The following is a 113165-nucleotide window of genomic DNA, read 5'->3' on the forward strand; positions in this document are numbered from 1 at the left end:
ATTTTTCCCTCCATGATGTTTTGTTTCCCTAGACACAATGTTGCTTCTAACCTTATATTATTATTCTATGTTAGTAGTTTGCTGCACCTCTTTCCACGGGCCACTTGCCAAGGTGAAGGAAGTGAAGGAACAATTTTGGAAAGTAGCACCTGGATGCCTAATTATTATGTTTTAATCATCAGCTCGTGTTTAATTCAGGACAAGTTTCACATCAGCCTCTGAGTCTGCTGATAGTCACATTGTGTAACACGGACCCCCCTGAGGTAAACAGGCTGAAAATGCTCAGTAAACAGTGCCCCCTTGTGGATATGTGATGATGCAGATCATCCGTCAATCAAAGGTGACAGAGAAAATATATGTCTCTCTCTGCCTGTGAGACTTCAGTTAAATCTTGCCGCTGGCTTTTATTTCCGCAAACCAAGAAAAGACATCACGTCAGTATCCAGATTGTACAGAAACACATCAGTAGGTGGGGTCTGTGATGTTTTTTAGCAGATGATGAGTCAGACTAGAAGTTAACATCAACATGACTAATAGTTGGCACACCTAAATTTGCACACGGTGAACTCATTCTGAGAAACAAACATGTTTGGTGTTCATTTCTCCCCTAGAAGGACTTTAGGGCCCGCAGTTCTGTGATTTAAGATGTCTCATTTTGGATGTCATCCTTCTAAAAGGGGCAGAGGATTTGAGTTTGCCCATGGCTTCTGAATAAATGATCTCTTTCATCAGTCAGCAGTTCTTATCCTGAGCTCTCGCCTCCTGGCTGTTTGAGCTGACAAGGCGCTCACGTTGCTGTAGCAGCCGCTCGTAAGCTCCCCCACCCCGACTGACTCGAGTCTTGATTCCCAGTGAACCCCCACACAGGCCCAGTCTTCTCTGCTGACTCTCGACACAGTCTGAATGAAGATGTGAAGGGATGAATGAAAAAATAAAAAATGTCTCACTCATAGTGTGTATACTTGAGTAGACACACGTGCCTGCACATACACATGAGGGCAGTCGGATCAGTTTCTGCTCTGTGAGGATGAAAACGTCGAGCTTCAAAGGAGAAGTCAGAAGCCAGGATGAGAGCTTAGGATTTTTCTTTTACAAAGTCATTATGATGACTTCTATAGATTTATTTTGTGTTTTGATGACATGACATAAAGCTCTCTAAATGTGTGTGTTCTCAGCGAGCCTCCCTTTCATTTAACACGTCGCGGTTGGGGCGAGTTTCCTGTGAGGATTCAGATCCACTTCAAAGACCCTCGCAACAAACGCATTGACATCATCCACCAGCTAAAGGTCAGACCAGATCATAGACCGCATCACCGCTCTGCTTGTTTTCCTCTTCTAATTGAGATGCAGTATTTTTCCACATGCAGGTTTAACTGAGCCTGTTTTAGACATCTTGATATATCTATGATGTCCTTGGATATGATTTCTGTCCTGTCCTGGCAATTGTAAATTCAATACTCGTAGTAATTTATTGTCTCTTGAAGTTACCTTACTGTTGCAGCAAACATTAAACATTGCAGGATTTAAAAGCGAACTTAATATGAACACATATGAATTTTTTGCAAACTGTTTTTAAAAGCAAAACAAAATGATAATATGGTTGTAATGTTAAAGCAAAAGAAGATTTCCAGTGTCAGAACTTGGACATAGTAGCGACATTGCTATAGACACACTTTGTATTACAGCCACATCAGAAAGCCTCAGAGAGCATTGACAGTAATTAGATTTATTTTCTGAATTCAAATGGATCTCGTGAGCTTGTGGTTATGATGAGGGAAGCCGGTGCAAAGTATGCCTGGCGTTCAGGGGGTTAAGTCATGAGAACACCCACTGCAAGACAACTAGGCAACAAGAGCGCCAGTAGACTCCTCATTGTTCTTGTGTCATCCTTCGCTGTTTTACAAGAGATGTTGACCTACTTTGTATTTCAATGCCATGGGGGGAAAGAAAACCCTCTTACAATTAAAATGGCAAGATATTAACAACTTCCATGACCTCCACCATTCCTGAAAAACATCAGCAAACACGTCACAACATGTGAACTTGGAGCTTCTCAGTAAGTTTCCACTCTTGAGGTTGTGAATGCCGTAAGAGGTCCCCTTATGAACCAAATATACACAATCCTATTTGAAGGCAGAAATGATCATGAGTATAATTTAGTGGAGTTAACAATTATTTTAACTTATCCCACTCACTAGCACCACTCTATGACCCAGACTCCACAGAAGTCTTGCCATTTTGACCTCTCTTTTCTTTCCCAACAGCTGGACAGAACATACACTGGTCTGCAGACACTCGGGGCAGAAACTGTAAGTTGTTAATGTTCACTCTGTTCCCTGTGGTGACGTGTTCTTCTCAGAGCTTCACTCTGATGGTGAGCTATATTTGTTCCAGGTGGTTGATGTGGAGCTCCATAGGAACTCTCTTGGGGAGGACTACATCCCTCAGCCCTCTTCCTCCAAGGTGACTCACAGAGAAGCCAGCCCCATGTCGGCCGTCTCCTTGACCCAAAGTTACGGACGCTCCAGTTCACCCGTCCTACACGATCCCAGTGTAGACAAAGGTACACAAAAACAAAACATTTGTCCTTTATAGAAAAGATTTTAAAAAAAAGTTTAAACCATGTAGCATTTTCTTGCTCCAAACCAGTTTGGACCAAGTTTGTGTAACGACGTGGTCTGAGTGAAAACTCTCGCTCTGCCTACATTTTATATTTACACATGTAACCTCCAACTGAAACATTCACCCCCTTTACCTTCTAGCATTCATCAAAGCAGAGATGGGGAGATCTGCAGGTGGCCACAGCTCCAGCCTCACCGCTGGTGAACGCACCCCAACCCGGCCCAAAGCCAGTGATAGGATCACTCTGGGTTCCCATGGCAACTCAGCCTTCCAGCCCATCACAGCCAGCTGTAAGATTGTCCCACAGGGTCAGCCGCCGAGCCCCGCTGAGTCTCCCGGGAAATCGTTCCAACCGATCACCATGAGCTGTAAAATAGTTTCAGGTAAATGTCTCCACCTGGTGGCCACTTTGAAATTTTTGGGAATATGTTGTACCAGTTGGGAGGGAGCAAGACTTCTCATGAGTTGTTTCAGGCGCACATTCACTCCTGAATAGAAAAATTGTAGGAATGGTTTCTGCAGAAAATTAAACAATGTGTCTTCCTCGTCTGACTTCTCTAAATCTGCATCATAGGTAATTTGTATTTCTACAGATTGAGGTAATGTCTACTTGAGAAGCAGTGGACAGAGTGATATCACTGGTAGGCTGGTGGTACAAAGGGCAAGAAGAGGGGAAAGAATAGACCTCATCTAAATGTTTTCTGCATCAAATTGACAAAGAAGCTGCATGAAGATTGGAAAACCCTTAACAAAGCAAGCATAAATGCTGATGATGTGTGTGACTTGATGTAGTTGTACACATTGTTAAGCTTATTCTCTTACCTGAGCTTATACAAAATGTGATTTAACATGTTGTGTCACTGAGTTATTCACTCAACCCTCATAATCAAACCAGGAAATAATTATTTGGGTTAAATCAAAAAAAGAAAAGAGAATCCATATATTTGAAGCCATTTTAATGTTTTAAATATTAATAACATTCTTAAAGATTATTATTCGTCTAACAGCCTGTGCGCTTTCTCCCCTGCAGGGTCGCCCATCTCCACCCCGAGCCACTCCCCGCTGCCCCGCACGCCCACCACCTCAACCCCTGTCCACAGCAAGCAAAGCTCCTCGTCGGTGCTCAACAACCCTTATATCATTGTCGACAAGCCGGGCCAGGTGATCGGTATGGCTTCCTCATCCGCCGCCTCCGCAGGTACACATCTCCTACTCGGTGTCAAAATGCCGCTTGAATTCGGAAGTGGACCTGCAACAATATCGAGAAGCAGTGTCTGAGCCGCCCACATAGAATATAAAAATGGCTGTGAGGAATGTACTCCATAGCAGAACAGATGATGAACAATACCTTCTAGACACTTCCTCTATTTTGGACCTTTTTTCCTGACTTGTCCTCTTTAACCCCTTTTAACTTTCTTATCTAGCTTTGTACTCACTCCGTTTCTCACACTTTTGTCCCTGATTTGCACTCATAAAGTATGACGTGCGGTGAGCCAGCAGGATGAGAGGTTGCCATGGTGACTGAGCTGCTGTGTTTCATTGCCAGATTAGGACGATGAGGCCCCATGCTCACATCAAGTTTTGTGTGTGTGTGTTGTTCCCCGTAAACAAGGTGTGCAATTATCTGGAAAGATGAAGTGTGTGCACTTCAAGTGTGCGTCACCCATCACAGACAGAGTCATCTTACATCACCAAGGCTGTTGCATTTGCTTCTTCACATCAGCAGCGTCAGTTCATATTCCACTTAAGAGCTCTTTCCCCTAGATTGCTCACCCGCTCTCAGCCACTCCCACACTTCCTCCACAAGAAGTGGCAGCAGGGCTGGAGTGCTATTAAGTGATGTTTTATCAAGCTGGATGAGGCTGGTGTGGGTGTTTTTGGCTGATTCACCAATCCTGGGATAAAACAGATTTTAATGCAGTAGGTGAGGAACAAAACTTTAGCAGTTCTCGGCCGTGTGAGTAAATGCAGCACCCAGAGCTCGGCTTTGACACCCACACTGAGCAATCCTGGCACGAAGCTGTCACCTCACACCACAAAGACCTTGAAGTCTGTGGAAAAGGATGGCAGCAGCTGCAGTGAGCCATCACCAGTACAGTCATCATCCTCCATGTCTTATTTGTGTGTGTTTTTGTGTGTAAATCACTCCACAGGAAGCCCCTCCGCCAAACAGTCTGCTGCTCAAGGCACTCGCTCTCCAGCCCCCAAAGTTCACACTGGCACCTTCCTCTCATCAGGGGTGAAGGTGAGTCAGGAGAGGTTAAATAGTGTCACCCTTTAATGTGAATTCTTATGAGATAAAACATTGTTTTACTGATCTGTTCCTTCCAATGTGAATCTGTCTCTGTAGTATCTGTATCTTTAACAAAGCAGGATGGTATTAATAGTAGGCCAGGCTGCTATCTTCAGCAGATGTGAGTGCCTTGGCAAGCTATTTAAATGGGACATCATTCTGAAGATTGGAGGGGGGTGTGAGGGGAGCGTTGCAGAGAGAATTGCATGGTTTCTGTTTCAGTCAGTGTCAGTACCCCACTGTAAAAAAATCCTCCCACTCCCACATGCTCATCATCTCATCATTATCCACAAAGAATGAAGTACACATTCTCTTTAAAATTTCTGTTCTATCACCATGGTGCTCTGATTGGCTCACGGTCTACACTCTGTTGTAGGCTGCCGGCAACTGCTGTAGTACTAAAGGCCAGGGCAGATGGGGAATATTAAAACATCCCCATGATGAATAAATGATGATGCTGATTTTCAAAAATCTGTTTCAAGCCACAAATCTCCTCTCACTCTGTCTGTAGCCTGTTGAAATCAAAAGGTTACTTAACTTAATGGTCGCAATGGATCATAAATAACCACTCAATTTATGCCAATGATAACAGCTGCAGTATTACCAACCTGTTGTGGCTTGTGGCCACCCTGCTCTAATCCTTCTCACCATGTGCACTCACTTCTTGTGCAGGTTATTATCAAGCAGGAGCCAGGGGAAGTTTCAACACAGCAGCAGCAGATGGTTTCCACAGTAACCAGCCAGCAGCAACCTGCCACTACGGCAGCACACCAGTTTGTCGCAGTGAAAGGAGGTCACATGATCTCCATGTCGGCCCAGAAACAGGCAGGAGGGGCCTCAGGGGCCACAACCAGCAAGGTCAGTCTCTCATGCATGTGCTCACACGGCCCCACACAAAAGTACCTCAATCATTGACATTTAAATTGTGGTGAAATAAAAACATGTTAAAACTCCATATGACACTTCTCTCATTTCTAGATGTTAGGCATTCCTGTTAGCTCAACGCTTCAGTCTGCAGTCAAACAGGTTGCTATCAGCAGTGGACAGATTCTGGTTGCCAAGGGCAACCCTTCTGTCTCCAAGGTGATGGGAGGGAAGCAGGTTTTGGCTCAGGGAGTCGCCAAAGCCATCGTCAGTGGAGCCAGTGGCATGTCTGGTCAGCAGGCTGCTGCCAAGGCGGCTGGCGGTGGTTCAGGTGGCAAAAGTGGAGGTCAGAGTTCAAACACACATCTTCCACACCAAATTAAATGCAACACATTTTATTTTGTCATCGTGTCACTCTTAAAATCTGTCATAAACTTAGCATGTTATTTGAAAATGTATTCCAGATTAGCAGAAGAAAATGTATTTGCATTGTACTTTTAAGAACAATTAGCAGGACAGTTTCAGAGGTGTGTAAATAGGTATATATTTTTCTTTCTGTGTATGTCCTTAGTGATGGCTACTCTTCAGCTGCCAGCCAACAACCTGGCCAATCTGGCCAATTTGCCTCCAGGCACGAAGCTCTACCTGACCACCAACAGTAAGAACCCCTCAGGGAAGGGCAAGCTGCTTCTCATCCCACAGGGAGCGATCCTCCGAGCCTCCAGTGCAAGTGAGCAATGCCACATCCTATATTCATCTTTTTAAATACAGACATTGGCAAAAGAACCAACCAACTAATATTCAATTAAGATTTTTTGAGCCAGTTCCAGTCACATACTTGATAGACTTCCATCAAGCTCTTGGAGTGTCTTTGACTGTCTGCAGAATTTTTGTAGCAGCTGGTCACAGAACATGAGCCAGCAGAGGACTGCTTGGGGTTATGTTGGGCTTCCTGAACACTTTAAAGGCCTCATGTACTCGCAGACATACTGAAGAGTGATGGGTAAAGACTGGCTAGCATTGAATCTACAAACTACCCCGTAACACTAAAGGGTACTCAAGTAGAACACCTGTTATGAATGCATAAATATCGAGTATTATATCACAATTTAGTGCAACCTCCACTTTTTAGTGTTTCCAAGAAAAAACAAACATTTTTCTTCAACTCGGGTCTATGTGATAATTTAATGTCCTGGTATATTATTTCTCAGGAGACATGTAATAGCATAGATTGTGAGGTTTTATAGCAGTACTTTTGTTTTCTTTGTACCCTACATGTACAGTTGAGATTGATGGGTCCGAGAACGGTTTGGGACCAACTGAAACTAATACACGAGTGTGTAGGTGACTCAGTATCTGTGGTTAGTGTCCCAGCCAAATAATTTTTGCCCCAACATTTTCCCTCTGAGTCTCAAGCTGGAGATGGCTGTATTAAAAATGTTGTAGCTTTGGGCTCATCATAAAGTTTGGGGAGAAAGTAAGAAACCCAGTTCTGCAGAGACTTACAGATTGTGGCTGCTGCGCTACCTTCTGGACAGTGAGTCAGTACTTGTCATCTATTTCTTTACACGGTTTATTTAATGTGCACTGCAAGCTGGAATCCCTCACACAGGAATGCTTCCTGTCAAATAAAGAGATTTAGCAACATCCAGTAGTTGATGAAAAACTCACATTTCCCAGCAATAAACCAATATTACTCCGTACAAAAGTGCTGCTTCAGATTAATTTGTAAGTAAAGTAAAATATGCTTTTTTAAAATCACTCACCTTAACAAATAGAAGAGAAACTGTAATTTAGGATAAAGAAGAACAGGATTGTTTATCAGATTTGAGACTGATGTGTATGTGTCTGTAATTTAGGTCAGCAGTCCCAGAGCAGCTCGACTGCAGGCGCTGGGGGCTCTCAGACCTCCTCCTCTTCCTCCTCCTCCTCCTCTTCCAGCAGTCTGCCTTCCAACCTCTCCTACACGTCCTACATCCTTAAACAGACCCCACAGGTGGGCAGAAACACATTTACACTGTAACACAGCGTACTCTAGTATAAAAATACTCTCTTTGATGTCTTTTGTGTGGATTCTCATTTTCGATCACCAGAGCATTAGTGTTTATTTACTGGCATGTTTTGAGCAGTGTCTAAAGAAGTCTGTATGAAGTGAAGATGCTTTTACATTATCTATTAAATAGTCATCGCCACAGTTACAAAAAACAGATTTTAGATTTTATCCCCTGATAGTGTGACACGTGACTTGAATGCAGAGTCACTAAATGTGGCCTCTTTTCCTTAGTGAATGTTGGATTTTTGTAAAGCCTAGTGTGTTCTTAATTAGACGCATTCATTAAAGCAGCATTGATCCTGCAGCCATCTTTAGAACAGTGCTGCCTGTGCATTTAACCAGCACCACATAATGAAGTTGTCTGCAGAGGGTTCCACCTACATTTAAAGCAAGGAACTCGGCTGGGTTCACTAATTATGGTCAATCTTCAAGGTTAAGAGTGTCTTCTAAGTGTTATTTTTACAAATGTGCTTAAATATAGTGTTTAAACGGCTAAAGAGTTAGTGCACGCACACACACACAGACACACACAAAGGCTCCAGTTCAGAGAAAGGATTTAGAATTTATTTCAAAGAACGCTAATTGCATTTTATCTGTAAGCTATTAGGAGATATTAAAGATGAAACAGTTGATGTAATTTTGCATGCACATTATTAAAGTGTCCTGTATTTTATAGTGAGTTACATGTTCCTCTGGAGCCACAAAAGGCTTTATACTACTTTTTCACGCATGTAAAATGGTTGAATTTAATCAAAGTCAGTGGAAGTGTTTTGGTCTTAATTCAAAGCGATACGTTGTTGGACTTCTACTCACTCCTCTAACCCCGCTTTTCCATTTCACCCAGGGCACGTTTCTGGTTGGCCAGCCAGCACAGGGTTCAGGGAAGCAGGGAGGCTCCAGTTCGGCAGGTCACGCAGCATCATCTCCAGCAACTGTTACCCAACAGGCCATCCGGGTGACAGCTGGGCAGAAGGCGGCCATTCTGGCTCAGGTCAGCATTAGTAACACGACACAGGGCAGGACTTTACTGCTGCCTCTGCACTGTCTGATACTGATGGAAGTATTCTGTAGTAACTGCTGTTATGTTTGTGCCTCTTAACTGTTTCACAAGTATTAACAGCCCTGTTTTGATATAGTTACAAGCACTGTCTGTGATTTTATACCCCAAAGACAAGTCGGTAAATATCAGAGGATCTCCCAGGACAATGCCCAGTACAGTTCTGAGATCCAGTCGAAGAGCTTCTTTAGGGTTTGCCAGGACTTTCGTTCTTCCTGAAGACCTCTGGCAGTCCTGTTTACTCTGCACACTGAAATATTGATTTTTCTTTTTTTCCTTAACCTCATTCTCTCTCACAGTTTCACACCACTTCTTTTATGAACTGTTCTTGCTGGCCTCTTTAACACTGACAGTCTGTCACCCCATTTTGTTTCGAGTTTGACAACACAGTTCTGTCAAATCTCAGGGTTTACAGCCGATGGCAGAAATGTTTAACTGTTTAATGGCATCTTTGGTGGATGCTGATGGAAAGAAATTAATTTTTCAAAGTTTGTTGCTACAGTGGTGCCTTGGACTGATCACAGGGATAGAATTGGAAAGTACTTTCTTTATAAGGATATTTCAGAAGTTAGCCATTTGTTTTAAAGCAGGGAAAAATAAAGAGCAGGTCTGTTAGCTAGAATCACTGTGGATGTGCGCTTTGTACAACATTTTTACTATTTTACACACTGACAGACCTACCTGAGCAACCAGCCGCTAACCAAAGACATTTCCGACCAGGGACTAAGTCATCAAACCTCTTAAATGGGTTCTGTGATTCCTCCCTAATTGTAAGATTAGAATTAGCAATTAAAGAGTTCAGAATCGAAAATTGTGGCTAATCCACCTAATTTCTAAAATGCTGTTCTAACTTCCTGTTCTGTCACTTTACTGTCTCTGATGTCAATTTTTCTGGAGATAAAAGTCTGTATTAGATTATTAATTTAAGAAAGCAGCATTAACATCAAGTCAATTTAAGATTGTATAATCACTCTTTGTTGAGGCCTTTTTTCATCAGGGTCCACTCCCATGTCCATGGTCTTTAACAACAGTTACTATTTAGTTTGAAAACATGGTTAAGTTGAGTGTTGCCCATTTTCATCTTGTTCAACTCAATATGTAAGTTGGTGGCTGATTGTAGCAGTGAAGGACTCCACGCATCAGCTGGTTTAAATCTGACTGACCTATGCGCTGCTGTGTGGGCGGGTGGACAGTCCTCTCGTGCCGTTTAATCCTTTTGACTTTACGCTCTTCACATTCTTTGAGTATTTGCTGTAGGAAAAATGATTGAGACTGTTTGAGTTTGTCGATGTCTAGAAAGAAGATTAATTTCAGATTTGCTATAGACTTTCTGTTTGATAATTAATTTTCTGCCCGCTCACTTACTTCTTTGCCAGTTTGTTCATATAGATTGTTGTTGTGGATTGTAAGTGGTTGCTCCTAGTTTAAAATTCTTAATTCAGCTATATTATTTCTTGGATTGACAGGTGGTGGGCGGCTCCCAGGGTGCACAAGTGAAGCTCTCTGATGGGTCTGTTAAGACTGTAACAGCGGCGGCAGCAGGCCACTTGTCCAAGCCGGGGACTACCACATTGAGGATGACAGGCGGAGTCATCACCGCTGCCAGCTCCACCCCCGGCTCTGTCAGCGCTGCAGCAGCAGCCAGCCAACAGCAGGCGAGTTTCACAGCCCTCATGTTTTTCTGTTTCATTCTGCCTGACAGTTGGTTTGAAATTACTTTTAAAAAGGGACATACAGCATTAACATTAAAATGGATTTTGAGTATTTATTTTATGCTTGCTAGCTGGTATTTTTATTTTCAAGTTCTTCATTTAGGTTTCCACCAGATTCAGTTTGAGATAAAGTTTATTTTTGCCGATGACAAGTAATTGCTTTCAGTGTGTGTTTTTGTGATTAGAGGATTGTTTTGCGATTAAGTTAGATTCTTCTGCCGAAGCATTAATCCCAGATGAATTTTCATTGTTTATACACTAAAACAGAGGGAGATAAATGAAACAGTGGGATACATGTTTTTAATGATTTTCCACTGCAGTATGAAAACATGGAAAACAGGATGAGTGCTGCAGCCTGGTCAGTGTTGGATTTGTCGGAGAGAGCATAGATTTTAGATGGTGTGTGAAGAGCTCTAAGCCGTTCATCAGCAGTGGTCTGTGTTTGGGTGATTACAGCTTCAGAGTCAGAGGCCAGGCCTCATTAACTTGAGAAATGAAAACACACAAAAAGACTTCCTAAAGGCCCCAACACAAAAAAACTAATGTTTATACAGTATGTAACAGAGAAAAACACTCTTTCTCAAACTCTGCTCTGTTGAGATTGAGATTGGTTGAGTTGAGATTGACGTAAACACAAAAGTATATTACATCACTGCTTTTCCAGTTTTGGAAAAAACAACCCTTTCAGGGCTGTTAATTGAATGATGAGGTAACTCCATGAGAGGAGCTGACTCTTTTGTCTTTGAGAATTCCATAAAACCAGTGACCTGATCAGCATGTGTCCCTCATGAAATTGCACGGCACCAGAAAACAAATGTGTCCAGAGTGCAGAAAATATATTTACCACAAACTCTAAAGTCCTGCCATAGTGAATTTAGTTTGAGTCCTTCCTCTCTCCTTTCTAAATGCATTTTAAATGGATTTGTCACTCCAGAAAATTGTACATTCACTGTCATGTAACTGCAAAATAGGTGAGATGTGTCGCCCCATAAAATGTTTTTCTAAACTAGGTCTGTACCACACAGTTCAAAGATTATTCATAACATTGACACTCAGATTCAGTAATTTGTAGAATCACATTCCACTGGTGGCTGTGAAGGATTGTTTCCAGCTTGTGTGATCCAAACATTTCCAATAACTCTAGAGCATTATTAAGTCCAAAAGTCCAACGTTATGGACAGCCATAGTCGTAATTGTACACAGTAGAGTAGCAATGTTTGCCATCACAGCAATATCAGTAAGTTAAACTGTGTCAAGACTCCATATGTTTGTTGTGCCTGGCACAGCGGACTGACATGCACATTGAAAGAGAGCAGAATGCCAGTGTTTGTGTTTGTCTCCTGATTGACAGCTGTGATTCTGTGCACTCCCAGCAGGCTGGAGATGTTGGGAAGTCATCTTCTCAGCACCACTCACTTCTGGTGGCCACCAACCAGGCCGCGGTGATCAGTGCCGCTAAGAGTGCCAGCGCTGCAGCTGGAGGCAGCCTGTCAAAGGCGGCTGTGGCCACCTTGGTCAAGGGTGCCGGCAGCTCTGCCACGCTGACAAAGAGTGCTGGTGGTTCGACCGGCTCTGTGGTGACAGTTGCCAAAGGCATCACCAACATGCCCGTTGTCAGCATGTCTAAGGGGGCAGGTGTCGGGACCGTGGTGGGTGTGCCCAAAAGCAGCGGCACGTCATTGGTCACCGCAGCCTCATTAGTCAGCGGAGTGGCAGCAGGAGGAGGGAAGACAGGTGCTACTCTGTCAGGTATGCAAAGAGAAATACATAATAATGTGTGTTTATCACCAGTTTGAGTTTTTGTTTTTGAACAAATCTAGCTTAGATCCAGCTGTTAATAACTCTTGGTCTGGAATTTATTGTGTTTTGTCCGTAGGCATGCTGAAGATCCACTCTGGAGGTTCCAGCTCCCAGCAGACAGTCTTAACCATCCCTGCCAACCAGCTCAAGCAGTTGGGGGTTGGCACAGGGTCTGGAGGGCTGCAGACTATACTCATGCCTGTCGGAAAAGGTAGGCATCCATGCGACAGCTCACTGAAACACAGCAATCAGGCTTGTCGTGAGTTCATATGAAGAGAGTTTTATAACCAGAATATCTGCATTCCACATAGAAGCTGTGTACTCGACCTCAAAAATAGAAATCACATCTGAACGTAGATAAAAGGCAGCAAGCGCACTTAATAAAACATGCAGCAGTATTGACCATGGTTGCTTTGTGGGTGTGCCAGTTTCTGAAGAACAAAAACTGAAATAGTAAACACTGTTCTCTCTAATGATTTGAGGAGAAGACTGTAAGACTGTAGTAGCTAACAGCAACTTCTAGCCTCTTGCTAATAGATAAAACTGCATAGTGTGAGTTATTTGAGACAGATGGTCAAAGATCCCATAGATTCTCCTCTCTCTCTCTCTCTCTCTCTTTCTCTGTAGTACATCATCTTCCTCCCCTCTCATATTTCATCTTACAGTTAAGCCTATTTACCTAATGGGCCATTGATCCATCCTGTGTGTGTGTGTGTTTTCTTCTGTGTAATAGTAGTGTCTAAAGGCCCAGTCTCCAGTACTCATTCCTCCTCCTCCTCTTCCTCCACCACCCCTGGAACATCTGGAGCTGGTGCCTCTCCCAGTCCTGCCAGTCAGGTGTCCCCCTCCCTTGCCCTGCCTCTGGCACAAGGTGAGAGGGGTTCATCCCCACTCCACCCACTCTTCTCTCATTCTTTAACTATTTTATTCCCCACAAATTTCTTCCATTCTGTCAGTATTGTACAGAGTTTTGGCACTGATACCAAAAGACAAAAAAAAGGAATGATACATTTTTTTTCCACAAACCTAAGAAAATACATCACTCTTCTCAAATACAATCTGCAAACTTAAAATGATTTACGGAAATGAAACGTTCTCTCGCATTTGCTTTTCTGTCACCACAGTGAAGACAGAGCCAGGTGCTGGCACAGCTGTCACATCTGGTCCGTCCCCCCCAGTGATCGCTCCTGTCCCCGCTTCTGTCCATGTTGCCTCTGCAGCCACCACCGTCAAGCAGGAGCAAGGGGCGGATAGCTCAGGACACGACCTCATCAAGTAAGAACAAGTCACGATGCTGCGTTTACAAACAGCACATTAACTGATTCTTGGAAAATGGATAATTTATTATCTGTTTAGAGCAAAGGTGCAAATGCAGTCATCAGAGTGAAACAGTGTTTTTATACAAATTCATTTAACTTGCTGAACTCCCTGAAGACTCTTGTAGCCTCATTTTTTAAAGCTACCACACAGCTACCAGTATGTAAGGGAGGGTTTGCTGAACATTTTCACTTCCTGGCAGCCATTTCAGTAAATGTTATCTTGGGGACAAACTGACAATTCTGATTCCCTTTCCAGCACTGAGCACATAGAGACCATGATGCAGCTGCTGACAGCCGTGGTGAAGAAGTTCCCCCTGATTGTGCCGGATAAGAGTGAGTGACCTTTCCTGCCAATTGCCTTAAAACCAACTCCATATATATTAAAGCAGACCGAAGGCTTATACACTTCAAGCTGTTTAATCCCGTGTTCTATTTGTTTGTTTAGCTGAAGACTCCCATCCATTCTGCGCCTCTTCAACAGAACAGTATTATTCGTGGACTATTGGCAAGCGCAGAGCATCAGAGGTGATTTTTAGTTGTTGTGCATGCTTGATGGGAAATGCTGTACATCATCTCTGCCTGTGAGTGATTATGCAACAGCAATCCCTAAGAAGCTGGAACCAGCAAATATTTAACTAATGGATTCATCGACAAACCATTATATCTGTAGTGTGCATTGCCTTTGTTGAACATGTTTGGCTGCGTCTTTGCTGCTCTTCAGAAAGGGAAAGCAGGGTCTCTCCTTTCTCAGGATTAAGTGTTCTATTGAACACATTTCAGTGCTCTGCATGCAGAGCAATGTCCTTGAATTGAGATTTAAATTAACCTCATTATATCTCACAGTGACAGCATCCACTTATTAGCAGTTACTCTCCAGTTTCCAGGGTGAGGGCGTCTGTAATGTCAGTGATAATTTGCATTGTTTGCAGTTTTGTTGTCTGTGTAATCTGTCTTGCTGCTCTGTGCCGGACCCCTGACTCAGCAAGCTTTCTGTTTGCCTCACGTCTTCCTATCTATCTGGTCAGATGTGCATCTCTGCAGGGTTGTCTCCTCTCATCTCGGCGTAACGGGTTCATCAATAGCTCACACAGACCAGCCCATGTCTTAGCTGTCTGTTCTCTTTCTCCGCCACTATAAAAGGCTCTCAGACAATTTATTTATATCTACAGGTCACTAATTTACTTAGGGGACTCAAAACACATCATTCAACAGTGCAGGGACAGGAAAAGATGAGGCTGCAAGGTAGTCATTACTGGGCTGGAGGGATTTTAGGTGAGCAAAGAATGTATTCACCTCTGGGGCCCCATTACAGGCACTTCTTAAATCTGAAATCCTACCTCAACTCCGATTAGGATGACAATTGGGATTTTTGGTATTAGCGAAACATGTTACCTAACTGCTTTTAGGAATAAATCCTATTTTTATCTTACCATAGGAACTGAATAATTTCCAGACTTAGAATCCTACATTAGGGTGGCATTAGACGCTTTCCTAAATTCAAGGTTACTGCCAAAAATGGCAGCACCACCATTGTGACGTCTGTATGACGATGACAATGATGATGAAGGGAATCATGATGATTGTTGAAGAATCAATTTTACTGTTCTTGTTCATTTTCTTGAGATAAGATACTGAGAGGACACAGCCAGTGGGTTTAGGATTTGCTTCTGTAGGATGATTATTTCCTCTCTAGTTGACAACATGGTCTTTGAATGTACAAGTGTACACAATATATTTTGCCTTACCTCTGCGTAGCTTCAGCGAGCGGTGGCAGTGAAGCGGGTCGTCCAAGATGTGCTGGACCGCTCACCCCGCCTGCAGGCCCTCACTCCCCCAAAGACCAGAGAGGTGGTGCAGTGGTGCCGACAGAGGGGCTACACACCGCCTGACCTCGAGCCCCAGCGCAAGAACGACAACGAGTCCATCGAGGACATCCTCACACAGATCGACAACGAGCCTGGTGAGTTTGTAAAGACTTTTTGGTGCGTAGCTCCTCATTTACTTTGGCTTGTTTTTGTGATTTCACAGTCGACTCTTTTCTGTTTTGTGGATCAGTATTTTCCTTCATTGTTGCATGTGTGGGTGTAGTTTTTCTGCAGATACCAGTTAAGTCCGGTAATGTGCTTGCAGTCCAGTATTGTGTGAGGGTGGCCAGTGTGCAGCTTCACTGTGGGGCCGTGTTGTTTTATTCACAGGGAGTTCTCATTAATTCTGCCTTTTATCTCAAAAGGGTGAGAGACGAGGCTGCTTAGCTCTGTGAGTCACACACTTGCCTGAGCCAGACAATATGATGATCTGCATTTGTATACTCGTCTCTGCCTTTTGCACAAATACCTTGATTTATAATTGTCACATTATTGAACTGGTAAAGCGAGATAATAATTCAAAAGAGCAAATCTCAGATTTTCTCTTCTTTCCCGTTCAAACACACAGCCACACATGAAGAGTGTAATACTGATGCTGTCACTGTTTCTGCTTCGCTAGGAAGCCGCTGGGTTGTGTAACGGTGTGTGAAATACATGTGAATGTGTCCGCAGAGTGCCCGACCACCCTGAGTAGCTGCGAGGAGCTGATGCTGCGGTTGGAGCAGATGCAAGCTCTGCTGAAGACTGAGCCAGAAGAAGCGGATGACGAAATAGTCGACATCGTCACCGTCACTCCTCCCTGCCAGAAACTAAAGGTCAAAGAGGAGGAGCAAGAGGCCGACGCAGAGCCCAAGTTCTACCTGGGCCCGTGCACGTCCGCCCAGTTTGTCAGTGAAACAGCTCAGCAGGTCAGGAGGTTTGGGGGGGTTTGGGAAGGGAGAGCCGATGAATACAACCGTAAACATGTTGTTATTGTTCTGCTATAGCAGCTGAATTTTTAACCAGAAGAATGTGCACCACTTTCTCCATTTTCATGTGATGTCTCTCCATCTCTCTCAGATTGGGGTAAACTTCCACCCAGTGGAGGTGGAGAAGAATGTGTTCGCTCCATCAGTGGAAACCATGATCCTGAAGGTCGGTCACTATACAGGCCAGAACAGGAAAAAAAAGAAAAAGTTGGCTGTTTACAGAAGCTCATCTTTACCTCAACATACCCTTGACTAGAATGATGAATGTACAGTGTATAAAATGTACACCTGCACAGTATTGTTGCGTGTTTCACCTTGTACTGTACGAGAGAGAGTGGGTTTCTTTGTGACTAATGGTATCACTGTGTGTGTCTGTGTGTGTCTACACTGCAGGCTACTGAACAGTTTGCCAGTGACATCCTGAGAGAAGCTCTGGCTGGGGCCTACGCCAAATCCCCTCAGAACAGGTCAGCCTCTTTTTTTTCTTTTTTTCTTTCTTTCTTTCTCTCTCACATGCAAAACCTGCTTAGTGTTCCATTTTCCACTCCATTCATCAGAGCTAGGCCTCGTCAAAAACTACCAGTTTACCTCTCAGATTATTCATAACTCGTCCGCAACAGGAAAAATGTTTCAGGACACTACGGAGGTTACCTCAACTTAACTTTCACTTTGCTTCTCACCTCATGGTCTGTAATAAGCATTTTTGTTGGTGATATATATTTTGATGATTGAACAATGAAAACACCAAAACTAACCATGACTATATCCGACTATCTTTAGTATTTTCTGTGTATCCAGAGCTTCATTCCTCTGTGCCTCAGAGCTCCATTACCCACAAATAATTAAAACACATGAGTTAGTTATTCCATTGCACTGAGTGGCATCATCATTATGATGAACACGTGCACTGTAGACACGCACCCTCTCCTACTGCTGTCGATATTCGCCACAGAGCCGAATGTATATAAATCCACATCTGAAAATAGTCCCAAACAAATACACTATTTAGTATTGTTTTGAGTTTGTTAATGTTAAGGATTATTTTATTTTTTTTGCTGGTTTTACAGTCGTGATATATTTTTTTACAGTAGAAATGAATAGGCATGTAGATGTGGAAGGACAGGGGAGGTAAGTTTAACAGTATTGGGATACAGGCTCATTGTTGGTGTTGCTTTTTTCCTTGGATGTGTTGCCGGTGAGAGTTTAGAGTTTGGTGTTAACATAAAGAGATCCAGTGGCAGCATTTGCCCCAAAAGGATCACTTATCAAGGACATCTAAAATAAAAGTAGTAGTGACGACAGTTTCTATTATTAGCGGTCCTTTAAAAAATAAAAGACTGACCAAAGTAAATTAAAGTAACATGAGAGTGTGTTCCACAAAAAATCTGCAAATACTGGCAACATCTGCCATCTCAAGGAGCAGCTTACCTAAGCATTTGCATGCAGAAACAAAGGAGCTGGAGTTTCCATCATTTGCTTTGGTTAAAACCCCAGTTTCAACACATTTTTGCAGTTCATCTAACTTTGCATCTTGCAGGCATCAAAACTATTGTGTATTTACCAAAAAACACTGAAGTTGATCAAAAGCTTGAACGTTAATACATTGTACTATTTTAAATTGAACATCGAGCTAATTCCTTGCCCCTGTGATACCTTGCGTGAATATGGTTGCAGCCTGTCACTTTACTGGTAACATTGATTTCCATGGTAACAGGACATTTTTGGTAAAAAAAAAGAAACACTATTATTATAGCTAAGGCAACTTAGCCAGTGCTTCTAAAGCAGGGTGTGACTGGTGCATCTGTTATCATGTTACTTTGTTACTAGGGCTGCCCAATAAATTGAATTTTCATCAGCGCGATATGAACATGTGCAATCCACACATCACAAATGAAGGCCTGACCTGCCATGAATAAGAAGAATCATTTTGTTTACATGTGCCATGCATGCACCTCGAGCATGCCAACATTTAGCCTATCAGATTATTTGTTTATTTATCACAAGTTATATTGTCGCAATATTGAACAGTGTTATCACACTGCAGATTTTCCACATACCGTGCAGGCATATTTGTTACTTATGCTAGTTCTACCAAGCACTGGAATTATCGCCCATAATTGTTTCCCCAGTAACCTCTTTAGGGCACTCAAGGACATGTCAAAACAGGTTTTCAAATCTTTGTATTCTCTTTATTATTTATGTTTTACGCAGCATCCCAACTTGTTTGGAATTGGGGTTGTCCTTACCGATAGTGTTTTGTGCCATTTTCATGTAAGACTACGGAGCACTGAGCCGATTGAACACCACGGAACGCGTTGATTTAGAGCTGAATGTTCAACAGGCCGTTAATGATGTCACAGATAGCAAGAAGCAAATCTGTGAATCTGTGATCTTATGCAGGCTAAACTCTGACTTGGTAACTTTTGCAGGGCTCCAAAAGAGATCACAGCCATGAACATCCACCAGGCGGTCAGTAGCATCCCCACCTGTGACTTCCTCACCAACGCACACATGGGTTTCCTGTCGAAGGACGACTGAGGCAACATAAGAATGACACTGACATGGTGACTGACACGAACGGGGATGTGAGGACCACCTGAACTGCTGCTTACGATGGAGAGACTCGGTGAACTGACAGCGCTACTGTGTGACGCTTCACACCTGGAAGTAGTACTGCTGCCTCAGGTTACACAGTTATAACTAATGTACTGTATTCATTAACTTGACCATAGAAGGGCTCGGCTTGCTTCTCACAGCACCAGAATGACACACGTTTCTAATACTCTGGTTATGTTGTAACATTTTAGTCCTAATCTATTGAGAGAAGCTGCATCGTGGGACTCGTATTATTTGATTTTGAGATGCTGTCGTGCTCTCGCTTACCTCAGAACAAGATTATTTTAATGATGAAGTGTTTCCCGCCAGACAGCCTGCTTGTCACCAGGGAAATGAAGCCTGAGTGACTTACAGGACTAAATGATAACATGTGACAGCTGTCCCCTCCTTTCTTCATCCTGCTGGGATGAACAAGATTTGGTTCACCAGCAGAGGTGGAGCAGATTTACAGCGAGGTGAAAACACTAATGAGTATTAGAAGTCTGTATCCATGTCTGGCGGGAGAACACCCTTTGATGTATTTCAGTGTTACCTGGCAGAGGTAATTATGGCTCACAGCTGTTCTCAAAACCCCTTCAGAGGAGGTAACCGAGGCAAGTTGGTTGTTTTTAAGTTGAGATTTCGTCAAATCTGTTACTGTCGTTATGAATTCAAGACAGCACTCTAAATGTTTATCTTCTCTCCCTCACCAATCAGGTTTGATAGCCAGTTAAAAGAACTGCTTTTTAAGTGTTCTGTTTAACAACTGTTAATGTGTCTGTCACGTAATGTACACAGTGTGTATGACCAATATGAAATAGATGGTGTTTTCAAAATCCTGTTTTATTTTTTTACCCTGCAAACAGTAACGCCCAAACAGCAGCGAGTGTGTGAGTGTGTGAATATGTGGATGGTGGATGTAGTCATCACAGAACGTTATTGAATTTGATGAGTTGTGAGTGCTTGTTTGTGTTTTTGTCAGCTGATGTAGTAATTCTGTTTCATGTGGAGCTTTGCATTATGTTAATGTGTGGATGACTGGACGAGTGGAAGTGTTTGGCCTGAGTGGTTGTGATGCCTGTGCAACCAAACTTGTGTAGAAGACACCGTGGCATTTTCATGTTTCAGTGCAAACCAAAAATATAATCAATATTCTTGTAATAAACAAAGAAAAACTACTGGTCGTATTGTTTCATTAGTCACGTGTCTTGTGTTGAACAGGCCCCAGTTTGTTAGTTAGATGACAACAATGTTACAAGAATCTTACCCAGTGTCTGTTCAAGAACCAGAGCTGATTGGGTGGCATGTGAGATTTCTGCAGCCACTTTAATACAGCTGAGACGGATCCCTCTGTCAAACAGTATCAGTGCCAGTCAGGATAATCCTGAGAGCTCATTGTGGACATTTTTCATGTGAACGACTTGATACTTCCTAAAAATTTTGGATCATCTAGAGTACTGCAACATCACTTCCTCAAAGAGACGATGCTGGTGAATTCTACTGCTCGGAAAAAAAATAGTTGGACACTTTGGGAAATGGGCTTGTTTGCTTTCCTGCTGAGGGTTCGATGAGCAGATCGATAGCACTCCTGTCTGCCCTGAATTAGCCAAAGATAATTAGCCCAGTGTAAAGACGTAGGTAACCGTGGGAAATCAGCTCCGTCCAAAGGCAAACAAATATGATTGTATTCGGTTTGATTTATTCTGTGCTCAACTGTGGTTTCACAGGGGAACAGAATGATTTAAAGACAGGAGAGTTCATTCCTGAGTCACTTTAATAATTAAGGTTCAATTCCTTCGCTTTGTTTTCAAGAAGAACTGCAACTTTCTCAGATTTGACACATTAAGGTTTGTCTACAGGTTCATGGGGAGAACCACCTATGTGAAAAAGTGGTATAAAGCATGTTGTGGTTCCAGGAGAAGCTGCACAGTTGCCTCTAGTGATGTCACTCAGTGGCTGAGTGGCATTGTGGGTAATGTAGGCATTGTGGTTTGAAAAGATACAAAAAAGAGAAAGCGTGGAATAAACAGTGAAATCTCTGGTTCTGCTGTCCATAATGAGTCTAACCATGTTATAGGGGGGCAACGCTGGAGCAGTAGACTGCTATTCAGAACCTGGTGCCTACATTACCCACAATGCAACTGCCACTGACTGACATCACTGGGAGGCAGTTCATCAGATTACATGCAGCTTCCTCTGGTGCCATGAAAGCCTTTACACTAGTTTTGTTTTTTCCACAGATCTGTAAACAACCTTTAATTTGTAAAACTGGTGGAATTATCCTTTAAGCCTTTGCACTAAGCTAATCTGACCACCTTGTTTTCTTTTGTGCGGTACTTAACAAAGACATGCAGAACGGCACTGGTCTCTCATCCAACACCCAAAAAGACGTGACAAGCATTTACTGGAATTAGTCAATAAAGCGTCTCCCCTCAAATTCACCTTCATTGTTTTAGTTTTATCTGTTGAGGCAGTTGTTGTTATTGTGTTTGTAATTTGAGTGTACTGATCAATGAACACTGAATATAAAAAGAAAAGGGGCAGTCAAAAGAACATAAATGTCCTGTGATTGCCAATCACACTTGTCAAATTGCTAGTCGGCTGTAATTACTCCGATTTTAAACATCTACTTTCCCATTAGCTGACCTTTGGTGTAACAGCAGATGACTGTGATTAGTCATCTATTCATCACATCCTCTAAAACACGAACACCAGCCTGAGCTGTGCGACACAGAAAGAAGAGGAGCAGCGTGACATCTGATAGAAAGTGCTAAGAACCTAATATTCTTTTATTGTAATTTCACTTACATGATATATTTGCTCTTTTTTTTCTTTTAACAATAGATTTACAAAATAATAGACCGAACAATACTGTTTTCTCAAAATAGCAAACTGACTGAATACTGAGGAAATAAATAACTTTTTTTTTTTTTTTCCAAGCAGATTTCTAGCAACACCAAAGGGGGTCGACGTCTTTAAGCATACACACTTAACGACCGCCCGCGTCATTCGTTACTGGAGCAGACTCAACGTCATGTACAACAGGAGGACGCACACACACACACACACACACACACACTCACACTCACACACACTACCACACAGAGCAGGCAGTTTCTTGTGTGCATCTATAACAAAACAACGACAACAAAAAAAAAGCTTGTCTTTAAAACTATTTCGTTACATGCATGTTCATTTCCACAGCGAACAGGGGCAGAGAGGAGGAGGAGGAGGAAGAGGAAGAGGAGGAGGAGGAGGAGGAGGAGGGATACTGACGCTGCAGCTCCACAGGCTTCACAACAATACATTCCCTTGCATAGATTCTTGTGTTTGTGGAATGGACTGGAAATCATTCCCCTGTTGATTCCTTAAAACTGAAACCGATCGAAGTGGAATGGTTGGAAAATTGGGGAGCAGCTGTCAGATGTTGAAGACCCTCGATCCGCTTTGGAAGACGGCGGACGGGTTGGGAGGGAGCTTGGTCCTCACCAGATGTTCCTGAGACACAAGAGAGAGAGAGAGAGATAAACAGGTGTAACAGCAGCCTCTTCTTAAACTGATCACACAGATGAAACCAGAGAGCCGCGGCTGCTCACACCAGACCCATGAAATGAGAGGAGACTGGCCCGGGCTGTGCCGTCAGAAAGCATCAGGTCTGCTACTTCCTGCTTAGTGCTGCTCAGTTCTGCTGATGGCAGCTGTTTTCTCAAGCGCAAGTACAGAATCCATCAGAGCTGCGGCGAATGAATAAAAAAAAAAAAAAAAAAAAAGTCGCCCGTGTTCTGTAGCAATTACTGGATCTGTCAATGAAAAATTTCAATTTAACTCGCCCAGCTGTGGCTGTTTTTATCAGACCTCTGCAGAGATTGACGGCCTGCTGAATGTGGCCGTGCGGCGCTGTGGGTGGCGGGTGGAAGGCAGTACATGTTGTTCGGCAAGTCAGAGTGGTGAGTGAGTGTGTTCACCTCCTCCCACACACACACACACACACACACACACACACACACAGGCTTTTTTGCTCTGTGTAGCAGCCAGGTCTGCCTCGCTCCTAAATTAGATTGGTGCCAAAGAAGACTGCAACCCGATGCAACACTTTAACAGATAATCCATCAGATGGTGCTCACTAAGCCCCCCGTCCGCCTCCCTTTCATTCTCCATCACACGCTGGATCTCTCTCCTCGTTTTTTTCCCCCCAACCAGCTTTTTGCCTTTTTTCCACTGCTCTTAATTCAATCGTCTCGTCTCCTCCACCCCTCCTGCCACAGTCCTGCCAGCTTGGCACAGGGCCCCCCCCTCTGTAGTCCCGGGCAGCGTGGGAAAAGGGAAGAGGTCCAAGTGAAAGGAGAGGCAAGAGAAAAGCGGGGGGAGAAAGCCTGGCTTGGATGGATGTTAGAATAAGAGGGGGGAATAAAACGAAAAACAATGGATGGAGGGATGAAAGGAGGCAGCAGCAGGAGAGGGTTTAGAAAGTGTACAGTTATTTTAGATGGCAGTTTTAAAGAAGTGGCACATTTTTATAATGAATAAAAATGTGTAAAGTCATTATTAATAGTTCTATTGAGTGTTGGACACAAATGCCAAATACAACAACTTTATATTCTGCTAATTGTAACTTGAAATAGCCACAGCCACAGCTAGTTTATGAGACAGCTGGCGACTGGAGAGCGACGTGTGAAAGGCCTCTCCACCTCGATCAGCACAACATTAAAACCACTGACGGGTGAAGAGGCTGGGTGAACAAAGCTCTGTTGGACAACATTTGGTCCTGGCATTCACGTGGATACGTCACACAAATACTCACCCAAGATCACCCACTCATGACGAAGGCACCCTGTGATGGCAGTTCCTCGCCCAGCAGGACGACACACCCTGCCACACGAAAAACCAACGGCCCGAGGAACTTGACAAAGAGACAAAGGCGTCAACATGGCCTCCAAATTCCTCAGATCTGATCGAACGTCAGTCACCAGACACCACCGGTCTCCCCCGGAGGTCCTGTTTACATGCCTCGATCAGAGCCAAGTCCAATAACGCGGCAGGGCCTCCATTGATTGGATTTGTTGCAGCATGTCCCACAGATGCTCGATCTGATTGGGATCTGGACAAGTTGGAGTCCAGGTCGACATCTTGTGCTCTTCGTCACATCCTTGGGTCATTCATGAGTGCTGGTGTATTGAAGTGACATCAACATGAATGCCAGGACCCAACAGAGCATTTGATTGTAACGAGTGGTTCTGATGTCATGGCTGATCGGTCTTTGTGGTCGTTTTGGATCTCTTTGTGGTCATTGGTGTGGTGGAACGGTCCATTTTTTTCACCAAGTGAGGAAATAACAAGTTTTACATATCAACACTTGAGGTGTGCTGACTGATTCACGATGTCAACTCTTGCTTTGAATCACATGTGAGAAACTGTTCCACCGAAAGATGCCGGGTGTCTTCTTGAATGCCTTTTTGTTGTCATCATGTCCTTGCGCTCGTTTTGCATTCTGTTGTCTTTTTTGAGTCTCCGTGTGGTCGCTTCGCTTGTCTGACTGAGTTCACAACACGAAATTATACTGTGTCACTTTACACGGAGGCTCTGATCGAGAGGCCAGTCAGTGCGCCTGTTCGTTAATGCACCGATGTCCACGTTAAGCATTACATTAAAGTAACCTTCATTTCAACCATGTTTCTTACAAGCCTACTACCCTCTGACTCTGGCAGAGGGGTCACCCCTCTGTTCCTGCCCCTCAGTATGCAGAGACAGAGGAGCACATTTTTAGGCTGCATTGTCTCTGCAGGCTCTTTGTGCTCCTCATGCAGTTTAAATCCACATCCATCCCTCTACTCTGTGTCTGATGTCGGTGCCATATTAAAACACAGCGCTGTCAAACATTGTGTTCAGAAGTTAATCAGGGTTTGCCCGTGAACTCTTAACGCACAATCCCAAAAAACTTGGGGGTGGGGGGGACTGCTGCCTCTAAGCTGACTATAAAACAACCAAGAATTTGCAACAACCCAGAGTTTCCTGCTGAGGTTTCCACTCTGCATGCTAAATGTGTTCCCCCCCCGTTCAGCGGTTTTGTCTTGCTCATCCCTGACACACTCTCCGGATTAAACAGCCCCCGTCCCTCGCAAATCTGTTTGCCTTGTGTTGTGCTTGGCAGGCCTGATTCCTAACACACACACACACACAAACACACTGTGCTGAGAGTTCAGGGCTGCACTCATTCAAGACGGACAAGCGAGACGAGCCGGGTTGCAGGTTTAACACAGGTTCATTCTCTCGTCTGACGGCTCGCGACAACCTCTCACTGGGATGGTTTCAGTCAGGTTTGCGAGTTCAGTGGGTTCGAGAAAACAACGTCGCTCTCTCTCTCTCTCTCTCTCTCTCTCTCTCTCTCTCTCTCTCTCTCCCTCTTTCTCTCTCGGTTGATCTAATCAGTCAATTGTCTGCTGCGTGTCATACAATTAGAGCCATCGTTTATCTGTTGAGATGGATTTGATGCGTTAAAGGTGGTGGAGGAGGGGGAGCACACACTCTGACAGATTGATTTGAGCATTAATGACAATTTCACGGCCACCCGACTCCTTTATCATCAGGAGCGGATTGATTTTGGATTTCAACAGCTTAAAATGTGACTCAGCCACTGAATCTTTTTAATGAAAAGATACGATCGGATCCTGGGACGCGTCGTCTGCTGGTGATAACGCACTCTGGTGCGTTTTACCGAGTGGCATCGCAAACCGAGAATGCCCTCGGAGAGAGAAAATACCAGCGGAGGGCCCCTGACCCAGCGTAATGCAGGCTGGAGTGGGATGTGTAATTCTTGGTCGGACACCTCTGCAGGGGGCTGGTGAGTCAATAAATGAGTTGGCAGAGAGTGGGACGGCGGTGACTGGGGTGGATTATCTAAGATCAACTCGATTTGGCTGCCGGGCTGGTTTGTGTCGCACTGGCAGATAGATGGTATAGCTGAAAAAAAGCCAACTCTTATGTGTGTGTGTTATATGTGACTGCAGTTCTTGGTCCCTGCCCCCGAAAACACACTGCCGGCAGCACATCCCTCCTTAATGTGCCGTGAACTCTCACTCCAACTGGGCCAGCGTTATTAATAGAGCCCGCGTCCTGCCATTGACATCTCTCACTCCGACCTCCATCAGCATCGCCCAGGAGTCTGAGGGACACGGCTGCCTAACAAGAGCAGTCATTATTCTGAGAATTATGCAAATAACCAGAAGGTTATTATTTTTTTCCTCTCATGCATTAATCACTTTATACTCAAACGTCTGAAGTTGTGCGACTGAGGGAAGACACGCGTGTGTCACCAAAATGTGTCACCAAAGTAAAAAGCAGAAAAAAAAAAAAAGTTGAAACGTTTTACATTTGAACGACTCTCCAAAGGTAGACTCAGAGGCAGGCGGCAATAATGACAGCTGAAATCCAAAATGCAAACATACAAAAGGCAGGCAAAGAAAAGTCCAAGGAGAGCACACGAGAGAAATACAAAGATGAAGACAAACCAGAGGCCGCGGAGAACAAAACGGGAACATGGAGGACAAAAACTAGATGAACCAACAAAGGGCAAAGAAAAAAACAGACAAAGACAGAAAATGAAAAGTAAAACATGACACATCAACACACTGAACTAAAACCGAGGACTGTGAGACTGCAAGTTTCCATTTCAACTTCTCTCAACTAAGAGTAGTCAAATTTTAAACAACTGATTCTAAAAATACTTCAGTTTAATCCACTAAAGCAGAAACACAACCATCCCCATCCTCCTAAAACCCCTGAACACAGAGGTCATCCGTTTCCACAATGGCATCCACGACCCTGCAAACACGTTATCACACATTTCCCAGCCGTCTCAAACACCTTCCAGTGTGACATTTACTGGGGCAGCAGACACACAAAACCAGCCCCGGCTCTCTGCTGCCAGATGGCACCGAGGGCTGTGGGCGGGGAGGAGGGATGGCACTAAACCTCCGGAGATTCCCAAAAAACTCTCTCACTTGCTGTCACGCAACAGCTGACCTGAGCAACAAGCACCCAGGGAAAGGGGAAAAGCAGGGGCGTGTCCCCTCACCCAGTTTATCCTGCCATAATCTGGAGCGACCTGACTCTGAATTTGTCGCAGCTTTCCTGAGCAAATCCTCTCGCCTTGTTTCGGAGTTAGTTCTGCTTCGACCAGACTGTAAAATCTGGTTCTTTGTGTGCCCGTCTCTCCGTCTCATTATGTCTGGGAGCAGAGGGGAATCTGGGACAAAATGTAAAATAATGTGATGTTTTTTTTAGTTGTTGTTTGCAACACTGCTCGAGCCGGAATAAATGAATAGTCACACGATTTAATATTAAGTATGTCAATATTATAAGTAGTGTTTCCCTGTAGTTCCCTGTAACTTTTGACCCTATTTTCATTTTATTTTAGTTTTTGGTTTATTAAAGAGTAAATGTCCCTTTAGGTTTGTGTTGTTTCTTTAATACCGCAAAGACAACTTGTTTGAGTGTTTGTCCACTGAGTTATTCATGTGACAGTGAAGCAAATGACTTAAGAACAAGAGCCTGAAAATTGAGATTAAAAACCAAAAATAAAGTATCAGTGTCACCATTTCATTGGCTGTAATTTCCAGCACTTTAAGGAAACATATTACGCTCATTTTCAGGATTATAATTGTATTTTGGGTTACTACTAGAATTTACAAGCCTTATTTAGTTCCTGTCTCTTTAAGGCTCCTCCCTCCTGAAGATCCAGTCTGCTCCGATTGGTCAGCTCACACACGCCTGAGCCAGCACCGTTAACAGCAACAGAACAGCTGTGCTAAATCAATTCATCTGTGTCAGACTAGCCGCTGGGCATAAATTATTCCAATGTGTGATGTGGTGATGTAGCGTGATGTCACAAAGTCACTGAATTAAAGGCGGGACTACTGACGAGGCGTTTGGGAGCAGTGTTTTCTGTGGGAGAGAGGAGCTTCTGTTGGTGTGGACGTGGACATTTTAACTTTACATGCACAAAGATCTGTATAAAACCCTAATACATAATTGGAAATAATATTTCTTGTGTATGCAAATGTAAAAAAGGTGATGTTAAGATCAGTTACCTTGAATCAATGAAATATATAAGTCTAACTTATATGGCAAAGTTGATGTCTAAGATTTTATGGTTGGAATGTGAAGTATGTCTGAACAAGCACTGTTTTCATATTGGGTAGGAATAATTTCCTCTTCCAGTGCAGCTGCGGTCAGAGATTATTTTCAAAATGACACCAACATATTCGCCAGCATGTTTTATTATCTGCCCAAATTGGAGCACAGTTGGAAGAATCACCCATTTTTTTCGTTCTCATCAAGCACCAGCTCTATTCAGGTCAAAGTAATGAGCGTAGCACCAGCAGAGTGTTACCTAACGCAGTACATGGCCTGTTTTAAACAGCTGGGTCACTTTGAGCTGCTTAGGGACAGAATGCTGTATCACTTTTCTGAGACGGCCCAACAGCAGCGGGCCACCGGGGAGATGAGTGAAGATGACTTTCAGGAGGAGCGTGCTGCAGTTTAAACCTGCTGCTCCTCCGATGACCTTGTTGAACTCACTGCTGGTTGGGTTATGTTACGTGGCGACACAACGTTGCTTACCTCTCCCTTGGTCGTTCCACTGAGATCGGCCCTCTCGGGCGGGACGCCCTGCTGGAGGCCGGGGGGGCTCGGCGTGCTGCCGGCCTGCAGGGTGGGGGTGGGGACGGGCTGGGGGACGGCAGCGGGTTGTATGTAGGTGCTGGCAGACGGGATGATGTGCTCCCCCTGATTTGGCCCTATGGACCTCTGGGCGTCCCCGCTGTAGGCGGCCTGGTAGCTGGTCTCACGCGGGACTTGGGTGGCCTCCGTCCCAGGGCTGGAGTACTGAGCCGGAGGGTTTCTCCTCGCACTTTTGGCCGGTCTCGCCCCCGTCCACGGCCTGTACTCGTGCCTGCAGGAAGACAGATGCATCAGTAGGCTGACAGGCGCTCTGTGGATTAGATTCAGTGGGCTGGAGGTTTTGTATCAGACGTGTTTCTGATGTGATGCCTTGGGTGCAGTGTGTGGATGGTGGATAATAATGGTGTTGACTGCATCTATGATTACAGCATCAGCAACGACTGAACTGAAGGGACATTGAGCCTGTGGAGACGTCTTCTGTGGTGCTGGCAGAGAAAATAACCCTGATGATGTCAGAGGGGTCATCTGAAGACACTTCTGAGAGAGTAGAGTTCAAAAGATAGAAGATACTTCTAAGTTGCATTACTTGAAGTGTGTTGGAGCTTGAGTGGGAAATGTAAAATTATGTAACTTGAACTCTGAACTTACCAGACTGTTCTACTTGCTTTTACACACTCAGTCATTCTATCAACATTACTGATGATTATTTATCCAAAAACTCAGTGTGTTAATATTTTGTGAAAGTACCAGTTGTCATCCCCTAAACTAATGTCACAATATCAAGGTGCTCGGTCAAAAACATGGTGATATTTGAGTTCATGGCCCAGTCCCAGCGCTTATGAAGTACTTTAGAGTTGAGTTCAAAATATTGGGATCCATATTGTGCCTCACGATATCATTGTGAGAAGGGATGTGAAGATACAAAACACTCTTGATTTACCACATGATTTATGATTGCTTATTTAAAATTCCCATCTGTGATGCAATAAAAATCTGTTTCCTGATATCTGAGCCTCTATATTGATCCTTATTTACACACACAACTCCAAATCACTACAGCAGCCCTTTAAATACTAAATATGAACACTACCTGGAGGTATGGACCACACAGAGGATCAAATCTGATTAAAAGTTACACTTCTTTTTTTATTTTTCTCTCATTTTCATGTAACCCTGCGCGGGTTTAACTTCTCCAGGCCTCTGAAATCGATTCAGATCAATCAGTCTGACATGGGATGATCACCCTTTGGTGGCTCTCATATCAAATCTCATCATCTGAGAGAGAGAAAAGGGGGATGGTAAGGTAAAGATTTCTTGTCTTTGGAGGCTCCACAAGCCAAAAAAGGACAACTGCACACACATGCACACACACACACACACAGACCTAAAACACTCTCACACACACTTTGATGAAACCCATCTCCATGCAGGCTCTCTGTGTCTGGAAGTCAGTGAACTATGAATAAAAAGCGTGTGATGAGATGTGATCAGGCTTCAGCATCAGCACCAGCTCTCTGTGGTCTGGAGAACACCAGCCACAGAGAACGACATGTACCTGTAGGAGCTGGTTTTCCTCTCCTCCATCCCCTGCTGCTCCCCCCACCTCTGCCCCCTGCCCCGCTCCTCTCTCTCCCCGGGGTGGTGACTGTTCACCGGGCTGTCCGACACACTGTCCGCCCTGCTGCCCCCGTTACTAATCCAAGGGAAGTTCTCCTTCCTGGGAATGGGCCAGGGTTTGAAATCCTGCTTGTACTGGGTGACGCTGGGGAAAGGCACCCCGGGCGGGTGGTAGTCCTCCCGGGGCTTGTAACTGGGCTCCTTCCGCGCCCTGAAGGACCCTCCGCGGGTCGCCGGGCCATCCGCGGGCGCATGAGGGGAGCCGGAGGCGGCGCGCTGCTCCGGGATGGAGTAGTGGTTCCCGGGCGCGCGCTCCGACGCAGAGACCTGTTTGGTGACGGACCGCACCTCATGCTCGGCGATGTCCGAGTAGTTCTGGATGGTGAGCGGGACGGAGAGGTCCGATTTGTCGAACTGGTTCCAGAAGCGAGCCAGGCAGCACACTCTGCTGATGCACGGCCAAGCCATCCCCTCCTCTCCGGAAAACTGTTTGACTTGTGGATGAGGAGGAGGAGGAGGAGGAGAAAAGAAGAAAAGAAATGAAAGAAAGAATAAAGAAAGAAAGAGAAAAAGAAGAAGCTGAGGATGGAAGAGGTTACATTCAGACACACCGCCGCCCTCCCTCCGCGTCCGATTGCGGGAAGCTGAGGAAACACAGTGTCCAAGAGTCCATGTCAGCAGCGGAGATGAGCCGGTCTGTCGGGGACCGTCATTGAATATTCCTCTCACGTGGTCTGTGGTAGTGCCTCCACTATGCAGAGGAATCTGTGGCAAATTATTCTCCGCATCTCCAGCCGGATCCCCAGAGTCTGCAGCGATCTCATCGGAATCAAGGAAAAAAAAAAACAGAGAGAGAGAGAGAGGGAGAGAGAAAATCAGAAGAAATGTTATGTTCTCTCCTCTCCACCCTTCAGAGCTTCACCCAGAGAGTGTTTAAAGGCTTCTCCACCGGGCACCACCACTGATATCACTGCTGCTTAAACTGTTGCCACTATGCTGAGTGAGGGGGGTTACATAATTATGATGCAGCTCATACAGTAGATGTAGGTTCATCGTGTAGCAGGGCCATATGTTGCACCCACAGAAGACATTTTGACGTGACACAGTGGGAAAAAGTACAAATAATAGGGGGGCATCGATTATAGGACGATTATCAGGACGATATTCTGTATTTTCGTATGGTATTTTCATACCGGTATCTTTGGTTTGTTTTTTTTTAAATGTGAAATTGCTGTTAATTAAACTACAACTGCCCACAACGACATCTGATTGCTAACACTTCACCATTAATAGCCTATAAACAGTGAATAATCTGAATCTGGAAAGTAATGAGTAACTAAAAGCATCAAATAAATGCTGAAAGTTGCACTTAAGAGCAGCATTTGAGTTAATTACACTTATAGTTCATGCACTAGTTCTTCTAAATTTTCACACAGTTTAATTTATGCTGCATGAATGTCGATCCCAAATATCAGTTATCAGTCTTCTCTTTCTCTTTCTAATAATCGGTATCAGCCCCCAAAAAGTCGTTATTGATTCATTTTCATGGCTGAATAAAGTGAATAAACTAACCGATTTAAAAAAAAAAAAAAAAGATTCATACTGTTTTACTTTGTTTATATGTGGCGGACCCTGCCACCTTTTATAGCTTCAGTCAGTGTGACCATATTTTCCTTTAAGATCAGTTTGTACATTCAGTTAGGGAAAAGATAAACATTGCTGAGTTGGTATTATGACCTCATTAATATTCTAAATATTGCAGTTTATTCTCCAGAACTACATAGTGGCCCTTTAAAGGGACAGTTCACCCAAAAATCAAAAACACATATTTTCCCTCTTACCTGTAGGGCTGGTTATCCATCCAGTTTGAGTTGTTTGGAGGAACCATTGGTCAGTTTTTGGAATAAATCAAAACAATACTTACTTTTTAGTGCTGAAGCAGGAAGTGATGTCACTTTCTTGTCACTTCAGGACCCTTAGATTTGACACCAGAGAGTTTGCAGGTTAAAGTCACTCGACATATGTATTTTGACATTAATTTAAAAGGCGTGGACGACTGACCTGTTTTTGCCGTTTAGGTACGAGGACTTAATCCCCCCCTCGGCTCCAAGTAAATTATCTGTTGACTAACAGATACTCTGGCTTAGCCCAGTTACCACTTCTGGAAACACTGTGTGTCGGCTCCAGGATTTATCAGCAGCAACCAGACGAATAAGAAGGCTAAATAAAAAGTAATTTAAAAAAAAACAACAACAACATAAAGATAGGAGGAAAAGAACCAAATCATCCCTTACATAATGCCTATAGACTGCCTTCCAAGGGCCAGAAATGGATGAAGAGACTCTGAAGTGGTCCCTGGTTCTGCTGAGATAACCGATTATTTGTCCATAAGGGTGGATTGGCTACAGGAGCAGACAAGAAAAAAGCTCCTCCTGGGCTGAGTTTATGTCGAGAATTATAGTTGATTACAGTTCAGCCACTGTGAAATGGAGGAATATGCATTAAGTTGACACAATGCCACTTGATGCACGAAGGCTTCAGAGCTGTTCACAGCGAGGAGGGCGAGATCAGCCCCTCACAGAGAGGCAGAATAAGAACCAGTTAGGTGGGTTTGACACAGAAAAAAGCAACTGTGGTCGATGAAGATGAACGGGCACTCGCAGCACATAAATCATCCCGGTTTTACTTTAAAGTTCAGGCTCTCTCTGCTCTCGTTCACACCACTGTACTCTCAGTGATAGATGGCAGTGGTTTTTTTGGGGGTGTGATTGCCAACATGAGCCAGAAACAATCGCCACAGGCCACTTTTCAGTGACGGATAATGAAATAGGACCAATAATGAACATTTCCCAGGAAGTAAAATCTTCAGCAAAGAGCAGTGTGATACTACCATCTGCAGGAGGGGGAAGGACATTACTCTGCAGAACTGAACTGCTGCTTTTCTATTTCTTTTTCCTCGTGCATCATGTCCAAAAAGCCAGAAAAGGTAGAAGTATTCAGATGTTTTACTCAACTTAAACTACAAAACCCAACTACAAATATTACTTATAAGTAAAAGTCCTGCATTCGGAGCCTTGCTCATCTGGCAGCACAGAAGACTAAACGAGTCTTTATTGTAAGAGACGGAGGAGGAGAGCAAAACCGGCCGTCCCACCTGAGAGGTTGGTCCAGTTCTCAATCAGAAGACTCAGTCCAGGGGAGCTGAGTGGCAAAAGAGATTTCACCTGCCCCTGTGTTCAATCTTAAATATGGAAGATTTCGGGCTGAAGGTTTTAAAAAGAAAGGGAATTAAAGGCGAGCATGAAGCAGACCTTGTGCCGTGTCACAGAGTCACTCTCATTACGTTCTGTACAAAGTGTCTGAAGAGCATCAAGGACTGGCTCCCTGTGGACCACAAGAATGAAACGACTGAGCTTTTCAAACTAGCAGGACCCGTGGTGAGTATAGGATCTGACACCCCACATACAAATTCAACACTTTGTATCCTGTGTTTCTTGTTCTCTTATGAAGTATAAGCACCAAAGCCTTTTTATTATTGGAAAACATAAAAAAAAAACCCAAACATCCACCCATTAACTTTTTTCTGGTTGTGGCCCTTGTCCTCTGTAGAATAAGGATCATTTTCTCCCTTTTGTTTTTGTTTGTTTGGTTTCCCTTCCATACTGGCAAAATAGTTACAATACATACATTCAGGGTCAGGCATCAGAATTTGATTTTGGATCCTGGACTGCCCGTCAGAATACTAAAAAAAAACATTTGGATAACTTTGTGCTGTAAACTGGAACTTTCTGAACATTGCCTGAACAATTCTAGGTAAGCAATAGATTAAGTATTGCTCAAGGGTTAGTGGTGATTTATCCTCAATTAAGAAAATGGCTTTTACACTCACCTAATCTTTACCTGGTTTAAAATTTACCTAATTTACTTACCTAATATTTTATTGTTCTTGTGTTTCAGTTCATTTCACAGTTGATGATCTTCCTCATAAATTTCGTCAGCACGGTGTTCTGTGGTCACCTGGGAGAAACTGAGCTCGCGGGTGTGGCGTTAGCAATATCGGTGAGAAACACACAACTTTACAACTGTCTGCAGTCACTCTGTGCTAAAAACCAGAGCTCATGCACCGACAGTATCTGTGTTTTGTGAGTCAACTTAAGTACTAAGATCTGTTGTAAGTAAACAAAGTAATACCACAATTTGAAATTACGTCATTACAAGTAAAATTTCTGCTTTAAAAAAAAAAAAAAAAAAAAAAAGCACCAAACTATTACTAGTTTTGGGGAAGAAATAACTGAATAAACAAACTGATCTTAAAGGGCAACACAGTTTCATACTCTTTGTTTATATGTGGCGGACCCTGCCACCTTTCTAGCTTCAGACTGTCTTCTGGGAACTTTATTTTCCTCTGAGAACAGCTAGTTTATTTTTATTTATTTTTTTTGTATATTATTATCTTATTTAGTTTACTCGGTTATGGAAAAAAATATTTCTAAGTTTGTATTGCCTCATTGATATTGTAAATATTACAATTCTGAGATTGGATTTCTTGCTAAAAGAGGCTCTGTCATTGTCACATCAGTAAATATTAATAATAAAGTTATTTTATATTATTATTATAATTGATGCAGTAAACATGTACTCTGTCTGTTGTGGATGTAGCCGGCTGTGAAATATCTACTTTTACACAGTTTTCATACTGTTGTAATACAGTTTAATTTACTGTATAACAATGCATTGTCCTTTGTAATCTTCTATCTAATACTGTAAATGTAGGAGAATGAAGTAGCAAGCAATTAAAATGTGTTGATGTTGATGTTGTTTTTATTATTTTGTGCATGTGTGTGTGTGTGTTTTGGACGCAGATCATCAATGTGACTGGCATCTCAGTGGGCGCTGGTTTGGCATCGGCCTGTGATACACTCATATCTCAGGTACAATCAGTCAAGAGCTCATTTTGTCCATCCAAAGGAAAAAAAAGTCCAACCCGTCACTGTTCTGCGTCTCCTTCTGTGGATTGTGTTTCAGTATTCTCTTTCAGTTTGATACGTGTGCACCTGTGTCTGATCTGTGTTTTTGTTTCCGTGTAGACTTACGGGAGCGGAAACCTAAATCGTGTGGGAGTCATTCTCCAGAGGGGTGTTTTGATTCTGCTCCTGGCCTGCCTCCCCTGCTGGGCTGTCCTCATCAACACAGAGCCCATCCTACTCGCCGTCAGACAGAATCCAGAGGTGTCACGGTCAGCGCTCAGCCACTAATGTCACTAATACACAACAGTGTTTTAACATCACTGTATAGCTGGATTAAAGAGGGTTTTACTGCGTATGAATCTAACTTCTAATTTGTCAGAGGAGGAATGTCATTATTTTTTTTTTTTAAGTTACATAGTCTCGCTTTAAGACCATTATCACTTCATTGCAACACTGTGAACTTGAGGTTGCCCAAGGGTTTGGGGCACAGCAGTTGCCTGATTTGCCCAGGTGGCAGTCAAGTCTTGCGTGAAGACGACCAGCAATAAGTTATTTATGCTTAAACAAGTGTATAATCTTCACTTGTTCATATACTGTCATTCACGTGTGCATATTTGAGTCATTTGTTTCAGTGTTACATATAATTTAGACGTCTCTGTGTTTGCTGTACGCAGAGTCTCCCAGCTGTATGTGAATATCTTCATGCCTGCTCTGCCAGTGAGTTCATTTATTCCCAATTATTTTCCTATTTGTTTGCATTTGGAAGTTTGACTCACTCCTCTCCACTGTCCTGTCTGCAGGCTGCTTTCATGTTCCAGCTGCAGGGACGCTACCTACAGAACCAGGTACAGTGCACATCTACAGAAACACAACGACAGCCGGAGAGCTGCTGTTAGAGTCCAAACTGAGTCCATGTTTGTTTGTTTTTTTAATTTGCAGGGTATTATCTGGCCTCAGGTGATCGCTGGATTCTTTGGAAATGTTCTTAATGCAGTCAGCAACTGCGTCCTCCTCTACGTGCTGGATATGGGTGTTGTGTAAGTGTACCAACAGATAGAAATAGAGGTAGCTTGTAACATTATGTGTACACATTCTTCTCAAGATTCCCTTTTATATATTACACATCAGCCCTTCATTTATGGTGAATTCGGTGAAAGTTCATCTGCTTTTTGTAACTCTACAGTGGATCTGCAGCTGCGAATGCTGTCTCACAGTTATCGCTGGCACTGCTCTTGTACTTCTTCATTCGTTCGATGGGGTTACACAAGGAGACGTGGTCTGGTCAGTTTTCTCTTTTCAACATTTCAGCATATGATTTTTAATTTATTTTTCTAATATCACACAAAGGAAAGGGTGGCAGTCATAGTAGGAGCTCTTCGCTGTAGAGTTCAGGGTTCGTCACAGTGCAGAATTAGTTCAAAACTGTTCCCTAACTTGTAAAACTCTGCCCTCTAGGTTGGTCTCTGGACTGCCTGCAGGAATGGGGCCTGTTCATCCAGGTGGCCGTCCCCAGCATGCTGATGATCTGTTTGGAGTGGTGGACGTTTGAGATCGGGGGATTCTTGGCCGGTGTGATCAGTGATGTTGAGCTGGCAGCTCAGTCAGTTGTTCATCAGGTGGTCACCATTGCGTTCATGGTAATTTTGTTTTTTGGATGCAAATAGAACTGCAGACTGTTTCTGCAATTATTCTGAGCTCAGAGGTGTTCGTTCCTGCATGAACTACATGAACATCCCACAACGCTAATTTGTCCTTCATTTCTAAACATTATTAGAGGATTTTGATTGTTGCTAAGCATCTACAGCCAACAATGAGCACAATAACAGGTTTTCAGGTCATTATTTTTTGTATTTTCTTCCCCCACCCTTCATAGTTCCCTTTTAAACAGTGACACGTTGTATTTTATCTCCACAGTTCCCAATGGGATTCGGTCTCGCTGCCTGTGTCCGGGTTGGGAATGCCCTTGGTGCTGGGAACACTGAACAGGCCACTGCAGCCAGCAAGGTCGCCATCATCTGTGCATGTAAGAACAACCGCAGGCTGCCTTCTATAAAGTATTATAGAGTCACTGGGTGTTTCTTATTTGACAGATATACATTCAAACTTTGGCACCTTTGTTTTTCCTGTATTCAATCCAGTTGCAGTCTCGTGCTTTGTTGGAATTATACTCGGATCATCAAAGGATGTGATTGGTTACATCTTCACGACAGAGACGTGAGTATGACTGTGATGACTACTGAGGTGTATTTCTTTATTCTTCAAATTATTTCTCCAAGTCTCAGATCGAATTGTCAAATTGCGCTCCATCCAGGAGCCCAAAGCGACGAGTGTGAAGGCATCTGAACATTATAAAAGGACAAAAACATTTTAAGCATTTATGCTCCTCGTGTAAATCTTTCTTAACATCTTTCAGAGACGTTGTTCAGCGGGTTGCTGACGCCGTGATCATAATTGGATTCTTCCACCCTGCAGATGCCATGGCGGTAAGGGACCAGTTTGAAGAAATTGATATCATGTCAGGGCCGAGCACAGAGCCTGATAGCTGTGTTTGATGTGTGCAGGCTGTGACAGGCAGCATTTTACGAGGAGTTGGGAAGCAGAGGATCGGGGCCGTCTGTAACTTGGTGGGATATTACTGCATCGGCATTCCCATCGGACTGTCCCTGATGTTTGCTGCCAAAATGGGCATCGTAGGTGAGGACGCCGCACTGTAACTCTGAAGTCTTCGTGTGAAACAAGTCTGACTGATTTGTCTTCTTTGTGACAGGGCTGTGGCTGGGCCTTCTCATTTGTGTCACTTTACAGTCCACATTCTTCATCATCGTCTTGTGGAAGCTGAATTGGAGAAAGGCAGCTGAAGAGGTGAGAGAACACAGCTTGAAATGTGAAAAAAAATTACACATAATAATAAGATAAGAGGTGTTTTACCACCTTGAACTGAGAGTACAACACAGAGAACAGTTTAGATGTTTAGATTTTCCTTAATCTGAGACTCAAATATAGCTGGATAATGCATCACTGAGGTGACAAAATAGGTCAGTACCAAGTAGAAATAAAGTTTATCGGAGCAAAACTCAATTTGTATGGTTTACCAAAATATTTCAAGACAATATCTTAACTTTTACTCAAGAGTAACTTCTGGGTACTTTTTACTGCACTGATTCTTAACAATAGGAGGGGGAGAAACTATGCAGTTTTAAATATGTATCTCTTTTTAAATCAAGGGTGGAAGTAACAGCAAAGAGTACCACTGAACACACACACACTCCCTGGTATTTTCTGCCCTCTACAGTCACAAGTAGGAAATGACACTACATTTTTAAATAGATTATAATTCTGTGACTGCAATTAAAAAAACAACAGCTGTTATATGTGGACTGTTATTGTGTTTGATGTTCATCTACAACAGCTTTTGTAACTGTTTATGTGCAGGCCATGGTGAGAGCAGGAGTCAAGGTCACAGAGAAGAAAGAAGCGCCGTCACTGCACAAGAAGGGTAAATAAACTCTTCACTTTCTCTTTTCACATGTCCTCCTGTGCACAGAACTGATTCCTCTCTCTGATTTGAAGGTCAGAGTGAGACCCAGGTCCACATCATTTCATCCAACATCCTGAGCAGTGAGGGGTGGGACTCAGACCTGCAGATGATCCGATCAGGCCGTGACGAGACAGCTGAAGCTGCAGGTCCACGGCCTCTGTCGGTCAGGCAGCTGCTGCTACGTCGAGGCCTGACTGCGCTGCTCATGGTGCTCATCCTGGCAGCTGGGATACTCAGCAGCAAAATGCTTCTCAGACTGCTCAAATGATCCATAAATATCACACTGACTGCTGCCTGGTGTCTCATCTTGAGACAGAGCAGAGGAATATGTTGAAAACAGACAGAATCAAACGCTAATTTAGGATGTTTTATATTATTATTTTTCCTTTTCATGTTCCTCAAAGTGAAAAAGTTTAAATTTGATTTGTTGGCAACATAAACAAAACAACAAGGTTGATGATTTTCTTTTAGAGTATGTTTCACAATTAAAGGAAAAGTTCACCCAAGATTTTGACTGTTTTGGCTGCATGATCACTGATAACTTAAACAAAATAAACAAATTATGCTGTAAACAAAGAAAAAAACACATTTAGTGTAAAAACTTTAGCTGACAATAACATGTAATAGAAGGTTTTATGACAACAACAACGACAACAACAACAACAACATTACATTATTTAGGCCACTTAAATTGTGAAAGTAAATTTCTCCTGTGATTTGTCTGCATTTCCTCATGATGCGTTCCCGAAACATCGGAACTCTAACAATCAAGACAACTTACCAGAAAAAAAAACAACGTCTGACATTTGAACGCCGACCCGTCCCATCTCTATCTAAACTTGGGACAAAACCACGTATCCTCACTTAATGAAGAAGCAGCTGATGTTACACAAACAATGGCAGCACTAGCAGGCAGGGCGGTAAGATGTATTCCTAGACCTACCATTTCAACCAAATGGCGTGTGTCTGCATGGAGGCTGCACTGCTGAGGGTTCAACTGTGTACAGCTGCAGTACACGTATAAAAAAAGTACAGCTATTTATTTGCATGGAGTCGGAAAACTTGTAAATTCCGACGTCTGACGCTGACGTGAATGCAGCAAAGCCAACGCGCATGCTCTCTGGTGCTCTGTCGTGTAAAACTACAACACGTGGATTTACTCAGAGTTACGAGCTGGTGTTTGACTCACAGAGCCGCTGGCGTCGACGAGGAAACAGTGAGTATCTGTTATGAGAAGTGCGTTGTGTGTAACGTGTGTTACAGTCTGAAAAACAAGTATTTAATGTCGGAGACAGTGTGAGGCTCGTGTCTCTCATCCCCGCATGCGCCGTGCAGTCGGTGTAAGCTAACACCTGGATTCACGCGCTGCCACGGTGACGGCACGTACAGCTGTGTCCTCCTCAGTGTGTTTACGTCTGGAGCTTTAGACGTGGAAACAACATGGAGGCTACAGAGGAATATGTGTTGTGTCACTGCTGAGAGTGTCTGAACAACATGTTTGCGGTCCAGTGAAGAGGCTGTCCTCCTACACCTGTAGCTGCACCAGTATCACCTGCACTCTCTAAAACCAGTTACATTCCTGTAGGTCAGTGGTGGGAGCAGAAATGCATTTACTACAGAAACCTGTGGTCTCTCAACATTTACTGAATAGGCTCTATGTAGTTTTCGAGAAGAAACTCAAACTCAGTAATTTGATATTTACCATATTAATGAGGTAATAATGCAAAGTGTATGAAATAATTCACGTGTAACATTTGCCGAATTTACAAGAAGGCCCAAATAATTAAGAATCTGTCATTGACAGTGTTTAACAAAGTTTAAGTTTCTCATAACTCAGCAATTCAGAAAACTGAGAGGTTTTTATAACGGAGTCTGGGCAGTTTGTCTCCCTCTACCTTGCTGTGGCCACTTTGACCTGCTCTCTGAAGTGTGTTTTTCATTTTCTGGAGGCGTTTCTTCATCAGAAGTCACATAATGTAGATATGTTGGGTTTGAGTGTGTTTGTCCTGCATCTCCCATTGACTTCAGTACAGCTGGCACCACAGCCTGAGTGAGATTCAGTGACGTATTGACCCTTCCTTCTTTATTTAGGTTCCTCAGATCAGAGCTAGTAAAGTTTAGCCACAATAAAGGAAGTTAAGAGAGTTTTACTCTGTAACAGACAATGATTTTATGTTGGTTTTTTTTTGGTCACATTTACATCTAACAGAGAATATGGACCACCTGCCGGACAACAACTCCAGGTACAAAGACGTTGACTACTGGGATGAAAGATACAAGACGGAGCAGAGTTACGACTGGTTGGGCAGCTTCTCCAAATTCCAGCACATTCTGGAAAACCACGTCAAGAAAGAAGACTCTATTCTGATGCTTGGTAAGTAGTGTTTTGTGTCTCTTATTGCATTTCAGTTGTGGTTGAAAGCATCTTATCCATGTATTCAAATGTGTCCAGTGTCACCATCTGGGTGCATACTGGTAAATTAGGGGTCCCCCAGTTAGAATTGAGCTAAGGAACTTATTTTTATATTTACACATGTTGTCATATTCTCCATCCAGCCACAACATTAAAACCACTGCATGAGGGGAACAAACACAATATGAAGCAGGTGGTTTTAATGTTGTGGCTGATCGGTGGTTGATTTAGCCATCGAGCCCTTGAGTGGAATTTCCATAACATGTCCACAAGATGTCCCTATCCCCTCACAGATATCTCCAGCTCTCTTGCACTCTGCTCTACCTGCAGTACTTGTTCTTAAACGTCCCTGCAGCTCTGAGAAAACCTGCTGCAGGAGCATCTGAGGCATGAACGTAGAATAGATCTTTATGTGAGTTGTGAGGTGGAGGCATTTTCACTGTTAGCATAAAGTGGGTTCCTCTTGGTTTAATTTGAAAAACGTACCAGATGTTAGTGTGCGTGTTGACTTGTTCACATCACGTCGCAGTGGGTTTGATTCTTAATTGTTTTACCTGTGTAATCACGATCAAAACAAGCACTTTGTCCCCGAGCTGAAGCTGAACGCTTTGATGCAATCACTTCACTCACTTCAATCACTAAGCTGCGTTGTTGACAATAACCGATTTGGGCTATTAAAAGGTTTTAATGAAGTTGTTTCTTAATAATTTCTTACTAATCTTTAGGGTGAGTTATAGGCAGAGTGTTAAAGACTTCTACTGTGAGGCTGTTATTCCTCCACAGAAGCATAGAGGGCTACGGTGCTCCGTTTTCTCCTGATGCGAGCCTTGTTTATGCATGCTCAGTGGAGTTTGTGTGTGTGTGTCGGGGGGTTTGTTAAAATTTGTGTCAGGGAGTGACGGGGGCCTCTGCTGCCTGTGTGTGTGTGTGTGTGTGTGTGTGTGTGTGTGTGTGTGTGTGTTGGTGGGTAAAGGGGGGGAGGGGGACTGAGGAGGTCGTCAGAAGTTGGATATTCTTTACTCGACAAAAAATCCTCCCCGCGTGCTGCTGCCAGACAACTTTATTCCACCTGGGGGATCTCGTCTTTTTAATTCGGATGATGGTGGTCGGGTGCCCTGCTGGTTAGGAAAAACCGCACTTTCAAAACACCTGTATTAAGTGAGGACGTTGACAGACACACAGATAGTACGCAGCCTGACTTTTTTTTTCCTAGCAATGCGTCATAGGCACACCTACAGCAGAGGCGTGAGTGGGCTCCAGAGGGTGATATATAAAATAATCTTCTCCTTGCCTCTCTCCTGCATTGCACTGCAGCAGGCAACACCAGGGCAGACCACTTTCTGCACGCTGATTTAAACCCAAAGGAGAGCCATTATATCGCTTGAGAGCTCTCGTCTTGGAGGGCATCTCTCTCTCTCTCTCTCTCTCTCCCTTTTCCAGATCGTGGAATCGCACGTTTCTGTCACCAGCACGTGTTGATGTCTCCTTCAGCAACACACATGTACAGATGAGGAGCTATATAGATACTAGAGGAGCCTACTATAAAGACGTGTGAGCCCGCACGTGTTGTTAAAGACGTTAAGAGCTCTTAGAAGCACTTGTATATCACCACGCTCGGACAAACGCCTGCCACAGTTGTACGCATCTCCCGGCTCACTTGTCAAGTCTGTAAAACCAGAGAGTCCACTGGCTCGTATAAAATGACACAATAAATTATCATCACTATAAAGGGGGGTGGGGGGGCTAAGTTGGGAGACAGGAGGGAAGACGTCAAAGAAAGACTCGAGGCACCACGGTGCTGCTTGTGTGGGTGACGGGTGGATAAAGGGAAGAGAGATGGAGGGGAGGTAAATAACTAATCAGGTTTGGGCCACTCGGCTGTCTCAGACGGAGGTCATTTCCATTTAGATAATCTGTAGAGCACAGAGAGAGGGACACAAAGGAGGGAGGGACGCATAGATGAGAAGTGGAATGCTTTGCCGCATGCTGATGACAGGTTTAACGTCTTCCTCCTTCGTCATTTTGTTCACGTGCGACGCTTCAGTCGGTGTCGTATTTGTTGACGCCCTCTCAGCCTCCGTCTACCTGTCCCCCCCCACCACCACTACCACCCTTTTCCCCACCTTCCTAGTAACCCACTTCTGCCTTTCTTTATCCTGTCTTTGTCATGAACTCCTACTCAGCAGTGTGAGTCCTCATGTCTAGACTGTAGCCACACACAGTCCTGTGTTTGCACGTCAACAGATTTATGCATGCCTGGAATGAAGCCAGAGAACGTAAGCAGGCCTGAGATGTAAGCTCGTAAGCTAAGATGCAGATATAAGCTCGATATCTTCTGAGTTGATCAGGTTAGATTGATGTTGCTACGTTCGTTCTTTATGATCACTTATCAGCTTAAATAGTGGCAGTAGGATCATAATTGTTCCACTTTTAAAGATGAGGTTGATGACATCCTGTATCCAGGAAGCTCACTCCTTCGTTCTTTGTGATATTCTGTATTTAGTTATCGTCAACAAATCCTCTGAAAATGAAAACTCCAACATTTAATTGATCATACTGACAAGTAAGACCTCACATCTTTCTTCATTTTGATGAATTGTAGTTTGTTTTCACCCTACATAGCCCTGGTCTCCTGCTGTAACAGCAGCAGTCAGCAGAAGTCCCTCAGCCGATACAGTATTTACTTTAATTTTTGGAAATGATGTAGCCTCTTTATGACAAACAAATGCTCATTTGAAATTGTCGTAGTCGTTTTTGGAGGGACACTGCCTCTGAATTTAGGTGGACCCTTACCACTGACATACATCCACTTGGCATGTTTCAAAGCGTACAAAACTCATAGGTAGAACGTTGCCATTGCTACAATATAGGGTGGGCTCAACTTTGTAGACACCCACCTCGCCCACAGTGACATCAGGTCAGTGCTGTTTGTGCTTTAAAAATGATTGAGAAAGTTTCTCCGTCAGAGTGCAGTGACATTTCTGGGAATGATGACATGGAGGCACAGTTGTAACGGAAATTAAAATGAATATCGGAGTTTGATGGCTAATGAATATGCCTGCGGTTATAACACTGCTCACTTTACAGTCTCATAATGTGACATAACTCTGCTCATTAATGGGTGCATGGTAAGCTGAAGGCCTGAGGTTGTGTGTGTCATGGCATTGCGTCAAGCCGTCCGTGCCCCTCCACCTGACCTGTGTGTGTGTGTGTGTGTGTGTGTGTGTGTGTGGTTATGAGCAACGTTAGCGAGCATTAGCCGCGATCAACTCACACACGGTCCATTTCCCGCCTGCCACACAGCCACGGCTCCTCTTTTTTTATGGCTTGCTTCGGGGCTGCTGCCAGTGATGTAATGACCCCTCGTCTCCCAGTGGTCAGCGCTCAGGCCTCGTTCCCCCCCTGAGGCGAGGGGTGATGATGTAATAGGCTCTGTTCTCCTGCAGCGAGCGCGAGGCTTGAGATATGTGTAAGGTTGCATCCTGGGAGAGTGTTTCTTCACTCCACGTTCTGCACAAGTTAACGTCTGCACGGCCGGTATGGAGGGCATGACGCAAAACTCTTTCGTGTGTAGGTGTGTCGCAGCATCGGTGCTGACGGAATACTTAAGTGTCGTCACATTGTCCAGAATTTACAGAAGCTTTCTCAGAACAAGACACACAGACACAAAGGTGGCTGCACAGAAACAACAACTGATGGTAAAATCTTGACTTTTTTAAAGGTTTGGTGAAGTTATGAGTTTGCTTCATTGGCTATTTACCGGTTTGACCTGTTTATACGCTGGCCCCTAGTTTTGTTTTGTCACAGTGTTTTTTTTTAATTTATTTCTCAAGTGACAGAAATGAACTTGCAACAATTTTTATGCCCCCATGCCTCTTTTGGGTTGTACATACGAACATGTCCCATTCTAGATGAAGTAATTCAAATGTGGTGGCCAAAGATCAGAGGTCACTATGATGTCACAAAACACATTTTTAACCTTACGATAGAACTGGACATACAAATATATCTATCTTAAAATTAACTTGCACTGTGCTTACTAACCATCTTTTTCCAGAGCTTTCATCTGCATCCCATGGTCCTCTTCAGCTTCCAGAGCCCATGTAATGATATGATTTATACAGTCGCGTGTTTCACAAAGTTGTAAACCTGGCTCCATTCTTTCTTGTGAGCGACTGAGCTTTTCCCTTTCTTACCCACTCATGTTACTCTCACCTGTTACCAGTGAACCTGTTTACTTGTTGAATGTTCCAGACGGGTGTGTTTCTTTCCTGGTTTTGTGTTGCCCCTGTCCCAACTTGTGTAAAACATGTTGCAGACTAAGCAAATGTTCAGGTAAAACATTGAATATATTGTCTTTGTACAGTCTTCAAAGGATTAGCAAATTATCACTTTGTGTTTTACACAGCATCCCGGTTTTTGGGGGGAAACCGGATTGTATAAATGTATAACAGTTTCTAGCTCAGCTCCACTGTGCGTGTAATAGACTTATAAGGCATGTTTCATCCTCTCTAAATGTCCTGCGTCGCTCCCTTCCTTTAGCTCACCTCCTGATGTCATCGTCCTGTCACTTTCTGGGTTCCTTCGGCTCCTGAGGCTGATGTAAGCTGTGTATATTAGCAAAGGAATCTATGAAAGACCATGAGTGTGACTGTTCACTCAGCTGTTGTATCACTATGTATAGCCCCGTGCCTTGACTACAATGACATTATACCTTCTTATATAGACCATGACTGCATGCTAGCAGCCGTGTAAAGACCTCCTGCCTCATGCTCGCCCCATCTCGTCATCCATATCTCACATCCATCACATACCCCCTTCCATCACCTCCTCCCGTCAACTCCCGACACCGCTCACCTCCTTCATTTCCCCCTCGCTGTCTCACCTCCTTTGTTCCTCGTCGACCATTGCCTCGCTCGAACCTCCCCTGCCCCTCCCCTCAGCCTACTTGTCAGTATTTGGTATCAAAGACGTCCACCTGTGTGCCGTGAGCCAGTCCGACCTATATATAGCCGGAGCAGAGGTGTTTACAACAGTGTCGAGAGCTGTGGGAGCTGCACTTTTCTCAGGAGAGTCCAACTAACTGTTGGTGGCCCATTATGTTGAGCTACGGCTCATTCAGAAAATTGGCCTCCCACGTTTCTAGGTTAGCTTTCAGTCCGTGCTGCTGCTTGATTTTTTTTTAATGTGTTATGTAGCATTTACTCTCTATAATAGTGAGCGTAATACATTGGTACACTGGATTCTGCAGGTCAGTTTTATGTTTCTTTTCTTGTCAGAAACCCATCCACATAAAAGTGTCTGTTTGTTCACCTGCATGCAGAAGCTACCGCGACAGGAGGAACACATAAGCTAAGCAGGAGGATTTGATTTCAGTGTTAACAGGGCGATCTTAGGTGACAGTCCTCTCACATCCCTTTTTTCCGCAGTATTGGAAATGCACGCACACACACGCAGACACACTGACACAAAATGCTGATGGGATGGAAAGTCACTGGCAACACACAGAGAGAGTGTGTGTGGGTGGTGAGTGAGAGAGATCTGAAGTCAGGAGTCATGTCTTAGCAGCTGTTAGAAGATGCAGCTGATATGTGCCGCAGCCCTCATTTCCAAAGTTTCTACATTTGTCCGTGAAACCTTTCTCTCATTTTTTTTCTTCTATTACCATCCCTCTCACTTTTTGTTGTTTTCTTCCATTCCACATTTCATCTTTTACACTTATCCTCTCCACAATTCTCTCTCCTTGACTCTTCCTCCCCTCATGTCTCTCACCATCCACACAGACATGCACATGCATGCACACACCACCTCCTCCTCCACCTCCTCTTCCTCCTCCTCCTCCTCCTCTTCGGCTGTGCTGGGGACAACAACCGCAGCATGGCCACGAGGAACAGGAAGCTTTCAGAGGGATAATAGAACAGAGAGACAGGTTTCGGCCATTTCATGCTTGCCCTTCCTCTTATTGATTGCAGCCCTTCCTTCCTGTGGCAGCTGGAGGCGGAGCACATCTCATCAGATAGGCCCCGTATCAGCTCTGTCCTCCCCTGTTACTGGAATTATACCGGTTTCATGTGTTTAACAGTGGCCTCGTTTTGACAGTGTGACAGCCTCCGAGAGTTTCATATGTTAATCACACACATGTCTTGGTCTTGCATCGATGGTACAGAAGGGTTTGCATGTCCTGTTTGGTAAGAACGGGCGCTGATGAGGTCGTGGTTTCGTGTTGCTGTTGGATTAAAACCTGCCAGGAACGAGGTAATGCAACAAAAAAAAAAAAGTGGAGCTGCTCAACAAACAACAGCAGTAGAAGTTGTTCAGTCTGCAGTGTCCTCTGGCCTGAACCGGAGAGAGATTACAGACACACACACGCACACAAATATATATACCGTCCATGCACACAAAATCCTGTTCACAGCCGCACTTGTCTGTCTTCACCTCGATGTGCTGAACAATCGACAGCAGACACAAAACTGCAGCAGATGAGCTGTGAATGGAGGGTGGGTTGAGTCAATGAACGGCTGCAGGGAGGGATGAATGAATGAATGAATGAAAGGCAGAGGAACAGATAAGGTGGAGGAGGGTGTAGTTTGAGGAGGATGGATTCTTACCCCCCACCCCACTGCTCCTTCTCTCTATCTCCTCCCTGCCCACCCCCTTTTTTTCAGCATCCGGATTGGCTGCTTACAGTTTTTCAGGGAGCCCTCACCATGCAGCAGTCAGTAAGTCAGTAGGGGCAACCCTCCCTACATCAACCCCCACCCCACCCCACACCAGCACCCCCACCCCTTCATCTCCCCTTCTTTTTGCCGCTGTAAGGAGTGGTGCTGTTTATGAATGAGCCTCGGCGTCGCAGAATGTGAATGAAAAATAAGAGAGGGAGCGAGCAGATAAGGGGGTGCGAGCTGAATGAAATGCAGCAAAGCAGGGAAGAAAAATGGAGGAAGGATGCTGAATGAAAATCACAAGGGGTGGGACGGAGCGGGGGGCGGCAGAGGTGGTGTGGGGGAGGCGCTGGCCGATAGATGTGAGGAGAGGATGTGAAATATTATTGGTGAGATAGCCGTGCTCCTCTTGCTGTGTCCCTTTGGAGCTGTCAACCTGTGTGTGTGTGTGTGTGTGTGTGTGTGTGTGTGTGTGTGTGTGTGTGTGTGTGTGTGTGTGTGTGTGTGTGTGTGTGTGTGTGTGTGTGTGTGTGTGTGGTAAAATCCAGCCTCACAGGTATGCTGATCACGGGGGGGATGCTGGGAAGGAGGATGCCTGGACTTGTGGCTGCTTTGCCTATGAGCCAATGGGAATCTCCACTACCTAAGCAACACACACACACACACAGCCCTACACACACACACACACACACAGCGTTCTCTGCAAGCTGGTGCTCCGTGCTTTGAATAATAACGGGGTTACCCGGGCAACCAGGCTCGGATGATCGATGGGCCCAGCCCCGATAAACAGAGCACAGAGCCGGTGTTGGTGTGTGTGTCACTGGGCTTCTGATGTCGCAGTGGGAGTTTCTTTGTTCTGGGACAATTAGAAGATAGCTTATTATCAAATCTCTTCTGACCTGTGATTACAGCATGTACGTGTGTGTGAGTGTGTGAGTGTGGGAAAGTAGACTACACACAGTATTCCTGTGTGTGCGTATAGCGTCAGAAGAAGTGTGTGCTGTTGGTGTGTGGACATGCAGTTTTTTTTTTTTTTTTTCTTTTTCTTCCAGTGAATGACTCGGTTCTCAATGACACTGAGCGACCTTGGTGAGAGGGCTCGAGCAGGCGGACTGTGGGGGTGACCACACACGCCACGCACACACATACACACACATACACACACACTCCTGACTCACTCACTTACGGTGATAATACGGCCATCGGAAACAAAGAGGCTGCGTGGCTTTTACTCACCCCTTCAGAGAGTGCAAATTATACAGCTAGCCAACGTGTCCGACTGAGTACTTGATTTGATTAAATGCGGGCTGCACACAAGTGCTGTTGTTGTGAGGGTAAGCTCGCGTGTAGGGAAACACAAACTGGATTGGATGCGGGTGGAAATCAAAGATGTAAAAATGAAGGTGGTACAGTGAGCAAGTGACATACGGAGAGAACGATTGGCTTTGCTGCCACATATTTGAGAAAATGGTGAAATGAGACACACTAAGGACAAATTAATTAAATCCTAACGGGTTCAGAAAGTCCCCAAATGCACTGAAACCCACTATAAATCTGGCATAAGGAGCATAATAGTATATTAGAATCTCATTAATATTAAATTGCTCATAAAATGTTACATTTTGAATCTGTATAATGAGGAAATGGAGCAACTGGTCTGTATGAACATAATGAGACGGCTTACCTTTCTATTGCGTCCCTCCCAAAACGTATTTTGCGGGACACCATTGCCTTGACTTTGTGCCGTCCAATACGTTTGTGATTGGTTTAAAACAAAAATACAAACTGTCTTGTGATAGGACCACACCAGGTGCGATGCCAGTCGACGCGGCTACGTTCTGACCCATGACTGCTCAATAGTGATTAGTACATGAAAAAACAAACGCATCTTGGAACGCAAAACACCAACTTCCTTTGCACTTGGCTTTCATTTTTGATGTGAAGACCTGCACACCACTTAACCTCCTTGACTTCTTGCACACTTGGGATGCCATCACGCTATCTGATTGTTTTGACATACTCACTAACTAATGGTATCTAGCCATGGCGATAGGTTTGTTTTCACTTGTACCAGGTTTAAAATGTGTTTTTGAGATAACAGCCTCCAACCTAATACAATGGCAACGAATGACATTTTCATTTCTTGGGCCTGAAGTATTGAAGCAACGTCTGTTTCCAGAGATGGAACAATAAGCTGCATAATCCTCAAAACACAGTGTCAGGAGTTTTAGGCACTATTTAAAAACTGTTCACCAGAGGGATCATTCAGGGTGAAGGAGATATTGGAATGATAGTTTGGTTTTGAAGAGATGGATGTGTCCCTGGCTGCCTTCCACCTCGTCCAGAGGTGAGGGAGAAAATATGGCCATTAAATCACATTAAACTTCATTTGTACAATATCACTGTAGGCCTCCGGGAAACTGTGAGGAAACGGTCTCTTTGAAATCCATCGGTGTAACGTTATGCTCCAACAAACCTGTGTGTGTGTCTGTAGAGGCCCAGGAACACAAAGCTGATCGGCATTAACACAGCCTCCTCTGTCTGCATCGCACACTTCTGCATCACGTTACCCTCCCTCCCTCCTCTCTACTCTTCCCTTCCCTTCCTCCCCCTCCCCTGGCAGAGAGGAGGAGGAGGAGGAGGAGGAGGAGGAGTAGGAAGGAAGAGTAGCTGCTGAGAGGTGCATCTGCAGCCAAAGTCGCCTCTCAAGAACTGAAGTGTCATCCTGGAGCTCGCTGTGCATTTCTCACAAAGACATAATGTCGACCTCAAAGGAGGGTCATCTGAGCGTATTCAGAGCCGCACTTTTGCCCTTCTGTCGTGAATACCAAAAGACGAGCTCCCCTCGCCGTGACAGTCGCTGCACAAAAAGTCACTCCTCGGTGACCTTGTGCACACAAATCTGTGATTGCGGTGACGGGCTCTGTCCTCGAAATCAACATGTAAGACATTAAAATGACGGATTGGACTGTTTGTTCAGACCGATGAAGCTTTGAGAGAATTAACCGATGTCACTGTACTCACAGAGCGATTAAGAAGTGGCACAGTGGGCAACACAGATGTGCTTGATGCAGGAATATTAAAGCACATGTGGCCCTGCGATTAAGCCGTCAGTGACGTAGCATGAAATGGTATTAAACAAGTAAAACAAGATTTGCAATTTACTTCTGTGGTTAGGCACTTACTGTTGAGGATGCATTTGGATCTTAATTGCTCACCCATGTGTAAATATGGTCATGAAACGCACTCCCAGACACAGCTGAATATCCTGTCAGATTTTAAAGTGTGTTCTCCCCGGCAAGGTACCTGAACAACCAACCAAAGGGAATTTTGTTGTACGGAGTTGCTGGTCAGAAAGAGAGCTACGCAGGCACTGTCCTGAGTCTTAATGGTGTCATTAACTTACCATCACGTCGCTCTGAGCAGGGAAAGCCCTGTCAGCGAGGTAATGTGAGTGCGTCACCGATGTCCCGTTGCTGTAGATCTCTGCAGTGACGCACTGTTGTTACACACTTCAGTCACCTCTGAATAAATGAGGGTGCCGTCTCTATTTGGTGGCTTGTGAGGGAGTCTCTGCAATAGAGTGGAGAGCTGCAGCAGCACGTTCGGTGTTGCTCGTGTCTGTGAATGTACAGATGGCTCAGGAGAGAGACATCTGTGTCCTTTACTCCATTCTAAACACACATTTTCTTCAGTATGTAGAAACTAGAATATTTTTGTAGTTAGTACGAAATGCCACTTTTGGTTATTTTCTCATCCGCTTAAAGGAAATGACACAGCATGCATGACAGGATGTCAGTCACTCCACAAGAAAAAGAAAATACTTCCAAATATTTAAAGCTGCCATAATCACAATATTCATAGTAACAAATCACATGAATTTCTGTTACTTGTAGTAACAAACCCACAGGAAATTATCACAAAAGTCCTGACAGCCAAGTCTTGCCACTCGGCAGCCCTCTTGGCAACAGCTCCTGCCAGTTATTAGAAGACCAGGCGTCTATTTACATGATTGGAGGGAGCCAAAACTTTAAAAGGGAAATAAAAAGTGCATGAGCATATTTACCAGCCAGATTTGATGGACATTTTGGTGGTTGTGAATCTTTCAAATGTGCGCTGGTGTCAGTGCAGCAACATGATTGGCTGATATACCTGCTTTCTCACCATATGCTACTTGACCGACAACAAATGGCAGACGCACGTAGGTGGCGTCTCTCTGGTGCTGATGCGTTTTTCTTGGTTGACTTTGTTGGTTACGTTCTTCATGCCTGACTCAAACTGATAACTACACAGTAGCTCTAGTAGGTAATGTCCGTTTTCTTTGCAGTTAATGAGGTGCAGTTCTGTGGACAAACACACCGACATCGCTACAGGTCTTCTGTTGCTCACTTCCCTAGCCACTCTTATCTGAAAGAGTGTATCTGGGCTCCTTCAGGAGAACGGACTGGCCAGTCAGCCCGCTAGTCCTCCACCTGGCCTGTCCGCTAATGAGCCCAGAGACACTTCAGCTGCAGTAAAAGTTAATTCAACAGCAATAGTGATAGTTATAAGAAAGTGTTAGCATTCTTTTCTTTGTTCTCTGGCTATGAGATACTGGTTGATATCCGATGTGCTGTAACATTCCCAGCATTTTGACATGCCGTAACAGGACATCCACAGATGTTGCAATTATGGTTTGCATTTCCACTATGTTCGCCACTTCCGCAGACTGAATTTGGTTGTTTTCCCAGCGTGAAGCCCCCTCAGAATTAGTAGTCTTTGTAGAACGAGACATAGATTACACCACCATTTTCATCTTAGCTGTGTGACAACACCACCTTGGCGTCTGTCTCCTTTCTTCTACGTCGTTATCTTTCACCAGAACCTTGCATGGCCGTATCTTCCACATATGTCTCCAAATCCCCTCGTCATCCTCCCCTGTAAGGCCATTACCGCAGCTAAGTCGTTAAATACACAGATTTTTTTTGTGTGTGTGTCCGTGTGTGTGTGTGTGTGTGTGTGTGTGCCCAATAGGATTTTTAGGAGAGCGCTGGCTTTGTGAGAGCCGGCCCCCAGCGCTCTTACATAATACTGCTTGTAATGCTGCAGGCACAGACTAACAGACCTGAACCTCCACCTCTGCATCTTCATGACAGCCTACATGTCTGTCCGTCTGTCTGTCTCTCACAGCCAGTGTCTCTCTCTCTCTCTCTTTCTCTCTCTCTCTCTCTTCTTGTCGCTCTGCCTCTTAGTTATGTGCTTAAAGATGAGTCAAAGTATCGACATTAACCACTAACAGACAATATTGTGTCTCTTTGTGCCTTCTTTGCTGACAGATTTACTTCCCGCTTCTCTGTTTTTCTAATTCTCTGCCTGTCTTCCTCACTCTGTTTGTGGGCCCAACTCGGTGCCAGTCTTCAAATCCTTTCTATATTTTCTCGCTGTCTGTACATCTCATCTCTCCATCTCGCACTTCTGATACGGCATGCATAACCGAGTTAGTTCGGCTCAGTCGTGATATTCTTACGTAACTCTCCATTTGTCTGTGCACTCTCCCTTGTCAGAAAGACACACACACACACATATATATACATACACAAGAGATGTCGGATTTCTGGAGGAAAACAAAAGAGTAATCAGAGTTTTATCCACTTAGAGTTAGAATTACATTGTCCTCTCAGAGTCTTTAGGGAAAGCAGTTTTTTTAATAAACTTACCGCTTGTGTAATCTCAGTGTGTATCGGAGAGCCCGGGGAGGGCGTTTAAGGGCTCCTGGTTGTCTGACATTTGTGTGGAGTGACAGCAGAGATTTTCTGGCCAATTTTGATGCCCTTCACAGCTCCTTCGTATCGCATTTTGTGGTGACTCTTCAGGTGGTTTTGTTCGCAGAGTGATTGTGGTATTGCCGTGCCAGTGCTGCAGCGTTTCTTCTCACCGTCAATTGAAGGATTTTCTTTATTGAGGCTCATTTTGTTTCCTGATTTTCTTGTTCCTTTGAGGCTTTTCTTTTTCCCACCGTGTTACTCTCTGACTCATGTTAGATTTGTTTTCGTCTCTGCCACCTCTTCCTGTGCACAGTCTATCACATTGTGTAACACAATATTGTTGACTGATCTCCGGGAAGTTGGATCACTTGGAGCAGATTTCCCTGCTTATTCAGTTACTGCGGTGTGAGATTGTATTAAAGCAGAAATTACAATTTCAGTTTCGATGTGAGTTAGCTTGCAGCACTCGTATATAAATACAGCAGAAACTTATTTCATCCTGTAAACACCATTACAGTATAGAGAGTCAGAGAAATGTGAGACCTTCTGAATGGAACTCATCCGAGCCATGGACAAGTTCTGCAGGTACAGTGGGGTCCAAAAGTCTGAGACCACAACAAAAGATCTCTACTACCATCACATGAACCTGGAAATAATCAAGAAGTTTAAGGGACTCAAAGTAAATGAAAGTGATCAAAGCAAAGAGGGGCTGAAATGATGGATAGACTAAAGCTTTCTACCTGGACAGAGCAGATCCAGAGAGACCACTGGTACATCAAACTTTGTTCCCTGAGAGATGGAGGAGCAACTTCATCACTGTAACAGAATTAGCTATTAGCTGTCAACTCATGCTGGGATAACATGAGTCATCAGGTTTTGTGCAAACTTGTGGAGTCCACACCGCTCGAGTGCCTGCTAGCATTAAGGCAGAAGGGGAAAATATTCTGAAATTCAGGGACTTTTTAAAATGTACTTACTAACTTATATAATAAACATATATTCTAAACAAATACAAATACTTGTCTTGGCTACTGATTTCAGACGTTTGGATGCTACTGCTCTGTTGTGTGCCTGTTAGATATGACGTCGGTGCTGACCTGTTCCTGGAAGAGTCTGATTAGTCATCGCGATAAATATTCAGTTGAATTTAATGAGTTCGTGTGAGACATGACTGAGGTCAAACAGGCATCACAGACCAGACGTGTTTGTGATGACATAAGGAAGAGATAATGAGGTAATTGGAAGTACCATTTGATTGATTTAATGTTTTTTTTTCAACCCAATATAAATGAATGCATTTCCTCCAGAATAAGTCAGTTAATCATTTCAGGAGTAGTCATAACATACTGCAGCTATCCACCGACCTGTGACCCATGATGGATAAGAATCCATGAACAAGTAGTAATGGAACTAATATAGATCCATCCGACGCTTTTCTCTCGAGGACAGTTGCACTCGGCGGCTCTTCACTGCATACTCTGTATATATTACTGTGGGCACTGCTGTTCGGATGAACTGTCCAGAAAGGAAATTAGTGCGTTCGGTGAGACAAGTTAAAGAGTACAGGGAGGCTGAAATTAGGTATGTCTGTGTGTGTGTGTGTGTGTGTGTGTGTGTGTGTGTTAGAGAGAGACTGAATTGATTAATAGCGGAAACCACTCAGTGCAGAGTCTGGCCTTGCTGAAAGCCACCTGTCCCCTCAGTCCCATCACTGCACATCACTGACTTCGACTGGCCTGAACATCCTCTGATCGCTGTGCTGCATTTATTACAAAATAAAACAGAAAATTTGAAATAATCTGTGATTTACCACCAACAATGGCTGATACGTAAACAGAAATAACATGAAATATGTTGATTTAGGCTTTAGGATATCGAGGAAGAGACCACTCATTCGTCACACTTCGTACATGATGTTAAATTGCAATACATATGGAAAGTTTATATTGGAGATGCACCATGAAATTCTGGGCATTGATGCTTACATAACAGTTTGGCCAACACCAAGCAGCAAAATGTTTGTATTGTCTGTTTGTTTTGTTTGTCTCGATATCCCATTTTGTGCCAAATATATAAAGAAATCTAGATTATAAAAAGTTAACTGAGCTGGTCTCAAGCCCTAAATCATGCCGTCTTTTGAAAGAGCACAAATTTGATCATACAACCTCCTAAAACAACCTTTTAGCAAAACTTTCTTTCACTTGAAAAAGATTTGGTTTTAAAGTAACTGCAAAAAGCCTTTATAACCTGCAGTACAGCTATCTTCTCAACCATAAGAACGTTTCTTTACTTATATATCCTAAACAACCGATGTCACAGATGGCAAGAGCAAAATTGATGTGACCCCATCTGATAATCATCGGACGTTGTTGGTGGTAAATGTCATCTTATTAGCCGTCAACAAGGCAAATATCATCCGATAACAGTGTTTGCCGTTGAATAGGTTTATCCCTCGTTTATGTGGCTCACCTCTGTAACCAGAAGTCAGAGAGTGAGACGGCACGTAAACAAAAGTTAACTGTAGCTAGAAGTATTGACGTTTCCCTGATAGAGTGGAACAAAATAATTGCAGAGGTCAGGGAACGATGCCCACGGGCTCCACGGCTCGTCGTGATCGAAGTGCATTGAACGTTTTTCTCGTTTAGATGAAGATAAACAAGAATCTCTGCACGTTACGATGATGCCGTGACGAGTGCAGAAGGTATTTTAGAGGAGGTGTGTCACATTTGGAAACAGGATTATGTTGTCCAGTGGTGCTGGGATTAACCAGCGGCATCAGAGCGTAACAAACAACTGTGTGTATGCGTGGCCTATATTAGCCCGTACGGGAGTGAGAGAGCAGATGGTCCGCCAGTGCTCGGTTCAATTAACTATCCCATTACACACAAACGAAACCAAGTGAAAGTAAGGTAGAGTTTTGCTAAGTCAACTGAGACGGACTCACCCCTGAAGTTTGAATCCAGTTCAGCTGAACACACTTCATCGAGACAATCCATCGCCGTCCCTGCAGTGTTGAAGCCTGTTGGAGTCTGAGAGAGTACCGACACACAAACCCGAACCGCCATCGCAGAGTCAGTTCTTCTGCCTGTTGCCATGGCTACCTACTCTCTAAGACAATATTTATTTAAAAACACATTGTTATGCATTAATTTCACTGTCGGGCTGTAGGTAAGAGATAAGATAAGATAAGAAGGTGGTGTTTTTGTTCCTGTTTGTGAGCTTAACGAGTGGGAGAGCCATGGTGGACCGCGGCCATATCATGTGCTCTGTGCTGTGAGTGCATTGTATTTATACCTCTGGGAGATGAAGGACTTTGTAAAGCATTGGCATTCAATTGTCTGTTCGCCAAGTCTGCCAGGCTCCCAATTTAAAATGGTATCAGTAACAGATTTACCATTTTTTAATTTTTGGTTATTTTTATTAAAGCACACTGGGTCCTAGATTTCAGAGGGAAGTATGCACAAGCAGCTTGCTTGCTAATTAAACTGGCAAGAGAAAAAAGTTTTTGCATAAACTTTTAATTCTCAATTAAAAACTGATTGCATGGAGAAATTGTTGCAGAAAAATGACCCCTTCCACCTACGATTGGTTCCCTGCAAACCTCGCGTTCACTGTGCTAGTCGCTTAACCATATTTCTTTCACAGAATAATGAAGGTGGCATTACTGCAGAAAGGAAGTGAGTCTGCCACTGAGCAACCAAAACAGGATGGTGGATTGTTTTCCCTGATTGCCATCCCCAGGTAATGGTGTAGGAACTGGAATAACTGGGGAAAACTCTGCACTGTAAAAAGAAGAAGCCCGCTGACAGAGGAGGCAAGGAGATAGCATGTCTGATAGCATCCAGGTTACTTTTACATTGGTAGAAAGAAAGCTAGTTAGTCGGACATGCTAACGTTTCCCTAAACTCCTTAACCTTCAGCTTTTGTTTTTTCCTTTTTTAGAAAATGCTAAAAAAAAGTCTAAAGCTCAGAACGCCTTCTGTGTCCAGTTTTGATTTGACAATCACTAGTTATGGGGAGGGGCTTAATGGATGGGCAATATACCTGCTAGTGGGTTCATGAAGAAGAGGAAAAAGAAAGATGGGAAGGGAAAAAAGATTAGGAGAAAAGAGAGAGTTGAGCTGCAGATTTCCACAAATCCCACTGTTGGGAGTCTTTCCAGACCTTGTGTCCCCATGCAGATTAAATCCGACACAAACACACACACACACTCACACACAGAATACACATATTTAAACTATGTCACCCATCACACATAAATCCAAACGCGGGACTGAGGGAGCTGTGCTGACACACACTCTCTTCCCATTTGCTCTGTGTCCCAGTCGATGATGTCGCTGTAACAAGACATAGCTCTTAGTTTAAAGAGCCCAGAGTCCCATTTGCCCGCTGTGCTGTGCATTATGATTGGACGATCAATGCAGTTCCTGTCACAGCATGCCGCTAAAGCTGGCGAGCACTTGGGCCGCAACTGTTTGATGACAGAGAGTCTCTCAAGGTTTCTTACTGTACAGCTACACAATAAAATATTGACACATCAGTCACGTCATCGCTTTTAAAAATGTTTCCTAATTTTCCTCTTCATTCCCTCCCTCCCATCCAGACTGTCAAACTCCCTCTGTATTAAGTATCATGTCTCCCATTCCCCCATACTCCGGTTTCTTTTCCTTGAGTTAATGTTTGACTCTTTCCTTCGACTCTCTTTTCTCCTTTTTTCTTTTTTAGAGGCCCCTCACGACTCACAGCAACGGCTCTCCTGCCTCACATCTCTTTTCTCCTCCTGTGCATGATCCGTGTTCTGGTATGTTTCTACGGCTGTCTACATGTATCTGTCTTTTCCGTCGCCACCTTTTTGCACACTGCCTTTGTGCTTTTCATCCCTGGCAAACCTCCTCTGCTCAGGGAGTCTGCAGTTCAGGTTACATAATATACATTAGAGAGAGGTGTGTGGAAGTGAAGGAAGAAGGGATGGAGGATGGGAAGAAGATACCCTGCTGCTGTTCCTCTCAGAAGCCTGATGTTCTCATCAGTCTGAGCATTTGATGCTTGACACAACACAGTCTGGGTTTTATTTGTATTTTTTTAGCCCTCAGCTGATCCGCTGTTTGTGTGCTTGTGCAGGTTCTGTGGGCATGTCCGCTGCCTTTACATACTTTTTCTTTCATTTTCTTCCTCAAGTTGTTCAGATTTATCCCCTAACCCTCTCATAAGGTGTGTTTTTGCAAGCATGTAGCCTTTGCTGCCCGTCCGGCTCATTTTCTTCTTCAGGAGCTGACATCTGGTCTGCCCGGCCGCTCCTCCCTCCCTCTCATCCCCTCATCATCTCATCTCTATCATGATTACACTTTGCCTTGCTGACCTGCGGTGATGTAACTACTTTTTGGCAGCAGACTTTACCCTCGCCGAAGCATTATACTCTCCCATTTTTTTCTGAGAACCCTCTCTCGGTCTCTGCCTTCAACTTTTCCCATTTGGACTGATTTTTTTTTTTTTAAGGTCTTAATCTTGTTCCTAATGCATTTCCTAGCAATAGCTCAATGTGGGTGAGGGGTGGGGTGAATGAGATTGATGGGGAGGGAGAATTTGGGAATGTTCCCAGATGATTTGGTGCTCCAGTTGTATGACTATAAAGGCTTAAAACAGAGGGGGGAAGAAGCAAGTAAATAATGAGTTAAAGAATGATGGCTAATGGCTTTTAGCAATCTTTCCCCCAGACATCGTCTTCTAAGTGACAATTATGAGAAGTTTTGAGTCTGTTGGCTATATGTTCCTAACCCACGTCTCAGATTTGTTCAGTGTCTCAAAGATATTTCATTTTGTGACCGGTTAAATGGCAACGTATGAGACACAGCAGACAGCTGTTAAAGGCCCCTGTTGTAGAAAGTGAGATTTCTCCGTCTTTTTATTGTAACAAAGTATGTCTAAGTGCTGTATAGATTTCAGAACATGTGTCTTTAAACGAGCTGTTGGGACTTCTGCGAGGTTGTGATGTCACAACTGTACAGTCACTTCGCTTAGACCTTAAAGGAAACACTGTGGGTGGAGCCTGCTCAGACCTGCGGGAGCTGACCAATAATAGCCGTCTGGGCCTTTTAGGAGTAAGTGGGCTAAAACAGAGCACGATACGTGGATAAACATTTTTTAGTGGACGTCCTATAATAACAGTTTGAATGTGACAGAGCTGCACACTTAGTTGTTGCTATCGAGAAATTTGCTTGTTTATTAGTGATACAATCAAACTGAGCTAACAGTTAAACTTACTAAATGTATTTGACTGTACTAGCTGAGTGACATCAACAGGGAATATTTCTACTTTGTCATTCTACAGTTTAAACACCAGCACTCATCCACCAAATATCACATTATCTATCACTTTTGTGTATTCGGTGGAAAGTATTATTTGATTTTATTCCTGTTCCACAGTCCTGTATAGATGTGACGTGACTAGAATCACACAGGAAGTAATGGCAAGCGAGTCTTTCTGAGAGACAGTGAAGATCAGTGTAAGATTGAAGGATAAGTCCCATCAGAGACAGTTTACACTCTGAGGTAGAAGTGGCATATCACAAATTAAAACTTTTTTTTTTTTTTTTTTGCCGCTAACCATAAGATCTGGTCTCCAATGTCACCCCTTAATGAAGCATGAATTATACATGATGTGCAAAGTGTTGTTTATACTTGACAGTGACACCACTTAGCTCGGAGGAGAACAGAGGTGCACACACTGTACCCTCTTAACTTTCACTTTGGATCGAAAAGAAAAAGTCTTACTACGCTGCGCATTCAGCTGACTTTCTCATTTTCTTTATTGACTTTTGCATCACATAAAGGGATCTATCCATCCCCTTGAGGACACAGCCCCCTTGTTGTCATTGCGATTTCACCCCGCTGTACACTAAATCCTAACCTGACACAATCCCAGTGCAGGTGTGAGCTTTTTCATAGATCAACGTCGGTGCGGAAATGAGGTCGTCAAAGGATTCTCTGTGGGTCAGCGTCCTCTCGGGTGACACGGCGGTGTGACATCGCTGTCTGATGACTGACGCTGGCTCAGTTTACTATTCAGCTTTGAATCTAATTGTCATTGATTTGCCTGACACCTCTTAGCCTTGGAAACTCATCGTCTATGCACACATATTCATGACTGTCTGCGTAGAGAGAAAATGAAATGTTCAGCTGCTCATCCAGTAGCATGAGAGTCCAGTGTGTGTGTGTGTGTGTGTAGTGTTTGCATTAGCGTTGGCTGAGGGCAGGGTGGAACAGGAGGGGAGGAGGCTACTGCAATGCTCAGTTTTGAAGAGGACCGGTTGTTTTAAAGTAAAGCTGATGAATAGATTTACTCTCCTCTCTGTGTTTAAAAACAGCCAGCGAGACAGCGTTTTTGCCTCTCAGATGAGAAATCATGATGCAACTTTCTGTGTATTTTTCAGGGCGGACAAGCATTACCCGGTGACCTTTAGTTATTTGTTATAATTGCGGAGGACGCTTGTGATGTTAATCATGTGCAGATCTGCCACATTCATACATATTTCACCGAATCCTTTGAGAATCAGCGTGTCAGTGAGTTGTATTTCTATTTAATAAAAGTTTTCTGTATTCAGACAGCTAAACAAGTAAGATATTTCATTGCGGCTCATAACTTGTAACAGCTGTGATATGAGATTGGTGATATTGACGTTTAAAATCAGTGAGATGGAAAGTTAGGAGCAGCAAAAGGTCGTCAAACAAAGGTAGCTGTAAGCATCTTTTACTTGAACCATACACACAGCAGCAGAGGTATTCATCAAATAACAACATGAACAAATTGTATTGTATGCACCAGGCTTGCTACATGCTTTTAAGATACAATATGCCCTTTTATATATATGTTTGTTTATGTATGTGAATGCATCATTAAGCTAGCAAGTTATGTACCTGCGTGGTGCATGATACAGAAGTCTGGGTTTTTGTGTTTTAGAGGGTACGATGTGTTTCCTTCTCTTCAGAACACCTTCAGTAAACCCAATAAACAAATATTTCTCGGGTGGAAAGCGGTTCTGAAAACAGTGGAAACCCTCTGCTGACCTGCTGTCTCTGTTATGTGTGTGTGTGTGTGTGTTGGCACATATGTGTGTGAGAGTGAGAGAGAGTCAGGCAGTGGTAGCAGTGGGTCCAGGATCGGTGCCAGACTCGGCGCTTAGCCTGGCGCTGCCTTATCAAACAGAGTGTGCGAGTGTGTGTGTGTGTGTGTGTGTGTGTGTGTGTGTGTGTGCATGCATGTATATGTGCCTGTGTTTGTGTGTGTGTGTGTGTGTAGAGACTTGGGACCTGTGCTGGCTCTCTCATCAAGTATGCAGTTGGAGTCGACGCTGCAGCAGAGATGCCTAATAGAGAAAGCAAGAGGAGAAGAGAGAGTTAGAGAAAGACTCTGAATACGTCATACCACCCGCACACTTTCAGCTTCCACCTCTCCCCTCTTCACCGTCGCACTTGCCAATTACTCCTTTTCACACTCATCTATCTCAGCCCCGCTCTTCTCCCCGCATCTCTTCCCTTTCACTCTCTACCCCACCCCCTAAATTCATCCACTCGTATCCCCATTCACAGCCCCAGCCATTCACATCCTTTCTCGCTCCCATTTCCACCAAATTGAATGTCATTCACCCCCCCCCCCTCCTCGGTCCCCTGCAGCCTGGAAAGAGGAGCTGTCGAGAGTTTGAGCAGCACCTCCTCACACTGCAGGTAGCCTCCGAGCTACCCAGATATTAGCTCAGTGACAGGCACAGCTTCTCTCGCGGTTCCTGCTCCAGTGACCATATAAGTACTTCCTCTTGGCTGAGTGAGTGACATCACAGTGTTGGCCCGGCTTCTGCAGCTGCAGGAAGTGCCAATAAAAGGTCAGTTTTGGATGGGGTTTAAAGGGGAGTTTGCTGGGAGATAACTTCTGTGTCATCTCTCTCACACACACACACACACACACACACACACACAAATACACATACATACATACAGTCTGACTTCTTCTCAGGTCCTCCTTCTCACCTCCTCCACGTCTTGTCTCTTTGCTTTTCTCATAAACGGAGAACATCCAGTTCCTGCCAAACAGGAAGTGGTCCTGATTCAGTGAGAACAGACTATCGTGTGCGTTTCGGTGTGTGTATCTCGTGTTGTACAGTACAGTCTGGTCCAGCTCTCAGTCTCCAGGGTGGCAGATGCTCGCAGGGCAGCCTTCCTTTACCCATCCTCCAGTACGCAATGGCAGACGCAGACAACTGAATGAAATCAAGACATAAACAAAGCAGAGGTTAATAACTGTTTCCTTGTGACGTATCAGACAAGCAGCTGGAAGACTGGATGAATCAAAGTGTGTCTGTCAGAGAGCGATGGAGAGTAGCGCTGAGCCATCGGCGCATTGCAAGTAGCAACACACCAGAGGAAAGGATGAAGCATGCAGCATTAATCACCATCCTCATCCACCAGCCTGTCACAGAGACTGACTCACTCTTCATTAGTGACTTCACTTCTGTCAGATGCTCACTGGTGGCCAGAGAGCAGACTCCAGACTTCATCATACCCATATCAACACAAACACCAGTAACTGTCTTGGAGCAGCCTGTTGGAAGCACGGCCAGAAAGTCTCCAGTTTTTAAAGGATTAATGCAACTTTAATTTACCATTTTATTCTGAAGTGCCGGTCCCACCTGGTGTACGCAGACGATCATTATGGCGAAACTTTACAAGTGTTTTTATGTTGCATTATAAAGTGTCAACACCTGCATCGTTTTAATACAGAGGCGGGTTTAGCTAGCTGGCACAGATGTTAATAGTCCTTCAATCAAAGGTCGTTTCACAGCGTAGTTTATGCACCGCCGCACCGCATAAACGAGAGAGGTGGTGCTTAATGAGAGTTAGCAGTCAAAATTTAAAAAGGGAAGTGTTTTTTTTTTTTTTCACAGCTAATTGTTAATGTGCTCGTTGAAGGAAACTCACTGGCCTCTCTATCAAAGTTTGATATTTGGTATACAGCACACTACTTACCTTCATATTGTGGGAATACATGAATGCAGCGTGACCGGGAAGAACATTTTTGAAGTTTGGATTGTAGTTAAACACTCACTTTATATTTGCAACCCAAAATCCTGACTTTAAGCAGAGATGGGTGTGCGGAGCTGAAGTCATTAACATTGTTTTGGCCGTGATTTGACTACACAACAACACGACTGAACAACTAATTGTTTGATTGATTTTTAAGAGTGCAATTTAGAAATCCCAGGAGTTGTGACTTTTAATTAAGTTAACTTATTTATTTAATATGTTTTATTAGAGTTAATCTAGTTTATTGTTTGCAGTGTTTCTGTGTTGGTAAGCTTTTAAAAAGGTAAAGGAATTATTGGACGGCCATTAATTCTGGCTGCTTTGACGATGGCCATCACTTTTTCAGCCATTGCTCTTCAGTCAACAGTCAACAGACTGTTTTCACTGCAGACATGTAGACTTGTCTCAGCAGGAAGAGCACAGGTGGAAGTTATAACGTAAATGACGACAGCATTCCATTTAGGTGAGCTGAAGTGGTTCCATAGCAGCTCTCGTATTCGGCGTGCTTACTCACTGCCTTCGTAAACATTCGGTCACACTGGTGCTTCTCCTGCTCTGACGAGTTCAAATGTCTGCTGTGATAACAGTCTGTTACATGACGGGCCAAACTGCAAGATTAAACTCTTGACTTTTGTCTGATTATGATGCTCTCAGCATGCGGGTGGCTGTACTTGTTACACTAGACTAAACATGGTCGGATGTGTAATCTGTGTATCATGTTAACATTTAAAAAGGTAGAGGGTTGATTGTTGTTAAAAAAGAAGAAAAAAAACAGAGAGATGGGACTTTTTCTTGACTTGATAAGAGGTTCACGATTGTGGTTGGTACAAAAAATAATAATCACCGTAGTTGAGGAAGAGGAATGGCTGACGTAAGGAAAGCTAAAGGAAAATTTGCCCAATGTGTTCAGTTCTGAAATATGTATGATCATCTGGCTGGGAAGGATATTAGCATCATCTCCAGGACTGTGTTAAGTACAGAGGTTGATCATTGAAGGCGTCACAGGATGAACAACGGGAACAGATGTAAAGCACCACTGTGGGATTTTATTTTGGGACTCATATTACACTGACTCATAAAGCTGTTGTGTAAATGTTGCCTCCTGGTAGTAGCTTGTATTACAAGCTGTTGCGTAGATATTCTTCCTCGTAATGTCTGCGCCAACATGCCCTTTGCACTACTGACTTGAATTAATATCCTTGGCTTTTTTTTTTCTCTCTCTCTTTCTGAAAATGCTGCACCGTCATGCACCAAAGAAAAAAAATCACCAGTTTAGTAGGTAAACAAACCAGGATATTGTGAACATCTAAGCCATTATACTGAATGATTAACAGGGTCCTCAGTGTTTGAGGCTCCCCAGTGAGCCGCTGTCACTGTGCCTCCAAATGTCTGTGAGCGCCCCTGATTTAGACCTTGATTTCTGATCAGACCGTGACACAATGACACTGCAGAGACATGCTATTTCCTCCTGCAGGGATCAATATGCTTGGTCAGCCATAAAGCTCCCACACTGGGGCCGACTCTCATCTGTTTAAACCTGATCCATACTGCATAATCACACCAAGGTCAGGCAACGGAGCCATTTGCATATAGACGCAGGCACCTTGAACTGACAAACTCGCCTGCCTGCCAACCAGGCAGAAAATTAACCAGTCAAATTTGGCCTCTGTTTGCATGTGTGTTAAGGGATTTTGTGTATTCAGTGTGTGTGTGTGTGTGTGCGCGCGTGTTTTAAAACTTAAGAATACCTGTGCTGCTTCGGCCATTTCATTTTGTCACAGACGTGGTCTTGGCAGGTGGCTAATTGAAAATGCCTATACTGCTGTTACCTTCGCTCTCTCCCTCCACACAACAGTGCGCGCGTGTGTTTGTGTGTCTCCGCGAGTGTGTTTGTTTGTGTTCCTCGTTCGCAGCGTGTGTCAGACTATCCATCAACGTTGCGCTCACTGGGGCGCTGAGATTCTTCTCATTTTTGGCCTCATTTAAATCTTTCCACACTCAAATTAAGAAGAAGAAAGGCTGGAATGTAAAGTTTTTTTTCCAGCAGCGAAACATCAGCTCAACATCTATCTTGTGCTAATTGACATGCAATCTCTGAGGAATCTCCTCAGCTTGTCTCTGCACCTTCCGAGTCCTATTTCACACACTTTATCTCCCTGACTTTGCCTAATCTGTGCTGTTACTGTGCCGCGTGAGGCAGCTTGCACCGAGTCCTCGCTGCATGCAGATGTAGCTGACAGTGACAGTGTTGTCTTTTGTGTTTCTTGGATCTTACAGCTTTGTATCTTACATAAGTAAACAATGTTATTTGAGTGGAATCAATCTAACTTTACCTACACAGAGTTTGTGAGTCTGTCTCTGATTTCAGTTTGATTGCGCGCACTTTGACGCCTTCGCAGTTTTCTTGCTGAATCATGACCTTCCTCTTCTGCTGCTTTGCCGCGCACTGACTGACAGATTAGACTGAACACCGGCAGTCACAGAGAACAAACAGTGCAGTCTCACATGCACATGCACACAGGCACATACTTTCTTACCAGAATAGGACGATGGAAAGATAAATATTGGTACCTCCGCGTCTGACTCAGCATGGCTATAATGAATATCAAGGGGAGGGAGAGGAGGAAGCCGTTGACAGACGCAGCTGTTAACACAACTGTGCAAACACGCATCCTCGGACGAACTTCTCTGGTTCACCGTTACTCGTGTAGGTACTGTAGTGTGACGCGACAAAAGGCTGTGATGATACTGATATTTCCACTGCAGAGATAAGATGGCACACTGGTTATTGAAGCCATTTTTAGGAAATGCTGGTTTATTTATGTGCAAAATGATCATATGTTTGTTAGTAACTATGATCAGAGACTGACAGTGTTAGGTGGCTGGCAGTTGCAGCACTTGGATGGAGTTGAGTGTTTGAAAATAAATCTGGTAAGTTTTGATCCAGGTCTGCGTCAGATTGGTCTAGCAGAAGTAACCACAGCTTAAGCTTAAATGGGCCATGTGTGAGACTCTTTGTGGGAAAGGTCTGGGCCGAATAGGGACTGGAGGACTTAACCTAAGCTTCATGTTAAATGGTCAAGATGTGTGCCAGATAAAGGACCATAACGTATACTTAATCTACATGGGCATGTTTGAAGGACCGAGGAATCAACCAGAGCTTTACGTCCATATGTCTGGCATGTTGTGGCGCCAGATCTGGGCCAGAGGAAATTACCTCGTATTTACCTTTAGTTGTCCATGTGTCCGTGAGATTTTGTTTGTGTTCATTCCTCCAGTGGAGATCCAGAGATTTAAATCTGTCCTCCATCTGTATTTGTGACAGAGGGTGTCATGATGTGATGATGGTTGTGCATACGCTGCGTGGGGTGTTGATGATCTAATGAGAGTTTTGTGGAGCTGCTTCAGTGGGATGGAAACTGGGCGGGAGACAGAGATGGACACACAATAGCTCCCAAACATGCTGCCCAAAAAGCTAATTGTCATCATATTCACTACATTCTACCATTATTTGTTGTTGTTGTTGTTGTTTCTTGGAGTCCGACAGGCCACAGCAGCATCCTTTACATGGACCTGACTTGTGTGTGCCCCCAAGAGCTCCTCAGTTTCACAGCAAGGGCAGATCAAATGGCATCGTCCGGGCTCTCTACCAACCACACACACTCTCTCCCGCTCTCTCTCTCTCTCTCTCTCTCTTTCTGTCTGTCTGTCTCGCTCTTTGACTCCCACACTTAGTCACCCCTGTTGCTCTCCTCTCGCCCACTTTGTCTGACAGCTGCCCACCCTTCATGCAAGCGCTCCATCCATCGCTCTTGATCTGCAGACGTTCACAGTGGCACCGTTGTTTTTTCGGGGGCTGTTTTGTTCGACCCCGCTCAGGACAGAGAGGGACTTAAAATGCAGAAGTGCTGCAGCTTCCACCGTTGAGTGTCTCTCTCTGAGCACAGATCCAAGTGTAAAAGCACTCCAAACTCGCAGCTTTCACAAAATTATACGCGCTGCAAAAATGGTTGACCGCGGTATTGTACGAATTCTGGCGGGGAAGTTAACAAGGCATAAATAGTAATATAAAAAGGGATGTGGGCGGCTTTCAATAACTGTTAGTTCTGGCTAAAAGGAGAGAAAAGATGGCTCTCTCTCCTCTCGTTTGCCATTTACTAAGCCGCCCGATCCCGGTGCCTGTTGGTGTTTTGGATCTGAGAGAAGCTTTAGGCTCAGTGCCACAGCAGAGAGGCAGATTCATACAATGGAGTCCTTCCAAAAGTCCTCCATCGCTCACACACACACACACATACATACATATACACACAGGCTCACACTCCATCAAACAGTCACACTGTCACGGGCACACGTTAATTATTCAGCCACTAATTATCTCGTATACCCGGTTATGTAACTGAGGTTGCTTTTTTGTGAGTGGGGAGAAGAGGAGAACTCGTGAGGAGTAACTCGCCGGAAGAGCCGAGCCTTTTCAAAGAAAAAAAATTTTCATCTGGCCCCCGTCGCTGATGCAACTTCTGTGGAGCATCTGAAACTGCTCGAAAAAAGAAAAAAAAAAAAAAAAACCACGGAAATAAAAGAAATATCTAAATCTGGTGAAGATGTAGAGATGAGGCCGTGTTCGGATCAGCTCGTGCACACAGAAACTCACTGAAACATGCAGCCAGTCGTGTATTTAAATATTGCTTTGTCACTGTAGATGGATGCAGGCTGGCGATGTATGTGATTTTAAGATGGTGGGATGAGGAAGAAGGATTTATTCTGTGTTCTACGGGTGAACGACGAGGCTCGGCGGTCATCTCTCTCCCTCCTTTCTCTCTTTTACTTCCTCATCTGCTCCCCATTTTTCTCCCTTGTCATGCTTTAGTACTGTAGTTCATCAACCCCCTCATTCTCTTGACTTCTCTTTCACCCCCACTGTTCTTTAATTTTTATTACGCCCTGTGTCCCCTCTCTCCTCCGGTGTCTTATCTCCCTCACGTTCCCTCCACCTCTTACCTCCCTTCACTTCTCCCCCGTATCTGCGCCGCTCTCACTCGTCTGGTCTCAGTGTGAGGCCTAAACAAGCTGCGAGGCTGTTTCGCTTTTAGTCAGCAAAACTCCTGAAAATTGTGCATTTTAATCAGAAACGCAGCTTCGAGCAAACGAGTACACTTCTCAAGCTCTTTTTTTTCATCCTTCTGTCACTGCTGGCAAAACACAGAAGGAGTGCAACGACATGAGTATCTTCAAGGTGAGACTGTGGGAAAGTCATCTCCGGAACTTTCTTCGTATGCTTGCATGTGGTCGACTGCGCTGTGATTCAAACTTCACCCCAAATTAAACACACAGTGTGGGATTTCTGCCACTTTGGGTCTCTCAGTCAAAACAAAACAAAAGTAAATTAAGTAAAGTAAGTAAATTGGGATTCTGGGAGTTGTTGTCCTCTTTGTTTAACAGGCACCGCTACTGGAGATAATCTATTTAAGTACAGTACACAGCTGAGTTTAAAAGTTGTATTCATGTTATGTTTAGTCATGTTTGTTGACTTCATTCCTCACTGTCCAACTCTCTCCTGGAAGTTATTGTGACAGGCAACCAAATGAAATGCACTGATACATTCAATGAAGTATGGCTGATCCGACTTTGAACTAGAGCCCGATCAATATATATTGACGTAGGCCTCTCACAGATAAATGAGTATTGGCATATATGTTGTCTGGTATGTGCCAATCTGAAAACTCTTTTTATAGATTATAATGCAGCAAAACCTGCTTTGGATAATTTGTAATCATTAAATTCCAAGTTAATTCTGTAATTTTTGGTGCTCTGATGTAATTTTAGACAACAAAGTTTATTGTTATTCTGTCCTTTGGGGGATTAGTGCAAAAGAAAAAAATAGTGTATATCAGCCAAAACTTTTACTTCCTTTTATCACCATCATCCCCAAATTTCAAGCATCAGTTGGGCTGTTGTTTGAACATGTTGGTAACATTTAGGGTAATCTAAGTTGGTAAACCAACAATATATACAACAAAGCTTTATGTAAAAATGTTTCATGTTATGTCTTAAAAAGGGCTGCAACTAATAACTGCTTTCATTGATAATTCATCTGTTGATTATTTAATTGATCGATAAAATGTCAGAAAAAGGTGAAGAACGTCAATCAGTGTTTTCCAAAGCCTATTAAAACTGTCGATGTAGGCCTGCATTTAAGCAACATTATGTAGAAACTGACATTTTGTGCAATTTGGCGCTCCCCCAAAGCTCTGTCGTAAATACAAACTTCAAGTAGGTGCTGACGACAAACACAACTCATGACGTCATTACAATGTTATGTGGTGAAGTCTATGTGTGGGAAACACTTGTTTATGTTTCTGTTTTAGAAGCAAAGAAATCAGAAAACAATCACATGTATCTGTTAGTATCTGGAATCAATTTTTAGAAGAAAAAAAAACAGTTAAGTGATTATCAAAGTTTATGATTGATATTATAGTTGACAATTAATCATTGAATCATTGTAATCGAGTCCGCATAGGTCAAGTGAATTAGAGGCCTGTCGTTGTGCATCTGCATGTGTCTGTAATTGTGTGTGAATGTCAACAAATGCTTGTCACATAAACTGCAGTGCTTAATTAATCACATAACAGTGGACTCTAACTTAGAGGGAAGATTAAGAGATAATTGGTTAAAACAAGGCCCAGTGTGACGCCGTCTCCTGCCATCATTGTCACGGTGTGCACACGCAAACACAGACACGTGTTTCCGATAACCCGACACGACCAGTCGCAGTCGAGATTAATCACGCGTTGTGCACAAATCTTCACCAACATGAGCTCCGTGTCTGCGCACATAACAGAAAAATCTTTTATATAAAGCGGTTAGATAGACGTAATCTTACTGTAAACGTCTGATCCTCTGTTCTGACAGGATCACACCTCATCCACACATTTCAGCGGGCACTGAGCAAAACACCTACACACAGCCACGTGATGAATGTGCACGCACACACACGTTCACACTCAAAAACAAAACCTCCGTTTGAGCACTTTTCATATGTTGACATTTACAGTCGTTGCAGCTGAACTTTGTGAAGCGTCATCGGTGCGTCAGTTTACCTCGGGGCTAGCCCGGAGCCTGCGGGTGGTGGTGGTGGTCTTTGACGGTGGGTGGGGGCCGAGTGTTGTTGCTAGAGCACATGTGAACATCACCTTTCATCAGCGCTGGCCCCGCTCCCTCACCCTTAATGCGTCTAAACCGAGCCGGGATGCGAATGAATACCCAGCGTGCCTCTGACATCATGGAGTTTCCACTGCTGCGCCCGTCTCACCTCAGGGATAGCAGCTTTGATATCTCACACCGCTGGCTCACTCGCAGGGGTTCCCCACCCACCACCCCTCCTGACCATAGATGGACGGTTTATATGGAGGGGAGGTCATCTGATAGCTCAAAGGTCAAATCCTCAACCATTCACGTTGAGTAAGACTCGAGGGGGGAATCTTGTTGGTTTGAGGACAGGGCTCCAAATAAGGATGTGATTGTGTAGTTTCAATCACATTTTTGAGCAAATAATTTACTGAAATGCAGATTTTATGATGGAGGAGGAGTGAAAACAAACTTTTGCAGAGTTTTTATGTAATCGTGAAAGTGCAGTTCTGAGTTTACACTGACTAATACAGCTCTCTCCTGTAACACTACCCTATAGGCTTGTGCTATAAATGAGGCGATCGCCCATGTGGACAGCCGGCTCGATGATTTACTGCAGTGTTGAATGGGGTGTTCCTTGTGGAAAAAATCACAGAGACATCAGCAGGTGTCAGTTACACTTTTTTAAAACACAGATTTGATTCATAGGAGTTCCTCACTTCTATTTTTACGACCAAGACTTTATTGATTGAAATATGAAAAGCTTGAAACCCCTCAGTTGTAATTTCGTTTCTCCTGCTAAGCCAAGCGTGAGTGAGAAGCAAAGGAATGCTGTGTTATTCCACTGGATTACCCCAGAGGTTTCCTTCCCTGCGGTGCGTCTCTGCAGCTGTGAGAGTCACATGTTAAGCTTTTTTTTTTTCCTTCTTCTTTTCCTGAATATCAAAGGGTTTGTCAGGTCAGGCCTTGTGACCGGAGGCCATTGTTGCGACGTGCATCTCCAAGTGTGCAGAGAGGAAAACACCTCCATGTTTGGCGCTAACAGCCGGTTTACTTCTTCGTCTATTTTTCCATCTTTGTTTGTGCAGAATTTCCTGTATAAATGGACGCCGAGAGACAAACACGAAAGGCTTGAACTAACAAACAGTTTACACATGTCACAAGCGGGATGACGGATGTCCAGCGCAGTTTGTTTTTGCCGATTTGTTATGAGTGGTATGATGCTTTTTAAGACCTGGACTCAGTTTTTCCATTACACACACAGACACACACACACACACACACACACACACACACACACACACACACACACACACACACACACATGCACTCTCACACAGCCAGCAGAATGAGGTGATATGACACCTCTAACTTTAGTCTCCCTATCCCTCCGCTCTGGATAATCCAGTTAGGATGCGCTCTCTGGCTATCAGGAGGTTTTTAGCTTCCTGGCTTCCAACTGGAGGGAAAAAACAAGACTCCAGGCTCCAGACTGGCCTGGACTGGTATCCTGAATAAACCTTTATCAGTTAAACACGTGATGCCAAACACTCCAGGATCTCCCTGCACACGCGTAAATGCACACTATCTGATCCCTTCTTGGCAGCCCTAAAGGAAAGAAACACACAGGGTTGTTTTGGTGGAACAAAATCTTACGTCCATTTCACATCACCGTATCACTGCAACTCTAGTGTGTGTGCAGGTATGATGGTCGAGGGTGTGTGTGTGTCAGTGTGTGCATGAAGGTCAGAGGTTGCGGGGGCCACCAGCTGATGTCACAGACCCCAAAATGAGAGTAGTGTCCTTGGTGACAGCCTGGCAACTATAATTGTCGTGACAACCCCTAGGAATGAGCTGTCATGTGACACCCCTTCCTCCGAGCCGAGTGCATGGAAAAAGAAAACACACACGCACATACACACGGCTGTGTCAGCGGGGGGAACCCTTTGGAAACAATGTCCGGCATGCTTGGGGATTCGAGAGGGGAGTGCTGCAAGCGAGTTAACCCACTCTGGAGAGCACCAAATCTGGGCATGAAGCAAGGCCACGGACGCAACTTTCACGCCATTAACTGACCAGTGGTGGTGAAATCATTAACGTTGTTTCCTTAAAGGATGATGCCACCATTTTTTTATGACCCATTTTTTTTGAGATGGAAAGAGATCTCCAGCGTGGACCCCCCGTCTTGTCTGTCAGGTCGCCTCCTCCCTCCGTTACAAAATGTATTTTCCAAAGGCTGCTGCTTGCTTTTGGCACACGTGAAGCAAGATTAAAGTTATCTAAAATAACCTGTTGAGCCTGTGTAATTCAGCCCTGACATATTCTCTCATATTCCAGCCATCCATAAAGAAAGCGTTCAACTATGCGAGTGTGACGAGCGGCGCTGACATATTTCCTCCCTTGTTTTTGAAGCCAGCGTCACGGGGAGAGCCATCGGGGGGGACGGCACAGCTCCAGGCCCTCTGATGTCCGCAACACGCACGCACAACAACATTTTGTGTGCATGAGCAGCTAATGCACTGCACCACTGCTGGAGTGGGTTTTGGCACAGGGCCCTCTGTGCTTTTAATATATCTGCGGCTGGTGTTTCTTCTCTCCTTGTCACCCTGAATCTGTTTTCATAGTTGCTATCACATCTGCTGTTGCTCTTGTTGTTTCATGTATGTCTATTCGTGTAAATGAATGCTCGCTGTGAGCGACATAACATAAGGTTTTCCGCGCAGCGCCACTTAAATCGGTTACGGATGTGTTGTTTGGCGCGCGAGGCCGCTAACCGAATCGCTCGCACACAAGCACGGAGCTTTTGGAGGCTGGTAATTAGTCAAAGCAATAAGGTGATAACAAGCGCCAGCCACACGTTGGCAGCCGAGGTGTCACTGCCAACACGCTGCCGGAAGTCCCAGCCCCACCTATCGTGCTGCCTCCATCCCCCCCTCCTCTCTAGCAGATACCTTTAAACACAGATGTACATGCACACATGCACGCTTCATTAAGTAGAAGATAATAGGACCGTTCCCCAGGCAAGCACACAAACTTTAACTGAAACAATATCTGCATCAGGGTAGTGTATACGACTCCCCCATGTCCTCCTCCTCCTCCTCCGGCTGCCTTCCCCTTTTTTCTTCTGCCTGTCTTCGCCACCCACTCCTCCTCTTCCTCCTCCTGCATGCACACGATCCGTGAGTCATCTGATCCTAAAGGTGAGATGCTGCATTCAGTGGATTATTTTCATCTCATGTTGCCACATGAGAGTCTATCTTAACTTTTTCTTTCTTCTGTCCTCTGTTATCTCCCTCGCTGGCTTTCATCCATCCGTCACCCGCTGACGAGCTACAAGTTGAAACCTTGTCGCTTGTGACGGCGTTTGTTCAGCGCGAGGTCTTCTCCTCCTGAACACGCTTTGATACGGGCAGCACACGGCGCTCTGCGGTGGGAGTTCTCCATCTCTGCCTGCTCATCAGTCAGAGGAGAGGTCGCAGCAGTGACAGCAGCCATCTTTGTTGACATGATAATGATGATAACAATCATTTTTATTCATGTAGCACAAAGTTGCAAAGCGCTTTACTGGATAAGGCAAAATGAGGAATAGATAAATAAAAACAATATCCACTAGAAAGGCACGAGTAGAGTGCATACCTCTGCCAAGGCCCAACAGTCCCCTTATTTTTACTCTGGATCCATCTGTTAGTCCCTGAGAAATCAACATAAATGTAGTAAAACATCTCGCAGTTACAAGTGAGGAAAAAATTACTGGATATATCCCTTAAAGCAAATCTGCACGACCGCAAGACCCATTCTCCATCTGAGTTTCATGAAAATCTGTTCAATATTTTTTTGTGTAATCCTGCTGACAAACCAACCGACCAACCAACGAATGAACACAGGTAACAAAACATATGTTCAACCTTACCAACAGCCTGGTCAAAAAGGAAGGCTTTAAGAAGAGATTTAAAAATGACAAGGGACTTGATGTGTCTGAGATCACTAGGTAAAGAGTTTGATAATGCGGGGGCCCTGTTAGTCCAGAAGTCAGTTTTTGCAACGTACATCACATGGAGTCACAACGTCATCATGCTCATACAAGGGAATGAGGTGGAAGACAAGAGTCTAAGTTTTCTACTGCAAAAGGAGTGAATGTTCCAGCTGTTACATTTTTATTTTAAACAGTTTTCAGTTTTCCTCCTCTCTCCGTTTTCCTCTCTCAGGTTGTGGAAACAGCAGTTTGAGTGGCGACATGTACATCGCTGGCTTCCGCTCCATTACCAACATAGACTACTCCTCAGTGTGCATCAGTACTATGAGTGCCAGGCACAGCGACTGTCCCGGTATGACCTGGCACGAGATGGACGTCCGCCAGCTCTCCTTCCCCGATGCGTCCTTCGATGTCGTTCTAGAGAAGGCCACGCTGGACGCCCTCATGGTGGACGAGAAGGATCCATGGAGGTTGTCTCCTAAGACCACCTGTTTCATTCACAAGGCGCTCACAGAGGTACCGTTAAGAAACTGTTAAATATTTCCTGAATAGAGATCAGATCAGAGTTTTATCTGAATGACACGACTGTGATAAACATACTACATACTACAAACTAGATCGGTCCAGTTTTACTGATCTGTCCTCAGTAGCAGCCATAAGAGTCTTTACACGCCTACTGTATGATGATTTGAATGCTCCGCCACACTCAGCGTTGATCCCTAAATGATTTCTCTCCGGCAGTGGAAATCGGTAATAGTGGCACTTTACTTTCCCACTCCATCTCCTCAGTCCATCAGTTGACTTGCGTGACGTCGAGTGCCCTTCAGCTGCTGGCTGCGCCGCTAACCACCACTGTGTCAATGTGACAATGACAATGTTTTGGCCATTAGCCATGCTTGACCTTGACACACTAAGACAAGAGAAAACTGCAATCAACTGAAGTAGGTGAATGCCGAGCTCTGAATGGGGGAAAAATTACTCATGATGTGCTCGCCGCGGCATTTGTAGCGCAGCTGAACGGGTGAGAATGCAAAGTTTAGTTTGTAATTGCAGGTTCAGTTTAGCCTCAAAACACAGGCTGAATATATAATTACAGTAACAGCAACAGTGGAAAAGGTCACATTGTGTGAATCATTTTAATGGAAGCAGGTAGAGGGGACTAAGTGCAGCCAATGCTGATGGAAATGTTTTAAATCATACATAAATGAAAATATTATGAAGCTGTTCAGCTGAATATTCAACAGTGTAGTAGGCTGCAAGCCCAGTGTTGGTGCTGACGACTCAGACTCATTTAGTGGTGTTGAATTAGTCCTGAAAAAACTGCCAATAAACAAAATTGAAAAAGAGTTACTACAATTTTAACAACAACAAGAAAGAGCACGTGAGTGGCCCAAATATATATTCCAGCTGCTGGTTTCACTCTGATGGACAGTTGATGGTCGTGAGGCAGAAATAAACGAAAGAGTTTTTAATGATGATAGAAATGCTTAGAATATGTTTGTCTGCCCTCATGTTTAGTTGGGTCAGTAGGTTTTGTCCTAGTTCCCTTGAGTTAAAAATACAAATTTTAAAAATTGCAGTGTCCAGTATTTTTTAAACGGTCTCTCAAGAAATGCAAAACAAATTTGTATAAATACTGTTGCTGTTATTGTAACTACAGGATAGCATACTGTAATGCATCCCATTGGTTTCATACTTTCATACGCTAAAAAAACCTCACATGCTGTTTTATTGTACTAAGCAGCATGTTGGTCGCAAGCAGCATGATGTTTGACCAGGTTGGATGTTCTGGTCATCTTTGTATTTTGCATTACATTAAGTATTGCAGTGAGTGTTGCCCTGGCTCACTGTGACTTATTACTCTGTAACGTTACTCTCTGGATGCTCTCTGGTTCTGACATTTTGTAGTGATTGATTTAATATGAATTGGTACTCTGTAGCAGTACTACTGTAACTCCGTCAGTACCTCTATAGTATCCAACCCAAGCCTACACAAAAGAGACAGGATTGCAGGATGTATTGCGTGCATGTCCTGCTTTGTTCATCCCTGAGAGAAGATGATGCCTGCAAATGTTGTCAGACTCAAGTATTTAAAGGATTTTTTGTTCTCCTCAAATCAACTCGGACTCAAACTCCACGAGCTTAACCAAGGACAAGTTTACCCAACAAGTAAACAACGGCATGTACAGCGCTGTGTATCGGCCAAGTTTTAAAGGACAGCGTCTGACAGTACCAGCAAACACACACACACACATGCATGCATCTGAAAGCAGGCAGTGTCCTGGGTGTTTTCCTCTAGCAGAAGGAAGTATTAAAGGAAGGATCAGCGAGTGTGTTTGGGTGACAGATGGGAGGATTTGAATTCCCCTCAGAAGAAGTGAGGCTGAACTCACGAAGCGGCCCTGACTGAGAGTCGAGATGTTTCGCGCTCGTCGTCACCTGCTTCCCTTCGCACCATCTCTTCTTCTCACTTCTGCCTCTCGCTCCGTTTCCCCCCCCCCTTATTTCCACTTTTGTTTTTTTCTCACCTGCTCTCCGCTCGGGGCTGCGTGGAGAAACGGGAATGTGTGATTGTGTTCGTGCCGTCTTTGCAGTGTGCATCTATATGTGTGCAAATACCAGTGTGTGTGTGTGTGTTTGTGTGTAATCAGAGAAGTCAACATTCGTCTGCGCTGGTGTATTTCTGCTCTCTCACTGTGGCTTGTTTGGGTACAGCAGTCACGATTCCACTTTGTGTGTGTATGTGGGTGGTGGGTTCATAGCCTTCTTTAATTTCTCACACAAAAAAAAACATCCTTACAAAAAGGGACAGATGGAGAGAGAAGTGAAACGGCGAGAAGGAAAGAAAGAAAGAAAGAAAGAAACAGTCCTGATGAAGCAAGAGATGTGGTGAAAAGGGAGGAGATCCCTGAAGAATCTTCTACTGGACTCGACTAAGGAGGGAGAAAGAGGAGAGAAGAGAAGAGGGGGAAAGGGTAAAAAGAAGGGGAGGAATATAAAAGGAGCTGGAGACAGAAACCAAGACTGACAGGAAGCTAATGAGCAGTGCGCCAGTGTGAGACCGATGGGAGGAAGGTAGCAAAGGAGAGAGCGAGGAAGAAGGGAGGGAGCGCACTTTAATCTAAAATCTGCTTTGAGAGTGTTTCCTCAAACAAAGGGCGAACACGTCGAGGTAAAAAAAAAAAAAAAAAACGAAAAGAAATATTCCGGAGACAATTAGCAAACCGATGCAAAAGAAATGCTTGTTTCGGCATGTCAGAATCAGAATCAGATAACGAGGCACTACGGCAAAAAAAAAAAAAAAAAACCCTGCAGAGAACAAACAGATCAAATGCAGCAGAAATCAGGACACACACACACTGTATCATGGTACGATAGGTGTAGCAACAAATACAGATTTATTTTTGCTGCTACACGCACGCACACACACACACAAACACACACACAGTAAATCTCACAGTCGAGGCCGTTGTGCGCTGAGGTGTGAAATTTATTTCACAGCCTGACATGCTCTGTGAATCACTCTTACTGTTGCTATGGAGACTCCTTCGTTGGATATCATCTCAGACTAACACTTTTAATTGCTAACCTTTAGTCCTGTTTAAAGAGGTAAAGACTCGTCCTTGGGCTCCTTTAGAGAGGGACGAGCTGGTCTTTAGTGTTTTTCAGCCCCTGTTTTAAATCTTCGGTTTGACGTGACGCTTCTTTGATGCAAAGTGCAGCGTCAGCTTAAGAACAGCATTTTTTTTTCCCATTCTCAAGGGCACTGAAGTGGAGATTGTTGATAATGCAAGGTCTGAAATTTTAGCCAAGTTTACAAGTTTGATATGAGTGCATAGTTTCAGTCCTTTAGCGAGAGAAGCCAAGTCATTGCTATGTGCAACAGATGCTTTAACACAGACGATTTTAAACTTCATTAAAAAGAGAAGAGAGTTCTGTGTCGCCCAAACTTTTCTCAGAAATGTAAATTTCATGTCTGAAACTAAAAGCAGCTTTTTGTTTGTGTTTTGGAGGCTGTTATGTGGATGATCTGAGGGTTTGAGCTAAAGTGCTGGACTTGACTTTACAATTCGTCACTTAGACTATAACATTGGTAAAGTAGAGGTCAGAGCTGTCAGGACCATGGATAGCACTCAGACTGTCAAAGTGCTAAAAACTTAAAAGTGCTAAAAGGGTTAGCTAATGCTAGAAATAGCCTACCTCGCATCTACTAGACTTGGCTATTCACCTTAAACATTTTATGTAAATAGTTAGAAAGATATTTAGGACGATACCACCGTGTCACTGTTATTGTCATTCAATTACCAACCAATCAAAACATGAGGAAAGATACATAATGCTCAGCTTAAAAAAAACATTTTGGGCAGCAGCTAACAAATATTTTCATTTTCAGTTAACCTTAATCATAATTTGGCAAAGAAAAGCAGCAAATCCTTACATTTTAGCAACTGTTTGATGAATTTTGCTTGAATAAAAACTACTGAAACGATTAATCATTTATCAAAATATTAGTCAATTCATGTTCTTTCCATCAACTAATTGATTAACGGACTCGTCATTCTGCAGCCCTGTTCTTGTGCTACATTTTGAAAACTTTGTGCAGGGTGGTGTTGATAGATGACGAGTTGATGACGTGGCCAACAATGACTTCATCCGGCCCGACTCACATCGAACAAGAGCTTCAAGGCTCTAACAGCGGTCTGACAAGGACGCCGCTGGAGCATCACTTACATCCTGTCACAGAAAAGGTGTCCGGTCCTATCACTTCTCTTCTGTCAGCTCTTTTTACTTTCTAGTCCTGTCACCACGAGTCTCCCAATCAAAACAAAAGATGTGAGTTGCACGGGATCATGAGAGGTTGTTGTCTTTAATGGTAAACAGCCACCATTGTTTATGAAAATCTACTGACGTGACTGAGGCCGAGATGCTCACAGTTGAGATGTTTTCATGTTTAATTCATGTTACATTTTGTGATGTCAGCTGACTGTCTTCCTCACTCATGGTTTGGATAATGCAGTTGCACAACTTAACAGGATATGACAAAGGTCGACTCGTTTTTAGACGTGTTTAATGCAGAAATGTCTAAGTCTAAGAGGAGCTGAGGGTGAATCCCCACCTCTGCAGGGCTAATGTATCGGAAAACACATGACTGTGAACCCGCCAACCCGTCACGGTGGAGCGGCCCACGTCATGACATCACCCTGAGACATTCATTGGCATTGATTGGTTGTCCCTGGCTCCTGCTGTGGAGAGTTCTCCCCTTGCTCCATTACCGGGAAGCTTGGACGCCTGCCGGGAAGACGGCCCCGGGGGAACATTCATCTCATTACACACATGTAGATGGCGTGGCAGTCACACACACACCCAGAAGCTTTATTCTCATTTCCTTGAGTTTGTGAAACGTATTCTTTTAGAGCTCAAATTGAGTCTGTGTGTGTGTGTGTCTTGATGTCGGCATGTTTTCATTGCTGTTTGAACCTTTTGTGCCACCAGGATAAACTGGATTACACCAATCCACTTTATTGTCTCTCTCCCGTCTCTCGCCTTTCACACTCTCCCCGTGGTGTCTCACTCTGCTGGAAAATGAAGAGCAATTTGTAGGTTTCAGCTTAAATTCTGACACTTTTTTACCACAGAGGGGTTTTGAGTCTCAGCCAAATTTACAATTTAGCGTGTGTGTGTTACATCATTGTGTTTATTTAGTTCCACACTTTATGTATGAAACTTTGCGTTGTCACTGATTCGCCTCAGTAACACAAAAGGTGTTATATGTGACACATTTTGAATATCAGAACAATACTACTTTACTTTGTGGCCTCTCTTTTTCACACAAAAGAAGCCCTGAAAGTGCATTTTTGAAGGCACAATTAGCTGTTTTAATACCTCAGCCATCACAGTGAAGGCAGGCAGTGTTTGAGCCACAAAATAAAAAATATGCACAAGTGGAAAACAAATAGACATGAACCCAATGACACTGGAATTTCATAAGGACTTTAATTCTTGAGGATTTAAGGTGAACTTGTTGACAAGGAAGGAGGTTTTAACAAGATGGACATCACGTAGCACTGCTACTGGTCAAGTAATGAAGCAGTGTTCTTGTTTGATAGCGTGGAAGAGAAATCACCACAGCTGAAGACGTTATCTTGAAATGTTGAGTCATGTCTGTTTATATAAACATCATAAACAACTGCTAATGACAAACGAGGGTGTTGAGGGATTTTCCCGTGTCATAGGGAGACCTTTCCAGTAATTATTATGGTTTAAGATTGTGCCGTAGTTATTTCCTGTTTTATTTTGAAGTTCTGCCCTAATGCGTCATGTTTTGCTTTTGACTTCCTCCCTTTGTCCTTTCCTCGCCTTTTTCCCTCTTTACATGTTGTTGATGATACGTTAAATTTGTTGGTCATCATGTTGTCTGATCTGTCAAGCGTCTCCTGTTCCTGTCTCTTTCTGTATCCCCTCCTTGCAGTTTTTTGTACTTCTTGTGTTTTGAATTCAGGATTTTTTGGAGCTTTCTTTATTAAAGATTGCTTGTTGTCCAGTTACCTGCCTGCATGTGTGTCTTACAATTGGGTCCCTTTATGTTTAACCCCAACAGCAATGGTTAATCTTTGAGTGGATGCACATTCCCAGTGTATCTTACATAGTGCTGCTGAACCAAAGTTAAATGAAGCATCTGTTGACTATCTAGAGGGAGCTCTGAAGATGGCAACTCGCCTGAAACATTAGCATGTAGTTTCTCTCTGTGAGAAAACTTCTGTCATAGTGAGTAGAAATTAATTTGGAGGTCTCCGTAGGTCTGCGAAGGAAGAAGCTGTCCTAGCAGCCGCACTGATGGAGTCGATGAGTCATTACACTTTAAACCAGATTAATGCTGAAAGCAACTGAGGCTTTTATATATACATATCTATATATCTATATATGCATAGGTGCTGTTTAATTTGTGTGTGCGTATCCCAAACTGCAGATTTGTAGATGCGCGTTCCTGCACACGCACATGTGTGTGTCTGCATTGTTGACTTTGCAGATGCTGCTTTGCATTATTGCCATCTATGTATGCTTTTTATGTATATTCCTACATTCTGTACACATACCTTTGTGGTTGGTGTGTGTGTGTGTGTGTGTGTGTGTGTGTGTGTGCGTGCGCGTGTGTGTGTGTGCGTGTATGTGTGTGCTTGAGTGAGTGAGGGGGCTGGCCCGATGAACCCTCTTCTCCTCGGCTGCAGCAGTGGGAAAGTAGAGCAGTGGAGCACACGTGAGGGAGAGGAAGCGTGGGTGATTGCGATCCCGGTTGCGCATGTGTAGAGATGTGAGGATGGGATCAAAGACGGGAGTGTGTGAGTCTATTTGTGTATGCTTGCTGTGCATCTTTTTTTATTTATTTATTTATTTTTAATTAATTTATGTGCAGCGCTTGTCAGTCCATACGCTGCTGTGTGGGTGCACACACACGCAGCTGCATCTATACGAGTTATACATACATGTGTTTTTTTTTCTCGTGAAGTGTGTGTGAGTGAGCGAGCGAGTGTGTGTCAGGGGACGGACGGCTGAGCCGAAGCCCTCCGAGCTCTCCGGAGATTTTCACACCGGTCAGGCATGAGTCTCTGCACGTGCTCAGCCATACATACAGTCGGCACTCACATTGGCAGATGGCCTCCCCCACACACACAAATACACCAATCCCAACACAAAAACAACACATACACGCACTGTTTAACATATTTATTTGATGCTACATGAAGTGAAGGTTATTTGCATATGGGATTTTTTTTTTCCTTTTGCTAATGAGGAAAAATGGATTCAAGAAACAAGCACAGATGCACAATTTCCTCATTTTACCTCCTTCCCTTTCTGCACATTTCTCACATATTCCCTCTTGTCTTTTGTCCCCGTTTCAACCCAATTCCTCTCCGCACTGTTCACCTCGCGCTCACTCTATCTGTGGACACTTCTGCTAATCCAGCATTAAGGTTTGTCCCAGCTGTGAATAGGGAAGCCCCCGGAGCCAGACGCAATCCCTCTGTTCGCTTTTACACACACAAACACACACACACTCCCTCCCTCCCCTTCACACACACAAACACACACACACAAACACACCCACACACTGACAGAAACCATTTCAAGTTTGCAAAACTGTCCACACGGATATGTGTTGTTCTTTAATGTGCTGACATGGATGGCAGATGCAAGTTAAACATGAGTCACTGAATACATGCCTTAATGCACGCATCCATACACACACAAACACACACACACACACTTAGTGGTTGTCTCAATCCTCTAGTGCTCTGCCATGTCATCTGTGCACCTGATTGCAGTATGACTGTCGGAAAAATGTGAGGCTATGTACTATATAATCTGTGTCCAGGACAGAGATTATAATCTACAGGGACTGCCCCTTTGTAGCTGTGTGTGTCTGAGAGAGAGAGAGAGCAATAAGCAGAGAGAGGGAGAGATTTAGAATATGACGGTTCGTATGTGCACATTACTCAGGGATGAAGTTGGAAGAGAAAAGCGAGGGAGGAGATTTAGACATCAGCAACATGATACAAACTGAACAGGTAAAGTGAAGAAAATGGCTGTTCAGGCTGGTCAAATATATTTTAAATTAAATAATAAAAGTTATTTCCCAATGATGTGGAATTAAATATATTTCACACACACACGTGGTAAAGAAAACTTTAACAGAAAGTCATAAAAAGGCAAAAGACAAGACACCTGCAGCTCTGCAAAGGGGGGCAAGCCCAAATCAAGTAAACATGTGATGAGTGCACACGCGCACGCACACACACACACACACACACACACACACTCCTGCCCAGCTAGCCGTTGCCTAGGCGACTGGCATCGACTACAGAGCACTGTTCCTATGGAAACAACGGATGCCTAAAGGAGGAAGATGATTAATTGGAAATTGAGAATATAGGAGAGAGGGATGAGGAAGACCAGAGACAAGGGGACAGGAGGGAGGATAATGAGGGAGAGAGGAAGTGTAGCTCGGTCACAAAAACACACACACTCAAGGAAATAAATGATTGTGAAGGTGTGTTATAGTTCTTTTCACTCTGTGCTGTTTGGCTATTGTCGGGGAAGAATGAGACAAGCACAACCTGCTCAGGAGAAAAAGACGAAGGGGGGGAATCCATATTTAGAGTGGATGTGTGGAAAATCAATGTAGGCCACAGTGAAGTGCAGTGGAGTACACACCTTCAAGAGGGTTACTAGACTAAACAAATCTCCCAGGAGTGTGTGTGTGTGTGTGTGAGGATGTTTGTTTTTTTGTAATCCCGAGCCCATCACACCTTAACACTGCGTTCTTTCAAACTGATTTCAAACTGGATGTTGACACAAGACTTTACTGCAACTTGGGTGTTTCAGCTATTTTATCCATCAGCTATCTTTTTTTTTTTTTTTTTTTTTCCAGTTCCTCTGCTACAAACACACGGCTGTCAACACATCGGAACAAAAAAAAAAACGTGTTAATTAGTGAGCCGTAAGCCTGCCTCAGACTACACAGGTTTTAAAATCTTAGCTGATTTTGACATTGGGTTGCATCACACACACACAGATGTTCTCTCTCTCTAATCGCAGACGAGCGCTCGCTACAAGATTTTTCGACTAATTGAGCGCCACGCACTACGAGCTGTTATTGAGACTATTGTACAACAGAAAGCAGTGCACCACCTGATGTCGCATGACCTCAAGGGGGGCAAATATGAACAAAATGGAGACTGGCGCAGTGCCACAAATTGCCGTTAGTAATGGTTTTGCAGTGAGAGACAAAATAAAGGTAGAAGGATAAAGAGTCTGGATGAGTGAATGGTCAGGAGATGTGGTTATCTATTCATCAGCAAGAACTGCAGGTGAGATTTTGACTGTCAGTTTTAATATCTGTCAACTGGGAATGTCAACATTTTGAAAATAGATCGTAATTGATATTGCAGAGATCCTCCATTGATTTATTTGAGAAGAGGGATTACTCATGGGGGAAGAACTGAGCTGAAACAATTCCCAAGTATTGATTTGCTTGGGAAGATGGTTTTCTCGGGACAGATTTAAGAAAGCAAACTGACTGTCTATTATTATCTTTTATTGTTTATTGTTGAATCCCTCTGTGATCTCTATTCTCTACAATCTTTCTTCGTGGTGAACACTGTTTGGCATTTTTTTTAAAGAAGATTTGAAAAAATGTTAATGACAATCTTCGAGGCACAAAACCAGCGATCTGCTGATCTTACCACATCCAGATGTCGGTCTAATAATAGCACAGCTGGCAGTGCAGAAAATTCGTAATGTATCATAGCCTGAAAGTCAACAGTAGTGTGCCAGCTTACGTTCGCCTCAAGGGCTGGAATGTTTACCGATGCTTGGCAGCACTGTCAGAGACACCGTCTCCTTGTATCTGTCTCATAGACAATTTGCTGTGTCACTTGAAGGGTACTGACGTAATCGTCCAGAATTTAACTGAACACTATCTAACTTGCTAAAATAAAGTTGTTGGCATTGTTTCGGACTTACCTGACGAATCTTAACAGGCACAAATCTCAAAAAAAGTGCGTTTTAGCAAGTTAGACAGTGTGCAGGAGTTCGCCCCCAACTTGTGGTCTACCTCTTCCTCTCCGCTGCCTGTAGCTCATTTTGTTTTGAACCCCTGAATATCACACATTTTAAATTACCGAGTCAGGCTTTGATGAGTCTGCTAGCAGTTCAGGAGGCTTTAAACTGATTGTCAGGAGGGGAGAAACAGAGATGAATTGTCCTAAAAACCTGTTACTGGTACTACAGGTGACCTGTTTGCTCGTGTTTCCAGTCTCTGTGCTAAGCTAAGCTAACAAGCGCTGGACTTCATATTCACGGACAGGCGTGAGTCTGGTGTCAATTTTCTCACTGAGGTCAATATGAAAGCAGTTTTTCACAAACTACTGCTATTAGACTTCATATTTTTATTTTCCATCCATAAACATATTTTGTTGTTTTCATGCCTTTTGTTTCATTGACTGCAGAAACAGAAAGAAGCAGGAAAGAAAACAGTAAGCAGAGGCATTAAAATTCATTATTATTTCTGTGCTAAAGAAGTCTTTAGCAGTTGCACACAGACTGTAAACACGCTTTAATGACTGTCTGTGCAATCACACTTTTCAAATTACATTTCTATTTTACAGCCAGGTCCTTAAACACGAACTGCCCACACTGTAAAGCTTTGAATCTGTTATTTTCCATTATTTATAGCAGCTGCACTGTTCCTCGGGTCGGCTGCAGCGTCTGGAAGCTTCTTCGATGGAATGCTCTCTCCCTTTCCTTTTTCTGCCTCCGTCCTTATCTTTCCTCTCTCTTTTGTTCTTCGATCACAGAATGTTAAGAAACCAGGAGAATCGATAGAGACACTTTTCTCTCATTAAGGCCTTTCAAAGTCAGAGAGGAGGGAGGGAGGGAGGGAATGCTTTTTGTTTATTTGTAACTGTCTCTTTCTCACGGCGAAAGTTATCGTTCAAGTTGAGGAGTCTTTAGGAGGCCGGATCCTTGTTGAATTCCTTTCAGTCGACACCCGTCATCATCATCATCATCATCAACATCATCACGTTTGTCTCCAATTACACATGACCAACAGTGGATCACTTTTATGCAATGCACATTAAAAGAAAAAAACCTCGAGCAGACATGCAGGCTTATGTTCATGCGAGTGCTGTTAATCTCTGACGGAACACTCTGTACATTATGTGTGTGTTTGCGTATCTGGAGAATCAGAGCGGTGTTATCGTGCATTATGCAAAACACCTGTTGTTTGTGTGCATGCATGTGTTTGGAAGACCGAACATTCAAGTGTGTGTGTGTGTGTGTGAGTGTGTGTGAGAGTGTGTGCATATGTGTGTGTGTCTGTGTGTCTGTGTGTTTAAGGTGTTCCTGGACAGATAGGACTCATCCAACTGTGAAAACAGTCTTCTTCCACACAGCAAATCAATCAAGCCTGCAGCTGGGTCACTTTCTCTCCTCCGCTGCACTCTATTTTTCCCTCCTCTCCTCCGCCTGAACCTTTCGCCATCCACCCAAAGCCGGCCCAGGTCGATTTGCTGAGCCTTGTGATCCTCCATCTTCCCGCACCCCGGTCCCAAAGCGGACACATGGGAGAATCATAAGAAACTGATTTTTTTTTTCTGTGTTGGCAGACGTCCACACAACGTGACGCTGGTTCCATTTCAAGTGACCAAAATGACCCCCTCTCTTTTTGAGCTAATGTACCGGGGCCGACAGCTAAGGTAACAGCTATTTGGCACTTTAGAGGAGCGACTGAAGCAGGGACAGGGCGCTGATTTAGACTCCCGAGGCTCGACCCTCTCGCCAGAAATAGACCTGAATCCTGCAGGTACAAACAGATCATGTAACTCATCAATTGTCAGCGGCGGAGTCCTTTTGGCTGATAAAGAAAGAGACCTTGGAGCAGGCGCTCTGCACACTCCGATTGTTAGTTATACAAGGCTGTTGGGTGTTCACGTTAAGTAACAAACCCTTTATGTGATGTGCGGTCGTGGAGTTGATGTAGGTTCAGATTTTGCTCCAAGATTCTAGGGTTACTTTATTTAGACTTTTCAGAAGAGGGTTTCTTAAAAATATATATTTAAGAACATTGTGTTCATGAAATGAAGGAGAAAATGATAGAAGACAACTGATGATATCCTGACTTTCTTAAGGCAGGTGAAGCTCCACAACAGCCAAATCATACACTTTCCATCCAAGTGCAACATGATGGCATTTCCCCCCCCCTGCCTGGTAAAGTCCTACAAATTTTACACTCAGACTGCAGATCCTTCCAAACAACAGAAGATTTAAGTGGCACAAAAAAGATCTCTTGACATGATTTAACTGAGTGACATCATCCTGCAAAGTGAAGCCTAAACATCCAAGCGAAGTTAGGCCTGCCAACCCAAAGCACCAGTATTTGGCAACCCGGGAATGAGACTGAATAATCACCAATCTGTCTGCCTCAGTTTTTTAATATTTGATGCTTTTTGCCCACATGCTCCAACAAGTGTTAGACATTGTCATGTTTTTTTCACCTTTGCTGTACCGAGGTCAGACAGGATTTGTGGACTGATTTTTGTGTTGCAGAAATGTGACAAACCTCCCGAACGGTGTTTGTTTTTTTCTGACCTTAACCCTTAATTGTATACATGGTGTTAATTGCTCCTGCCACCACAGCTTCAAGGACTATTATTTCAAATTTGTTTGTCTTTGTTGCAATAAAAGGAAAGTCGTTAGACCACAGGAAGCAGAGGAACACAGGGAAGGGTTTTCGACTTCTTTCCTCGTCTCACTCAAACGCAGCTCATCCCCAGGTGTCTCGTTGAATATCTGCTTGTTTTCATCTCATTTTATGAAGCTAAATCCATCTTTTCATCTTCTTAAGCCCTCTGCCACCTCCCCTTTGTCTTTAATCTGATCCCCTCCTCTTCCTTCTCTCTCTCCCATCCCCCCTTCATCGTAGCTGCATGGTAGATAACCCTCTCAACTCCAGGCCAAAGCGCCTCACCAGATGTGCATGGATCCCACTGGTGAACAGCTGGACGCCACTGCTAAAGACGCACCCGTACATAGGTACATATACATACATGAGACACACACACACACACACACACACGTACGCATGGATGTCGATAAACGTGACGCAGATGTGCCCTCCGGTGCCACAGCTCCAGATGTGCAGACAGAGCTCTCTGCTGTGCGTCCTCACATTTTTTCTTTTACACTGAAAAGACGTCAGAGATGCGTGGAGCTCGTCTTTGTTTTTGTTCTCTTCGTGTCAGTCAGCGCCGCCTCGCACTAAACGGCTTCTTGACAACCTCCAGATAATTATACATTTATTTAACTGACACCACCCATGATGGCAGACGCGTGATGCTGTGACAGTGACTTCTGCATCCACAACACGAGAGCTGCCAGCGGCTGTCAGCAGGCTGTTGGCAGACAGTGCACCTCACACACACACGCACATGCACGCACACACACACACACACAAATGATAAAGAAATTCGGATATTAAGTCCAAGAATGTCCTGATGTCTCAAAATAACATACTGAAAATATCCATTTAAATAAATCTTAGTGTGTAAAATGTTGTGGAACAGTATTTGCCATTAAATGTACCAGGGTATTGAGCGTTAAAGCGTTGCAGGTTTAAACGACTTCATGGTATTCGAAGGCCTCATTGACTCTTAAAGTTACTTTATGTTCTAATTGTCTCCCATTACAGGTGGCTGACTTACGTTTGTACCTCCAGAAAATAACATGACATTTACGACTTCACTTCTCCCGTTAATAAAAAAAAAAACCCTTTGTCTTCAAAATGAAATTGCCTTCTCATGGCATCAGAAATATAGATGAAACAAGAATGTAAGAAAAAGATAAAAAGGTCAGAGATGTCCAGTATTACTCAGACTTTTGGATGCTGTTTCAGCGGATTGTTGTAGGTTGTTTCATCGGACAGAAGTGGGGTTTCAGAACTATTGAGTTGAATTGCTTTCTTCAGTATCGTCTCGAGTGAAGTCATTGCAAACCTTTTACCCATAGTCTTCTGCAGAGTCTACGCTTCATAGAGCAGAGTTGGTCTCATTTTTTCTGCTTTTGTTTCGTCCGTCAGATGTTCTCCCCATCTCGATGCCGTGATAAAGCAAGCACACCAGTCTGGCTGAAATGTGCAGCTTAAATATAAGATGTGACGGAAACATCTGATTTGAAAAAATATATATAGTGCAGAGTATCATCTTACTGTTTACCTGTAGGGTTGGATTCTAATACATCCATTTTCTATCTGGTCGCCAAAATTACTCAGATTCCCTTTGCTCTAATGCCAACAAACCCCTCATCAACCCTTTTATCACCTTGTTTTATATTATCAATGAGCAATATAGGAAACATTCAGGTGATGCTAGCAGGCTCTCAGTCACAGTTGATGCTGACAGTCACTTTTCCAGATTAAAAAGACAAACATCTTCAGTAGTGATACATCATAACCTCTGTAACTAATTAGAGTTAGTAGTCTGATGCATGTTTCATCAAAATTTTGTAATCGTATTAGTTCTTTATCAAGTATTTGAAATGATCTGACTGAATTTTCAACAAACGTAGCAAGTAAAGGCTTCTAAAGTAACGTGATAACCGTAGTTGTAATGTGCTGCACAGTTCTTCAAAGGAAAGACTCACCAGTACGAGAAGTAAACTTCGCTTTCTTGCAGAGTTGAGGAGGTCGATGCTACACTCACGTCCGTACAGGAAACAGGGTGAAACAGCTGAGGCTCAAGTGGAAAAACACACTTACAAACACCTCTGCAGCTCACTAATGGACATGTTTGCTTAATCCGTACAAAAACTGAAGAGGCACTGGTGGTGATGTGCCCGACTTCTCCTTGTCAGGACCTGTTGCCTGGCAACCAGAGGAGACACCAGGAAGTCACTGGCCCTTGACAAAAAACAGTCCAGTACATGTTCCCCATAAATTTACATGAGGTGTTGAATTTTTTTTTCTCCTTAAATGTCCGATTGTTGGGGTTGGAGCTGCAAGTTGAATCGGTAAAAAAAACAGTTGTGTTTCTGCTTTTCTGAGATGATTACAGATCTGAATGATTTTAAAGGATTCAGATTCAGTGCTGGATTTAGATTTGCTAAAATACAGTCAAACCCCAACTCTGCATGTGGAGTTGTGTTCATTAGTCAAACACTTATATTGTTTACCATCAGATGTGTCTGTGTCATTCTAAACATAAATGATTTAACAGCGTCATGATCAAACCGGGAGCAAAAAGTAGGCTGTGAACATAGTTGTGTGTGTGATTCGGGGGTGCAGGGTTAATAACTGGCTTCCTGTTTGCACATCGCCGCTCTCATCTTTGTTTATATCCCACACGCTTGTGTACGTGTCACAGACGTAACTGGAGAAAGTCCGACTGAAGAGTCTGCTGCAGTTTTGAGTGAATAAGTCTCAGACGGCATGAATAAGTGTGCCTCTGACTGACTGTCAGTGTGTGCGCGTGTGTGTGTATGTGTGTGTGTGCGTGTGTCCATCTGTGCTACGGTGCACCCTGCCAGTTGCTGCCCATATTGTCTGTCGCTGACTGTAGTACACAACACGCTCCAAGGCTCTCTATATGACAGCAGTTGAATAGACTAACCCAGCAGGCTGCGGTCCAACTTGAGCCAGGGAAAGATTAGAAAGCTAGATGGAGACAAGAAGGAGGAGGAGGGGTGGTGTGTGTGTGTGTGTGTGTGTGTGTGTGTGTGTGTGTGTGTGTGTGTGTGTGTGTGTGTGTGTGTGTGTGTGTGTGTGTGTGTGTGTGTGTGTGTGTGTGTGTGTGTGTGTGTGTGTGTGTGTGTGTGTGTGTGTGTGTGTGTGTGTGTGTGTGTGTGTGTGTGTGTGCGTGCGTGCGTGCGTGCGTGCGTGTGTGCGTGTGCGTGTGTGTGCAAGAAGATGTTACGGGAAATCAAATGTTGTCCAAAGGCTGCTCAGTCTGTAATTTCTGGGAAACGGCCTTTTTATGCGGACATCTGTAAATGAGTGTGTTAGGCTCGGATTTACCTGCCGGCAGCCGGCAGAGTTGCCTCCTTGTTATTTTCTCAGTAACAAACAAATTAAGCTGTTTGCCACTTTCCTCTCTTACTCGGGTTATTTGTGATTGAGTGTGTGTGTGTATGTGTGTGCTAACTGACCACTGGCTGTTATCCTGGATTTATATAACCTCTACACTACGAGCAGACACTTGATTCACACATCAGAACATGCATGCAAGCGCACAGAAACTTTTCCTTTCACAAGAGGACTTATTATTGATCTTTGTCGACCTTAACTGACATCTAGACTGATTTTAACCCCCTTGAAGACCCTTAGCACCTACGTTTCTCTTCATGAACATACGAGGAAGGGTCAAAATGTTCCTAAAACTGGTGCTCACAAAGAGAGGAAAGACAGAACACGCTGGGGGAGGCTGTGACTCCGCGTTTGGCCGGAGTGCCAGCCATCAGCCATCAGCCACCACAGCGGTTATGTAATGTTTGCTGTACACGGCCAACAGACGTGTGAGATGAATGTCAATGAGGCAGCTCCCTCATTTTGCTCCCTTTTTTTGTGGGATCATGGTCATTATCAAACATTTGAACCCTGCCGCCCCCCCAAACTCCCTTAAAAAACCAATCCTGCACTTAATGCATAAAAAAAAAAAGCAGTCACGAGATGTAAGTTCAGAGTGAATTGTGCACCGAGGCGATGAGTTGTGTTGACGCTCGGATACTTGAGTCCCCTTCACTTTACTTTTTATCCTCCTCGTCATGTTTTCTTTTTCCCCCTGTTTTTTTTCCCCCCTCCATCTCTCCCTTCTATCCACACCTCCCGCTCCCCCCCACACCTCCTCTCCACAAAACCAAATCTCCACCGCCCTAGTTTCCATAGCAACAGGTTACCATGGAAACTAGGTGACAGTGCGGTGCATCCCATCCTGCTATCGCCAGGCTTAGAGAAGAGGTGTTTTCGGGAAGGGGAAAGTTTGTTTTGTCCATCTCCTGTTTACCGAGAAATCGAGATGAAACTGCAGCTTTGATCAACACCTTTGCTGTCACTTAAAGTGTAATGTGTGGATGCAATCTGTACATTCCTGACATTTGACAGGAATTTAAGGCAGACTTATCAGCCTCCATATATCAAACAGCTTTGGATAAATATATCTCAACATGTTGATGTTTAATCTTTGAATCAGACAGTTGAACATATCACAAGATTCCTGATTAATACAGTGTTTTGAAGGATGAACACCCTGCCCCTTTTGTTAGCCTGACCTTTGTCCAAAAAAAATCAAATCTCTGAATTTATGCACTGACCCACTTGCAGAATATAGATGCGTCCACGTGTCAGCCGAGATATTTTCTCCTACCCTGTGAAATCTTCAATTTTATGTCCCCCTGAGCCTCAGCATTGTGTACAGCGAGACATCCAAGGGGCCCTGAAATAACTGTACCACTTGCCAAATGATGCAATTACACAGAAATGGCAAAGGAAAGAGAAAAAAAAAAATTGGACTCGGCTTTTATGTCGCTTCAAATTTAGAAATAGACGGGAAGAAAGAGATAACAGCAGAGTGTCGAGAAGAAAAGGCTACTCACGTGGAAGGAGAGTGGGGGGAGAGTGGGGTTTGTTTTGCTGGGTTTACACGCTCAGAGTGCCTCCACTTGCCTCAAAACGGTTTGGGACGACTGTATGTGTTTCTTTTTTTTTTCCTGACCGGAGTGATGTGAAAATGAGGAATGTTTCAGAGCAGTCTCGCAGTGAGAGGGAGTCGTCCCTGTCTGTTGTTGGGGCTCCGTTTGCAGCCAGATTGTTGCTCCGGTAGTTAATTATGAAAAACAAACAGCCCTGGGGCACGTTAAATTTTCACAAGACAATCGCAGCTTTTCTGAATTCAAGCGCTCTATCCAGCTCAAATCAAAGACGGAGAGAGACGGACAGAAGGATGCCAAAAAAAAAAAAAAAAAGGGTGACAGATGAGCAGAGCACAAACAAACAGAAGGTGCAACGGAGTGATGGAGTGACGGTGTTGCGCCTGCTGCCGAGGTGGCACCATCCTGCTACTACCAATAATTTAATGTTACTGTATTTTAGATGTACTATCATGCTTAATTATGCACGTGAGTCAGCCGTGTATCCCAGTCAAATGTTCACTCAAACCATATCAGAAAGATCCTGCACAGCTTGTACGGCATAGAAAAGTTTCCTCTTTTCCTCTTGGGTTAAAGCAGCACTTGATGTGAGAGGGTGGAGGGTGCGAGCGGACCTCAGTGGGCGAGCTTCAGCCCACTCGCTATCGCGCCATAGCCGACCTAGTTTGGGGCCGCTCGATTAGACGCCGCCGCAGCAGTTCTAAAAGCTGCATATTCTGCCCGCAGGAAATCGACTGCTGCCACAAAAATAGCTCCCAAAATAATAGCAACAGTTCAGTCGTACAGTTCGGACGCTACTGTGTGTCTGCTGAATCGAATGTGACGCTTTAAAGGTTGGACGAAGCCGCTCGCAAGCCAGCTTGAAGTGTTTGATTGGTGATCATGGTTGTTCAGTTAAACAAACAAAAAATGGAATGAGGTGGATTTTCTTTTTCCAGGCTTTTTTTTTTTTTTTTTTTAATTTTCAGCTTGTCGGCTGTTGATGATTTTATTTTTTCCTTTCGGGCTTTGATGTGCGGCGCTATGCTCTCCAGCTTTGATGCCAGTGGCAAGATGCAGCGGGATTTGTTCGGTCCCCTTTGGGATTAGCTCTGGGAAAAGCACACTCTTGATGTTGTTTGTCATTAGTGTCCATAGAAATCATCAAACATGCAACTGTGGAAATATGCAGTCAACTATAGTAAAATGACAACAAGCTGATTGTAAATTAAATCTGACATTTTCCTAAATCGGCTGCATGTTTCAGCCTATTGAATATAACTTGTGTATAAGTTACTGCACTACCTTGACTTTTTTTGTGTTTTTTTCTTGCTTCCAGGCAGCAAATGGTTTCCATTTACTTGAGTGAAGCTGTAATGAAGTTACAGCGGACTTAAAATTCATCCCGGTGGACATTTAGTCTGCAGTAACATCATTCTGGGGCAGCATAGATTTACATTTTCTAGATAATCGACATCATCACGACCACATCGATCTCCCCTCAGTGAAGAGGTTGTGTTCGGCTATAAGGGAAAGTGACTGAAGGAAAAAGTCTCCAGTAGCTGGAGGCATATCACAGTTTGTTCTTCTTATGCTTGAGAGAGGACTGTGAGTTTGCAAAGTTACATAAGTTATCAAAATGTAGCTGGAATACCGATCTGATCTTACAATAGCACCGCTGTGGAGAGAAAACAATAACAGTAACACGGCAGCCGTACTCTTCCTTGTTTGGTCTTTTTGACAAACGAGTAAAAGGAAATGCATGAAATGCTGTTAAACATGTGACTGTGATCAAGAGTTGCTGCATGAATCCAGACAGCTGCAGTAAGGCCTCAGATGCATCGTCGCCGTCACGTGCCTCTCAGGCAAAAAAGCTCAGCGGGGAGTTCAGGGTTTCCCACAAAGCTCTGTCGTCCCAAAATGAACCTGAGCCAGAAAACTGCGACTCTGTCTGTTTGATCGTCTTCATTGAAATATATAAATATCTGCAGTGAACACTGGTGATAATAAGCAGTCAGCAAATGTGTCTGTGTGTGTGTTCAAATCTAAAATGAGCTGTGGCATTGACAGCTGAAAATAAATTTAGGTCACATCTCAGCAGTTCCTCGCAAACAACGCACACTGTGTGAATGGATGATAATGATTGTTTCAGGTATTTGTTCCAGATGTAGTTTCTACTTAGAGTCTAATATTTAACATATTACAGACCTTTGTGACATATTTTGATAAATTTTATACCTGCTTTATCCTAAATGTCGAAATCTAATTTATTTGTGTAACATTGTGTCTTATTTTATTTGGTCTTATATGACTTCCAAAAAGGATATCAGCGTATATCACCAACTATAACCACAATTAAACTTTAATACCCCGTCCTCGAACCTTTCTGCTTGAGTCATGTCAGGTAGCTTTTCATCGACAGCGGTGGTTGTTTAACGGTGAAATCTGTCTCAAAAACTGGAGCACTTAACTTCAGTCAGCTAGTACTGGTAGCCATTTGTTCTTTATGCTTAACGTGCTGTCAGTCCCGATGCCGCGGGGAATTCCTCTGGCGGTTATATTTGGATAAAAGCCTTGTCGCTGGTGAATCAGTCCGTCTCCAGTCACTTCTACATCAACTCCTACGGTGACTGCTACTCTACTCACTGTGGGAGTCCAGTCCGACCAGGTGGAAGTATGAAAAACAGCTCGGAGCTGTATCAACCAGCCAGCAATCAATCAATCACTGCACTTGGCTCAGTGCCTCACCAGCTTCAACAATCCTTCTTCTTCTCTTGGCATCATATTATTAACACCGTCTTTTAGTGGCACCGACAAGGCTTGTTTTGAACAGCGGCTGTCCACACTGCTGTACTATTGGTTTGCCTTTGCCAGGAGAGCCGTCAGTCCGAGGTGTCACATCTCTCTTTTGGAGCCTTTTCCACCCTCCAGTGATTTGCTGTTTGCCTCGGGGCAGACTGTCTTCACGGACTCCCTCATTGGCCAGATGCCAGGTACACTACATCTCACTACAACAGCTGTGTTGACAGAGAGTACCTTTTAATTGTTTTACTTATGAAATGGGTTTCTTGGCATTGCGAGCGTTCTTTCAATGGCTTGTAAGTCGGTGTGAAATCAATGGTAAGGAGTTGATGCTCTGGCCTTGTATGGGGCAGATATCCAAATAGATCACAGGAAGCATCTTCAGCAGTCATTTAGATGAAGAAATATTTACCTCTAAGGGAAACTGATGTTGATTTTAGGCCCCCTGCACAGGTGAGATCAATTACTCTGATTGGGTGAAGCTCTGCTGAGAATTACAAGCTGTCACAAAGCTTGTTGTACCAACATAAATGACATTGTGCACATGCTAGTATGTACGTGAAGTGAAAACGCCTGTTTATAGAAATCTGACATGGAAAAGTGCAATGGAACGGTCATCCAAAGTGTGGCGGCACACACAGTAAACAATAACCTTTTATCACTTTTTGCTTTATGTAGTTTATGCATTAAAATGTGCTGCATAAAGACACCTTGTTGAGTTTCAGCTTTAATCTTAACCAGCCCAGTCGCCAGAATGTTGTTACGTTTCTGCAAACCATGGATACGTTCACATCTGTACATGTTAAATGAAATCATATTGACATTTCTACAGTACGTGTCATATCATGAATATGAGCTGACTTTCATGTAGAGTTGGGCAATATCTACCATATATGTCGTTATGATGATACAAGATTTTCCTCCCTCATGTTTAGAAAGTGCCCTTGCCAATAAGTGTCCCTATAAATGATTTAAACAAACTTAAAGGGGATGAAGTCATTGGACACATTCAGGTCAGGCTCTGTAGAAAAGCCAAACGGAGGGCTGACTCCTACACCTGCTCGGTTAAATCTCTCTGTCTTCTTCCTCTTCACTTTATTGTCCACACTTCCAACCACCATTTTCTGCCTCCCTGCATTCATTTGGATCCAGGTCCTCCTCTGCCTCCCTCACATATACTACAGTCACACTACAGCGGGCTCGAACATCCCTTGTTCCCCTGAGTGTGCAGCTCTGACTGCCTGACTGTGAAGGCTCTAACACTTGCCTGGTGTTCTCGGCGTATAATGAGACAGTAGAAGCGCGGTTAAAGAACAGTTTTATGATCTAGTATTTAATGAGTCTCTGCCTGGCTTTGTGTGAAGAGCAAGCGCTGCTTTATAATGTTGGCAGTATAACTGGAAAGAGGAAGAGTGCTGTCTTATTGAGCTGAAAGATAATTGCGGCGTTGCCCGTATATGAGGCAGATCTTGGATTTGCACACACCTTGTCCTCCACTCTCGTACAGGCCGGGTGGTCGGGACATGATCTCACATGTCTCTAAATTTCAACAGTTAAATGCACGTTCCCGCCAAGCCTGTGATTGACTCGGCTCATTACTTACAAACCATGTGTGTTTTACATTCCCGCTGCTGTAGTGTGTTAAGGTTTCCATTCATTTGCATTCCGCATTTAAATCCATTCACACTGGCTTGATTTGTGAAATCCAGCAGTGAATGAATCACAGCGAGTGAATCAGCGCGCACTTAGCGTTCGACAATAATGGAGAAAGTTGCTGTTTCATCCGTCGCTGCAGAACGCTGGCAGCACTGGCTAATTTTCAACCACAGTACTTTGACCCAAAATGTACTGGCAGAAGACAACAAGGCACAAATTAGACCACAATGGAAACAAAATAATCATTCTCAAGTCAGCGCAGAAACAGTGTAGAACAATAGGAAGCAGCAAACAACCACAGTCTGTGGAGATTTTTCAGCTGTTACTGTAACGTTTAAAGATATATAGTCAAACACAGTGGTCGGACCTCTCTGACGTCTCACCTGTGCTTATTTCATGTAGCGTGTTGTTTGGCTTTATTTAAAAACCGAAAACAAATCTTTGACGTCCCAGACTAACTCCTCAATCTAGGTAGACTCAATCTCAGTTTCTTAAGTCTGTGGCCCAACAGCCAAATAAGACCTCTTCATCCTAATGTTGGTAAAAGTCTTGTTATTTGTGAGATATGAAAGAATCAAACATGCAATTTGGATGAGTACAAGTAAAAAGTAGTGTGTCCAGAAAGAAGGAGTTTTTTATGGGCTTTCCACAAGGATCAAGCTCCAAGACATCTCCTCGTTGGAGATTTTCTAAAATGATGTACAGCACATACAGCCGTCATCATGTCGGGGAAACAGACAACCTGTCGCTGTCGTCCAGTGCAGATGAGAGTTGGTCACACACCAAGTTTTTCTCTAGAATTTTCTTTATTCTTTGCAAGCAAGAGCCTCATATCAGCTGCACAGAGATGTTGACTGAAGCGAGGTGGTCTCTCCGCATCCTTTGTAATAATAAGAAAAAACACATTCATTTGTAACAGTCTCAAGATTATATATGATCTCTCACAAAACACTATTCCAACCATCTCCACATCCATCTCATCATACACATAAACTCACGGCACATTATACCATAAACAGTAGCTGTCACAAGACAGAGCTCGTGTTGGAAGCCCACAAACATAAATAATAATGTTGTATCTATTTCACATGTAAGAACAATGTATGATAATAAGATGTGCTTTGAGTCGCCTTCAAGTGAGAACATGGACGAGGCGTAGCGACATAAAACTCAAGACATCAAGTTTTGCGTCAACAATAATCAACTTAGTGTGCAGTTACGTATACATTATGTGTATCAGAAGCACAAACAGATGAGCAGAGTCGCTTTCTCGCACCCAAACTTGAAGAATAAATTAGCCAAAGTTGTTAAGTTTTTTTTTTGTTTTTTTTTTTGTCTTTTTTCAGGTTGTTATGGAAACTGGCCTACCCACGGCTGCAGCAGCCCTGTGCTGCACGTGTGTTTTCTACCTCTAATTCTCTCCGCAGTCACTCAGTGAATTGGTGCTACTGTTATTCAGCACAACAAAACTCTGCTCTCTACTGTATTTTTAAGGGATTCATGTAGTGAATTCAAGTGCTTGTGTGAAGCAGTGGAGGACAGAGTGAATGCACCAGGGTCCTTTATCCATCCATGATGAATTGACTTGATACTGTTATATTTCTGAAAAAGCACTGTCTTAAATTAATTGGTTTCCATCGGTGGGCTTTTTGGGTTGGAGTGAACTTTTGCTCCTCTGCCTCCTCAGATGGAACCTGAGAAAGGTAAAAACAATTTACTTGTTGCAGTCATGTGACCCTCCACAATTGCAGGGCACTACTATTTTTTATTAGCTAAGCCAGCGAGTTAAAAGCAAAGGCGACCCACTACTGCTTTGTTGTAGAATGAGTCACTGGAAGGTCTCCAGTGGGCTGAGACCAGTGGAGGAAGAGTCTTTCTCCGGGCGTCTGAGCTGAGTACTGGGCCAGAAATAATGGCAGAAAATTCGAACATACAAGTGCTCAGTTAAGGTGGAAAACTGGAACACATCGTTTTAACGCAACTCTCAAGGATTCTTAGTCATCATAGAGCCAGTTCTTTTGCCCTAGTTACTGGTGCCAGAAAATCCTCCTCTCTGGATAACACTTTCTAATGTCTCTGAAACTTTTGGTCTGGAGTCTCAAACACAAAACTCATGGCCAACGTTTTGCTGGCTGTTGCTAATTGAACTTCTTTTACGCTGAGCTTGATTAGACCAAACTTGTCAAAAATGCAAAGCTCGCCATTGTCTAGCCAGTTTCAGATAGGGCAATAATGGACCATAACTGCAGGAATGGGTTTTACAAAAAGTGGAAGTAAAAGACTTTCATCTTGTCGAATGCTCTTGTCAGCTCCTTACGTGTGCTAGCTTTTCCTGTCCTGCCTGCATTTTGCCTCAGCACAGCGACCATTCGGCAAGGCAAAATCCAATCTGATCAAGTTCTGCTCGAGCTATGGATGAACAGGGTCCTACTGGATACAAGCTCACGCACTGAGGCTGTTAGGGGGGCCCTAGGCCAGACATCTGTTTGTGTTAGCTGTTATTATATCTTTGCTAAAGTAAAACTACTACAATAAGACACAAAAGAAATAAAGAGAAGGACAATAAAAAGGGACAAATCTACTCTAAAGAGAGAGACACAGCTGCCGCAAAGAGATACAAAACATCTCCAAAAAGACAAACAACTACCACAAAGAGACAAAAGGACTACAAAGAGAAATACAGCTCTCACAAAGAGACACAAAACAACTTAAAATAGACAAACATCTATGACAAAGATATACAAAACAACTCCAAAGAGACACTTAGCTACTACAAAAACATATAAAACATCTCCAAAGAGACAAACGGCTACCACAAAGAGATACAAAACAACTACAAAGAGACACATAACTACTACAAAGAGACACATGTACCATGGGGACACACAACTAAACCAACGGGATACATAAACAATCAGTGGATCAAGCTAACATCACAGGGTATTTGTGTTTTACACAGTCAGCTAACAGACTGACAGCAATATTCCTGCAATTTTGAATTCAAACAGACTAAGTATCTACTTTTCTCACATTCGGGCGATCTTGAAGAAAAAGTGGTGGCCATCATTTCTACGATGAGGGTCGGATATTTCTTGTGAACTTCATCGACAAGTTAGCAGTAGTAGTAGTAGTTTAAGACGACAGACAGAGTACTCCCTCAGAGCTGCCTTGGAAGCGTCGAGGTGGTTCCGGTGCCAGTGTCTTTGGTTTCACGTCCAGAGGCTTCCCTGTGCTACTGGCCTAGTGAAAGGCCTGGACTGTGTTAGTGTGCTGCTGGAACCTCCACCGGGCTGTCCTGTCCCCCTTCCCCGTCCCGCGGGAGACCCCTTCAGCAGCCAGACACACTGGCCCATTTTACTTCCTTTTTTCTGCCTGCCTCTCTCACTGTGTCTCCTTCCTTCTCCAGCTGCTGCCAAGCTCTTTATCTCTGGTTCGCCATTAAAAAGGAGAGACAGACGCTTTGAATGTGAAGACTTTATTGAAGTTTCTGTTTTGGCTCTGGATCTGTCCGCGATATCTGTCGCTCTTGATTGGATTTTAAAATATGAAACGTGAAATATGAAAAATATATTAGCTATGTGGTGGCTGTTAATGGCTGAAAACTAATCATATAAAGTAGGAAAGAATAAGCTGCTGTGTAATTGTTGCTAAATAGAGAATGGCAACAATAAACTAATCACCCAGCGGCTGCTGACGCAAGACTCCCCACAAGAACTTGGATAATGGATAATTACATAGAAGTGCCACCAAGGGCTTGATAAGTGTAATAAGTGTCCTGGGCTTTAAAAGTATCAGATCCAGAGACTGTGAGGCAAAGAGAGGGGGACACCATCCCTCTCCCAGCTGCTCACGTTTTGCTCCAGTTTCTCCGCAGCTCATATTCCTCTGAGTTTTACTATTTTTTGAACTGCTCTGAGAGGCAGATGAGTTTATTAATCACACATTCGCTGACTCTGTGCCTTCCCTTCCAAGTTTTTCCCCAAAGTGTGCATCATTTTTTCATCACTCTGCACCAAAAATAGCAAACATTGCTCGAGTCATTTAGCATATTTGACTGCAGTGAAATGCTGCTTTCTGTAACTTTGACCGCTGTGAAGAAGTGACCATGGATAAAGGCAAGTTTTTTTTTAGAAAAAGTAAACACAGGCTAATGCTCACACAAACTGTTTGTAAAGGCATGAAAGCCAGTGCGAGGATGCTGGGAGCATGACAGTGGGCGAGTGTGGGTGTCTGAAGTGTGTCTCTGTCTTTCGGCGCCGGTGTGAAAAGTAGTTCAGTAATTAAAACAAACCTCTCTCCGGTCCCCGATGGAAAGGGAAGGCTGAAAGGCTGAGGAGGGAGTGGGAGAGATAAAGAAGAAAGGAGAGATAAAAGCCAGAGACGGTTATTTTTGATGGAAAGGGAAGAAAGGGAGGTTTTTAATTTTAGCTCGGCGTGCCGGATTGCCAGAGGGGGAGAATGTGGCTACTTGAATGCGAAGATGCTGATCGGTTAGACGGCGGTCCGACGCACTCGCACAGGCCACACAATACACACACACACACTGACATCGCATTGCACAGCAGGGGCACGCTGCTGAGAAATCTCCCTGAAGACAAGAGTTCCCCTCATTTCAAAGGATATGACCGGACGAGGCTTTCAGAATGCGCTTCGTAAAAAAAAACACATCAGCAGTGACCCAGATGAGCCACATTTATTGTTTAAAAAAATACTCTTTATTCACCTCAAGTCAACCCACTAATTAGGCTGCCAAGAAAAGACTTTTCTGACGCATAGTCTTGCTCGTCGGTAGACAGAAAAAGCCTCAAATTCCCAGTGAAATGATGTTTATCTCCTCTGTAAACACTCAGTGTGGTTTTGTGTCTCTCGAGCTGTATTCTCAGCTCGTTATCTGAACTTTCTGGCAATCCTCCTCGCCTAACGAAGGGCTCGAGCTCCACTGCTCAGCTTTTTTGTTTTTGGAGAGGTGTCCCATTCTGACCTACATACGTTACCGTGACCAGCGCTAAAAAACTTTTTGTCTCCATGACAACGCTGGGTGTGAGGGAGGGATGCGCCTACTTTTAAAAAGGCAGGATGTTGTTGTCTTCCTACGGCAGCACGAGCCCCCGCAAGCCCACACAACCTGCGCTCAGATTCATATCAGCCTAGAGATTTCCGTCTTTTTCTATATGTTCACTTGAGCGCTAACAAGCCATTTTTCTTTTTCTTTTTTTGTTGTGCAAAAGGCAAGGGTGGATGGATGTTGAGAGAACAGGAGAAGGGGGTCTCTGATGTATAATTTATCCGTGCTAGTGGGTGGGTGGAGGACATGGGGTGTGATCTGGGTGAGGGGAGGAAAGGTGGGTGGGCAGAATGGAGAAGTCGGGGATGTTGGAGGAGGGTGGGGAGAGGGAATCCAAACACTCGCACGTTTTTCCCTGTTACCCGTCACCGTGCCGAGTACTGTAAGTCTTCCGGTGGGAATCTAGGTCTGTAGATTAGAGCAAAAACAGAGGGTGTTTTTGTGTTTTGTGTCAATTTTTTAAAATCAAAAGCATGTTTCTTTTCCGGACGAGACTCCTTGCCTGGGCAGCAACAGCCCACTCGCTCAGGCAAATGTTATACTCGCACATCAAGCTCCTCCAGGGCAGATGGTGCCTGATAGCGTTCGCACATTTGCCTCTTGAAGGCAGAAGCTTGGAGACAGAAGAAGAGAAGAGGAGCGTTAAAACAGGGATAGAGGGATGGAGGAAACCAAGCAGGCTGTTGCACCCCTGGAGGGTAGAGCAGATCTGCTTTGTTAGGAGACCGCCGATGAGACCTCATTCTCTCACCCCTCCCTCCCATCGTTATTTTCTCACCACCCCTACGTTCCTCCATGTTCCTCTCTCCCACTCCCACTTCGTTCCTTTTTTTTTTTTCTCCTCGAGACGTTTACACGTTTTTGCCATCCACATGCCTGGCTGCAGGCTACGGGGTGAGGTGAAATGGAAAAGGAAGAGAGAGGCAGTTGATTTCAACAAGCATTCCTTCAGGGAGGGGATGGGGCGGGCGGGGGCTGCCGAGCTACATGAGACCAGTAAACAACCTCGGAGGAGATGGGAGAAAAATGTATAAATAATGATCTGAAATATGACCTAAATAAAAAAGCACACCTCCTCCCTGTTTCTCTCTGCCCCAGTTCAGCTGTGTGTTTGCCTGTGCATGTTGAGTGTGCATGTGGGCTTTGTTCTGTGTGTGTGTGCGTGTGTGTACAGTATCTCTGAAGGAGACAGTAGGCAGTGGTTCGAAACGAGTCTGCTGACCAGAGATAGCACTCTGTTGTTGTCTCTGCCCGCTGATCAGCACCGCATCACCCACAGCGAGGTGGGTGCACGCACACATAAAGGTACGCGGAGGATCCACCTCTGCTCTCACTAATCATCCCCCGCATGAAAAAGCCTCCATCGTCGCTTCAGAACAAACAGTAACTGATTTCTGAGAAGCGTAGCGGACTACGCATCCGAGCCTGACCAGTCAGAGCTGCCGTCCCACTTTATTAACAACAGTGTCCATCCATCATTCATGTATCTTGTCATGATAACATTTGGGCAATTTCCTATTTACAGAACCTTTCCTAGAAGTTTTTATCAGTCAGGTTGTGTGTAATTTAGAAAACAAAGTATTTATCTACTGCAGCTTTCCAGGATTTTTGTAGATGGGAAGTCGAAAGTTAAAAAAGAGAATCAGAGCAGAGAAAAGTTTTGACCAGGAAAATCCAAATGGATCCACCTTCTAGTTTTTATTTGTTGCATTTAAAGGTTAACAAGAAAAAACAAAAGATCTTACTCTTCAGCTAAAATGTCTTTTTCTGTAGAAGTCATCTCCATAATGTTGCTGGACACTGAGCAATCTGAGCTGGTCAGTATTTTAAATGCGTGTACTGTGATTGGTGCCTAATCGACCGCACTTACTGAAACAACTTATCACTTTTTTAATCTTAAAGTAACAGCTACAAATTCATGTTGATGGTCCAGTGTACCTGTAGCTGACCAGTTTCATAAATTGTTGTCCCCATTAGTTGCTTGGACTTAAAAACTTAGAAAGTAATACCAATAATATTTAATAATAACATTTCAACCCTTAACTGATGTAGAGAACATGTGAACAGCTGTCGTAAATCATCTAATAGATGCATTGATGCAGGATGAATAGAAAGGATGACAGTGTGGGCCTTTTTCTCCCTCAGGAGCCACAAAATACTTTTCTGAATCTCAGATGAACCCAGATTATGTAACCTGAAGGTCCTGCTGAGTGGATCCACAGAGTGAGATGTGACCGCCCGCCACCTGAATCCTCATCTGACCACCGTTATCTCATGTACAGTATCTTAAGGCCAACCGGAGCTCAGAGAGGAGAGAATAGAGATAACAGAGGATGAGTATTATTGCAATCCCGTAAGGACAGGAAGACAAAGCCGTGAATAGGAGAAACTGAGGACATACACCTGGAGAAAGAGAGGCTGCCGAGGAGATGAAATGTCATTCTCCTTGGATCGACAGCTTATCTTTTCTCCGACTAATGCAGAAAAGGTCAGGCAGTGACTCAGACTGACGTATACAAAGTTAATAATTCAAATTTATTTCAAATCATTTATTTCTCCCAACACAAAGACTGTCAAGTCCACCAAGCTCGTAGTTAATGGGGTCGATCACGATGTTCTGATTGTTAAGCTGCATTTAAACTCAAAAAACTGCAGCTGCAGCTTGTTACGATGTTGCATCATCGGTTTGGTTTGGCAACAAGTGAAACTGAAAGTGGGAAAAATGGACAACTGTCACCCCACTGTGTTTCCAAGTGATGCAAGTGCCTTGATGTTGTAATTTCAGGGTTTGGCCACTGTGAAAAATGACTTCAAGGCCTGCTGCTGTTCCTGAGAGATCTTGTGCCAGATTGCAGACATAATGGCATCATGAAATTGAGGTTTATAAGCAACAACTAGCTAAAAAAAAAGCAGTGTGATGAATTCTAAATCCTGATCAGGAGGATTCATCAGCTGGTAACTATGAATGTCTGATCGAAAATCTGGATTAAACCTGCAGGAGGTGCTACAAGAAAAGTCTGGGAGTCACCAGAAACTTTTTCTGATGGTAGCGCTAAAGACGAGGTCAAAGAATCACCAAAATCAATAGGAGGCATCTTCTGTGGACCATAAATGTATGTACCATATTTCATGACTATCCACTGATGATTTGTTGAGACATGTCAGTCTGGATTTAGCTGTGAACCGACTGACTGAACAATATTTCCATTCCTAGCTGTTCAGCTACCATGGCTATAAGTTTAGATACACCTGAGCTGCTGTGTGAGGAAGGAAAACAATCAATACTATCACATGCCGACTCTCATTCATATACAATAAAATGAAAAGAGACGTCCTACAACATCTCAAAATGGCCGTGGGGTTACCTGGAATTCCTCATGTGGGACCTTGACTCCAGATCTCACATTACCTCTTTGTTGCAGTGCACTCAAGACGGGTCAGGTCACTTAGACACGAGCTTCCGCCACCACGCTGAATAATTCAGAAGAGGCCATGATGCTGTGTGTGTGTGTGTGTGTGTGTGTGTGTGTGTGTGTGTGTGTGTGTGTGTGTGTGTGTGAGCGAGCCGTGATGGAGTGTGGGTGTTGAGGAATCGAATCAGTAGAGTGTGAGTGTGTGAAGATGGGCACTAACAGAGTGGTTTCCTCTGTCTTCTTGGAGAAGCCCCGTGGCCCACTTAGGATCAGCTTACAGGCGTCTGCCTGAGAGTGGACGGGGGGGAAACTGACTCAGTGTTTTTGGGGATGCTGTTTCTTTACTCCAGTGTTTGGGTGTAGCAGCCAGCGAGCCCTCACTCACCTGTTGATCCGAGACATTTTTTACGGCTTATCTACACGTCCTGAAAAATGCGCTCTTAACTTTTTTCTGTATGTTAAACACTTGTTCATCTGCCGTATTCAGAGCAGATGAACATCAGACCCGCCACTGTTGATGCTTCATATCATAATAATACCACCACTCTGATGTGTGTGTGTGTGTGTGTGTGTGTGTGTGTGTATCATAGTGAGTGTGCCGATAACGTACGGAATGTAAGCATATGAATATGACTCACCGCACTCGATGCATCATTCTCTCCTTCTCATAAGGGTTTCCTGTGAGTGCAAACACGCATGGCGGTGCTGCTGTGTATGTGAGAATCAGTTTCCTGCAAACAAACATGAAGTGGGCAGGGGTATTAAGGGTGGGAAACATACGAGAATGTGCTGTTTGAAGCAGCCCTCCAGCTGCCAGCCGGGCTGTCGAGCAGGTCACGGTTATGGCTGAGCTGCTCTCTATAGTTCAGTGTCATCTCGGGTTGCAATGACGTCAGTCCTCCGACCAAGAGTGACATAAGGCTCTGGAGTTACACTGCACAGGTACAGAGGGTGCACCCATACATCTCAGTGTATCATGAATAATGGCTGAAGGGGTGAAGTCGGGATGATGCACTTTGTTAACTCCCCTCTCTTGGTTTACTGTCCTTTTTGTGACCTGACCTTCTGAGGGAAACTGTCATCATGTCATCAAACGTATGCTCCTCACTGTTGGCTTTAAACCTGGTATATTTTTATACTGACATTGACCCAAAAAAAAAGCACTTTGTAATAAAGGGGTCAATCACAGCACCAAAATTGCAACAACAAAAAAAAGAATAGCACCCATCTCTGCAGCTACGCTCAGCGGTTTGGCCTTGCACAACCTGCGTATTTAATCCCAGCTGTTTTAGCAACAAAGCTCCTTTAAGCACATCGCACTCTACCTGAACACTGCCAGATGGCAGGCAGACGGCGTCAGTGACTATAGACAAATATCCAGCACATAAAGAGACCAAACGTTCCTGGTTTGGATTAAAACCAGACCAGGAGTAAATCAGTGTCGTGTTGGCAGGAAATCTGTCATTTTGGTTTGAATGTTTTTAGGCTTCCTAATGAAGAGTGATTGATTATTTTAGATTTAAGGTAATATGAGTTGTTTTGAGAGAGATTATGTTTGTATGCTGCAGTACTGGTAGTCACCCAGAGTTGGATAAGGATATCAAATGAGAGAGAAAGAGAGCGATCCAACACTGATTTAGGCAAATTTAGTAAGAACGATTGAGGCAGGGCTAGCAGTTAGCCTAGCGCTGTCAAAAGCAAAAGTAATATGACTCCAAAGTCTTATATGTTTTGAATCTTGTATATGTTGTTGTTGTATGTAGGGTAAAGTTTTCATAGTCCACAAAACACTGCTGGAGCTTCACAGCCAAACAGCATTGCCGTATTCTCCAAAACAGCCAAAGTAAATTGGGGCTTGTTTTGAAATGGAAATAAAAAATGGCAGAAAAACAAACACAATATGGCTCCATACATCTTGTCTGACTTAATCCCCAGAATCCCAGAGATCCCAAATTGATTTTAAAAGATGTTATGTACACCGTTATTTAAACAGAAGTCTTTGTCTCCCAAGATGGAAGCGTCAGCTCGCAGCCCGTCTGAAATGGGTGCTCGAGCTTGGCCACGCTTTGAGGGTGTAAATAACTTTATTGTGTGTGTGTGTGTGTGTGTGTGAGAAAGGTGATCTTGTCCTTTAAGCTCAACTGAAGACATCCTGGCCAAAAACATCTTCAACATTTTTAGAATATAGGCTTGTTCACTGTTTCAGATGTGGAGTGTTCCTCTTAAAATTTCAGATTAGGAAATTCATGGCACTCATCACATATTAACGCTCGAGCTATATTTTGCCCTGAAGAGGAACATTTGTTCCACTTAATGGGAGTTTTCACCCGACAGCTAAGTTGAGACTTTAAAAAATGAGACTGTTGATTCTGTATGTAGATTTATTATTGGGTTCAGGAACACTTATGATATCTGGGCAAAAAAAAAAAATGTCCACACTTTATGTTCTTTCCTCTCTCTGCTACTGTGTGTTTTCATCAGGCGTGACCTAATCCAGATCAGCAGACCCCTTTCCCTTCCATTTTTGTGCATTATATTACTCATTTTCTCCCATATCCAGCGCCCCCTCCACCCTTCCTCTCGCTTTTCTTCCGTGTCACAGTGGAGAGTGAATAATTCATGATCGGGCTGCTTGCTGGTGGAGATGAAATCATGTGAGAAGAGCAGGATACACGTGCTCATCTCAGAGCGACCCTTCTCTCTAAAGACCCGGAGAGAGCGTAGAGGGGGGAGCCGCTGTGCAGGCCGCTACTACTACTCCGTCCTGGCTGCTTTGCATTACCTCCGCAGCTTTCATGATGGTCACATGTGAGCCCTTCACAGCCCAGGCATGGAGCCATCCACAGAGACCAGGCAGTAGCTTGTCACAGCACTTTACAGTGACAGGCTTGAATCATGAATTAGCTCATGAATTAAGAATTTTCACATGTTCATAATTAGTTAACTGCTCCCTTGAAACAGTAGATGTCCACGTGGTGTTCATCTTCAATTAGACAAAAGAATCCTAAGGCATCGTTGACTGCTTGCAGAGCTCGGATGTCGGATGTCAGATTCTTTGAAGTCAAGAGCCCAAGATTAGACAAACAAGTCTGAAATCAGGTCCAAAACTTCCATTAAATGTATGTGAGCCACCAACAACTCATAGCTCAGATTAGAAACAGACAATGGTGGATTCAGGATGTCTGAGTGGCAGGATGACGTAGGACACCAGTATCTAGAGAGTTGCATGAATTAGCCAAGTCATAGTTGGTCAGACAGCATTTGTAGCCTCAACTCTCCTTTCTTAGGGAACCCTCATCGTTGCAACTCAAATTGTGTTTTTTGAACCTGAAGTATTGTGTGTTGAACAGTTTTTAGTTGGTTGAAAATCAGGTCAATTCTTTTTTTTTTTTGGTCAAGTCCTGTCTGTCCTGTCGAGTCGGACTCGAGTCCACGGCACGTGACCCAAGCTGTTGTTTATTTGCAGGTTCATGCTCACTTGTTGCCATTAAACCTGCTTGTCCGCCTGTAATCGTTCCGTGGCGATGTGTTGGGACAACATGTGGTCCCAGTTTACATGTTGATGTCAGAAATAGTGTAAGTTTGTTGCCCACTGCTCAGAGCTCTGCAGATTATGTCTCTTCACTGCGACATGCACACTTCTGTCTCTGGAGAAACTCCCTCCAGCTAAATGCGTCTCTGCATGCTTGTGTCAGTTTTCATTTTCCGTGTGTGTGCGTGTGTGTGCGCGTGCTCGGCCTCTGCAGCCCTCTGAAGCTTACTGTGTCGCGATGCACACGTGTATCTCGCACGAAGGATCAACACACTGGAGTGTTGACGAACCCAGAACAACAATTATTCATACGGAGGGACCTTCACAGTTTTCCTGCTGTCACGCTGTGTTATCGGCCTGCATGGCTGAGCAGCCCGCTCGCCCGCTGCAGAACGTTAGCTCTGGCTTACAGCGATGCAATGCGCCTGACTGGAGAGATGCCTTTTTTTGAGGGAATTTGGTATTTGACCGAGGTGTAGAAGGACTATGACACAGGTCATCGCCCTGTGGAGCACCTTTTCCATCATGTCGGCAAAAAAAGTTCTAACGAAATAAAATATGCCTTTAAAACCTGCAAGTTTTTAATGATTTTTGCAACATGTTCTGGTGTACAGATAAAATGAATTGATCCATTGATTGTGAGTGAGTTGATGCCTGAAACTTTCCCTGCTGATGCATTGTCAGCTTTTCAGATCCATTTATGAAACATAGAAACAGTCACGGTGATGATAGCGTGCACTGTGACAGCAGCGCTTTGAAATGATTCAGCAACTGTGGCTGCTCAGGTAGAGGTAGAGGTTTTTGGTTAGTTTATAATCTTCTAATACTCTTTGTCGTCTTTTTCTTTTCTTTTTTTTTCCACCCAGATTAGTCGCTGCTTGAAGCCCGGAGGACGATTCGTCTCCATCACCTTCCACAGCCCCTTCCTCAGGAAACGCCTCTACGCTCGCACCGAGTATAACTGGTCGATAAAGAAGTTCAGTTACGACGGAGGTTTTGAATATTTCGTGTATGTAATGACCAAAGGAGAGAAGCTCAGCCCAGAGGATGCAGCGCTGGAGAAGAAGCTGCTAGATGATGCCAAATCCCCTCCTGCCAAGGTCACCACATTACACACTGAGCCTGATGAGGACTTCCTGTCTAACATTGACTTGTAAAATACTGGACTATCTGTAGGAATTTTAGGAAAACATTATCTGTGATATATTTATACGTCTGTACTGATCATGTGTCTTGATAAAATAATCAAAAATCATCGCCGAGGTTGATTTATTGTGTGGGGATTTTACTTTGTTCTCTGTGAGTGACAAATACAAACTAAGGAGCTGATTAACTCAACCACTTTGATTCAACACTCATTTTCCATGTAACACGTGTTTTTTTTTGTGCTCGCATCAGCTCTAGATATCTTTTCTCATAGTCAACACCATCGAGTACAGAAGGTATCAAACAGAAGACCAATCTCGAGTACTACAACACAACAACAACATATTTCAGGATGAAAACATGGTTCAAACAGCCCAATGGCTTTGAGACATGAACCGGTGTAGGTACCAGATGTGCTCGGCCTGCCAGATTGGCTTTCGGTCCTGCACTTACAGATGGCTGCACGGCGGTCGAACATTACGATTGGTTGTAACTTCCAATGTTTACAGAAATGAAGGAGGTGAAGAAGAAGAAATATACATCTGGTCTATACGTCTGTATGGACCGATGTATTTAATTTAGATGTAAATATTGAAGTTGGTATTTGTTCTAATGAATATTGGTTTCAGACTGCAGCAGTAACAATAACACTCTTTCTTCATTGTGCACTTTTGTATGAACTGATTATTTTTCATAATGTGACAGAATTTTGTTTAAGATCTTCTTATGTTTAGGGGTTAGAAAAAGATCTCGGTTTGGGTTAAAATGATCGCTCTGGCAAGAACTTTTCTCGGGTCTGGAAGACGCCATCAGTAAGTCCAGGACCCGGAGCCGGTCTGGCAGGCTGAGCACATCAGGTGCCTACACAGGAAGTGCAAACATCTTAACTTAATTTTGGGGTTTCAGGACTCATTACTGCAGCAGCGTATGGCACCACAAAGACAGTGCCTCTGACTGAGTCTTTGCAGCAGCATCGCCCACCATAATATCATTTTGCACAGGCCCTATATGATTTGTAGTAATGTTAACTATCGCTCGACATCTGACTGTGTCATAATCTTCCGATGCAGCTTCAGTTGCAGATCATAATCCAAACTGATATAAATCAATGTTTACATCCCAGCATCTTTAACTCTTCTGTCTGCATACAGTGCGTGTGAGAGAGATTCAACGGCAGCGCAGCACATGGCCGCCCGCATTGCACAATTTGCAAGACAAACTGGCATGTCTAGACAGAGTACATAACAGCAGCGGCGGCCTGCATGTAAAGTCAGTGTTCAAGTCTATTAATATGTCAGTCAGAGTCTCTCCTCCTGTTGGGGTCGTCTCTTATCTGTCCCACGTCTACTTGAGATTCCAGACAAAAGCTGCTAATGGAGATATGCAGTGTGTGTGACACACCTGTCAAACACAGTGCCGCTGCTGCGTGTGGGCACATGCACATGCACATACAAGTCATAGTGCACCCTGCGTGTTATTTGTTGAGGGAACATGAGATGGGTCTCTGGTCCTGTGCTCGCTGCTGCTTAAATATAGACCAGAGAGTGAGTGAGAGAGAGAGAGAGCCCAGGCGTGCAGACGGGCAGGAAGGCTGGTGACTGGAGGAGGAGGAGGAGGAGGAGGAGGAGGGGGACCACATTGATAAAGTAGAAATCATTTATTTTTAATTCCCCACTGAGATCTAATTACCGCCTATTTTTAAGACTTGGGGGAGAGAGGAAAAAAAAAGGTGTGTGATTTTTCAGATGGCTCCTCTTTGGTTTCCGTGATTTTTCTGCCAGTGTGACCTGGAAGTTTGTTTGACTTCAGCTGCGATGTTGACAAAAACACCCAAGTTTTACATGCGCAGAAACTCTCCTGGAGCTTCAGATCGTAACACGTGTCCCCACCTGTCATGAGGCTGCCTTTTGACTGCTACTGCTGCTGTGCTTGTTAAGCCCTCTGTTTCTTGTGCAACATACATGCATTTTATGATGATAACGGCATGAGCAACCGCCTTAAATTCAGCCACGATGCCTTGACTTCAACCAGAGATCAGCTTCTTCTGTCTAGACATCAACCACTGAATATGTCGGCTGAAATAAGAACAGTGGCTGGCAGATTTTTTTCTCTTTGATGTGATTGACTGTTGCAATTGTATATTCTTCACACACACACACACACACTCTTGCACAAAATGAAATGTCTCACTACAGTCTCACACACTCTGTATCTCCCCCAACCTCCAGACCCTCTCACATCTGTCTCTGTGTAAACCCCACTGGTCATTATCTGGTTTTCATGGTGACGATTGGGTCCGATGTCCCGGCTGCCCCTAACAGAAGACAGAAAAAGGACTTCCTGGCCCCTGTTTGGCCTCGCTGGGTTCACGACAGGAGGGGGAGCTTATGTAAGGGGCAGTGGGTTTGATATTGACAGTAAAGGCAGACCACTGCAGC

General features: G+C 43.9%; 4 protein-coding genes across 11 annotated transcripts in view; 3 read left to right on the forward strand and 1 right to left on the reverse strand.

Moving 5' to 3' along the window:
* The window catches only part of yeats2 (YEATS domain containing 2), a 23417-nt gene extending 3750 nt beyond the window's left edge, over positions 1-19667 (forward strand). For 2 of the 4 annotated variants that reach the window (XM_037084498.1, XM_037084500.1), the window contains exons 8-30: positions 1176-1287; positions 2265-2309; positions 2395-2563; positions 2763-3005; positions 3653-3820; positions 4776-4867; positions 5588-5773; positions 5894-6125; positions 6351-6509; positions 7639-7775; positions 8677-8823; positions 10356-10544; positions 11978-12350; positions 12478-12612; positions 13135-13272; positions 13526-13676; positions 13977-14053; positions 14166-14245; positions 15476-15680; positions 16258-16493; positions 16645-16719; positions 16947-17020; positions 18983-19667. In XM_037084498.1, the coding sequence (XP_036940393.1) occupies positions 1176-1287; positions 2265-2309; positions 2395-2563; positions 2763-3005; positions 3653-3820; positions 4776-4867; positions 5588-5773; positions 5894-6125; positions 6351-6509; positions 7639-7775; positions 8677-8823; positions 10356-10544; positions 11978-12350; positions 12478-12612; positions 13135-13272; positions 13526-13676; positions 13977-14053; positions 14166-14245; positions 15476-15680; positions 16258-16493; positions 16645-16719; positions 16947-17020; positions 18983-19091 (3532 nt within the window). In that variant the 3' untranslated portion in view covers positions 19092-19667. Of the gene's footprint in view, positions 1-1175; positions 1288-2264; positions 2310-2394; positions 2564-2762; positions 3006-3652; positions 3821-4775; positions 4868-5587; positions 5774-5893; positions 6126-6350; positions 6510-7638; positions 7776-8676; positions 8824-10355; positions 10545-11971; positions 12351-12477; positions 12613-13134; positions 13273-13525; positions 13677-13976; positions 14054-14165; positions 14246-15475; positions 15681-16257; positions 16494-16644; positions 16720-16946; positions 17021-18982 lie in introns of all 4 variants that reach the window. The other 2 variants (XM_037084501.1, XM_037084499.1) reach the window with 2 other exon arrangements.
* Positions 19668-21911: 2244 nt separating this feature from the next.
* Positions 21912-35558, reverse strand: map6d1 (MAP6 domain containing 1). Of its 2 annotated transcripts, XM_037084860.1 has the most exons (4): positions 35537-35558; positions 30382-31252; positions 28767-29097; positions 21912-22646 (listed from the first exon to the last, which is right to left on the reverse strand). In XM_037084860.1, exons 2-4 carry the CDS (start codon positions 30909-30911, stop codon positions 22569-22571), a joined length of 939 nt encoding a protein of 312 aa, XP_036940755.1. In that variant the 5' UTR covers positions 30912-31252; positions 35537-35558; the 3' UTR covers positions 21912-22568. The 2 variants fall into 2 exon arrangements, with proteins under 2 accessions (XP_036940755.1, XP_036940753.1); XM_037084858.1 differs by lacking the exon at positions 35537-35558 and having other exon boundaries at positions 30382-31910.
* Positions 33444-39366, forward strand: LOC119011599 (multidrug and toxin extrusion protein 1-like). Its single transcript, XM_037084865.1, has 16 exons — positions 33444-33880; positions 34401-34502; positions 35306-35374; positions 35531-35679; positions 36085-36127; positions 36211-36255; positions 36350-36447; positions 36594-36691; positions 36866-37047; positions 37325-37433; positions 37549-37624; positions 37824-37893; positions 37972-38104; positions 38178-38272; positions 38843-38906; positions 38981-39366. Exons 1-16 carry the CDS (start codon positions 33692-33694, stop codon positions 39214-39216), a joined length of 1758 nt encoding a protein of 585 aa, XP_036940760.1. The 5' UTR covers positions 33444-33691; the 3' UTR covers positions 39217-39366.
* Positions 39367-40007: 641 nt separating this feature from the next.
* Positions 40008-110836, forward strand: ece2a (endothelin converting enzyme 2a). 4 transcript variants are annotated; one of them, XM_037084861.1, is made up of 4 exons: positions 40008-40164; positions 41158-41322; positions 75172-75455; positions 110448-110836. In XM_037084861.1, exons 1-4 carry the CDS (start codon positions 40062-40064, stop codon positions 110736-110738), a joined length of 843 nt encoding a protein of 280 aa, XP_036940756.1. In that variant the 5' UTR covers positions 40008-40061; the 3' UTR covers positions 110739-110836. The 4 variants fall into 4 exon arrangements, with proteins under 4 accessions (XP_036940756.1, XP_036940758.1, XP_036940757.1 ...); XM_037084863.1 differs by having other exon boundaries at positions 40063-40164; positions 41138-41322; XM_037084862.1 differs by lacking the exon at positions 40008-40164 and adding an exon at positions 40348-40533.
* Positions 110837-113165: the final 2329 nt, after the last annotated feature.

This window comes from Acanthopagrus latus, chromosome 21 (assembly GCF_904848185.1).
Source record: "Acanthopagrus latus isolate v.2019 chromosome 21, fAcaLat1.1, whole genome shotgun sequence".
In the NCBI taxonomy this organism is placed as follows: Eukaryota; Metazoa; Chordata; class Actinopteri; order Spariformes; family Sparidae; genus Acanthopagrus; species Acanthopagrus latus.

Coding starts and splice junctions, on each gene's coding strand:
- LOC119011599 (XM_037084865.1), top strand. CDS start 33,692: ATGGAAGATTTCGGGCTGAAGGTTTTAAAAAGAAAGGGAATTAAAGGC. Junction 36,256..36,349: donor GACGCTACCTACAGAACCAG/GTACAGTGCACA, acceptor TTTAATTTGCAG/GGTATTATCTGGCCTCAGGT. Junction 38,273..38,842: donor GGAGAAAGGCAGCTGAAGAG/GTGAGAGAACAC, acceptor GTTTATGTGCAG/GCCATGGTGAGAGCAGGAGT.
- ece2a (XM_037084861.1), top strand. CDS start 40,062: ATGCTCTCTGGTGCTCTGTCGTGTAAAACTACAACACGTGGATTTACT. Junction 41,323..75,171: donor AGACTCTATTCTGATGCTTG/GTAAGTAGTGTT, acceptor TTCCTCTCTCAG/GTTGTGGAAACAGCAGTTTG. Junction 75,456..110,447: donor TTCACAAGGCGCTCACAGAG/GTACCGTTAAGA, acceptor TTTTCCACCCAG/ATTAGTCGCTGCTTGAAGCC.
- map6d1 (XM_037084860.1), bottom strand. CDS start 30,911: ATGGCTTGGCCGTGCATCAGCAGAGTGTGCTGCCTGGCTCGCTTCTGG. Junction 29,098..30,381: donor AGGAAAACCAGCTCCTACAG/GTACATGTCGTT, acceptor GTCTTCCTGCAG/GCACGAGTACAGGCCGTGGA. Junction 22,647..28,766: donor GTGGAACGACCAAGGGAGAG/GTAAGCAACGTT, acceptor CTTGTGTCTCAG/GAACATCTGGTGAGGACCAA.